Source organism: Vanessa atalanta, chromosome 4 (assembly GCF_905147765.1).
Source record: "Vanessa atalanta chromosome 4, ilVanAtal1.2, whole genome shotgun sequence".
Classification (NCBI taxonomy): domain Eukaryota; kingdom Metazoa; phylum Arthropoda; class Insecta; order Lepidoptera; family Nymphalidae; genus Vanessa; species Vanessa atalanta.
Window position 1 is genome coordinate 13,720,363 of NC_061874.1, and position 121,614 is coordinate 13,841,976.

The 121,614-nt window shown below is 33.0% G+C and overlaps 1 protein-coding gene across 1 annotated transcript; it reads left to right on the forward strand.

Moving 5' to 3' along the window:
• Positions 1-9,564: 9,564 nt before the first annotated feature.
• LOC125078010 (protein O-mannosyl-transferase TMTC1-like) lies at positions 9,565-116,020 on the forward strand. Its single transcript, XM_047690151.1, has 14 exons — positions 9,565-10,032; positions 62,885-63,062; positions 108,247-108,320; positions 109,026-109,160; positions 109,332-109,502; positions 109,692-109,881; positions 110,117-110,238; positions 110,906-111,070; positions 111,145-111,258; positions 111,765-111,908; positions 113,891-114,090; positions 114,451-114,604; positions 115,143-115,260; positions 115,496-116,020. Exons 1-14 carry the CDS (start codon positions 9,743-9,745, stop codon positions 115,787-115,789), a joined length of 2,349 nt encoding a protein of 782 aa, XP_047546107.1. The 5' UTR covers positions 9,565-9,742; the 3' UTR covers positions 115,790-116,020.
• Positions 116,021-121,614: the final 5,594 nt, after the last annotated feature.

Genomic DNA, 121,614 nt, shown 5'->3' on the forward strand with positions numbered 1-121,614 from the left:
ATGGCGGCATTTAAAAATGACGTTTTTTTTTAAATTATTAAACATTACAAAGCAAAAGTAATTAAATTAAATACATTTCTCTCTCGTGTTCATTTCAAGTCGTTTCTAGTTTTACTATTACTATTCAAGAACGGCTTAAAACTTCTTCATTGAATAAAAAAATTATATTCCTTTAAATTTGAGCGGCGAACGAGAAGATCCACGTTTCAAATTGTATTTCAATAAAGGAGCTCCTACGGTTTTTTATCAGAAACATTCTCTGTCGAGTAAAAAAACCATACAGGGTTTTATAAAACTTCATCGAACGGTAAAAACTCTTCAGTGAAATTTTCCCGGAGCGTTATCTGCCGTAAATTGTTTTTAAAAATCGCTTATCAAGATAAAGTTGAAAGTTTGTGAAAAATTCGAAGCTGATGGGAAAACTTGGCCTCCTGAGATTGGCCCCTGTAATATATGACAATTTCATCGCGTCAGTAATAACGCTGAAAAAAATGTATTTTATAAGTACAGCTGATGTCTGACTTTAAAAACAATATCTTAAATGTACGTGGACTCATGTGAATCTGAATGAACAATATCTAACTTAACGTTCGTTATATTTTATATAGAATTTAATTTACACTTGTTTTTTTTATTTATATTGGATTTAAGAAAGGATAATATATTAATAAATCTCTTTATAATTTGTGTGGGCGGACAAATGGAATACCTGATGGTATGTGGTCACCGCTATCCATAGTCTTCGTCCGTCAAACCGGAACACAACGATAGTGAGTATTACTGTCTGGTGATGAAATAAGTATGGATGCTATTTGAAGATATTGGTGGAAGGAGTTTCAGAATTATAGAAATGGCTCTATTTGTAGACGCATTATCGCGAAAGAGTTTACAAATTCGAATAAATATGAATTATCTGCGTCAAGTACTAATAGAATTATTTCAAGTCATAATAAATATTTAACAGCCATAAACTTTAACTGTATTGTAATTTTAAAATCAATTACATTATTATATTACTGTTGTAACTTGTAATTATATCAAAATAACAAGTAACGCCATCTAGTGTGTGTGTGTGTAGTGCACACATTTGTATTAATTGTATGATATCTGTTAAATGTGACTGTGTGATGTATAAAATAACTGATTTTATTTATAATCTGTGACAGCCAATTAAAGCGTTTAGTCTTTGCTCGCTAACTACCACGTAGTTTTACTTCCTAAATCCAAACTTATTTTACTGAATTATAATAATTACAATGATCTATACATAATTAGATTTTAATAATACATTTATAAAGCACTCGAGTTGCCAACTTTTAAAAACATTTAACGTCGAAGTACTAAATTAATAAAACCTAATTTACATAGTCAAATAATACTGTCAAAGCGAATAAACGCTTGTAGAACAAGCTTTACTTAAACGTTACAAATAAATTCAGCAGTTGCTAGGTATGGAAGAGATTACGTCTAAAATAAAGGCTCGACCCAGTTTACATACAAGAGCCAAGATGACCCAGTGGTTAGAACGCGTGCATCTTAACCGATGATTTCGGGTTCAAACCCAGGCAGGCACCACTGAATTTTCATGTGCTTAATTTGTGTTTATAATTCATCTCCTGCTCGGCGGTGAAGGAAAACATCGTGAGGAAACCTGCATGTATCTAATTTCAACGAAATTCTGCCAATGTGTATTCCGCCAACCCGCATTGGAGCAGCGTGATGGAATATGCTCCAAACCTTCTCCTCAAAGGGAGAGGAGGCCTTTAGCCTAGCAGTGGAAAATTTACAGGCTGCTAATGCTAAAAAAAAAATGCCAGTTTATATGCGTGTATTCGTCATTTAATAGGACTAGTTATACCATCGTTGCATAGATTGTACTGAATGTCATATTTTAGTATTAATATATCTATTTTAAACGCACATGTTAATTTTTGATGTAACTTAATTTTGAAGTCAATTCAATTAAATTATTAGGCTCAAGTGACGACCTTCGTGGTCGAGTAGTATGTACACCGGTTTTCATTAGTACGCCACTCCGAGGTCCCGGCTTCTCTGATTTCCCATAACACAAATGCTTTAGCTACTTACTTTGGGATCAGAGTAATGTATGTTATGTCGTCCAATATTTATTATTTATTTATTTATATCAAGTTCTCCATACAAATTAAGGGGCTGGTGACGATTTCTTTATCCTGAGTTTTTAAGATTAAAAAGGATTTTTTTTAATGATAGATAGGAAGTAACCTATGTGCTATTCCAGGCTGAAATCTATCTCTATGTCATATTTTATTGAGAACCGGTCAGCCGTTCTGACGTGATTGAATAACAAACATCAGTCCATGCAAACTTTCGCAATTATGATAATAGCCACATTAAATTAATTATAAATCTGTTTAGGAATTTTTCATATTGATTTCATTACTCCTTAAAACATTTTAATGAAACTCTCAAACTCAAAATTAAATCATAAATAACTCACAATCGATAAATTAAAAATGATGAGGTCCAATTTTTAAGACTAAGTGCGTAGGTACTGCAGCCACTCTTCCGATATTCTACCACCAAACAGCTGTACCCAGTATTGTTGTGTTACTGTTTGAAGCCAATGTAACTATAGACACAAAAGACATAACATCTATTGGTGGTCCAAGATTGGTGGCGCATTGGCGATGTAAGAATGATTAATATTTCTTACAGCGCCATTGTCTAAGGTTGGTGGTGACCACTGACCAGCAGGTAGCCCATATGCTCGTCCGCCTACTTCTATCATTAAAAATACTTTTAGATATGATTTAATATAGAATGATCGCTTGAAGATTATCAATTCTCTACGTCATTTTCCACTCGTCAACAGCTGATCACGTGACTAATCGAATGTCATTTGGTCTAGTGGTTTGCATAAACGGCTGCACTAGATATTCACGCAGGCAGCACACACATATCCGCAGAGAGAATCCTAATGATATATAGGGTCACAACATTCAAGTAATTCCGAATGATATTATTTTAGTACGATGTAATTAACTGACATCGAAATAAAGGAGCCGCGAAAACGTGCATCTTAACCGATTATTTCGGGGTCAAACCCAGGCAAGCACCATTGAATTTTCATGTGCTTTATTTGTGTTTATAAATCGTGCTCGGCGGTGAAGGAAAACATCGTGAGAATACCTGCATGTGTCTAATTTCAACGAAATTCAGCCACATGTGTATCCAGGAGCAGCGTAGTGGAATAAGATCCTAACCTTATACTTAAAGGGAGATGAGGCCTTAGACCATCAGGGGGATATCTATAGGCTGTTACTGAAATAAAGGAAATAATATTTGTTTTAATAATTTAGCTTATTTTATTGAGTTTAGTCCCCTGGTAGTCCTTTGGAGCCTTGAAATGATAAAGACTTTTGTGCTAGCCAGGGTAGCTACTAAAAATACTTATTATTACTGTTGGACTGTTGAATATCTAATGAGTAGGTGGTACCCAGATGATATTGCACAAAGCCCTACCAACAAGTCCCTTGATAATATAACGTCAAACTCAATGTGTATATAATTAAAAACCAACTAATCACGGAATATTTTTATTAATTAAAAGTCGAATCTTAATAAATAAAAATTCGAAAATAATGAAATATCACTTATATCATATTAATATTTTATTTATGTATTCTACGCACACAGTATACAAAACTTTATAACAAGTAATAGAAGGTAAAATATAAAGCACTCAAAGGCACAGTAATTGCTTCCAGGCAATATCTACAGGGAAGAATCGAGCCTAGTTTTCACTTACAATTTACTTAAATGAGACCTACTTATTAGAAGCTAGTGTGTAATATTATACACTCACGCTGTCTCGATTAGTTCTCCCGCACGTTACTCTATATGGGTTTTAACGATATTCTAAAAATCTACACGTTTTTTAATAAATAAGACAGAAAAACAAAAACATTTTTTTCAAAATCTAACGAAAGCTTCTTAAGCGTGATATATCTTATACGTGTTGCTATGGTTATTACACGAATTTATTGTTATTTAGGTTGCTATGGGAAACATCCTTCTTAGCAATAAACTAACATTTAACATGTTTTTCTATTATCCTCAATCATCTCATTAAGTTCTTTAAACAATCAAACAAAATCATCAGCTGTATATATTTATACATCTACTAATATATATAAATGACAATTATATACAAGCGTTTATAATAAACCATTTATGAAATCGACTTATATAATACGTACGTAAAAACATGCATTGATAGATTTCAAACAGTACGGTTAATTTCAACATCAAATATCATATTCCGTTTAATGTTTCGCTGATGAGTGTTAATAATAATAAAGGCTTAACATAATTAACAGTGTTTTAATTATCGAACAAATTTAATTTAAAATTGTTTACATTATAAATTTTATTAAACATTTTGAAATCACTGTTCGTATTTCGTGGTCATATTAATAAGTATGTATATATTTGTTTACTTTAAGCGGGTAGGTTTATTTTTTTGTCATTATACAATATTTAATTGAATTTATAGTTAGCTAGAATAGATTAGAACTGAATTGAAATTCAGTAATTACTAATTTGATTCTAAATATAATTACATATATCGATAATTAAGTTTATACATTAGGTATTTATCTTGTTTAAGCTAAACGTAAACTAAAGTTAGATAGTTCGTTTCTCTAATGAGATTCCACAATTATTTTTAACTTGGTCGGGTTAGTAATAAAACATTGATAAATAAGTTATATACTCAATACAAAATTATATAAATAATAAAAAAGCGTTGATTTCTAGACGGTATATGTATATATATTAGCTATATATAGCTTGTTTTCTAAAGCATTTTCTGCCTCGCAAAACTTTGGCCGGAGCTTTTTTGAGCTTAATTGAATAAATAATATTTTGATTTTTATTTTTGTTAGTAGAACTACCAACAAAAGTTGGTATTAAGCAAAAATACAAACTTAACATTGTACTTTACTTAAATGTAGTTACGGTATGTACAGCTTAAAATGTGCATTTGAATGGTTTTTAAATTAATAAACTATAATGCATAGGAGATATTAGCATAAATTTAGTTTATCGAGGACAATTATAAGTTATATCACTTCGCACTAAGATTATAGGCTACCATTCTAGACTACAAGACCCTCTCCTGTTGAGGAGAAGGTTTGGAGCTTATTTCTCCATGTTTCTCCAATGTCGGATGGTAGGTATATTTTCATTTAAAACGTGTGCGGCTTGCTAATGATATTTTTCTTAAAATATAAAGACTTGAAAGATAATTGTTAAGATATTGGTGTAATAAACCAAAGTCTAAGCTTAACCGGACTACATTTTGAAAGTCATACAAATGTTATAAATACGAATTTTTGGATGGATAGATATTAGTTACTCAATCACGCCCGAACATCTGAACGGATCTAAATGAAGGACATCGATATACTAGATATCTGGAATATCACATATGCTTTGTATCCCTAAGACTTGCAATTTTTCCCTCCAAAAATAGTCGAGAATCTCTTAAATTTATAGGAAGCTAATTTTTGCCCCAGTGACTATGGGACGATAGCTGCACATAAAAATCAATTATGGTCTCATTTTGGAGAGCTCTAGCCGTTGATGTGCAGGAAATTAAAGACGATTTTTGATTGGAATTACTAAATTGTTACAATTAAACAAAGAATTAATTTTAGAGAGCGGTAAAAAGGTACGAAATTCCTAAATAATCTTTGGAATAAACGCAAAGTTTCGCGGGAGATCCACTAGTATACCTTAAATGCCAACGACAATCAGACGCCATTTTGTGTTGCTTGTTTATGAACACGTACAAGTGGTAATTGCATTCTACAACGCTCTGCGCTTAAGTCTGTTATAAAAGTATCAACAGCTATGAATACAGCGCGTACAACGCGTTATATAATCCCCCGGGAATGTTTTCAATTCTCGGTATACAAACGATATTACTCAGTATTTCGCCGTTGGATATAAACTGTCGTTATATTGAAAATTATATAAATCCATTAAGTTCTGTTTATCAACTGAAAGCTAGCGAAGATGTCCCAGTGGCTCGTAATCGGAACGTAACCGAATATTGTGGGTTTAAATACAGGCACAGATTTGTCTATATGTCAGATGGAAATGTGCCATATGTCATTGACTCATATTGAAGTACCGTGATGGAAATCTCCATTCATTCTCGTCAAAAATAGTGAAGTTCAACTGTAGCACATTACCATGTTGTTTATATTTTGCCTTTTTACATACGTTTAAATGTTTTAACAAAACTATTATTTTACCATTATTAATAGTTTCCCCAATACTGCTTTAATATGGTTTGATTTCAGATTTGCAAAATCAATAAAGATAATCTTTATTCACACTTATTATTTTTAAACATAAAAATGGCTACCGGTGGTAACCGGTTCTGAATATATGATCATAGTCTTAAACGTATATAACATGAATATAAATCAACGAATACGAACCCCATGCCTTTTTACTATCTAAATATATTTTATAATAAACCTTATAATCATTCCATAATTTTGGGCTTTTTTATGATATAATGGTGCTGTTAGAAATATTAACCTTTACAACGAACCAATGCGCCAACAATCTTGAGAACTAAAATGCTTTGTCCCTTGTGCCTATACACTGGCTCACTCTCAGGCTTTTGAACTAAGAAAAATAAAAGAATATTATAAGTATGATATATACTCGCATGGATAACGCGATTTGAGAAAGGACGTCCTCTAACATTAGTAATGACATCGCCCCAGTTAATCGTTCTCATCTCGCTCATAATCAATCAAACATAATCCGTTATTTGCGCTGGACCAGTAATTGAGAACGGATTAATGCTTGTGTTCCGTGATGTGTTATTTAGATAAGCATAGATTTTATAATGTTCGGATTCATGTTTATTTATGTGGAAATACCTTTACTAGAGTTTACAGCTTTGAAATATTCTACGACATTTTTATTCCCTGGTATATTTAGTTTTTGACACGTCAATTTCTTAAAGGTAGGTAAATCAAATCTTTGAAAATGTTAATTTTTATTTATATAAGTGGTATAGGGTATATATTATATTTATAACATTCTTATATACTCATATTTATTTCATTCTTTATTATAAGCTTGCGCAGCCGGGATGGGTCACTAGTAAACATATTTTGGGATAAAGGATCAACATAGCTACGACTACATGCAAAATTCTTAGAATTTCAATTAGAAAGTTATGATCAGAGTTTCTTACAGTGACAGAATCCAAATGAGAGTAACTTGACAGTGAGGCAATAGACGCGATGGTTGTGACTATGGATCATATAGATCCATAAGATATTTCGAGGACTCCTAATTATAAAACAAATATGTATTTATTTACATAAGAATTATTATTTGTAAATTTTAAAATATTGGCAAAAATGCTAGCAGCATTTCCCAGTTGAAAAGCAATTCCGACCCAATGGTAAAAAAAAATAATCACTAAAAGTATGTATAAGGCCTCGTCTTATTAATATTAAAAAAAATATAATTCGTATAATATTGGAAAAGAAATTTAATTTTTAAAAAAAAAGAATTCATTATGTTAATTTACAAACTCAGACCATTGATGTATGTGTTACTGTATCCATTTGACCTATAAAATAGAGTATTAAAAATAAATTATTAAATACAGCTAGGGTCAAGTTTATTAATGTGCTAGATATATAATTTGCATTATATATTATGTATTTTATTAAATAATTTAGTGATATAATCTATTAAATTACCTCTCGGAATTGGTACTCCAGTTTCCTCCGCCTAATTTAATTTATAAACGAATGAAACAAGCCGTCGGCTCAGAAACTTCAATGTCTTCGTTCAGAAATGGAAAGAAACTGAGCTGGCGATTGATGATGACACGAAATTCCTTAAAATATTCAATTCAATTTCATTCCAAACGTAATGGCACAAGAGAACTGACATTACGTCTCAAATTTAAGTCAAACCATATATAAAAGCTTATTATTAAAAAATATATAATATGTTACTTCAGCGAGTCACAAAATCATCATCATAATATCATTATTAACGATTCGATTTTCACTTATATAATATAGAAATGGTACACTCGCTTTGAGAAAATATATTTTATTCAAGTGGACACTTATAAGCTTGAATTTATACACATATTTTACAACATAAATTAAATTTAAAGCTACCACTGGTTCAGAATGGTACATTTTTATAAATCCAATCAGATAATAGGTACTCTTTCCAGATAGGCGAATCGACTGCCTGATGGTAAGTAGTCCCCACCGCCCATAAACATAACAACATTTGCATTTTTTAATATATATATTTTTAATTTATTCTAATTCTAAAGAGGTAAGATTTCTTTGTATATAACAAACAATAATAACTCATAAATCGCACTCGTGCAAAGCCGGGGTTCGCTAGTTTTATATATCTAGAAAATAAATAATATATTTGATTGCATATTAAAATTATCATCGTGATTAACTTTATATAAATGGTGTTATGAAGCCATTCCGCTATGAATTCATTCGGCACATACTGATGTAATGAAATTACGTCGTCTTAATTCACAGTGCAGAAGTGAATTGGGAAACATAACATTAGCATTTCAAATGCTGTAGTTTCAGGAGCTTAGGTTAAGGCAAATTCACACTATCAATTTACGTTAAGTAAATTCCGAATGGAGTTATATTTTTTTATCAATATGTTTTTCTTTTAATGTTATGTTTAATACATATATCTTTATTTTTGTTTTATTTTTTATGCGTTTGTAGCTTTAAAACTCAAAATTAAACAACACACACAAAAAACGGTTCAGTTACGACAGATACTGTTCTAGATCAATCAGATATAATACGTCACGCTCAAAGCTACTGTTTTTGTAAAATAAATAAAACCTCATTAGTAACAATAAAAAGTGTTATCCACAAACATATATTGCACTAACGATTTGTTTATAAAAATAATATGACTTTATTATTTATTCTAATTTATTCTGTATCAGCAATTATGTTGAGGTTTGATTAAATAGTTTACTTAAAATCTAAAATATCTTTGGAATTTTTTCAAACTCATATCTTTTTAGAACGTTTTTGTTCTTTCAAATACCAATCTAAAATAGATTGGTATTTGATCTTCTGTTGATATGACCCCCATATTAACATATAAACACTGACTCTACAAAAAAAATAAGTCCCTTATAACATCCAAGACCGTGATTGGTCCATCAAATATGATTCTTAAGTAATGTTAAGGTTAAGGTTTACATCCTTTGCACTGGCTCACTCGGCCACTAAGGCTCAAAACTTCCACCTTTACGATGAAAATTAACTAAAACATGTTTCTTCTTGTTTCAGATTCAGAACGTGAACTTTAATAAAAATAAAATTACTTCGCAGATGTGAAGTAATAATAAAAAACGAAATACAGAAAAGGGTCGACCGTCTTCGTCCGGAGCATCGTTTAGCACCGGGTTACTCATGAATATGACATAAGCGGACCTGGACTGACCCAATGTTGATTTATGTGCCGGTGATCCATCATACTTGATAAACGTACCCGCAAACATCATCTACATACATATATATATCTAAGTGCTACCGTTGACAAAAAATTTGCTATGTTAAGTCAAATTATAAATTGCTTTTTTGTAAATTATTTTGCATCAAAGTCTTCTCGTGATAGTCCAAAAATGTCATAAAATATCAACATGCGACGTCGACCGTTACCTGTTCGGGAATCGAATTCCAAATCGTGGCGCAGTTTGTGTGAAAATGAATGGGCGATATACGCTCTTGTAGCTTCAGTTGGTGCTTTGACGTATTCGAATAGTTTGAACGGTGAATTCGTACACGATGACATACCCGCTATCGTGACGAACGGTGACGTGACGGGTGCGAATCCAGTACTGAGGATATTTGAAAATGATTTCTGGGGCACGCCGATGTCTGATCCTGGCAGTCACAAGTCGTATCGACCGCTCACTACACTGACGTTTAGGTGAGTACATTATTATATAATACGATTCTATAAATACGTCACCGTAGCAAACTCTTTATAGCATATTTAAATGAATAGTATAATCATAGAAATTTAAATAATATGGAATAATCATGTGTATGTGTAAGTAAATATTCTGATAATATATCATCAAAGTGTTTTTTATACAAACCATCAATGCGTCGTAAAGATTTAGTAAACTCTATTTAACAGATACAATGGATTAGAATAAAACCAACATTCGTTAAAAGAAATATTGAAAGCGTGCTTCAGGATTATAATATCTGGTAAAAATTGGTGTAGTCGGAGTAACATTAAAAAACGAGTTTGCAAAATTACAGGCTCTCTTTCAACTTGCTTCTAACAGGTGAAGTTAAATGAAATCTCTTAAAAAGGTGTGACTACAAAGGCTGTAGGTATATATGATAATCAATTATTAAAAACACAATATATTTAATAGATAGAGTTTAAAAAAATTGAGAATGAAACAAAAGGTTATTATTGACGTATTAACAATAAGACGCTAGTTTTGCGCTTACGGAAATTTGTATTCGCCTTTGAATTTGAATTCACTTTTATTGCTTCGCTATAGTATATATAGATTTATAATGAGAGAAAAACATTCAAAGTATAAGCGCAAGGAGACCGTAATTTTTCGTTTTATTACAAATACAACCAAAACCATCGGTAGACGAAGTTATTTTCTGAGATGTATTATGTACTAAAATCGATTCCACTACGCGCCGCATATTCGGTTCTAATTATAATTAACACAAAAAAATAACATCTCCTCGTTTATTAATAAAGATTATTTCAAAGTAAAAATTGTTAAAGAAGAAGAATAAATAAAAAAAGACCAATATGTACGGCGGACAATAAATTATAATTTTCCAACTAAAACACAAATATATTCTATATTAAAACAAAACACTACTTTTCTGCGTGAGCCGATATCAAACAAACACATAATAACGCTGTAACAATACCTGAAATTATATTTATTAAACAAAATAGAATTAGTATCACTGTCAATACATTCAGTATTACCGTCTTCTGATTCATAAATTAAATTCATACAATCATTAAGTTCCATTGAAAAACAAAACACGTGTGGTGTGAATCGGGAAATGATATAAAAACAACATGATATTACATATTTCGAATATAGAATATTGACATATAGTTAACTGATTTATTAAATAACTTAAAGATATAAAAAGAAAATAATAATAATATTTACAAAAAATGGGCCTGTACTGGGGATACGTGACGGGGGAATTTTCTTGTGTTTTATTCGAGTATATAGGAATTATATTTATTTATCAACGTCGGTGAATCTTATTTACAACTCACTAACAACCTTACGCGCACGTTTCGAAGTTGGTTGGTTCAGAAAGTAGTGATTTTTAGCGTCAGTCGTACACATTTTACTCGGCCAAAACGAATTTTTTAGTAAATTGTGTTTCGGTACAGTTTGTGAGAGTGAAAACGTGCAATAACACAAGGGACGTGCCTTAGTCTTAGTTATTTACGTATTGCCAATTTAAGAGATGATTAATATTTATAGTGCCAATTTATTTGACTGGGGTGACCATTGGATGGCCTATTTGCCAGTCTGCTATTTATCTATATCTGGAATAATAATAGAATAAATTTATTTTATACAATGAAGCAGCTATATAAATAATGTAAATTTAATCATAAACACATTTGTAAATATACTTGTTTGAATTGTGACCAGCACTAAAAATGGGTGCAAAATTTCTAATCAATTAAAAAGGCTTAAAATGAATTAGTAAGATTAAGCCTACACATACAATCAGTTAAACAATGGTACCCAAAATTAACATCCAATTATTTAAATTTTAAAATGATTGATTTATATGCGTACAACGTAAGCCAATGGGTCTTACGTGATGATAATTTTGCACACGAATTCCTCACGGAATATGATTGACTGCTAATTATTTTTCAAAATTCATCTTCTAAGGGAATCAAAGTTTGGATTGAAATTCTTTATTTCTGATGCTAGAAATATGAAAGGCGGTGTTTAGGTGAATAAGTAAAAATGTTTTTTTAAATTTATCACCAATGATGGTGAAACTTCAGATCAGAGAATAGGGATGAAAGTTTGCCAGAAAGTTAGTCATGTTTGAAATTCCAAATATGTAAATTATTCAGTAGGCAACGCAGCTTACAAAAAATCTCTAATACACGAGAAGTACTTATATGCTGAGGCTAAAAAAACGATGGGATTTCCGTATATGAAATCGCCGATAAGATAAAAGATTAAATCAACAAACACATAAATGAAAAAGTCGTAAATATTACAGAGTTCAACGACACAAGTTAAATTGTGGTTTGAAGTTTTATAAGCACTATTATGCCAGTTTTTTAATTACCAATTTCAACACAATTGAGTTCTGAGTAAATCCAATATAACACATACAATATGGTTTCTCTCGTCTAAAACATTTACCGCTTTATTAATTAGTTTTAGTTTTACAAGATTTTTATTAATTTTATGACTTTAACATTGTGATTTCTAACTTGAAATATTCGTCACACGCAAATACGGCCACAACCATGGGAACTAAAATGTTATATCCCTTGTGCCTCTAGTTACACTGACTAACTCACTCTACAAACCTTAACAATAATATAGAGATACATATATATATATTTATCTCTGTATCCCTGTCAAGGACAATGACCTATTTTGTAAGAGAAAGGGGGAAGGGATTTTAATCTACCGAACTGATAAGCTACATATAAATATATATGTTTTAAGATATCTTGTTAAACATCCACTACGACATAACCTTCAAGTAATTGCCTAATAATAAAGTGTTGTAACAGCCTATATATCCCATTGCTGGGCAAAGATCTTTTCTTCTTGATCAGATCTTGCTTATAACACCACGCTGCTCTAATGTGGTTTCGTGGTTATATGTATGTATAGTAGAATCAAAGACACCACATGCAGGTTCCCTTACGATGTTTTATTTTATCACTGAGCAATAAATGAATTAAAAACTGCAAAATAAGGAATAGAGTTTGCATGTGTCTAATTTTAATGAAATGCTGCCACACGTGTATTCCGCCTACCCGCATTGGAACAGTGCGGTGGAATATTCTCCATACGGCCTCCTCAAAGACAGAGGATACCTTAGCAGTGGCAAATTTACAGGCTGCTAATGTATGTAAATGTAATATCATGTATGTAAAATAAGGATACCAACCTTTACTAGTACTCACATCATATCTAAATATAAAATTGAAATCATTGATTTAGATTCACATCTACATACCTACTAGGCCATCACGGCATTGGATAAAAATGCGTTCATAGAATATCATGTAATGATAAACCTTCAATAAATACGAGGTATACGTTCAGTCATATTGATAAACAGTCAAATAGTTTGATCAATTAATATTCATTTCATAGAATAGTTTATTTCAGAATCTAAATAACCCGATCTATAAAACATGACTACATATTATGAATACTAATTTATATGGTATTTATATAAACCTCAGTTTTACTCGCTTGATTTGTGTTCATAATATCTTTTTTAAAATAGTTAAAGAAAATCAAGAACTTGCTCAGCGCTGGTGATTGAGATTCTGTCCTATTGTGGATCTCCACAATTAAGTAAGAAGTTATGTGCCTGGTATCGGTAACTGCACTAGTTTACTTATAAAATGGAACACAAAAATACTCACCACTGTTTAGCTATAGAAAAGGTTATAGGTACTACCTGGTGTAGTGCCTACTCGGGTGGATTTATAATAGTTACAATTTATAAATATTTATTCGTCAAATGCAACGTAGGTATAATATCTTAGGAAATGTACAAATAGGAGAAAAAACTACCATAATAATATGAACTTTCATTATGAGGGAACATTCTCTTCCATTAACTTCTAAAAAAATATTTTCGTCGGTTTGAAAATAAAAAATGTTCTTCTAAAATCTTCAGTGCAATTTTTGTTCTCAATTATTAATTATCAGTAATAAAATAAATATTGATTAATAAACAGACCGATTAAAAGTGAAGTGATTTACTTGGTGGTAGGGCTTTGTGCAAGCCCGTCTGGGTAGATACCACTCACTCATCAGATATTCTACTGCCAAACAGCAGTACTCAGTATTGTTGTGTTCCGGTTTGAAGAGTGAGTGAGCCAGTGTAAAAACAGGCACAAGGGACGAAATCTTAGTACAGAATCTTAGTATAGGTTGGTGGCGCATTAGTGATGTAAGGAATGGTGAATATTTATAAAAATGGTTAATATAAAAACTATGATGACAGGAATTAATAAAAGGCTAAGTTCGTTCTTCGTATAGCGTGAAGTAAACTGATTAATATTACATTTTAAAACCGTTATCCAATTCTTATAGAGGATAACTTACTCGTTCCCAACCGTATGGAGGTGTTTTACAAAGTTTAGATTTAGTTACAGTAACCGGACTTTGTTTGTGTGGAAACAAGTTGGTGTTTAGTCAATTCCACGAGTCAAACTCCTAAGGAACGAAATACTCACATCTTATTGGTCGATGCGCGAGGGTAGAGATAAGCGAGAGAAATCAGGCATGTAAGGCAATCCTAAGAAATAATTTGCCGCATAAAAGTCCAATAGTGATAAGTGACCAATGAGTACAAAGGAGCAATTATATTTGGGAGCTCGTTTCGTGGAATGGACGTTAGATTATTTTGGATATGTTTGAGATAAAAAGTGTTGTAAAACAGATAATATTGTCTCGTGTACAAAAGTTCAGATTGTGGCAAACTAGTCGTAAGTGAAACGTTAAGAAGTGGATAAGAGGTATACACAGCTCAACCGCACCGCTCGCCGCTTAGAGCCCTCCTCCCCCTTAACCTAATATGCCTCGAGTCGAGGTTCCATGATCCTGTTGTAAATTTTTAAAGAATATACAAATGTTACTTGTTAATTAAATAGTGCTCTAGAAATTGTGACCCACCTACTATTTATACCAAGAACAAGAAAAAACTGAGTACTAACAATACAGCGTTAATTTATTACTTTGCCGGACATCTTACAGAACCACTGATACAATGTGAGCGAATAAATATACACTTCGGATTCAGAAGCAGAAAACACTGAAAAATATATATCTTAAACTTTATTAAATCATTAAATAAAAACGCAAAAATATAAGTTCATGTTCCCATTTAATCACATAATACCAAAATAAAACCCCAATCACCTATACAAACGAAAATAAATTTACCAACCCAGATTAAAATTGCAACCCCTCACAAATCTCGTCGACAGCTACCGTTCTGTACCAAGCCAACAAGCAAAATGCCCCTTAGTCAGACATACGCCGCTTTGTATAGACTTTTCTATTTTTATACTAGATTTGATTTGCCTAAATATATCATAATTTTAAAACCTCATCCGATATAAATATACATACATACGTGTCATGTAAAACATATAATGTTTGTTATATTGACGACCTCTGTGGTCGAGTAGTATGTACACCGGTTTTCCTGGGTACGCTACTCCGAGGTCCCGGGTTCGATTCCCGGCCGAGTCGATATAGAAAAAGTTCATTAGTTTTCTATATTTTCTTGGGTCTGGGTGTTTGTGGTACCGTCGTTACTTCTGATTTCCATAACACAAGTGCTTTAGCTACTTACATTGGGATCAGAGTAATGTATGTGATGTTGTCCAATATTTATTTATATTTATTTATATATTAATAAAAAATCAATAATCACAAAATAGCAGAACGCTAATTGCTACAATAATAGTAATTTCCAATTGTGTATGTAAGACCAAAGCTATTCTTCTCTAAGATTGGGAAATATCAATCGGATATAAAATATTATTCAACAAAATATTTCTATAATTCCAAATATAATACGATACCGCACTTTCAATATGTCAGGGTTTTTGCGGATTACAACTATCGGATTCGCTTTTGTAGCAGCTCGACTCTCGATATGATGTTTAATATAAGAGAAAGGCTACATTGGTTGAACAGACAACCATTTCACTTCTAAAACACGAGATCGAACGATAATAGACTTTAACACTTTCATTATAAAGTTGAACATTCGTTATTCGGACGTAAAATTAACTCGGGCATGCATGTTAAAGATTTTTTGCGCGAGAAAGGGAAATGGGACGTGTGATATGTAAATTTAGGTATCTTTTTATAGGTTACAGATATTACGAGGGCGTCGGGATGAAAATCGTGCAAAACCGATTTGTTATTTCTCCTTCGTGTCAGTATGTCGCGGTTTATTTTGCGACCAATAATGATGTTCTGTCTCTACATTTCTTTATTTCCTTTGATATTGTTTATGGTAATCATATTATATGTTATTACAAAAAGTTGTTTGCTTGTTTGAACGCTGAACTCTATCATATTTGTTCGTCGTTTATTAAAAGTATTATTGCTGACAGGGGGGCTCAATTTTGGCCAGAGGATCGGAATTGCGATTCAAGGGGGAAATGTTGCTAGCATTCTTGCCACAATTCCAAGCGGTCATGTTTCGTGTAGTAATCACTTTTAATTTTAATTTGTAAATAATTCAGGCCTTAATGTAAATAATTATTACGTAAATAAAGTAAAATAATGGGAAAAATATCGTTACTGATGGCAACTAAGATTAATAAGAAAATGAATCATTAATGAATTAGAGATTATTTTTTTCGTAAGTAATATTTACATACAACATTTTATACACAAACTTTTTTCGTTTATCGCTCTTTCTATTCACGAAAACCGTATTTATTCTATAAATCAGTTGAATAGTTTAAAAAAGAAAGTTGAGATACTGATAGATATAGAAAGCGACTTTGATGCGACAATATATCGATTATAAATATTATCTTATTGTTTCATTCATTTATTAATTCATGTCAGCTGAAGGACGTCCCCTGCTGGACATAGGCCTCCCCCAGAGATCGCCACAACGGCCGTCTTGTGCAGCCCGCAACTAGCGGCCTCTCGCGACCTTCACCAGGTCGTCGAACCACCTTGTTGGGGGCCTACACACGCTACATCTTCCGGTCCATGGTCACCACTCGAGTCGGTCGGTTCTTCGAGCAATGTGCCCCGCCCACTGCCAATTGAGTGTGGCAATTTTTCGGGCTACATCCGTGACCTTAGTTCTTCTGCGGATCTCCTCATTTCTGATTCAATCTCGCAGAGAAACTCTTTGGTATGATCGTGATCTTGGGCCTATGCCCATTGTGCCCACTTTTCAGAGCTGTAAGTCATCATTGGCAACACATACTGGTCAAAGACTTATGTCTTGAGATACTGCGGTATATGGGACGAGAAGATATTTCGTAGCTTCCCGAACGCTGCCCAGCCGAGTTGGATTCAATAGTTGACCTCTTTTTCGAAGTTGGACTTACCTAATTGGGTCGTTTGTTGTTTTTATTTTGCGACCAAAATATTGTCGGATAATTAACCTCTCCTTGCCTCACTCCTCGCTGCAGCTGGATAGATTTCGACTTTTGGTCCTGTAGTCGGACTGACATAGTGGCGTTTTCGTACAACCATTTCAGCACTTCGATGTACTGATAGTCAATTTGGCACCTCTGGAGAGACTGTAGCACAGCCGAAGTCTCGATCGAATCGTAAGCTTTCTCATATTCCACAAACGCTAAGCATAATGGCATGTTATACTTATTGTTTAGAAAATTTTAGAAGGTTTGTGTTTCCGCTAATCGCTTAGGTCGCAACTAATGCAAGTATCTATGGGTGGTGGTAATTTACCTTCAGGTGTACAAAAATAACATGTGCTCTATAATATGCTTATTCTTATGTTTAACATATTTAAATCATATATTTAGTACATAATGTGTTAAATCTCATTCGTTACACGTCCTTTGACGATGCTGATATCAAGCGACATAAAATGAGCTTGGAGCGAAGCGCAATTTTAACTTAAATATCCTTTGCTTGTTTACCGAGTTTAACAGCAAGAATGTTTTAAAGGTTTAGAAGGTAAAATTCTATTTTTGGCAATATTTGCCGTTTGAAATACTTTTTGTCATTTCTAAGACGACAAAGACGAAGTTGATTGTTATAATAATAAACGGTCTCCGTGTGAAAACACAAACAGAGAAATAGGCTATTACTAAAAAAATATTTCGTATGTAGGCAAGAAATATTATATTGACATTTTCACCCGCGTAACTGCTGGTGTAGGATGTGAACCGGTTTCACAGCGTCACAACTTTTCTCCGACGTTTTAACGTGTACTAAATTATGTTTTTCCTGTTAATTCGCGATCACCAAAATAAAACAGACGTATTTTTTTTTTTTTTTTTTTTTATGTCATAAGGTGGCAAACGAGCAGGAGGCTCACCTGATGGAAAGTGACTACCACCGCCCATGGACATCTGCAACACCGGGGGGCTTGCAGGTGCGTTGCCGGCCTTTCAGGAAAGAGTACGCTCTTTTCTTGAAGGTTCCCAAGTCGTATCGGTTCGGAAAAATCGCCGGCGAAAGCTGGTTCCACAGAGTGGTTGTGCGAGGCAGAAAATGTCTTAAAAATCGCGCTGTTGTGGATTTTCGGACATCTAGGTGGTGCGGGTGATATTTGGAATTTTGACGAGATGTCCGAAGGTGAAATTCAGCAGCCGGGATTAATCCGAACAATTCCTCGGAACATTCCCCGTGATAAATTCTGTAGAAGATGCAGAGCGATCCAACATCTCTACGCAAAGCCAAAGGATCAAGCAGATCGGAAAGGGCTTGATCGTCGATAATTCGAGCCGCTCTACGTTGGATACGGTCAAATGGAAGGAGCTGGTACTGGGGAGCACCCGCCCAGAGGTGAGAGCAGTATTCCATGTGAGGCCGAATTTGCGCCTTGTATAGTCTTAGACGATGGGCCGACGTGAAATACTGTCTTGCCTTCCTGAGCACACCAAGCTTTTTTGATGCCAATTTGGCTTTGCCTTCCAATTGACCGCGGAACTGAACGAGACTCGAAACATCAACGCCAAGTATTCCGATACTAGCTGTAGCGGCTAACGGAATGTTCTCGAATCGTGGAGATACGACAAATGGTGTTTTTTTAGCAGTTAACGCGCAAACTTGCGTCTTTTTGGGGTTGAAGTGAACTAGGTTTAGCCGACCCCAGTTCGAGACTTTGTTTAACGAAGACTCGATTTCAGATACAAGTTTGTTCCGGTTTTCTTCGACGTTTTCCCGAGAAATATTAGCACGGCCGGTGTATGAGGCGTCTACGGTGCTGTCGTCTGCATAGCAATGAATGTTACTGATTTGCAACAAGTCATTGATATGCAGAAGAAACAGAGTGGGTGATAGAACGCAGCCTTGTGGAACACCAGCATTGACGAATTTTAAGTCAGAGCATGCACCGTCGACAACGACCTTGATGCTCCGATCTGCCAAAAAACTGGTAATCCAATTGCATAATTTCCCGGGAAGCCCATAGGAAGGAAGCTTCGAAAGAAGCGCTTTGTGCCACACTCGATCGAAGGCCTTCGCTATGTCCAGACTGGCTGCTAATGCCTCCCCTTTGCTCTCAACTGCTTCCGCCCATCTATGAGTAAGGTAAACTAGAAGATCACCGGCTGAGCGACCCCGACGGAAACCGTACTGGCGGTCGCTAATCAGCTGGTACTCCTCTAGGTACCGCAGGAGCTGGCAGTTTATAATGGACTCCATTACCTTGGAGAACAAGGAGGTGATGGCTATAGGCCTATAATTGGACGGGTCTGAGCGGTTACCCTTTTTGGGAATCGGATGCACTAAAGCAGTCTTCCAGGAGATCGGGACGACGCCTAATGCGTAAGATTGCCGGAAAAGACGCGTTAAGACCGGTGCCAACTCGGGAGCACATGTCCGTAGCACGATTGGAGGGATGCCATCGGGTCCACTCGACTTATGAATGTCCAAGGAAAAAAGTGCTTTACGAACTGCACTTTGCCGGAATTTAACCTCCGGCATCGTGGTATCACACCGCGGGATTGTTGGTGGTGACTTTCCTCGGTCATCCAGAGTCGAGTTCGCTGTGAAGAGAGAGCCTAAAAGATCAGCCTTCTCCTTCGCTGTATGGGCCAATGACTCACCGTCCTTGTGCAGAGATGGTAAGGAAGGCTGACAGAAATTCCCTAAGACAGCCTTGGCGAGAGACCAGAACGCACGTGTTCCTGAAGGGAGGCGCACCAGTCTCTCGCCAATTCTGCCAATGTACTCCGTCTTCGCCTTAGCAATCACGTTTTTGAAGGACCTAGAGGCAGAGTTATATTCCTTTCTGATTGCGCTGGTATTTACATCACGAGACGCTGATGCGTTAGCCCAGTCTTGGTAGCGTTCCCATTTTCTGCGTGAAGCCGTTTTGCAGAAACGACCAAACCAGGGCTGGGACTTGCCACCGATGGGGACCGCAGAATACGGAATTATCTGGAATCAGTAGTTTTTCAAACAAAATGCAATTTAATAGAATTGCTCGTCCATTGGGTCTTACAGTAATGTTTATTCACTAAAAAGTTCGTTTTCCTGTCCACAGGCACTCAAAGTTTGCCGAATCACCCCTGTAATCAGACTAACACATTTGTCGCTGGTCTCGTTGAATCGAAAACATTTTGTCCGATAAAATACGGATTATATATTTTTCAAACTATGAAATTTATTAATAAAGTTTAAAGGTCTTGACGAAGGATTAAACTATAGATGTCTAGGTCTTTAACCTAGACATCTATTTAACCTAGAAATCTATAATTACTTTTTTTCCATTCTATATAAAAATGAATGCAATGCATTGCGGTAAATTGCATCAATACTCTGAAAAGATGAAGAAGAAAAAAAAAGAAATACAACATATCGAAAGAAGTACAACATAGAAAAAAAAATATTTTGTATATAAATAAGTAAATAAAATATTTGAATGTAAACACGCTTACACAATTTTCAGTAAAAGTTTAATTATAATAATACAAACAAAAAAAAAAAAACATTTTTTTTTTTTTTAATTTTATATCGAAAAATTTCGATATTTTTTTCACCCGATTTAAATCTCGCTTGATTGAAAGCGAAAAAAATGACGAAAACTTCGCCTGTCGAAGCAAAGTCCTCTTATAAAGATGCCCGACTTTTATCAAATTCACTTTTATCGGTAATTTTAAAATAAAATGAGTTCGAAATATGTCTACATTATTCAAGTAATACTTCTAAATAGTTATTATATACTAGCGACCCGCCCCGGCTTCGCACGGTTGCAATGTGGGTAATCCCTAAGAGATAGACATATACCATCGCGGACTTTTTTGAAGACCCTTTTAAGGTGTACAATACTGAAGTACATTATTTTGATCTATCTCGTAGGGTTCAGTCAGCGTTTACAATGTAAGCGAAAAAAATGTATAAATTTACGACATCACATTAGAAACTTTTAAAATTATCAGTATTACTTAACTATATTGTCTATGTATTATATATACAAAAACCTTCCTCTTGAATCACTCTATCTATTTAAAAAAACCGCATCAAAATCCGTTGCGTAGTTTTAAATATTTAAGCATACAAAGGGACATAGGGACAGAAAAAGCGACCTTGTTTTGTACTATGTAAAGATACAATTTTAAATCAAATTTCTCGTTGCTTAAAATTTTACAGAGAAAACGACTAAAACTATTATTTATCCTTCATAAAACTCAACAAATACTAACTCCACTTGTTTATCATCTATAATTATAATCTTTAGCTGTCTATACCCATTAATTCACGACTTAGTGAACAGTAAGCTTAAATTAGTTTATGTTCAAGTATTCCATCGAGATTCATACTGAAACGGACCTTAATACGAAGGAGCAACGTTCATTTCACCTTGCGAAGATTGATATTGCACAAAAAACTACAAAATACAAGTATAAGGAAGTAGGTCACAGAGATTCTCAAGACAATGGCTGTGAAGCGCTCTGTGATAAACGACACGGTGATGAGTAGGTGGAAAACCCTTGGAAATTAAATGTGTTCCCATGATAAACGAGCGCTTCTACAGCAAGACATGCTTCTTATTTAATTTACTTCAATATTACTTGCTTAAAAGGCTCGTACATAGTTTATTCCAATCACAAGAGGTTAAAAGACAAATAAACAACACTTTCTATCGAAATTCAGTGATACCATTTGTCGAGCGCTTCAATAATTTATGATATTCAAAATTTAATTGCGAAAACATTGCGTTTTGATGGTCGACTAAACTATTGTCGGAACTTTGGATGTAAAATTAAAGCATATAAGTAGTTTAGTCGAATAGTGTTTTGTAATTAAAGATATATTAATCGAGAACCGTTTTAAGTAGCATGATAACTGAGCTATTATCAAATTGCATAGAATACGTAAATATAAGGCTTGTATATCTTTATTCTTTCTTCAATTGGACGCGTTGGATATTTCATTGAATTTGTTGGAAGTTAAAAATGTATCTTTTTTTGATATTAACAATGTTATTATTTTGGAAATATACACTCATAACAGTTTATTGCTCAATATTGGCACGTTATGTCGATAACGATATTATGTGTTATCTTATTAACACAATATCCTTCTAAGATTAAATTAAGTGTAAACTAAAGACATTCATTTTTCATTTTTTTCATTAGCAGCCTGTAAATTTCCCACTGCAGGGCTATAGGGCTCCTCTCCCTTGAGAAGAAGGTTTGGAGCATATTTCACCACGCTGCTCCAATGCGGGTTGGTGGAATACACATGTAGCAGAATTTCGTTGAAATTAGACTCATGCAGGTTTCCTCACGATATTTTCCTTCACCCCCTCGCACGAGATGAATTATATGCACAAATTAAGCACATGAAAATTCAGTGGTGCTTGCCTGGGTTTGAACCCGAAATCTAAGATGCACGCGTTCTTGCCACTGGGCCATCTCGACTCATTAGACAAACTAATGACATTAATATTATATATAGTATTCGTTTAGTGGTAGGGCTTAGTGCAAGTCTCCCTGTGTAGGTATCACCCATTCATCAGATATTCTACCGCCAAACAGCAATATTACTGGACTTTGATGACGCATGACATCTAATTTTATCAAAAGATTAATCAGTGATTCTTTTAGGTATAAACATTAGATATATTATTTATAAATGTTAAGCAAAACATCAAGAATAATCGTCAAATAAAGTCTACTAAATACAGACGTGTTGTCGTTAAGCGCCGTCATAGTTACATCAATGATGTTTCTTTTCACTCCCGAAAGCAATAAAGGTTCTTATTAGCTGATGTTTCGTGAGTCGTGACGAATGCAAGCTATTTGCCAACAGGAGTGAGTTATGGTGGAAATCGCAATGCGGTAAGAGGCAACACGCGACATTGGCGCTAACGTTGCGTATTTCTGTCTAAGTCCGTCTGACTTCCCAAGATTTCAACACTAATTGCTTGAAGGTTCCTTTACATAAATATATAATTACATTCTCGCATCTGAACTTTTTTATATATAAAAAGGAGCGGCACATCAAGTATTGTACTTGAATTACCACTAAATGCACTCAAATTTGTTATTTAATATAATATAAATAATTCAATGCTTAAAGTGTATTAATTTGACAAATGGATGGATTGAATGATTGCTGGTTCGTGTTTATAAAAAGAGTACTGGTTCAGTACAGTACAGTAACAGCCTGTTAATTTCCCACTGCTCGGCTAAAGCCTCATGTCCCATTGAGGAGAAGGTTTGGAGCTTATTCCACCACGCTTCTCCCATGGTGGATACACATGTGGCAGAATTTCGTTGAAATTAGACACATGCAGGTTTCCTCGTGGTGGTTTCTTTGACCGAGGAGCACGAGATGAAGAAGAAAATTCAGTGGTACTTGCTTGGGTTTGAATCTGTAATCATCGGTAAAGATCGCGTGCATCTTTATTCTAACCAATGGGCATTCTCGGCTTACAGCTCAGTAGAACTCGCGTTCAGAATAGGAGGTAACGTTTTACGATTCAAAAACGTTACCTCCTATTCTGAACGCGAATTATTTTTTTTTAAAGTAAATTTCTTAAAAAAATATTTTATGTTAAGTATAAATAATACATCCATCCTTATATAATGTTCACAAATAATTCGGTGCATCACTAGAACTTGGAACACTTATAAAATCTTCACAATAGTTTCATTCCAAAATTTAACAATATCGAAAAATCCGTAAATGTAAAACTTTTGTTCCAATATTCCTATTTGATATTAGGCGTTCCGTTCAATTTATTTTTCCACCGCCTCGACCATAATCCGAAGAAATAAATATTTTAAAATCTTAGTTATTAAAAATAACTGATTTGGGAAGTACTGATGTATTTTATTGAGTTTTACTTATATAGATTTGTATCTAAGTACGTCATTTCACGTCATTTCGTGATGTATGGCGTGCCGAGGTGGTAACACGTTGGCACCACGGTCCCTTTTGCAGATAAATCTTGATGGTGACCATCCGCTGGTCCGTTATTCTACCGCCAAAAAATAATACAAGAAAAAAATGAGTTCAATTTGAAGGTTCGATGAACGAGTGAACAGGTAGAATTTTAATTTGAAATCCCTTGTGTTAAGCTGCATTGACGGTTTTAGGAGTGGTTAATTTTTATTGCAGCTCTGTTTTCTATGTGCAAAGGTGACAGGTCATAAAACCTAATTACTCGTAAAACCAATTAATAAAAGTTCAAAACGTATTTTCAAACGAATAAAGCATAAACAATATTACCATAGGTATCATTGTATATAACTGTCTATGTCCATCATACGAGAAAGGGTAACTGTGTTTTTTGCCGGTTTGTTCCAGTATTTATAGAGCAGATTGTTATAGAGCCGAGGTGGCCCAGTGGTTATAACACGTGCAATGTGCATCTTAACCGATTATTTCGGGTTCAAACCCAGGCAAGCAACACTGAATTCTCATGTGCTTAATTTGTGTTTATAATTCATCTTGTGCTCGGAAGGAAACATCGTGAGGAACCTGCATGTGTCTAATTTCAACGAAATTTTGCCACATGTGTCTTCCACCAACCCGCATTGGAGCAGCGTGGTGGAATATGCTCCAAACCTTCTCCTCAAAGGGAGAGGAGGCGTTAACCCAGCAGTGGGAAATTCACAGGCTGTTAATGTACCGGTATTTCAAATGAAAACAAATAATTGATTCAGATTTTCATGGCTTACGAATTTCGATCTATTTTTTCTGTATTACGAAGCTTATATGAGAATTGGTTATAGTGAAATATTTTATACCAAAATAATCACGAATTATGTCACAGATGAAATAGACCGGAAGGATTATTTTGAGACTTGTAAATGTTTGTCCATTCATAAAATATAGTATTCGATAGATGAGATTATATTAAAAATTAAATAAAAAATTAACTCATAACATATTTTACTGTTGAAAAATTTGCGAGGAGAGGTGAAATATGCGAATCGCAATGCGGTATGAGGTCACACGCGACCGTGACACTGCGGGTTTCCGACTGACTTTCTGAGGTTTTTCGCTCTAATTACTTCAACGCATTTATCAGTGGAGCGACACGCTTAGTGTATAAATACCTATACCTAACTCACTTATAAAAATAATTAAAATCACATGCTTAGGGGTAGAAGAGTAAGAGACAATGAAATGATCAAATAAAGATTGCGTGTTCACATCACGTCGGGGTCACCAGTTTGGGGGTATATATATATATAAGTTAAAAACAAATATTATTATTAAATGTAAATGTAAATATTATAATAAAAATTAAAATGGAATAATGATCCCACACATGTATTTATAATATTGGTATTTGGACGCGCAATTAGCCATCTGTTCATCGGTTACCACCGCAGATAAACAGTGGCTCCATAAGAAATAATAACGACCCCCAACATAGTCAATACTTTCGGAAGCTGAGATGTTATCTCTTATGCCTCAAATCAGACTGGCTCATTTACTCTTGTCACCGGAACACAATAATACTGATTATTGCTATTTAGCGGTAGAATATCCGATGAGTGAATGGTACCTACCTAAACGCACGCACGAAGTCCTAAAACCAATCACAGTTAAGAAAGTGAGGATTTAAACAATGACGTGTCTTCTTCTTAATGACAGAAAACATTAAATTAATATTTAATTAAACTAATGATAAAACGTAGATGACGTTTGTAATTGCCATAAACTCCAAATAACATTCGATAAAGAAATAGGAGTAAACCACATTATCCATCCATTATATATATACCATTAATCATGTACCACAGATCAACGATTACTGTATTGAGGAAACCTAATGTCTTACAAATAAGTTTTTACAGAAACTAGCAACCACAATTATAATTATTTTACCCTCCGGTATTATTCGATATAAATTATGAAGTACAATATTCATACTAACAAATCAATATTGATAAACAGAATACAAAACATATATGAAAATAGTTAGTAATAAAATAAATAATATAACAAAATACAAAATAAGTAAGACCGTTATTTAGTAAGAAGGCGGAACTTTTACTGTTTCAGTAATTACCATAAAAGTTCACACGCATGTATTTTTTGGATATGGTTCATGGAATTGATCTTATATTAACTCACCATGAGATAGCCTTTATTTTCTCTATATAGTAATAAAACAGAGTCGCTTCTCGCCGTCTGTAAGCTTAATTTTTTTAAACTACGTAACGGATTTTAATGCGATTATTATCAATACATAGAGTTATTCTAAATAATATAATGAAAAAACATGCATATTATATTGGTAAAAATCCGTCAACTTTCCTAGCCGAAATAAAATAAGATATTTTCTTTTAATGATTGTTCTTCCATCAGGGGACCTCTTTATACGTGAAGCCGAGATCAGTAGAAATCATGTGACATTCTGTAATTGTCCCACTGAAGTGTAAACTTCTCATGATAATAAAGATATTTACATATATATCTTTTTAAGTAACAATTGCTATGTATTCCATTTTGTTTATTAGATTTATTCACAATCACATACACTTACACATTTACACAATTATTAAGTATAAATTTATTATCTTAGTGTAGACATTACTTAAAAGTAAACAAAAACGAAAAGTGCAAAACAACCAGAAAAATATAAATATTGGTACTCATTTATTTTGTGTTCAACATACTTCCTAAAGTTGTGATTAGAATCTGCGTGAATGTCAACAAAAGGACACTCCTGGCTCAGGAGTTTCCACAGGGCCCAACCCAAAACCGGGAATTAGTGATAAAGATGTATTCCTCACTGTTTTCAAGCACGGTGACAATTTACAACGAAGACTAACGAATTACGTACAAAGATAATATTATACGGTAAAATTACAAACAAGTATAATAATATATAATACGTAAATAGATTTTTTTAACTGTTTTTTTTTCTGGTCTAGTCGGGTTTTAACGGTCTGACCAACAAACCACCAACGATGATTTATCGATTATGAGTAGCCAAACATATTTTTATTAACGGATAGGTTCAACCTAAAAATGCCTATTTAATATATATTCTATACATTTTTTGTACGAAAAACCAAATAATTTCATGTCAAGAGTACGTACGTAACGACAATTTGGACACACGAGTTAATTGGCTCAGCACTCAGGGAGCGAGACTCCAACACAACAAGTGCGAGTTGAAATTGGCATTTGATATAAATATCAAATTAATGACTATGCATCAATATAGGCATATATACGCAGATAGAATTAACCGATATATACTGCTATTACCCGGTGCCTTTCAATGTATGACGATGTTTAGATGTGTGTGTACGTGTCTATATAATAATATATAGACACGTACAAATAAAAGTTAGTTATAAATAAGGTCATAATGTAATAAAAATAGATGTGCAAACAAGAAAATCAAGATATAAGTACTTAAACGTTCACGTTGTACAAAGAGACTCTAAGCTGTGTGTTCAACTTCGTAAAGTGCTCTTCGTAACTCAAATTCTAAATATACGTATCATGTACAAAGTCACAGGGATTAAAGATAGGAGTGAAAGCACAGGACGGCTCGCCAATTCAGAACGGTTGAAGAGGTCTCATAGAAAGATAACCCCGCAAAAACACGCCTGAAAAGGGTTGAATGGTAAGCTAATGGAATACCGTACAAGTTTAAGTGCTATTTAATTATATTCCGCTTTAATTTGAATAAGAAGATTAATGGATATTTGCGGTAAATTAGTAAGTAAAAATAATACTTATTCATATTATTAATAGTTTTTACAATCGCGATACAAACGAATTTATGAAGCGAAGCTTCGTAAGCAGTTGTACTTTCCTAAATTAGATCGTATTCAATGTATGAATCCTTAAATGTAAACATCATATTTAATATAACATACATGGAATTGTTAATAAAAAAAATGACCATATCGAATACTTAAAGTGAAACTTGGAAGAAAATTAAACCCTTGTGACGTGAGATTATATAATTTCAGGGACATACATCTTGTTTCTATAAATAAAACAACATGATAGGGGAACATAACTTAACTATACACGAGCCAGTCTATCAACACGACCCACGTACATATACACAGGTATACATAGTACACTGAGTAGGAAGTACGTCATATACATACGCCAGAAATAACAAGGCGAGATTAAGATGTAGGTAGTCATTAGCAATTTTTTCGCTTAAATTTAAAAAATATTTGTAATTTATTTTGTGTTGGAATTAAAAGGCAAATAAAACAAAGTCATAATAGTCACAAGGGACATGAACATGTTAGATCCCGTGGTAAGAACCGAATTGATATTGGGAATGTTATATAGAACTACAGGAACTCCTAATATAAATAGCACATCTTTTGTAAAAAAATAAAAATGTCGCAATATATTTTTTCTTGTTGCTAAATCTAATTGCCGCAATAAATAATTCCAGTAATTCGCCATATCTTAGTTTTCGTCGAACCAAATCCACGAAACGTTAACCAAATGTAATATCACGAATCGATGACCTGTAGCATGAGCACAGCTCGTTGATTCGACACTCGAAATAATGATGCTTTAGCAGCACAAGCGTCAACGTCGCTTGACACGTTCTGCGGTGACTCCTCTGAAGCTAAAATAAGCTTCTTCGCCACACGAATACCGGCTTAATATCAATGCTATGAAAATGTACTTATCATTTTTTGTAATTATATTCATGCAATTACATAATTTATTAAATTACTTTTTATTATATCTACAAGTAAAAATATATTTTAATATATAAGAATAAGTGTATTGCTAGTTTATATTTTTTTACGCAGTTCAGATTAGAGATTTATAATATTCAAATTGACCGATGAAGGTTTTACCATGAAACAAACATTTCGACTTATAACTACATCATATGGCTTAATGCTCTGGACAAAGGGATGGGACGAGATTAAAACCAATAATTTACAACGGCCATTAAGATAGGACACATCCGAACAACATAGCTTTGCGAGCGAGCTTTACCGCTTGAGATAGCGTAGCGCTCGTAGCTCTTATACTTGTAGCACGCTGAGCGCTACGAGCTACAACTTTCGTTGCGTATTTTATGTATATACGAACGTTATGGTAAAAATATCAACCATATTCTGGTAGAACAGATAAGTTTGCGCCTATTGTTAAATTGTTATTTTTTTTTACTATAGAGATCAAAATGATTCTCATTACCAATTTACTGCTTGATAAATAAAACAGCGTTGATATTTATTTTAACTCGAGAGTAAGGGATCGATCGATCTTAAAGTATTTGTTAGGGTTGTCCAACCTCTCGATTGTATGAAAAAATAATTTTATTTTCATATATTTAAATAACAGTTGATAAATATTTCAGATAAGCTTTTACTATAATAACAGGAATTTAGGGCCTCGATATATATTATATTCCTCTTAATTTTATCAAAAGACACAACGAAAAAAATTGAACAATTTTTTATTGTTTCATTTCGTTCAAATGTTTTTTTTCATATTCTAAGTTGTAACCTCAGCTATCAAAATTTATTGTATTATATGTATATCGTAAATGTTAAATAAAACAACAGTCAAAGATAGCTTATTATTCACCGAATGTTAAAATGAGTTAAATCAAACAATTTTATTATATAAATTATTATGAATAGTAGATTTTTGTATGAATGTTAAAGTTCCGACGATTTAAATTTTAAAATATAAGTTTAAATTCATGTACCATCTTATCTTATGGCTGCACGGTCTCTTAAGCTATGTATATTCATTTTAAACCGGTTCCTTAAGGAGCTTTCTACACGTACTCGACTTTCGCAGGTGAAAATTCTGGCAGTATTCCGATTAGTCACTTAAGAAAATTGCCTTGACTTGAATTCGGATTAAAATAAAAATATACTGTTTCCATATTTAAATTAACTATTTTTTCAGACAACTGCCCGTGGTTCTATTCGGTATGTCGTGGTAGGACTTTGTGTAAGCCTACCCTATATATACCCTATATACATTCTTCAGATATTCTACCGCCAATTAGCAGTACTCAGTATTGTTGTGTTCCGGTTAGAAGGATGAGTGTCATTGTCTGTGGGATGGTGACCACTTTCCATCACGTGTCCTACGTGACCGTCCACCTATCTATGTCATAAAAAAAATTAGGCAATACGTGTACAAATTTTTTATACTATAATACGATATGACAATTGGTATTCACGCAGGAGAATACACGGCAGGAGAAAATATTTTGCTTATCAATAGAAATAAGTTTAGTTTAAATATTATGTCCACTAACCTTTGCGTAATCCACATGGGAGCGCATTAAGAGGGACAAATATAGTGAAACCCTACTAGGGTCCAGCATCAGGTTAATCCTAAACTATTTTCTCTTAAAATTACAGAATACTATCACAGATAACCCCTAGCTGCTTTCTATAGTAGAATCAAATGTTCAATAAGTTATTGCAGTGAATATAATAACTTAGTTCTACGTTTGTTAATATACTATAAAATTAAATTAACACTTATCTACTTGACCTATAATAAGAAAACACGATTTGTTCATTTAAAATGTAAACCAATTATTCGAGTAGAATCTTATAAGTATTATCGAATATCATTTCTAAATATCAAGTTTAAGATAAAGTAGCGAAAAGAACCGATATGGCCCAGTGGTTAGAACGCGTGAATCTTAACCGGTGATTGCGGGTTCAACCCCAGGCAAACACCACTAAATTTTCATGTGATTAATTTGTGTTTATAATTCATCCCGTGCTCAGCGGCGAAGGAAATCATCGTGAGGAAACCTGCATATGTCTAATTTCAACGAAATTCTGCCACATGTGTATCCACCAAACCTTCTCCTCAAAGGAGAGGGGGTTTTAGCCCAGCAGTGGAAAATTACAGGTTGTTAATGTATGTATGTGTAAAGTAGCGATTCGGATTGTACCGAGAAGAATTACTATAAAACTCCTTAACTTAACGCGTTAAATAAATATAGTTAAATTTAAAATACGTTTTAGATCTTTTATTGAGTATTTATTACACATTTAACCATTTATATATTGTCTTTTTCGCATCGTTAACTAATTCAAACGATTATCTCCATTGAACGAACGAAATTAAATTCATGAACTAACATATAGTTAATAGAGCAGTTTCGTCCCATTCATCCCAATTTATACAATGCTGCTGAAAGCGGAGTGAATGATGGAATGAATAAATTCTGTGAAATCACTCCGCTTGCTAGAATTCAAGATAACTTGCTGATGGTTAGCTTGATGGATGAAACGCTAACTAGATATTCATGTTTAACTCCTCACTTTGGAGACTGAAGATTCATTTCAATAGTTTCAACAATATGTTATTTAGAAAGTCAGTACGAAATTTACTTTTATTTTTGACAATGAATTTGATTTGAGTTGAGGCTGATCTGATTGTTTTTTTTTTGTGAAGGGCACATACGACGTTATAGCTGTGAAAGGGTTAAACTTCTTTGTTTATGTACCGTTCATTCAACAGATGTTTTTACACTGGGGACATTACTTAGAATTCATAGCGGGTTGTGCAATTGCGGTGTGAGGAACCTTACTTTTTATTTTAATAAACTGAATTATATAATAACTACTAAGTTAATTGCCGGTTATTTTCGGGTGATTCTACATTAGTAAACGATGCTAACTTTAAATTAATTTATTGATTTGATCTTGTACAATATGAATCAAAGGTGCTTACAAAATGTATACGTAAAATGTATGTAAAGTATGTTTTGAGTTTGTGCTGATTAAAATGTCTGTTTAAAAATAGTAAAAAACGAATAATAGAACAATAAAAAACGCAGCGTTTGAACAAACACGCATTCAATCGATTGCAGTCGTAGAATATTCAAATATGCTAAAACTCGATTGGAACTTTACATCCTTTTAACAAAGAGTTTAATTTCCTTTGAGCATATTTCATCAAAGCGACACTATTGAGTACACTAGTGTTCAGTTTTTGATAAATGTTTCGGTACATCTATCACTGCCACTCTCTAGTCCACTGACGTGATGAATTATTTTAAATCTATGTATGAAATACTAGTAACATCGGAATATTCGCCTTTCTGAAATGCTTTAAAGTTTAAAAAAAAAAGTCAAAATACGGACCGCTTACTGCTCTTTGCTCTTGACTTTGTTTGATTGAAGGTTGTTTATTCGGATTATGACTTTGCTTGTCCCTTTATGCACTTTTTTCTTTTTGTTTTTGGAGCCGAGATGGCCCATTGGTTAGAACGCATGTATCTTAACCGATGGTTGCGGGTTCAAACCCAGGCAGCACCACTGAGTTTTCATGTACTTAATTTGTGTTTCACGTTCACGTTCCATCAGGTAAGCCTTCTGCTCGTTTGCCACCTATTCCATAAAAAGAACATTTCGCCATGGGAATTTACATGGGACAAACAAAGGAACATTACATTTTATATAATACGGTATAAATAACCCCAGCATAAAAAATAACGATTCACAAACCATTACCATAATATTTTAAAGCTATGTTCATACACATAATTTCTAAAAGATATTATTATTGGTATAAAATATTTTTTTCTCCATTTTTAATTAACAAATCGCATTACCCTCGCTGTAATTACTTTAAAGATTAATTAACTCTCCGAAAAGACAAACACGTTAACCCCCAAAAGGGACATTTGACATATTTCACTAATATACCAATTTACAAAAAGTCTTTTGGTATCCGAATATATATTGGAGGTAAGGTAAAAAAAATATACATTCCTCTCAGTACTTTTCGATGTATTAATTAAAATTCCGTGTACGAGAAGCAAAGTGCCCCGTCACGTGATTGACACTAGAATAGGGGGCAGCGAACGGAGCTGAGCGGAGCAGGGGCTCCGCGGGGGACAGGGGCATTTTGATTAATTCGTTTAATTAAAGCGGAGGGCATCGGAACGTGTGCTCCTATATCGAGGATTAATATTTTTTGCCCGCAACGGTTCGGCTGTCGATCTAATTAATAGCCTTCATTGTACGGCCAAGGGTTACTGCTTTATTGGATTTTTACACGCTTTTTAATGAAATTAGGAAATTTCGAAAGTAATTAATCAATCACTCCTTCATCAGAGACGCCAGTTTATGGTATTATTTATGATTTGATAGAAAAAATATATATTCTAAAATATATTGATAACTATATTTATTTTTATATATTGATTTTTTGTAAGTCGACTTGGATGGATTTTATCGAGAAAACAAAAATATTCAGGACAATAAATACATTTAGAAATCGGAGCAGATCTAGCTGATAGTGAGTCACCTTCACCATAAACGCTGGTACAGTAAAAAATATCATTTGTACATTACATCATAAATGAGTCAACTATTAGATCCAATATGTTCGTGGACTCATTCCCCTTCAAATCAGACTACAAACAGAATGAACGTATTAATATTAAGTAGGTGAAACCAAGATTGCGCTACACAACAAATTTCTTCGTTTTTCTTATGTTTTCAACAGTATCTATCCGTTCTGTTATGAAAATTCTGTCACCAAAAGTTGCCTGTAAAAGAATATTAAGAAGATCACCTTTGCGCACCACTATTTCTCGGGCACTCGAATCCCATTTTTTCTTTACATGTTATGCAATTAAGTATTCATAAAAAATAGTCCATATTAAAAAAACATTAAATTTAGTAGATAATTATATTTTGTAAACTAATTTCGAAGTAGAAGGGCACGTAAACAAATATGGCTCACATTGAACAGGATTACTTGGTATCGATGTGTTCCAGTTTTGAAGGATGAGTGTAATTGAATGAATTCTGTGTAAATACTGCTGTATTTACATGGCTCGGGACAAGGGACATCTTCTCTGTTCCCAAGGTCAGTGGCGTAAGGAATAGTTAATATGTCTTACAGCTTCAATTTCTACGAGCGGTGTTAACGATTCTTCATTAGGTCCACCAGCCAAAAACATTAAGAAATGCAATAGAATATGCTTACTATACCTATTTTACAGTAGTATATACCTGCGAGCAAACAAATATTCACTAAGTAACAAAGTAAGTAAGTTTTTGAGGTATCATTATTTCGATGAAGTAATATTTTTGCATTGCTTTAGTTCAAAATTCACTCTCAGGAAACTCGTATCCGTAGACCGAGGCGCGAGGGAGACGTTTTTTGGTAGCTGTAAAAATACTACAAAAATATAAACAACGGATGAATTTCTCGACCCACTTTTCAAAATACGAAATAAATTGATGTATATTTTGAGATCTTTTGTAACAAAGAGTCGTGTGACGCTTCTAGAGATTTGAAATAAAACCTAAACATTTTTATAAATGAAAATGCAAATTTAATGTTTCTCCATTTCTATTTTTTCGGTATCTGTTAATGTTTTACTTTCATAGATTACTTACTAAAATGTCGTTTAGATTATTATGTTAAAAAGTAATCTTAGATTTTTAAATATTCTCGTAAAAAATAATTAAAATGTTAAAGCAAAAGAGATAAAAAATTCAAAACCATTGTAAATTTATATTTTGTAGTTTAATTTTCATATTTTTCCTAATTACTGGATTTTGGGTATTCCCCATTTTTATGAAAATGATCAAATCAGTCGCTTATCATATGTGTTTTCATATTTTCAATGCGTAATTAATGATTATTTACAACAGGGCGGTTTGACAGTAAAATATTAAAAATAGTTTATTCGTGACATCATAACCTACTTCTGAACCAACCATTCACTGAACCAAGAATAACTGCTGAGTTGATAGATTTTTCTGCAAGTAAGCCATTCTATATCAGCTGTCAAAATATATATCACTTTGTGGTAGGGCTTTGTGCAAGCCCGTCTGGGTAGGTACCACCCACTCATCAGATATTCTACCGCCAAATAACAGTACTCTGTATTGTTGTGTTCCGGCTAGAAGGGTGAGTGAGCCAATGTAATCACAGGCACAAGGGACATAAAATCTTAGTTCCCGAGGTTGGTGGCGTAGGCATAGGTAAGGAATGGTTTATATTTCTTACAGCACCTTTGTCTATGGGCGGTGGTGACCCCTTACCATCAGGTGGCCCATATGCTCGTCCGCCAACCAATGCCATAAAAAAAATATATAATGATTTTGAAGCGTAAGTGTGAAGTTGTCTGTAATAACATTATTAAGTCATCTGTTAAGATATAACAACTTTCTTAACAACCTATAACATGTATGTTTGTTATACAATTTGCTACTTTTGTTAGAGAAGATGCACTTGCAAATGGGTTACGTGAATACACTGGCTCGCTTACCCTTCAAACAGAAATACAAAAAGTGGTTGGTACCAAAAGTGGCAAAAGTTTTAAATAAAATAATATACAAAAATATATGCAATGGTTAATGGAGTTATATTTTAACGAGATAAGCAATACCATTAATTCAGTTGTATCTTAACCTGACCTGAATTATGAAGAAAGTTTTCTTGTGACTTCATGTTATTCATACCGGAGTGACCAAGTTGGAGTTTGGAACTAAAACTTTAGTTCACTGCTATAAACTAATATTTATTCATGTTCGTTCGTGTTTACATTACCATTGTGATCATTTATTTTAAAACAACTAATACTTATCAAGTTCAGCGAAATCCTAGGCGACATTTCAAATTGGAATTAAATAATATATGAAAAAACCAATTTTATTCATCGTCATGTCTTTCTAGATAGGAAAATTACATTTCCTAGAAGTCTACTGCTGGGACATTTTTCCTTTAATTAAACTAATTTAGATCTTACTGCTAGGAAAGATCACTTCTATATTCAGGAGAAAACTTGGAACTTAATTACACAGGTTAACATCTGTAACATGCAGTTCCGTACGATGTTTTCCTACACCACCGAAGGCATGATAAATTTATAAGCACATGAAAACTCAGGGTTTCTTGTCCCGATTTGAACATGCGATCTACAATTCACTTATTACTCACTTATCTATGCAATGCCAGCTTTTCTCTATCAAAGTAACAGCATGTAAATGTCCCAAACTTGGGCTAAGGCTTTTTTTTCTTTTTGAGAAGATACTTTTAGATCTTATTCCACCGCACTGCTACATTGGAAGTTATTGCATGTGCAGCAGATTTTTATCCAACGCATGCCTCTTCACGGTTTTCCACCGCCATGTACGAGATGAATTGTTATGAACTCAAATAAACCCCATGAAAATGAAAAGCATTTGCCCGGGATGGTTACCGCAATCATCAGTTAAGACACACTTGTCCCAAAATCTGGGCAATTCCGCTTTTCTCTGCCCCTTTGTTATTATTAACAGGTAATTTTACCTCATAATTGTTTATATCTAAGGGCGATAAAAAATTAACAATCCTAACGTGTAAAAGCAATAAATGGATAATTGTGGTAGGTTCCCTCTTTTAAAATCTACCAAAATACGATCACTTTATCAATGACTTGGGTTTGGTTCTTCAATTAATCATTTTGCTCCAAATAAAATAATTTATCCTGTATATACTCGTAACATAGGCAATTATGAAACGTTTGGAATACGTCTATGTGATGTTTCCGCGTCTCTTGATCTTATTAGTCGAAATACAGCCAATTATTACCGGATTACCAGATAAAGGCCGTTACTTCAAGTATTACAATAGTATGACTTTTTCAATGGCGTATGATCACGAGAAAGATTGTCAGTATTAAGTTATGGGTCGGTTAATATTGCAGGTTTGTTGTTAACAATATAACAAGGTCTCCATACCGACCACCCATATCACCATGCTTGTTAAAACAATACTTGGCCAAGTGGAGCCAGCTATCAAATCCATTACTGCAGCAACGTTGCGGTTATCCTTTAATCTTAATTTCAACAATGGTAAAAATACAAATTGCAATTAAAGTAACCTTTGTACCTAGTTGGTAATATGATACAAAATAAAACCTTGTAGATGTTCGTAAACAATTTTGGCATGAAAGATGAAGTATTTAAGTTGACCCTTAATTTATTAAAATATCTTGGCACAAAAGCGCACTGCGTTTGTGTGTTGCGTTAATTTTCACGGGCTCAATAGTAATTAGTGTGGTCTATTGGCTAACAATTATTATATAGGAACGTGACTTTTGTATAGACAAAAGATTTATTCGAATAGACATTCTTGTTTGTAATCTAAATAATATTATAAAACCGAAGAATTTGGTTATTTGATTAAACTGATGACCTCAAGAACTACTGCACTAGATAGAAAAAAATCAGTCATCATTTATTAAGGAAGGGTTGAGCTCGTTTATCATCACACTATGGTCAATAAGAGCAAAGTATCAATTGAAAATGATTCAAAAATTAGGGAAAGTATTTCTTATGAGAGCTTTGGGAGTTCCATGCACTGCGTAAACGGTTGAAGATTCGCATATATCATACACGACAAAATCTGTAAATTAGCAGAGCCAAGGACGAACAGCTAGTCCATTTATAAGCTCCAAGCATTATCCTCATAAATTCAGGAGGTCTAGCAGTGGGACACTTATAGTCTCTTCAAAAATACATAAATAAAACAAAATATTTCAAGTGAAAATACTGAATTATTTCTCGTTCTCTGTTGAAAGAATTCTCGTTCCAAATCGATGGTTCCCGAAGTGGCGTTATATATAGACTTAAAAAATGACGAATCAAAAGAATTTAATTTAATTAAATTTCTTTATTCCCTCTTCAAAAATTGTTGGATAATGGAAAGAAATTTCCAATTCGGATAAATAATAATAAAATTGTAAAAACTCAACTTTTCCATCGAGACTAAATCGGACTTATTCATATAACTTTTTAAAAGGTAAACTAACTTTTTTAACTTTTTTCCCATGAACTATATCTATGTATAAAATCCAGACCTCTTGCAAACTAACTAAATATACTTTCGCAGAATATATATAAATATAGTTAATAGAGTCTCCCGTTCGGCTAGGGAATACTTAAACAGATAAATGTTTATAACAGACTACAAGATTCGCACATTTCGCCGGCAGAGTAGGTAGAAGGTCGGTAAAATAATATTTTAGTAAATAGCACAAACCTCGTGGTCGAAGGGACGGCCGGGATAGCGACCCTATTATATAATTCAGTTGATCTCCCTCGTCTATGACAAGGTCGAAAGTTCGAGAACATTGGCCATCCGCTGTTTATATTTTTATCTGTGGTATTATTTTTACAAGCGCTTATTTCTGACTTTGCCTAAGGTTTTATATAAAATACGCAAGTGGATAAATTTTATTTCGATTTTTAAATAAAAATCGTTTATTATAATTTTCACTATTCTTTCTTTGTAATTTAAGGAATAAATAGGTCGTAAATATTCTTCTGTACTTCTAAGTGTACTAAACTTTAGTAGCTACTTATTTTATGATAATATATTTAAAATAATTAGATATGTTACTGTAAAAGCTCGAACTACGGTAAATCTTAAGATTTTCCAGTAAAACCTAAGATTTACCGATTATGAATGGTAAATGACCATATAACTTTAAGATTTGAACTTTTACCGTCTTTCACTTGGTAAATCTTACGATTTACATTTTTTTTATGGCATTGGTTGGCGGACGAGCATATGGGCCACCTGATGACAAGTGGTCACCAACGCCCATAAGCAAAGGCGCTGTAAGAAATATTAACCATTCCTTACATCACCTATGCGCCAACAACCTTGGGAACTAAGATGTTATGTCCCTTGTGCCTGTGATTACACTGGCTCACTCACCCTTCTAACCGGAACACAACAATACAGAGTACTGTTATTTGGCGGTAGAATATCTGATGAGTGGGTGGTACCTACCCGAAGGGCTTGCAAAAAGCCCTACCACCAAGTAAATACATGTTAGGTTAGGTTAAGTTGGAATGGTAAAAGTCCGAAAAAATCATCAATTTATACTTACATTTACCAACTCATGTCGGTAAATCTTAGGTTTAACTGGAAAATCTTAAGATTTACTTTAGTTTGAGCTTTTACAAATCAAATCAAAATATACTTTATTCAAGTAGGCTTTTACAAGCACTTTTTAAGCACGACTATCCTCTGATATAGCATCTTACTTTAAGTTTGTTCGTTGATCAGAAGATTAAAATAGTTTTCAATAAATTAAAATATACAGTTTTCATATATCGGTGTACGTTTATGATCTCATAAATAATTCTTAGATACTTCTTAGATCCGACGAATATATTTTGTTTTGTAATTTTCAAAGAGCAATGTTTTTCCCTTATCGGATTTTAGTTGCTACGCTTATATATTTTTTTGTTGCTTAATTATATTGAAACTCCAGAGTTTTACCAGGAATTGGATCATTATAATAATTTTCTCCTAGCGCCCAGTAGGTCATCTAGATAATTGTATATTATACTTGTATTATAATACATGAGCCTATCTGAGCATATAATGAATAAAGGTTCAAAAAATATAAAAATCCTATATAGAATACATGCAACTGCAAGACAAAACTTTTTCTTTTCTTGAATATTAACTTTGGTAGTTTTCCACGGAGCTGCTCCAATACGGGTTGTGGGATACCCTTGATAATTTTCTTTCAGGAGGTGAATTAATAATAGAAATTAAACACATGAAAACTCAGTGAAGGTTTGAATGTTTTATAGAATCCATTTATGCATTCTTACCACCGAGCAATCCCGGCTGTTTCTTGTCTCAATTCTGTTAATTTTAATGAATTATGTAATAAGATAAAATTACCACTTATCTTCTTAATTATGAGATTATCTGTCTTAATGGCCAACATCAAAGTTATATAATTATATTATTCTATGGGCTGAGATGGCCCAGTGATTAGAACACGAGCATCTTAACTAATTGTTGCCGTTCAAACCCGAGCAACCACCATTGAATTGTCATGTACTTTATTTGCTTATCATACGTCTCCTGCTCAGCGGTGAACGGAAACATTGTGAGAAAATCTGCATTTTAACCAAACCGCATTGGAACAGAGTGGTGGAATTAGCTCCAAACCTTTTTCTCAGAGTGAGGAGTGAGAGGGCGCTTTAGCCTTTTATTTTGGGATATATTTGCTTTTATATTATGTTGAATATATTAAAGCTAGGCAATGTATGCTGTCCATTTCATTAACTATATACTTTGATTTGTTATTATTAACAATTAAAAGTAAATTAAAAGATTTTAAAAGATAATATATAATAAAAATGAATATTATTAATCGAGCAATTAAAAAATTAACGATAGGTAATTCGAAACGGGAACGATATCATTTTGTTTAAGCAAAAACTACTCAACAGGTCACAAATATGTTTCAATAAAAATATATATAGACGGCTCCTAAAATGGGAAATAATTAATCGAAACGGATTATTACCATTCTGAGTAAGTAAGTGATTTTAATATCATCCGATATAATAATATGTAAATTACACACTTATATTTGGGAAACAATTGTTTTAATAATAACATTAATTATATGAGATTAGATTAAATTTATTTTCTCAATTAAACTTTGCTTAAAATTGTATTAATCGGATATGTTTGCAAAAGTATTTTCTTGCTTCTCGTTCTGTTTAATTAGTTACATTGTGTTTTCAAGTTGCCTACTTCAAGATTTTTAGATATCGTATTAACTCACTTGGTATTTGGGTAAACCATATTAAGTATTTTTGATACACTTAATTTGGATTTATAATAATACAATTTGTTTATCGTGTAGGTAGACGGACGGGCAAATTGGCAACTAGATGGTTTGTGGTCATCACCACCGATAGACACACACGTGTATACCTGCTGATGTCAACTTTATATCGTAAATGCGTGTATTGGCCTTACCGGCTTTGTGTAATCCCATCTGGGTAGGTAATATCCACTCAACATATATCATGATTTATATATATTTTCCGGCTTTAAGGTTGAGGCACAGGGGACATATGAACTTAGTTCCCAAGTTGGGGGGCTGGAGAAGTAAGTTGTGATTAAAATTTCTTACCGCGCTAATGTCTATGAGCAGTGTTGATGGCTTACCATCAGATGACACGTTTGCCCGTCTGCCTATCTATTTCTTAAAAAAATCAATCTTGGGAGATAAGACGGTATTTCTCTTGAGCTTATAGTTATATCGGCTCACTCACCCTTCAAACCGGAACTCAACTTAAAATGTATTATTATTGTTTGGCGGTAGAATATCTGAAGAGTGGGTGGTACTCCCCATCGAGTAAGCACAAGTAAAGTATTTATAATATAAAACAAACATAATCAACTAGGCATGTCGAGGTAAAGTACTGATATGTTCTATATTACGAAGGGTAACATAGATATTTTTATATATTTGACGGGAACATAATGCAATAAGGAGAAACATGACTGTATTTACACAAATACGAGTAATATATGTATTCATGTCTCGGATAAGCTCAGAGGCGGAATACAAGCGACGAATTTCATAGGCAAGGAAACAGCAACGTGAGCGCGTTTCGAATTTGTATCTTGGAAATAAAATGTTACCGCTAGTATGTGCCTTTCATATGTTGTCGGTTTAATAGCTTTTTCGTTCGACGAGTATTACAATAGATGGTGACAGTTTAGATAATCTAAACTTATTATAATTTGGTCGCATATTAAAGTCTATAATATGTGACACTAAAAAATAAATTCTCGTGTTTATTGAATTAAAGAACTATGATCAACGATCTCAAACAAGAAGAATGCATAGCTAGAGCAGATAATTACGGAAAATAAAAAATAAAAAACATGTGACGGTTGTTAATGAAAAATAATGGAACACGATTACTACGTTATAATACAAAAATAAAACATCTTTACAATTATAATACTTACTACTGTAAGAGTTATATTAAGGTAATAATTTAAAAATGTATGCTCAATCTCAGCAGTTATTTAGTATTAGCAGCCCGTAAATGTCCCACTGCTGGGATAAAGGCCTCCTCTTCCTTTGAGGAGAAGGTTTGGAGCATATTCCACCACGCTGCTCCAATGCGGGTTGGCGGAATACACATGTGGCAGAATTTCGTTGAAATTAGACACATGCAGGTTTCCTCACGATGTTTACCTTCACCGCCGAGCACGAGATGAATTATAAACACAAATTAAGCACATGAAATTTCAGTGGTGCCTGCCTGAGTTTGAACCCGAAATCATCGGTTAAGATGCACGCGTTCTAGCCACTGGGCCATCTCGGCTCAGTTATTTAGCGAGGAAGCTTATTAACATTTAATTGAAGTATTGGAATGTTCTATATCAAATATAGAGCTAATTAAATATATTTACAGAGGTGCAAGAATATTGTTAAATTTTTGAGAACATTTCTCTTGATGCCACACTAGTTTAGGAATACTTGGCGTCGATATTCCGAGCGTCATTCAGTTCGGCGGTCAATTGGAAGGTAAAACCGAATTGGCGTCTAAAAAGCTCAGTGTTGGTTGGTAAAATTTGCGCTTCACGTCACTTATGTTAAGTGTAGTGTAAGAAGTATTCAACTCACTTCTGGGCGGGAGTTCCCCAGCTTCTTACATTAGATCGTATACAACGTAGGTTAAAATAGTTGACGATCAAGCTTACCGACCTGCGTCTTCTACAGCTCCGAGGATTGTTTGGACAAACCCCGGACGATAAATTCCAATTTATTGACAGAATTCCAAATTCCATCCATAACACCTCGATGCCTGAAAACCCACTGCACTGCATTTTTAAGGCATTTTCCTTTTCGCATTAATACTCTGTGGAACCAGTTTACGAGGGCTTCTGAACCGACACGAATTGGGATCCTTTAAGAAAATAACCTAATGGTTTCTTAAAGGCCGGCAAAGTACCCGTATGACTTCCAATGCAAATATCAATGGCTGGTAGTAGTCGCTTTCCATCAGATGAGTTTTCTGCCAGTGCATGAAATACTTACATAAGCCACGATATATTATTTTGTCGGATATAAATTCTGTGTACTTCGTTGATATTCCAAAAAATAAATGAACATCCGTTGATATTTTAATATAAACGCAATATAAACAGCTTGTGTTCTCTCTTACATTTATAAGCCCACATTTAATTTTCCTCTCGACTTAATTAAGAGAGCTTGTATTACGTTAATAGTATTTTTTTTTCATTCAGAGTTCTTTCGCATTGTTCTGTTCTAATCCACTGGCTTATAATTTGTAAAGAATATCTTTGGATGAAAACGTAATTTTAGTCAAAAGCAACTGCTTCGACATAAAAGGATGAAACTGACCCGTATATTATAATAATATTATATGAATCAGTAATTATAATTAGGAATAATAAAATGCAACGTTTGCGCTTGCTATTTTTTTTAAAAAGTTAACCCTTAATTAGTTGTAAGACAGATCGATAGATCCAAAATATTATACATTGAAATTATTTTCTTACGGAAATTAAATATTAGTAAATAACACAGTAATTTAAGAATAAGTGATTTATTTATCTACTTCTATAGAAATATGAAAGAAGACCTTGAAGAGGCTAGGAGCTTCTTTCCACGTTTGGTGGTTATAAAATGTTATCACATGCCATCTTATTTGTTTACGTAAAGAAGAAGATACTTTACGTAAGATGAGAGAATTTAAGTCAAGGAGAACAACATATAACTATTTTTTTTTTTTAATTTAAATGTGTAATTTCCAGTATTTATTTTTAATAAAGTTTTTAATAAAGTATTATAACTTTTTATTTTTGTGTAGAAAGTACTTAAAAGTAAACCCCACACGAAAAAAAATTATGATGTTAAAATATATTTTAATTAAAAGGGCTTAACGCAAGTTCGTCTCGTTAATAATCCGAACAGAAAATAACGCACTGGATATAAAGTATCGTTATCTTGTAAAACAAATTAAAATAAAACAACAAACCACTGAAGGAATGACTTCAGCATTTTTTACCTAAGGAATTAATTAAACTTCTCAATAAGGAATTCGAAACTACTTTAAAGTTGCATCTGTAGTTAGATGAGCTCTCAACTTGCTGGAAGTGACTTACAGATACGAAGAAATGAGTTTTTATTAGAACTCTCGTGCGCTTAGGTTTAACATTTAAAATAGTTTACAACGAAGGGTGGAGATAAAGTTAAAATTGTATATTCCATTGGCGTAACTTGCAATTTACTTTAAATATGATCAATGGTTTTCAAATTCACGTCAATTGAATTATTCACAATTAATTTATTAAACAAATAATTGAAAATCTTTAGGCTATATTTTACGTGGCCGTAGGGCTTTATATAAGCCATAATATGTGCTGAGTCGAGATGGCCCAGTGTGGTGATCATATTTGCCACCCTATTTTAAATTAAATAAAAATGAATAGACATTCATATTTTATGGTTCCGTAGATTATAAAAATATTAATTCAGTACAAAAGTGTTGAAAGTTTAAGATTATAATATTAATAAGACGCAAAAACGCACGAACTCTCCCCGAATGTAAAATGATTCACTCAGTGAAATTTTTATCAAAAGGTTTTTTTTTAATTATTTTAAATTGCAAATATTTCCAGTGTCAATATTTCCAGGCAGTGTGACATTCAAAGTGTGTGGATAACAATTTCGTTTTTGTGTCTTTTTTATTTTTTGCCTTTATTGTTTTATTTATCCATTCATGGCAAGATTTCAAACTGATTATCGTTCATTGATCGATATTACTTTACATACGTATCGAACATTAGCCTTTAGAAGTATTTCTTCGTTAAAATACATTTTCAAATAACATTTAAGTTGACAATTAAAAATATAAATACAAACCCTAACTGATATTAAATTATTAAATCACAAGTAAAATCGCTTATAATTTAATCGCGACCCGTTTCAGAATATGGGACCGTGAAACCTAAAGCTTGCTGCAAACAATCGCTTAGTCCAATAACCCGGTAAAAGTCCATTTTCCTCACAATTAGCCGTGAGACCCACACGTGTTGCCACACCTTTATTATTATTAAAGCGATCATATTATTGCGTCCGCTGTAATATGACCAAAACTAACTAATATAACTATATTAAAACAACAGCCAATAAACATAAATGAAGGCAGGCAAGGTGTTCAATTAATTTAGATGGTCTTTAGACTGTATAAGATTTGTTTAATTTGTATAACTACAATCATTACATTATTATTATTTTTTCACATTGTTATGTGCGTGTTAATTTCCCTCTGATGGGCTAAGGCCTCCTCTCCCTTTGAGGAGAAGGTTTGGAGCATATTCCATCACACTGCTCCAATGCGGGTTGGTGGAATAAACATGTAGCAGAATTTCGCTGAAATTAGACACATGCAGGTTTGTCACGATGTTTCCCTTCACCGCCGAGCACGAGATGAATTATAAACACAAATTAAGCACATGAAAATTCAGCGGTGCCTGCCTGGGTTTGAACCCGAAATCATCGCTTAAGATGTACCATTCATCCATCCAGACCATCTCGGCTCGATGGCCCACTGGTTAGAACGCGTACGATGGCCGATTATTATTATTATATATCGAATATTCTGCCTCGCTTAAAATATGAATTATTAACATTGAGAACTCATAAATATAAGTATATACAAATAAATATTAAAAATATCCATCGTACAAATTACAATCACCTGGCAAAAATGCTGGCAGCATTTTCCCATTGAATTGTAATTTCAATTCTCTACAAATGAAAAATGAGCCAGCCTTCTTTATATGAAATAGTAAATTTACAATTATATATATCTTTAGTTAATCTAGTTGATATAAAATGTGACGTGATGATCGATTTTGGCCACGGGACGTCTAACCAATTGCACAGGATACTTTATAGTGCACAAGTGTGTGGGTAACACGAGAGAAATTTAGTTCCTCACTCTCATAAACCGATAGAGCGGTATATTTGGTATGATCGGAAAGTTCAGTCGTAAGAGCAATGATTTTACATGCTTCCGAGGCATGGAAGCTTAACCACTATGAAATTCCAGACTCCGGATTACTACTCAATAAACCATTGATAAAAAATCGTGGACTTAGTAATTGTTAATAATGGTAATAATAATTAAAATGGTGGAAAATAATAACTACTGAGCTTCTTGTCGGTTCTTACTTTCCGAGCTGATGATAAGTTTACATTTCAACATTTTATCAGTCTGCTAGAATTAATTTTGATTTAATATGATTTTATTACTGAAAACTTCCCAACACAAAATCCAATAGCTTTTATTCCGGCCCGAGGCTTGATTTCAGGAACTCCATAGCTGCGACCTTATGAACTACTCACTAAACTAACGAGGCAGTCATGTCTATGAAAAAAATACTTATTCGAAGTAAAACTTAAAAAATATTTCATTTTCAACGACGAGTTATCAATTACATTCTTTAAATTTTTTATCATCTTAACTTAAAGTTTCTTTTAAGGAACGAATTTTTAATATAAAAGTTTTACGATGTCGTTATACCTTTCAACTTTTAATTTCGAAATACAAGATTATGTTTCGAAATCCGAGCCTTAGACTGAACTTCATGGAACTTTGCTGAAAGTTTCAATAATTTACTATTTATGTTAAAATTATAAACCTTTAAAAAAAACTCTACAAGATAACTCATTTGGGTCTTTATTTATTATTACTTAAGAGTACTTTAATTACCTTAATGCTAGTTCGCAATTTGATTTTATTGTATTAAAATATTAATCAAAATAACTAATTATATTTTAGTTTAAAAAAATAAAAACATCTGACGGTTGTTAATGAAAAATAATGGAACACGATTACTACGTTATAATACAAAAATAATAATCTTTACAATTATAATACTTACTATTATAAGAGTTATATTAAGGTAATAATTTAAAAATGTATGCTCAATCTCAGCAGTTATTTAGCTAGCAGTTGGAATGTTCTATATCAAAGATAGAGCGATTTAAATATATTTACAGAGGTGCAAGAATATTGCTAAATTTTTGAGATAATTTCTCTTGCTGTTACACTAGTTTAGGAATACTTGGCGTCGATATTCCGAGCGTCATTCAGTTTCGCGGTCAATTGGAAGGTAAAATCGAATTGGTGTCTAAAAGGGATGGGAATATAAATAAACCTTAATGCTAGTTCGTAATTTGATTTTATTGTATTAAAATATTAATCAAAATAACTATTTATATTTTAGTTAAATTATATTAATTGAAAGTCTACATAGAGTAGTTTGTATACAGAAGATCTGACAACAAAAGTAGAACTTTTATTCAACTTAAAATACCTTAGCATTTATTTCAAGTTAAATTTGCTTGAAAAAAAAATTACCTTAAAAAATTATTCACCTTTTTATTGATTTATCGAATAATATACCTACTCTGTGAATTATTTATTTGCTTTAAGGTTCATAATCATCCTGTTCTCGTCCACTGTTGGGCAAAGGCCTCTCTAAGGCTGTCAGACATATAAAGATACTTTATATTGATATAATATTGCTTAGCAACAAAATTGGCTAACGTTATACACCCGTGTGTATTCGTAGAGAACTACAGAAATATTTACACGTATATAATCGCAAGTGTACCACACAAATGTCTTCGGCGACCGAACTCCTTACGCATTCATTGCTATGGGTATCTAATATCAAACCGACCGTGACCATCTAGATTACATGCATATTATATAATACGTGTTTATATATTATGAATATTTTATTTTTATTCTCATCAACATACGTATAGAAGTTTCATAATAGCAGTTTCACTATTTACTGAACCAGGACGCGAGCTTCTACAGTAGTCATTTATAATTTAAATATTATTAATAATAAAATTCTGTAATATTTAATTTTTTATAGGGACAATATGTTTACTTAATGTTTTAATCAACTATAGCGGAATGTCACATGAATAATTATAATTAGTAACTCCTGGGAGTCGAATTATAGATGTGTTATAAGGTAATAGATGCGGAGGTCGTAAGTTCAAACACTGGTTGAGCTAATAAAATGATTACGTCTTTCCATCATTTGAATCTCAGTAGCAGCTTTGGAAGAGTGGTGACCGTGATTTCACTGTTTGCCTCGTAAGGTGCGTAAAGTCGCAAACTAACTTGCCTTATCTTGACAGTAATTGTTATGTTCATATTTATGTATAAAAGTTAGAAGGAGTGAATATTATTACAAAACTAGGATGACCACATCTGTCAGTGCTCAACTCCAGTTATACATAAATATATATATACATATATATATATTTTCTTATGATATATTTGAATGTTTAATCATTTATTAAAGTCAATAAACACAATATGTTTATGTAAAGATTAAAAACTTTTAGAAATGAACAGAGCATATTATATATATATATATGTATTAGTTACTTAATATTAAATGTCAAATTAAAAAAAGCGACCGAATAAACTTAAATCACAGAATCACAGATGTTACTTCCAATCAAGCAGCGAAATCATTTCTGGTAATCTTAGAAGACGAACTAATAATTATTTAATAATAACGATTACTTATCAATAAAACATACATTTATTATAATCGAAAAATTAAAATTATTCGATCGTTAAATTATTTAATTAAGCGCATTATTTATTAATGCGAACTTTGACTACGGTTCTTTTGAACCCTCATTATTACAAGGAAGAACCTGCGAGGCGGAATACGTTATGATGAGTATGGCATTCATCCTTTCTGTTGGAAATTTTACGGTGTATTTGAAGTCGAAATTGATTTCCCTTTATCTACCTTTATAAACATATTATAAAAGTTCACGATCACGTGGAACTGGTGTAAGATTAAATAAATACCTAATCTGGTATACATAATAAAATATTCGAAAATCTTTTGATCGTATTCGAAAGCATTCATGTGTATTTTCGCCCTTTTGATATTCATCGTAATTTTTTAGATAACGATTATGGTGGCTAATTGTCGAAAATACTCGCAATAAAAACCACGTTACAATCGATATTAAGATTACGAAAGGAAGAATAGGAATATTTATTCATTTGATTGAGTAGGTACTTATTTATGTTTCTGCACGTATAGATCAAGATTACATTTGTAAGTTGCTTATAAAACAAGTACAGTTAGACAACTTCTAACTCTAATTTAGTTTAGTCTACGTTGATTTACAAAGCTAATGACCTATTGCTATGCATTGATGATAAATAAAAATAATAAAAAGAAGATAAGTAATCAAAATAAGAAATTGACAAATTAGATATGTCATCTTGGTTTATACACACGGAAACGTAAATAAGAGGATGATATATAAGAAGATAACTAGAAAACTATAAGTAGTCGCAAGAATTGAATAAATTGTAACCGATTCATCGAACAAATAAATTATGGGACGATATGCTGTGACGTCACAAAGGAATAAGTCGCTCAGTCATAAAGTCTAAAGAGCTCTCCATACACAGACGGAATATAAAATAAGAAAGAGTTTAAGCACAACTGTATAATTCTTATATCGCATATTAGTTTATTTCGTCTATATGATCAGTTTGATAAATTCTTCTTTTTTATGTAATGGGTAGGCCGCACCACCGCCCGTAGACATTGGCGCTGTAAAAATATTTACCACTCCTTAACTCACACCAATGCACCACTAACCTTGGGAGCTAAGATGTTATGTCCCTTGTGCCTGCAGTTAGTTGTGGTCTCGTACAAGTCGTTTCAACGGTACATATGGCTCTTATTATAGTTACTACTCAGTTTCTTGCATTGACTTTAAGTTGAGTTGAGTTATATTCCAAACTTGGTAGTAACTTTACGTTTAATTAAACGCTGAAACATATCTAATCTAAAAGTGCAATTATGAGCTTACTTGAATACAGAATACTATATAATTTTTTACAGTGTAAGTTAAACTTATTAACGGAAGCTAAGAATTTTTTTTTAATGTGCAATCGTAATAGATTATCTACAAGGTTACTTTAATTTTTGACCGATGTAACTTCGATGCCCGTCGAAGGCATAGAGTTAAAAAAAAAACAGTTTTAGTGTGACATCTATTTATTTAATGCATGTGGAGGTGCTTACATCCCGTTAAATCGACATCAAAACAAATCTCTTATCCTCGCAAAGATGCTATCATTAAACGAAGATATCATCAAAAAGTGCTGTATAGTTATTCTCGTCAGCAAATCAGGCTTATTTAAATGTGTATACAAAATAACTTATTATAGAATAAAGAGGATATTTTATCTCATTTGTAATTTTTTAAGAGCTCTCAGACGTAAACATTCGTTGACGACACTTTACAGTGAGCGCAATTTCGAAAGAGGAGAGTCGAAATAGCATTAAAATTTCATTAAAATACTTTTAAATGATAATTATTGCGTCACAACTGTATAACTCAAAATAAATACGGTTTTTTTTTTTTGTAATTACGGCAGTAATGAAGTGGGACTTTTGTGCTCATTCACGTAGATGACGGGTAAAAATATCTGTATTATAACGTGAATGAATAAATTAATTTCAAAAAAGTAGAGACGGAAATTTATGCTATTTAAAAAGCGATTGATGGATATTCGTAAAATGAATTATTTTATTTATTTTATATTTAGAACATCATTTTAATTTGCCAGAAATAGTATGCGGTTTAAATATATGTACGTCTTTTATAATGATTGATCCTTTTTTATAAAAAATAATAATTACGTCATCACAATAATCAATGAATTGCTAAAATATTTCGAGAATGGAAAATTTCTTTGACATTTTAAGGATGAATTCTTAAAACATAAATAGTGAGCATTAGAAATTTTGAGAGTTTTTTTACTTATTCGATTTGCTTATATACATATTTTTTCTGCTAGCGCAGATCTATTATATCTATCTATATTGTGACTTGTGGTAAATCCCAGGGCATATACAGTACTTAATTTTTTTAATTTATTTATAGGTACATCAATATCACACATATTAAAACCTACACTGGTACACTTAAATCAATTTCTTATATTTTTTTTTCTTCAATTTAGGTAAAACATCACAGAAGGAAGGTAATAAGGTAGAGAACTTAGTAAATGCTTGCCAATGCTGCTAAATGCATACATCAAGGTTTGCACGGGCATTTTAGAAGAAAAACTATCGATAATAAATATTCTCTGCTTTCTTTAAATAGATAAAATTGGTATGATCATTATTATGTTCATTTGAATTAAACGGATGCTGATTCCAACACCAAAGTGTCTGAAACCTACAGGAAAATTAACGTGCAGAAATAGTTCGTCCGCAAGGTTCCATTGTAGGCCTCATAACTGATCCCTTTGGGACCACGTAGTACATCTTGTCTGGGTCATACCTAACATATATTTCACAAATATGTCTTTCGTAAATAGCCACAGACGATCGCCTACAGAGGAAGGAGGAACACAATAGTATAGGAGTGCCCTCTCGTAGAGTCTTACATAGGGTTACGTGTTAGACGCATTGACGCGATTGATCAACAGTGCTCGATACTCAATTTTCATATAAATTTCAAACGTATTAGTGTGTGTTAATATGTAAATAAAATACGGTAATGTTATACATATTTGACATTGGGTTCCTAAACAAAATAACAAGACATATGCCTTGTTATAAACTTTCTTAACAAAGGATTTCCTAACGTACGAGTACAAGGCGAAGGGCTTCAGCGAGGGATCAAACCGACGAAGTTACGGAACTTGACCAACGGTTTTAAATTGTTCAGATAGCCTTCAAAAGATCTAACATGATAATAAAATTTCGGAACAATAGGAGCATGTAACTAATTTCTTAAAGGACATAAGTAACCTATTAAATCAATACACATAAACTATATGAATACTACGGTAATTGTAAGGTATCCTTTGTTTTTAACTCTCTCTCTTCTTTTAATTTGAATTTATATGACCTGTTAGCATATGTATGTTGTTGATGATCACCTATATCGGTTACATTAAATAATTAAATATACGTCGTGATATATCAATGTCATTGAAGGACATTCATAAATTAAAGAACAACTTGATAAGGACGATTTCAATAAGTTTCCTCGACCGTTTTTCTCAGCCGTTTCAATTCTAAAAGAGAATATTATTACTAAATTATTTTTCCTCCATTCATTAAGAACAGTAAACGAAATGGGAACAAAACAAAAAGTTGACGTTGTATTGTTTCGTATTTTCCTGTTTTTTTTTTTATTATAATTTATAAAACAAAGGATACTTGAACTGATTTGTTGTAAGCGAAATTATTTTATTTTACTAAACAATGAAAATGTCCAATTCATTCGTGCATGATAAAATGAACAGTACGCGTATCACCGAGCGGTACCCATGCCTCGTGATTAATAATTTATAAAAAGAACCGGTCATATGAATTTGGAAATTTTCGTTGAGGAAATTGTGCATATATTTTTTTTGTTTTGTAATATCTGTCTACGTTACAGTATATTTTATAGGAAACCATGTATCTGTACAAAGACTCTATTACCCTTTGATTTCATTGAGTTGTATTAGATGTAATTATTAATCTTCTATAATTCAACCGTACACCACATACACAGCAAAATACGAAGCATTACACTATCTTGTTGACGGTCAAAGTACTACCAAACACCGATCAGAAGTTATTCTGAATATATAGAATAACTGACAAAAGAAACTCAGCAGGGCTTTTTACTTTTTCTTAGAGTTGTGCTGTTTTATTGTATCGTTTACAATGATAATTCATCTGTTCTTAAAAAGGCCCGCAGGCGATTGTTTAATTCCCAAGGCGTCCCAATCTTTCATGTCATTAATTTAACCTTATGCAAACAAACGTTTTTTGATGTATTTTAAATGACATTCTCATTTAACACATAAACAAATAAAAATAAGATCACATACTTCATTGAAATAAGACACGTGATTCAATAAAAACAAACCAATATATTCCTTTAACTTTCCGACCGTAAAACCTCTACTGCTAGAGCTAATTCCGACATAAACCCGTTTGATTAAAGATGAAATAACTTGTTAATTGAAAGCCTTAGCTTAAAACAAATTCCTTCAATGCCTTGCTATTTTTACCTGAGAAATTAATTAAAGTTCTCAAAGAGCAATCTTGAGCTTTAAAGTTGCATCTGTAGTTAGATGAGCTTTCTTATTCCTTAAACTCACTACAAACGGGTTACAGAAAGGTTAATTTTTTTTTTATTAGGAGATTTCCTTTTCAGAATATAATTAACCGGAGTTCATATTATTTACATTTAAGGAAACAAAAAGTTAAATTTTTTTGTTATATATTGTGTGTATCTAATTGTTATTAACTATTTTTAATTTTTATATGTATATAATTAAGGCCTTCGTGTAGATAATTTTTACGAAAATATATGCTATTATTTATACGTATTATGATTATATCTATACATATACCATTAGGTTATGCCAGAGTGTTATAGGACAACCCCATGTCGACCCACGGGTGTCGTAAGAGCGGAAAGGAGTCACGGGCCAGTCGGACTTTAAGCTAATAGTCTTGGAACCAACTCACTAGCAAAAGAATCCCTAAAAGCTGTATTCATATTATATATATAGTCTCGCAACCGCGAGATCCTATACTCACCTCGTAAAATGATGTTCCAGTTAACAAATGATGTGAAATTGTTTTCCAATATAATTAACTGATTATAATTCAATTTAAAGGAATATAAATAATTCAGTTTGTTTATCTTAATTGTTATTTATTTTAGCACTTTTTTTATTATTGTTTAAAATTTTATTCAACGTAATATTTTAATAAAAATTTTAAGTATTTCCCGTCATAACTTTCGACTTTTATGTCGAATTCGAACGTGCGTTGAAAACGTGAATGCATAACAAAATCAAAATATCCCTTCTTCGAATAGGCTCATAAAAGAACCGAGAAGGAAGTAGATTCTACTGAGAAGAACCGACAAGAAATTAAGTCAGTGTCATACAAACAGACTCACTTATTACTTATATATATCTCACTTATTACTATTAGTAAGGAGTTTTTGCATTATTAATACAAAACTAGGTATTTGAGATAAAATATTCTATAACCATATCACGGCAATTCTTTGTACGTTATCACTCCAGACACAATGCTGATGTGTGTCTATATAGAGACACTTACACGAAGCCATTCCACTAGTAAATGTAGGTATAATTATAATAGTTGCTCGTAACCTTAAATATAAAAGTAAGTGTGCCGCATTACCCACTATAACCCAGTGTGCAGTTTAATTTGCGGCGCCGACTCACAATGAGGTCCACTAATTACCGTCCACGCAACTAACTGTGACCGGGGTGAGTTCATTTATTAAATTTTAAGCGGGTGATATCATCTTGCTGTGTTTTTATTGTTTAAATACGAGCTTGGTGTGATAAAATAATATTAGAAATATCTGAACTCGGTCTTATTTATTATATACTAGCAACCCTGGCTACGCACGGGACCAATTTATTAGGAAAGAAAATATTCCTATTTTCTTGTTTTGTCCGCTTAACAAGAAAATATTAAGCAGGTATATTTATTTTTTAATGTTTAATTATTTATTAATATATGTAAGTTTACTGCGGAAGTTTAAATTTTATTGTTTAGAGTCAGTTCGTCAGTTTTTTCGCTGCACATACCTAATTTTATTTAAGACCTGTGATTATCTAATATAATGTTTTAATGTATTTCTTAAAGATAAAATTTGGCTATGTAATCGTACAAAAAGTCCAGTTGACCTTAATGATTATAATGTGTTTATAATAATATATGGTATTAGAATACAAGTATATCATGCTATCTGTCACGTGGCTATTAAAGAGTCTGTGAAACAACGTTTTTTATACATACAAAATTTGACCTTGATGATGTCTGTATAATACATTCCTTTTAGTATAAATTATTCTGACGAGCAAATAGAAAATCTGAAAGTAGTCACCCTCGTCTAAAGATATTTGCGCCATTATAAGCGTTAACCATTATTTGTAGCACCGTCACGCCACCGATCTTGAGAACTTTTATTCACTTACCCTTCAAACCGGAATACAACAAAAATGGGTATTGTTGTTTAGTGCTAGAATATGCGACGAGTGTGTAGTATCTACCCAGTCAGGTTGGTATAATGTCCCAGCAAGTAAATTTCATTAATTTATAGAATTTAATTAAATGTGAGCGACCATCTCATCTCCAGTGAGTTCCAGCGTGAAAATTAAATCCATCGCCAAACCTACGTATACCCAATTAACCAGATGAGTGCCTACTTTCGTAATTAGACGTATGTCTGACCCACGCATTTTGCTTTATTGTCATAGCGGCTTTAATATTAGAGTAACAATAATTTGTACAGATTCATTTAACTAAATTTACAAAAGAAAAAGAAGTAAACTGTTTATTTATAAATTATAATATACATTTAACACTATAATTGCTCGTATGTTAAGCTCTTTTATATGTATATGTACACATATTTATGTATAATACACATTGTAAATTTCCCAGAGCTGGACGAAGACCTCCTAACATATAAAGGAGAAGTTTTGGAGTTTATTCTACATCGCTGGGTTTGTTTCGGTTCCTCACTTTCGAACGTGAGATTTTATTTAGATTGTATTAATATATAAAAAATGTTTTTAGGTAGAGTTTCTTTTTTTTATTGTGTATAGTGAATTTAATATATATATATTAAAACTTTTTTTTATCACCGCGTGAGGCCTTCCAAACGTTTCACCACCTACTACTGATAATGATGTGATGTACTAACTGTTTTTGGCAAACAATCTCAAAAGAGATCTGGTAACAGTACAGTACGTAGAACATATCATAGTGCCACATAAATATATGAAAACAGATAATCCGATGGGACGGCAAATCCGGTGAAAGCTCAGGCGTAGGACCAACGGATGTACGTGCTTTCCGAGACATGGGAGTTTACACACTTCCAACTGCTGCAAGCTATCACTGAGAATATTTCTACAGAAAAAAAAACATTAAACTGGTTAGTCATCTCACCTGGTGATGGTGTGTCAACCGTAAAGAATATATTGATATAGACTTGACTAAGCTTATTTTACTACTATTGAGACATTGAAACTGTTTCTATTTTTCCGAGAATAAAATCGCCTACACCTTTTTAATGTTGGTGCCTGGACTATAAATAAATAAAGAATTAAATTATGATCTAAATGCCCTATCCATTTAGTAAGAGAAGTGGCTCGGAAAATAAAAATTAAAAATTATAACATTAAAACATATTCTACTTTGTTAAGCTCATCCAGCTGGTAATGGGAAATAATGGGGTCCAGCTTTAGATAAAATGTACTTACCATAATATAAAGTTAGTGAGCATCGCGTAGCGCCATTGCTTCAGTTATAACTTCTGCTAACACAAATTACAGCCGCTTTCAAAGTGTAAACGTTAAGTCTTCTTTATATTCTCGATGGAAAATGCCTTGGAAATTCTTATCATTTAGAACCTTTATCATGGTTTTGTTTTTTCTTTTTTAGAGTAAACTTTGTCTTGTATATTTAAATAAGTAACAACATTTTTATTGTAAATCTGAAATCTTTATCATCTTGATATATATTGACCTCTGTATATCGAAGTGGCACCGGTAAAGCGGTGTAGAGAAACAACGTGAGAACCCTCCATATTTCAAAATATAAATATATTCTACCGCCAAGCAGCAATACTTGGTATTGTTGTGTTTCGGTTTAAAGAGTGAGTGAGCCAGGGTAACTACAGGCACAAGGGACATAACATCTTAGTTCCCTAGGTTGGTGGCGTACTCGAAATATTAACCATCCCTTTCTTCGACAATAATTGTCGAAGGAAGGGATGGTTAATATTTCTAAAAGCGCCGATGTCTATGGGCGGTGGTGACCACTTAACATTAGGTGGCCCATTTACCGGTTCACCTACCTATGACATTTAAAAAAAAGTATGCTAGATTAAACTCCAAGACTTCTCGTCGAGTAGATAACCTTTGTCATGCCTTTCTTGAATTAATTAATCATCTAATTATTTTCTACTCTAGATAGCCAATTACTACTACAAACAAATTACTGATTCACGATATCCATTTTTTTGTCTTAGAAGACAAATTATGATTCTCTTTACTGTTATAAATATAAAGAAACAATTTCGTTACAAAGGAAAGCTTATCTCTAAGATGTTTATTTCACCCACCCTACATTATGTGTTATAAACGAGTTCGTAATTTTAGCAATGTTAGTACTGTCAGCATAATAAATACAAAACGCGGTAATGTAATCATGGAGTCAAAATAAAAATAAATCATACGTTACAAAGAAGTCAAGTCAGAGCGGCTAATTTGAAAAACCAGTCCCCTATAAACGAAATATTTGTGCACTACACAATAACTAAATGTCATGATCCCTTGGGATAGCATTCTACATGACTGGAGGAATCAAACAGATTACTAGACGTGTTAACGCGATCGAGGCACGTGAGTGTTACACTGCCACACAATAGAACATTGATAAATAAGGCATATTGCCCACTAAAATATTTTATACATGATAAAAAGAATGGGATTATTACTTGTTGAATAAAGAGAGGCATATTCAATGGACATCATTTTATAAATTAAATAAAGAATGCGAAAAGGCTTTACATTTAATGTTATCTTATAAAATGACAATATCTAAAGTGATTGTTCAAAAGCCTACTTGAATGAAGTAGGCTTTCAATTCTGACCCGTTACGGAATTTGAGCGTGATAAAAACTTTACGAAACTGCATAAATGCTCACAAAAAAAAAACAAATAAAGAGGTACTTCAATTCATGCCTGTAAATAGCTCATACATAAAAAATCAATGAACTGCATTAAAATCTTATAAACTTTTACCATGGTTAAAGATAGTATCTAATATCCAATTGCTAGAAAAATCACTACATTTAGGCTAAGTTCCAGAAGCTAAAATGTTACTGTTTTTAATTTTATATTTTACACATTAAACAGACGATGGAAAATACTGGACTGACTGAAAGACAAGAACTAAAGTTGACTTTTTATTTTAAACTTTCATAATGATAGTATCAGACGCATCCCTTACTCCACTGAAAGCCTTCTTGGACTAAGTATTATATACATTATCCTGGTATTCTGAGAATGTGGATAAAGAAACTATTACATACCGATACCTAAATTTAACAAAATATTCCCTCTCAGATTTGCTTCGTACACATTGCATCATATGATGTTTCAATCTCCGATGCATTGAACACAGTCAGATATTGAACTTTGCCAATTAATGACCAAATCTGTTTAATCAGATATGTCCGGATCGAAATCTGAAGGCCGAAATTATACCAAAACAGATTAGCATCACAACTAAGCAAGAGCAGATAGAACTCAGTAGATTAAGTATGTACTCGTAGGTTAGATTATTATAATTACAAATTGAAAAACATAAATTTCATGAGTGATAGCTAATTGTGGTATAAGATTTAGAGCTAGATAAAAAATTGCAATACTATGAGGTAGTCAAATTGATGTCAAAATTTAATTAAATCGAAGTTCAACTTCTCCATATAATGCAACGAGTATAACACAAACAAGAATAATTTGGAGCAATTGAACAACAGTCGATAAATTATTTTTCAAAGCCTCCTCTCCTTTTGAGAAGAAAGTATGAAGCATATTCCACCACGCTGCTCCAATGCGGGTTGGCGGAATACACATGTGGCAGAATTTCGTTGAAATTAGCCACATGCAGGTTTCCTCACGATGTTTTCCTTCACCGCCGAGCACGAGATGAATTATAAGCACAAATTAAGCAGATGAAAACTCAGTGGTGCTTGCCTGGATTTGAACCCGCAATCGTCGGGCAAGATGCATGCGTTCTAACCTCTGGGCCATCTCGGCTCATTTATACTCACTTGACACAAAATATTTCTCTCGAAACTCGGCGTAAGTCATAGGATAACACGCGTCAATCATACCCGAACGCCGGGTCGGATTCATATACATAGCTCCACAGATGACTTTATTAAGATTAGGTATTATAAACAAGTTGAGTTTACGACGCAGTGACGTTACGAGGCACGATAATATCGTATTTAATGAGAGACTTATACGCACATGTGGGTTGAAACCTTATTTTATTTAAGGTAGATTAGAATATGAGGTATTTTAGAGGAATTTTCAAAAAATAATGAACGTTATGGAATTAGGGAGAATAATTCTTTCGTTGTTCGGCATTTTGCAGATCTGGATAGATGCCAACAACTCCGTATTTTTGTTTCCTTTTGGAAGAGATGAGCTAGTGTAAAATACTAGAAGACTAAGTACGACTAAACGTTGGAGTAATTTCTTAAGACAATCTGTATTGGGTTAGACTGACGTCACAATCACCATATTACCTTACGTATATATTATATGGGCTTGACCGTGGCTATATTAGATTAGGGGTGACTCGAACTTCGAAATTAGATTAGAATGAAAAATAAAATAACTGTATTTGGTGACAAATTAGGCGTCCGATGACATGATAAGCTATTTATAAACAAAAGAAAAAATAAAATAGTCTTCATGCTCCTTTACGCCGTAAATACCTTTTATAGAAATTTTCATGAGAGTAAGTTGGACGGTATAAGTCTTGATTTAAACAAAATACATGATACGTAATAACGACAAACACGGTGAATTGTCAAATAGTGTTGATGTCTATTGATTTCAGATACAATAATATTGACAATGTCTATCATTTTTATAAACCTTGCGTGACTATTCAGTCCGGTAGTCTGGAGATTATTTGTCCGTCAAATTTTATAACCAATCTTATGGTGTAAATAATAATAAATAAATAAATAATAAATAATACGCTGCCAATATTGCAATATCATCCTTTTTTGTAGTAATAATTTTAGCTTATTTAACTGAATAAAATTTAACTTTTCAAACCGGACTCAACATTAATATAATTAATGTTTGGGTGTAAAATATTTCAAAAGTGATTTCTGCCAATTATGGGATTTCAATAAATTTTTGATGGGCCAGTTCCATCAATTCAAACAATTTTTTTATTAATCGAATATCAAGAATGATCTGTTAAGGTGTCCTTGCTTGTCAATCTCAACCGCACTCAGGACCAATAAAACGGACGATTTATTCGATGAGTGAATGTCGAATATTTTCTACCGATTGAAAACTTCTGTTATTGAAAAATCTGTTTTGTTTTTTCTAGAAGTTATAATAATTTTCAGAACTTATAAAATATTGACTAGGATTATATACAGCTTCTCCCTTATATTTGTTTACTCTGACAAAAAAAAATTGCTACACTTTTTATGCAACTATTTGAAATAAAAGCAAAACTGCTGATGTTTAAGTTTCAAGACAGACATTATTATAATTATTTTTGTCCATATTTATTAATATTATTAATATAAAAAGAGTAAACAGATGAACTATTTAAAATGTAATTGAAAAACAAATATTTCCTGTTATCAAATGAACCAGTAAAAAGGTAAAGGAAAATATGAAAGATCCTTTGAATATAGTAGTTAAGTGAGGAGGAACATCAAATTAGACGTCTTAAAATAAAGCGTCACAGCTGTCTCGCCCGTCCCGAGCTTTGTTTCATCGCCCGCGGCTGCATATCTCACGTATATCGTTTTGACGTCAACAAAACGCAAAACGCCAGACGTTTACTGGGGACAAAAGGGGAATCTTCCTAAACTATGTTAAACATCGTGGTACTTGACATTGCTTTGCTGCATTCAAGTTGTTTCTGAAAATTTTGGACACATTTAAAAATCTTCACAGGACATTTCAATGTAAATTGTTCTGAAATTCAAGTGAGTTTAACGTTTAATATTTCAATGTGTCATTACTGGGCCATCTGGTATTCAATGCGGAAAGACATTACACTCTCACTTAGTGATAGGGCTTGGTGCGGGCCCGTCTGGGTAGGTACCACCCACTCATCAGATAATCTACCGCCAAACAGCAGTACTCAGTATTGTTGTACTCCGGTTTGAAGGGTGAGTGAGCCAGTGTAACTACAAGGGACATAAAATCTTAGTTCAAGGTTGGTGGCGCATTGGTGATGCAAGGAATGGTTAATATTTCTTACAGCGCCATTATTTTTTGGCGGTGTTGACCACTTACCATCAAGTAGCCCATATGCTCGTCCGCCTACTGATATAAAAAGATCTCTCATAAACACAACGCTATTATATTTGCTACCAACCATGGGAACCAAGGGATCTATTCTCCTTTGTGTCTTTAATCACAGTTTTGCTGGCTAAGCAAAACTGTTAGTTGTAACTATTAGTTAGTATGCATAAAACTTAAAACACAAACTTCAGACATAAAACCCGTGAATATAATATTAACGCTCAAAACTAAACCATTATGTGTTAAATTCATTACTACAATACTTTGTACTTTATCTCGGTATTTCAAAACTCCTTGTCTCGTAATTTCTCTTCAGATAGCGTTTACTATTGTAACTGTCCTTTTATGTTTAAGGCGACATTTCTCACGGAAAGCAATTTAAGCATTAAGAAAATCTCTGTTTTAGCCACAAAACCATTAGAGCTCTGCGACAGACAATGCAAGGCCCATTAAAGACGTCGCCCATACATCCTTGGACGTAGCGGGGAATTTAGGACGCAGAGCCTTAAGTTCTGTACGGTCTTAACTTATGCTTGAAATTTTGAATTTCGTAGACAAAAGATTTTAAAATTAACTTGAAAATAGAATAGTATTAATATAAATGTCGATAGTGGTCTGTGGAGACTCGCCTCTCAGACTCCAGACAGTTTGAATGGTGACTTATGTAGTCGATCCTGAGTTCTTGCCGCTTAACATTTAATTTAATCCTACCTGAATGAATAATATTCTGACTGATAGGCAGTTAATGCTAGTATTGTTTAAAAAAATAATTTATTGTTATACAAAATGAAGATTACATGGTAATCAACGAATTAGAACTTTTTATCATTTATACCTACATATTATGTTCTTGCATATTATTATTTTAAACATAACATTTAAATTTAGAATGAAGATTATTTTATCCAAAGTATTTAATAAAATTTATGTTTTCCGTTCCAATTAAGTGTAAACCTTGCGTTAGGAGTGGGGTTGACAATAGAAGCCGGGTACAAGATCGTACATTTTGAAATCGCTAGGCACGTTAACCGTTGAGATCTTAAGTTATGTAAAGGCTTTGCGCAAGCCCGTCTAGGTAGGTGCTATCCATTTATCATATTGTATACCACCAAAAAGTAATACTTAGGTATTGTTGTGTTACAATTTGAAGCATAACTAAATCAGTGTAGCTATAGGCACAGGGGACATCTTAGTTCCCGAGGTTGGTGGCGCAATGGTCACCTGAGAAATGATTAATAATTTTCACAATACCAAGGTCTATTGCAGTGGTGACCACTTACCATCTAATAGCATATCTGACTACCTAAATAACATAAAAAAAAAATTAAAACTCGAATTATAATTCCAGGCTAAACTACGCCCTATGTGGGCTCTCGGCGTGGTGGTGGCACATGTGCAATATCGCGCTGCACGCCGCGTGCTGTGCGCTGGTCGCGCGAGCTGGTGCCGTTGTCGCAGGCCTGCAGAGACCATTTGCCGCCCTCGCTGCACTGCTGTTCGCCGTGCATCCAGTTCACACTGAAGCGGTAAGCTTATAACATTTCGTTGCTTCTACCCATTACCGAAATAGAAGCTCCTGTATGTTTTTTTACTAAAAACCTAGTGAACTAACTAAGCAGTGAAAATTTGTAACTTTATTCCTTATTAATATTTAAAACTTAGATTGCTTATTAGTTAATTATACTCTTTTGTTTCGTAACTAGTTTGTAACTAGGTTACTGGGTAAGGTGCCCCGGAATTTCAATCGGAACGGAGTTAGAAGTATATGGAATTCTCTGTAACATCCCGGAGTCCTTAAATTGGCAGTTCCATTCCCTTGGCCCGGAAAATAAAGAAAGGCAGAAGGCCAGCAATTAAATTATTTCTGGGTTGGTCGTTATGGTTGATTGTAAATGTTCACTCGGATCTATAGTATTTATATCACTTGCGAGGGCAATAACAACAATTCGGGAGGTGCATCGACATACGAACTCCCATACCCTATAAGTACCATCCGGGTATTCCCCTCGTAAGTTACAAGAGTAGGGGGGCAAGGACAATGCGAGGAATGGAATAAATATTTCAACACCTATGGTTGTGGTACTCCCTTACCCTTCGCTGGCCCATTTACCCGTCAAACGTTTTTAAAGTTAATAAAATACTAAAAAGTTCTATTATTCGTATATTTTAACAATTAATTCACAAATATGAATAATTCATGTCGCAGTTCACGGTATAGCAAAAATAATGGAAGAGAAAAGGTATACGGGCGTATTCTGCGTATTTTTCTTCCATCTCGAAATTACAACGGATATGACATTCCTATCCAGTAATGTGCATTTTGAATTGTTCGTACATTTATATGAAAGGACTCGTGCACTAGAAGTATATTGTGGAATTAGTTTGTGGCATCTGTTATTGTAAGAGCCGGCATATTTCCGTCCATGCGTTGATATTAAAAATTACGATGAGTGGTTTTTTTAAAGTGTGCCTGTTTTGAATTTTGTCCTATATTTGAGTGTTAGGCGTCATGTTGGTAGTGAGAACAGTAACAGCCTATGGCAGCAAGGGCGTTTACCAATGACCTGCTGAGAATTCGGAGTGTAGATTCTACTGAAAACAACTGGCAACGATATCAATATTAGATTTTATCAACTGTTGCATTACATAAGTATGTTAACTTATTATTAAACAACGGACAAAAACTATCCGGTTTAATATCTTTTATAGAGTACTAAAGGTTTGTTATTTATTTATCAATGTTTTTAAAATTAGATTTAAATGAAGCGGTTAGCCAAACTAAATGTATCTACGGAATTTTATCATAGAAACAATATCTTGCCCATAGAAGGAATTGACAAAGTGAAGACGGAAATTTGGTTTTACAAGCCCCTTTTAAAGTGGGCCACGAGGCAATATGCATGTGAGCCGCTTGGTGGTATATGGTACCACGGCAACGTTTAGAACATGTTATGCATCTTGTTCCTGTGTGTTGTGAGAATTGTAGTCTTATTGCTTCGATTATTAAATAAAGAAATTTTAGTGTACAAAATGAAAGACATCCAGAATTTTCAGTTCAAATATTTGTGTAGACAGTAAAGGTAAACACCTTGACACTCGTTAAACGCAACGTTTACTGACATACACGCTCGTTACTGCTTCATCCACTGCAAACGACCGATTTATAATACAAAAATATTTAAAAAAAATACAAGATATACCAATAAATTTTATTTATATGACGTATATGTGATTTTCCGAAACTATTATACTATTTAACGAAGGGTTGGGTATTAATTCGTTATCAGACATATTTATTTCCAAAAATATAAGTCTCGTTGTTTTTTTTCGTATCTTTTTTCTTAATGTTCAATTAATCCTGACACTTTTTGATTCTTTTCTTTTTAACATCATACTGACGTTGCCAGCATGTACGATAAAAATAAATAAATGTTAACTAAACTTTTTAATGATTCGACATGTAAATGCAATACTTGAAATAAGAGTAACTGCAGCATGCGCAGAATGCAACGTTGATAAATTTTCTTAAATACGCTTATCAGATATAACATTACGAGGAAGTCTGTCTATTTTGTCGGCCTTCTAAGTGGAATTCAAAGTTTAAATTCAGGTTGGGGCCTGAAATTATTGATTTTTTTCTAACTAGATCCAGAGTGAGGTCAGGACATTTCTTGTTCACTCATGTATGTACATTTCTGCGCTCTGATCTCTATCGTTCTGTCGGGTGTCTGTTTTATTGAAAAATGAGAGTGACCTTTGGCTGAACACTTTATGCAAGATAACGTTTCCTACACTAACAGTGTAGTCAACAGACTAATACTTGAGATTTGCCATTATGATTGACAGCCATGCTCTAATTAGATTTAGATACAATTCTTTTGTTAGTAATCAAATATAAGTTTTTTTTTTTACATTAGCAGCCTATAAATTTTCCAACTGCTGGGATAAGGCCTCCTCTCCCTATGAAGAGAAGGTTTGGAGCATATTCCACTAGGCTGCTCCAATGCTGGTTGGTGGAATACACATGTGGCAGATTTCGTTGAAATTAGACACATGCAGGTTTCCTCACGATGTTTTCCTTTACCGCCGAGCACGAGATGAATTATAAACACAAATTGAGCACATGAAAATTCAGTGGAGCCTGCCTGGGTTTGAGACCGAAATCATCAGTTAAGATTTACGCGTTCTAACCACTGGGCCATCTCGGCTCTGTACGTACAAAATTATAATTCAATTAGAACAACATTAACATCTAAATTCGTTATTTCATTGAATAAACAAAAAAAACTCCAAGATCAAATATAAAGAATGACTAGTAAAACAGAGAGTTGTATTTTAATACAGCTGCGAAGTTGGAAAGAAGAAACAAGATGGAGGAGCTCAGAAAAGGTCGAAGTTGTAAAATCTAGTTATGCCGTTTCGTAGCCCGCGGGTAATGGGGCATCCTTCTGTGTAAGAGATAATAATCCTCAAGTATCAGGAAATAAGATTCATTTTAGTGTAAAATATAAATGATTTTAAAGGTAAACTCGATACATGACGTATTTAGGAACCTGAGCTACGAATAAGGCAATTCTAGTTAAACATTTCTTTATAAAACTAAGATTCTTTGAGTCTTGCCTTTAAAGATTTCGAGTTCTGAAATATGACCAAGTTTGCTCACTATATTTCTGAGAAACGGCCGAAGTAAAATTTATAGTTTGATATAAAAGTCAAACTTTTAGGATCTATTGTGAAGTTCAAATAAACACTATTAGACCGTGTATTTTTACACAAAGACCTCCTTCGACGTCTTTTAGGAAAGTCACAGTGCACATATTTTATTATTCATTTAAAGCAAAGCGGCTTGGACGAACGGATTTATGTGAAACTAAAGACTTGAACGCTCAAATCATCATGCAATAAAACACTTCTTATTAAAAATTCGATGTCGATATTGTTACGACTTTCAACATTTTTGATCGATCTTAACCTAGATTAAATTACGGGAGCGGGAATTTAAAAAAAAAAATATAAAACTTAAATTTAAACTTATTGACCGAGCAGAAGCTCATGCTACAATCAATTGAAATTATTTTTAATACAATATTTTCACATAAAATATGTCTCCCGCGATGTGAGAAGGTTCATGTTACTTTCCTTTGTTGCTGATTAAGCATTTACTGTTACTGTTCTCACACCATGGGCCACCTTTTTATAAATATTTATTTACAAAACATGTGCATAAATAAATTTAACCATGCAACAATAAATAGAAATAAACATGAACAGTTTTCATATTGGCTATAAAAGAAATAATCTTGATAAAAGTAAAAATAAAGTCATGAAAGAAATTCTTGAAAGCAAAAGATGATGAAAAAAATTACGTGTGTCTGATGTGAATCTGTCATTAACGTATCCACGTGCTCATTAGAGCAGCGCGGTGAAATAACTTTCAAGTCTTCTCTTTAAGAAAAGACACAGGCTTTTTGTAACTTTCCATTTGAAATTACACATAACAAAATCCACGAGATCCAATAAGAAGTCTTGATAAATACTGTGTACAACGCATTTAATTTGCGGGCGTTATACAGGAGAGCTCAACAAACACCATTTACCGAGTTGAAATGCAAAATGGCGCGGTGTTTCTTTCTGAACGACTCTCTAAGCTGCGCGATTTATTTACTGTCTGAATTTAAATTGTTCCACTTCAGCGTAGCCTATCTCTGCTCCTGTTTAGTCAGTCAACGAAAGCACTTAGCTCTGCAGCGTTCGAATAAATGATAAAGCAACAACAATTCTCATTATTTTGATTAAATATAAATATTGTTATTTGTTACGATCAATATACCAGTTTCAATTTTTTTTACATTTAATCACTTAGAAGATAGAAAGGCAGAATCATAAGCGGGGGAAAAATAATGCTAGCTCAGTAGCTAGCATTATTTTTTTATGTGCATAATTTGTTTTATAATTCATTAAGCCCAGAAAGGAAAATTAATAAGGTCAGGTCTCCTTACTCCTTTAAAAATTTAAGAGCCATTTTTTTTCAATTTAAATATAGAAAACTACTTGAAAACTCTTAGCCCAAAGTTTATGTAATCAGAATAATTCGGTATTGTTCTATATAAAAACTAATTAGTTTTATTATAACTCCAGAGAATTGTTATTAAGCAATAAAACTGTGGAACATGTTCTATGTTTGAATAAATATTTCTCTGACAAGAATGAAATATAATTAAAAGTCACAATTTCACAATGAAGCGTTACGCTTTATTATCGACCAAACAAGTTAACCCCAAATTGGAAAGGAAAAGATCTCACTGCAAAGAACATACCAAGGAAATTAAGTTTTTTCGAACATTGCCCCAATCATAAATATTCGTTATACAATCTCAAAAGAAAACACGAGAACATTGGACCCACATTACATGCTGATCGTAACTCCTTCCACTTATCTTCCAAGAACTTCGAATAAGTGATAACCACGTAAGTGATTTGCAATCACGGTCGCGTGTCGCTGATAGCGCGGATTAAGGTCTGGGAGATTTATGTTCAGGTCCAACGTGTTTTACGTTGGCGCGGGTATAAAAGGATCATGTAGTCGTTTTAAATATCTGCAAAGAAATGTTAAAATATTCATTCAGTTAAGAGCTCAGTCACAATGTTCAGTACATTCTACAACTGGCATTTGATTTGTGATAGAATCATAATATTATTGTTATGTAGGTGGTCTTGCGTTTCGACGTTTTGTAGTCAAATAATTGGTCGAATTTTAATTTATTAATGACGTAAAATTATGTCATGAAATAGGTCATAGGGATATTTTCAAAAAAGTTCCTTATCGGACGTTATCTGAACTCATGGTCTTTGGATCTGCTATACAAATCAGTCACTAAACAAACGAGGCGCTTAGTCCTGGCATCGGCTTCGTGCTTATGACTACGACTGTTCGTAGTCGTCTGAGCAAATAACTATACCGCGTGAATATATAATATACAATCGAACATGTCGATCACTAATACATAAAGAAATAAAAGTAAAATAGATTATATAGAAAATCTGGGATATTTGTACATATATTTGTAATTATATTAGCGATAATAACTAATTAAAATTCAAGAAGAGACAAATTTAAGAATCCCTTAGAGAAAGAGCGACCAGTATACGATGATGTTTATATCGACAACATTACAAATTTAAATAGTTTCCTTTGTCTACTATAGAGGGAACAGGATTACTTTCCATGAAAATGCAATTCCACATGTAAGTATGTGACATTTCAATTTTCAAACATTTCATGATTTATTTCAACACGATATAAAAATTAAAGTATCGACCTATTAATATCCTTTTTAATTTCTCGCTGGAAAAACACGTTACGCGCTTCCTCCACGAATGAAAGTGTGGTGATATGTGGCACTCGTCGGTGCCCTGGACGCCGAGTGCGCCCCGGATCGCCGGACCCACTAAAAAACCAGCGGTACCCTCTCCGTCTTTCGGTGGGCGCCACGGGATCGCTTACGCATGCTACCGTAACGCCCTGACGGTCGGCCCTTCTAAGCGGGCCTCCAACTAGAGGGGGTTCTCGGGGTAATCTATTAATATCCCTGTGCTAATCTAAGACCTTCTTTACTATTTAAGATTTTAAATTAACATGGTTATTTTTATTACTAACAGTATTTAAAACTGGATATTTACCATGTTTTTTATTTTTATTTGGTGCAGCTAGATATTTCGACATTATCTACGAATGCCTTGTTCACGAGATAATGTCATTCGTAGACACTCGTAAATATTCTTTACTATTGTCGAAAATATTTAGAGCTTTTTCCATCATGCTGCTCTAATGTAGGTTAGTAGATTTTCATACGTCACACATATCATTATGATGTTTTAGTCGATTGCCGAGAATTATATTGTCAGTGGAAAAGAAGACGAGCTCAAGCGCCATTTTACTTTTCTTATATAAGAACAAATTAAGCACATGACCGGTGTTTTAGCAATTATTGGTAAATATTCGTGGGCTCTAACAAAGTATCAAAAATAAACTGAAAACAAAAAATAGTATTGTAAGATTTTTTATATATTACAAAAAAGATTCAACAAAATTACGTAAAGATAATAAGGGCAGGACATTGATTTGCAATCAAGTTGTGTGGCGTCAATTTCAAAAGATTAGATGGCTCAAAGATGATTTATTTGAGCGGCCGTCTCGGAACTCTGTAACAAGATACTTCGCTCCTTCTTCTCCAAGAGGTAGAAAGAGAAAGATGATATAATTTTTAAAATAAAAGTACCCGTACATTTACCTGCTATTACTATTTTTCCACGCTTTTTTTAAGTTGATAATATGATAACTATGTACTTAACGACGGCAATATTATAAGATAATTTAAAAAGGAACATAACATTCAAGCATCGGTACATGAAGTAAAACGAGTAAAAATTGAACCCTGGCTATGTTTGGATATATTTCGGTTTTAGGGGTGATTTATTGCATACACCTTTAAAGCATTTTATGAGTGTCCAATGCCTTCAATGACACTTTTTAATAAATGCTCTCCATTAACTTTTCTAATAATAAGCTAGTGGTTTAAAAACAATAATGTACATATTTACACTTACACTTTTGACTATACTAACTGACAATAATATACACAGTTACACTTTTGACTATACTAACTAAGGCCCTTAGAGATATAAGTACGTTTTTATCTTCAAAAATTTTGTTGAAGTTAAACGATTGCTATGTCGCAATCAATTATGATGAAAATAGAGAAATGAGTTAACTAAACAATATTAACAAGTGCCGAGATGGCCCAGTGGTTAGAACGCGTGCATCTTAATCGATGATTTCGGGTTCAAACCCAGGCAGGCACCACTGAATTTTCATGTGCTTAATTTGTGTTTATAATTCATCTCGTGCTCGGCGGTGAAGGAAAACATCGTGAGGAAACCTGCATGTGTCTAATTTCAACGAAATTCTGCCACATGTGTATTCCGCCAACCCGCATTATATGAATATGCTCCAAACCTTCTCCTCAAAGGGAGAGGAGGCCTTTAGCCCAGCAGTGGGAAAATTGACAGGCTGCTAATGCTAAAAAAAATTAACAAGTGAGAAAAGATAAAACATACTAAGTATAGATACCGATAAAAAATTTCAACTGATTCCATAATATTGTTCCAAATTTGAATATCTACATTTAAAATCCACTAAATTCCGTAGAATTCTGAAGATAACCACGTTATGCTTTTACAACTGAAACAACAAACTTCGTTCATTCCCTTATTAGTTTCAAACAGGGCACAGTATTTCACTATGAAATTACCCTCGCTCGCCTTTATTGCTATTTTATTGTTAATCCACGCGCGAACACAGAAATTACCAACAATAATACGGGGGTATAATTTTATAGTATACTGAGTAGCATGAACATAGACAACGATGATTGCAAATTAAATTATATCATATTGAATGTTTTCGAATCTATCGAATAATAAATTAATAATCAGCTTTTATTAATATATGATATTTATTAATTATGCAAATTTTTAATAAAATATTTATGTATGTATGAATTGATAACATTAAGTGCTTATATATATATGTATATACAAATATGAATTAAAAATAGTTACTGTATAAATAGTGACCGCGTGGAATGGTGGCAAGGTGAATCCCCGTTGAATCGCATTTCCGATCCTCTGGGCTAAATTTATTAATCGATATATATTCGTATGTTTTGGTCAGTTGTCACTGCCTTTAAATATTGGTGCCGTAAGAAATTTTAACCATTACTACTATTACTACTGTAACCTTGGGAACATAAATGTTATGTACCTTTTTCCCGTAAGTACACTGGCTCACTCACGCTTCAAAATGGAACACAAATATACTAAATATTGCTGTTTGGTGCCAGAATATCCGATGAGTGGGTAATAGTCTTGCACAAAACCTTACCACTATGTATGTTGTAACTAACTTTTATGCTTTAAAATGTACATCAATTAAACCTAAAAGCTTTGATATGTGAAATTCAAAGATTTAATTTAAAGCAGCCATCTTGCAACGAATAATTTAGAGAAAAGTTTCTCCTTCCTCATCAATTGCGCAATATCACAGGGGGAAAATCGCATGCTATTCGTAATTACCGTATGTGAAACTTTGAGTCGTTAAATAATTCCGACTACGATGTAAGGAAACTTTTCCCGGCGAATATTTAAAATATTAAACGTCGGATCATGTTTAACGCTAAACTAGAATTTAGTTCCCAAAGCCAACCAAGCTACCGAAAGATTTTTTATTTTTCTAATTCTGCGAAAATTATTTTTTAATTAATAATACTTATATATCTCCAAAGGTAAATTGGCGACCAATCCGTAAAGCGATATCTTGCAAGGCACCAATTGCAACTAATAAGAAATTCTCTTTATGTTGGGAAATAACATTGGATGAGCAATCTAGGAAAGCGAATCCGCTTTTAAATTTACAAAAATCCTCTCCGACATTGGCAGGCGTTCAAAGGAGCCTACGCCATATAACTTCAAAGACGGCCGACCAATTAAATTTTGTTTCTCAAACTAAATTAGATAGCGCGTGCTTTGCTGGATTGTCGGGAACTCGACGCTGGCATTTAATTTGCTTCGCCTCCGAACGCAAAAAGACTAACTCGATAAAAGAATTATCATTTTCATTATCTCGTAGCCTTTGTACCCGCCACACGGATTACACCAGGTTGCGGTAACTCGTGTAATTAAAGCCTTATGATTTTTGCGTATAATAATGTTGAATTTTTTAGACTAAAAAAGAGCTCAGTTCACCCAGTGACTAGAACTTTATGAGTCCTAATCCGCACCACTGGTCGTTTAAATGTTCTGAATGTCTGTTTATAATTGAGAAAATACATGATACGAAAGAAAATTTGGCGTGTGAGTCATAAGCCCCGATTGAATTATTAAAGTTAGATTATTGAGATTAATTTTTTCGAAATTTTTAATTTACTTATTAGTAACAAAGTTTCTTGAATCACAATAATTACTATTGTAGTATGTTATAAATTAATCTAAACGAATAAAAAACGATTTCGTGTATAGCTTAACTCATTGATCGACTGAGATGAGGGGTAACTGAATTAAAACTTTTAACTGTGACGATTCAATGCAGCTGTGCTGGACAGACATCTCACTTAGTTGAATTTTTTACACTTAGAGGTTAGAAGACGTTAATATTAACGTAACCGAACCGTTCGTCACTGCCGAAGATTTGGAGACAAGCATCACTGAGATTCTATAAAATTTGTCGTAGGTGTTTTTATCAAACCCCATTGTAGCGAGTTGGCATAAATGATAAACATGCACCTATAGAGATTGATCGATAAAAAAAAACATTCCAGTAGTAACATTACTGCATTACCAATATAATAAGTTAATGATGCAAGCACCCACTAGTATCATGTACAAGCAATTATTAGATATAATTTAAGATTTACGTGCAGTTTTCTGCTTTTAAAATTTTCAACACGTCCTCACCGATAGTACCCTCAGTAATTCAGTGTTACTTCCCTTTGAAATTTTCTTCCAAGATCGATGTTCTCTCAGTGGAGCGGTTGAGACATTAATTCGTGAGTTAACAAACTGGTCGTTAAGACTGTGAGTTATGTAGGGACAGGTAGCCGTGTTAACGAGTTCGGTGCTGCGACTGATAAATAACCGCTGATACCGCGTAATGTCTCTTTGTCCCCGGATTGATTAAAGAAAAGGCCTGCTTATATTACTCTATACTTAATTATGTCCGTACTATTTGTAGTAATAATTATGGAAATTGATATGATATGAGAATGTGCCGCGTGTATCCCGCATTGGTGTAGCGCCAGCTCCAAATCTTATCTTCAAAAAGAAGGGAAGGTCCTTGTCAAACAGTGGAACATTAATAGCCTGTAACATTTTTTTTACTATTACGTACAAATATTACCAGACTGTCTTATGTATCTATTTATTGTACACAAATGATCGTACAAGCTGAATTCAGTGTTTTAATACCTGGGCAATCCCGGCGACCGAAATGTGACAAAATAAATGTAAATTCGTGCATATTAAGCTCAATATGTCGTATTGAAAGGGGAAAGCTTATTTGCCTCTAAATAAAACCGACAAAAAGCCTTTGGAGGGTTTTTATTTTGTATTACAATCTGGTTCTGAGTTGCCATTATTCTTTTATTTTGTAAATATTAATAAATTGATTAATTGCTTAATTTTTTATTCTTATTTTTGTTTTGTGATAAGTAAGCGGACGAGCAAATAGGCCACCTGATGGTAAGTAGTCGCCACCACCCATTGACAATGGTGTTCTATGAAATATTAACCATTCCTTACATCGCCTATACGCCACCAACTTTGGAAACTAAGATGTTATATCCCTTGTGCCTGTAGTTACACTGGCTCACTCATCCTTCAAACCAGAAACCAAGAATACTGAGTACTGCTGTTTGGCGGTAGAATATCTGATGAATACCTATTCTATTATTTCAAGCTCGTCTGGGTACCTACTCAGGCGAGCTTGCACAAATCCTTCGCACCAATGAATAAAAGTGAAACTGTCCAACTATTATTCTCTATTATCGTAAATTTTGCAAACTTTTAGTTGCAGTACACCTAAATTAATTTAACGGCCTTGTAATAATTTTTTAATACAGGGTCATTGCACTCATTATCTCGAGCCCTTTCTGCGAGGGTCGATCTCTTCAACTAACTACCCAATTTGTGTAATGTTTACGCTTATAAGTTCTGAAGTTGTTTCAATCACATTTGTCGTAACGAAGACAATTTAATAATATCACAAATTGACGCTTTGGTTTGAAGTCAAAAACTTTCTACAATACAGGCGTAACACTTGCTTATTGATTCATAGATATACGAATACTACGGGGTACGGAAAGACAAACATCGGCACTGGCGACTAAACTCAGTTGTTTTTATAATGTTGTCTTAGATTTTCGCGATTATTACACATTGAAATAAAACTAGTTTTTAACGGATTTAATCGCGTATATTAATTATTTTAACAACCCGACGTTTCGAGCACTTTGCAGTGTTCGTGGTCACGGGCAGACTAAGGTGACATTTGTCTGTTCGAATTAAAAAAGAAATATTATTTAAGAAATCGTTGGCGGTAGTTGTAAATAATATTTCTTTTGTAATTCGAACAGACAAATGTCACCTTAGTCTGCCCGTGACCACGAACACTGCAAAGTGCTCGAAACGTCGGGTTGTTAAAATAATTAATATACGCGATTAAATCCGTTAAAAACTAGTTTTATTTCAATCAGTTGTTTTTTATCCTGAATGATCAAAAATATATTTTGAAATACGTAACGTATTGTTAGGAATGTGCTATTTCTCGAATTGCGTTAAAGGATTAAAAATTATTTGCGGTGATTTTAAATTTTACATTTGTAATTTTCTAGCGTCTTTTAGGTGCCTGTTGTAAACGTATACACTAACTAGCATGGCCATGGCATTTTACTCATTGCATTCCTCAAACAAGGAACACCAATAATATCAAAAATTTTACTTCATAATATTATGTTTCATTTCCGAGCCAATTAAAGGAACCTCTAAATTTCCTAAAATCACAGCCAAGCCGCTAATTGAAAGATTTGTATTATCACAGTCTGAGTTTAAAACATATCGATATATTAAAAAAAAACAAACGTCGTTCGACTAACTGTTTATTTTTAATTACATGAACTGCTAAGCCACATCGAATAAAATATTCATGGAAAATGGATTAAGCCACCCGAAATTAATTTGATTATTCAGTGCCGAATTGAGTTATCACTTATTCATTGGCTGACATCGGGGCTGTAATTAATAGCGACACAAAACTTCACATGTTAAACAAATTTGATTGGATGTATCCCTGATTCACTCGCTCCCAACCTAACGGGCGCCATGTTTGCACGACGCCATTTTAATTATGTTCTATTTGAATTTGGAACGAGTTGTCCGTTAATCACGGTAGACACTTTTGTTGATGAGTGTAGTTTTGTGTGCAAAGGATGAATAATAATATATAATCATTGGACGGCAGTATTGTTCGAGTATAAAGTATAATTACAGCATTAAATCGAATTTGTATTACGAAGTTTTAATGAACGCACGTAAAAATAAATAATAATAGGAAAGATTTTTAAGGAGGCTGTCAATAGGTGTTTTAGGGCTCTTCTGCTCAAGAAAGTTTGAATCTTTTTCCACTATGCTATTCTAATATGAAAATATCATCTGATACTTACAGGTTTTTCACAATGTTTTCCTTCGCCGAGCACGAGGTGAATTATAAACAAAAATAAAGTAGATAAAAAATAGTTAGTGCTCGCTCGGGTTAAACTCACAATCTTTAGTAAACACTACGTATCGCGGATCATAAATTATGAATACTATCTCGTTTACCTTGCGAATGGCTTATAAGGTCGCAGATATCAAGGTCCTTAGTTCAGACTACAGCTGTCTGGAGGCCAGACTCCAGGTTACCGAAACTTCCAGAAGTTGGCAGTGATGACATTCACGTGCCGCACGTACAGCAGTGCTGACCTATAGGATGATGAAAGTGATAGAATATAGGATGAGGCACAATTGAGTTAAGAAGAGACCATTACTATAATATTGTCTCTCTTTCTGTACCTAAATACAAAGTGGACAACAGTGCAGTAAAACTATATCTGGTATTCGTTGCGATGGCTGGTGCAATATTCATTAAAAATAAATTATCATGGTAAAATTTTATAATAACGAAACCGAAAGAACATCAAACACCAATTCAAAGGGAGAGCGAGATAATTGGCGGTGAATTAATCTATTAAGATCTCCAAACCTCTTTATTTAAAGCTTATTTCGATCTGAAATTACAAAGCATTATTTCACCGACAATTTATATGGAAGAATTCGAACGCTCTATAAATTAGTAATTGCCAGCAAGTTCGTTCATGTTTTTGTATCTGAAGGTACACTTTTTGAGACTACGATGTTTGAATCAATAATTGATATTCAACTTCAACAATAGAGTATCTATTGATGAAGAGAGCGAGCGGCAGTACAAGAAGTACACCATTTGCTCCAATTGGCAGCCAACAGGAAATCTATGCGTAAAGTGGTGGGGAGTGTCCTAATATTTTGTCCCTTGTGTCATGCCTAATAATAACAAATTATCTGTAAAATATTTTTAATTTACTTTTTTAAAACAAATTATTTTTAAAAAATACAATTAACATAGAATAAAAAAAAAACAATATAAGATTATATTAAATCGTAAAAGCAATTTTATCTGTCAACAAGAACCTTGAAAACTAGATGAGGCAGTAACTAGTATTCATTGACAATATATGCAAAATCAAGGAAAAGAGCTAAGCTTTTAAATAGGTATTTTATAAAACTACTAAAATAAATAATATTAGATAATGTAAATACACTTAACCTACCTACTTTAATCCGAGTATATATTGGAATAAGAAAGCAAACACATTATTAAGAACAAGAGAAACCTTTTCAAGTCGTAACTTGAAATATTTATTTATAGTGCTCTTACAGGGCACTCCGCGCAGGAAATACGACGGGGGGACTACCCGGGGGTGTGTTCCGCTTACTATTTTATTTCTAGTCTCCATTCGATTTGGGATTTTTCCTAATTTCTATCCATTTAACAATCTAGAGTTCCCGTAACTCGAGTTGATTCTATCTTGTTAAAATTTTGCGATGCGTTTGTTATTTACGCTTTGCATTGAGTTTGGGTTATTTTATTATCAGTCATATTTTGATTTTTTTATAACGTGGTGATTGATTGAAAGCGTAAATATAGACAGCTAGCAATTAAAAAAAAGACCTTATGTATTCAAATATTTAATCATGCTTATATAAAGTGATATGACTTGTTTATTTACGCAAAATACACATCCGATTAATTTTGAATATTTACTATAAAATATTATTTACTGAATATGGTCTATGTACATATATTTACTTGGTGACCTAACAACCAAGTAAATAAACCTTGAGTATATCTAGAATATATGATGAGTTGGTACTACCCACTATATATATTCTACCGCGATACAGCAGATCCTTGCTATGGCAAAATGAGCCAGTGTAACTTCACCCGGAAAGGACATAACATCTTCTTTCCAAAAGTTGGTGATATGAGGAATGGTTTATATTTCGCAGTGGTGACAATTTACTATCAGGTGCCCATTTGCCAGTATGTAATCACAGGCACAAGGGACATAACATCTTAGTTCCCAAGGTTGGTGGCGCATAGGTGATGTAAGGAATGGTTAATATTTCTTACAGCGGCTTTGTCTATGGGTGGTGGTGACCATTTACCATCAGGTGACACATATGCTCGTCCGCCAACCAATGCCATAAAAAAATGTCTTTTAATGACATTAAAAAAGGTCTTATCTTCTTTTTATTAAACTGTATACCTATTTTTAAACTACACTACTTACTATCAGCATCATTAGTATTGGACATATATGTCCCTCTCCCAATATACGCCAAATTTCATCTTCTTCAATAATATATATAGTATATGTTCAAATTATAGATTCAGCGGGCATATAAAGGGAAAACATGTTTATCATAAAAAAATACACCTATGATAGTTTGCTTCTGTACCGTCATCAACATCTGTGCTCAAAACATCGACGATATTGGTTAAGATTATCCCTAGAGATCACTACTTTGCTTTTGCTTACCATACATACAGAAAATTGTGAAACGCACAACTCAATGCAAAACAGTCACAACTATTGTTATTGATCAACTCAAGCGTATCAGCACTGGCGGCAATGCTGAATGTTTTGTCACACATTGTAGTAAATTTATCCAATGTTTCAGGCCTGTGTTTCGGGAAATCTAGACATTTTTTAACTTACGTATACTTTGGTAGAATGGCATTACGAAATACACCAAAAGGGAACATTCCTAAGATACACGGCTTTAATGAGATACCGGGATTGCCGTAACTCAAGCTGCTGATTTAATGGTTATAAAAAGCAAATATCGTTTATTGTGTCAATTAAAATTATTAGACAAGATCTTGGAACCTATCTAATATGGAGGCCAGATAATTGGTTCAGTAAAGTAATTTTCGTGAAAAACGATTAGTTTGTACTGACTGTTGCGTGGAATTATTGTGATTGATTACAATTTATGCAACAAAGATCGTTATTGCTTTGCGAATCTTTGCGAATACCTAAGATATAATTACCTTCGTCTTCTTCAACTTCTTACAGGAAACATAGATTAAAATCCACTTAATCTGTTTGTATTGAGTCAAACGAAACTTTGTTTAAAGCGAAGCTAACGACGTTACTTGAAATCAATTTGATCTGGGAATCCAACCTTTTTGGAAATGTATAAGATAATTGGAGAGAACGATCGCATTCAAAACTTAAACCCGATTTTAGCGATAGAATAAAATTCTATCACGTCAAAATATATTGTACTAAAGTAGACTTTTACAAGCACTTTTAGGTCGTCAATTCATAAAACTATAGTAAGTGAAGCTACCACCGCTTCGGAATGTAGATTCTACTAATGTAGAAAAAAATTAGTCCTCACTAATATTATAAATATTATATATTTGTATGTATAGATGTTTAATACTCTTTCGTACAGAAACGACTGAATGAATTTTAATGAAACTTTACATTAATATAGCTATACATCAGAATAACATATAGGCTAAAGGTATAATGTAAATAATACCTGACAACCAACTACTAAAATGCGAGCGAAGCCGCAAGCGAAATGGTTATACATATGACATTTTTGTGTGTGGTTTAAATTAACATGGAATATTACATAAGTAATAATCTGTCAATATCCCACCGCTGGGCATATGTCTCCTCTGCCCATTCAATATGTAAATACATACATACTATGTAGGTTTCCTTACGATGCTTTTTTCATCGCCAAGGACTAAATGTATTATATATTATCTTAATGTAGTTTGTGTAAATAAATATGGTAAATATTATCAAACTGTTTACCACCCACTCTTCAGATATTCTATCGCCAAGCGGCAGTAGTCAGTATTGTTACGTTCCGGTTTGGAAGGCACAAGGGACATAACATCTTAGTTCCCAAGGTTGGCGCATTGGCGATGTAAGGAATAGTTAATATTTCTTACAGCGTCAGTGGGCGATGGTGACCACTTACCATCATGTGGCCCATATCACCAACCGATAGTCCACCAACCGATATCATAAAAAAAACTCTAGTCATTTCGTATCTATGTTAATCTTAAATAGCATATAATTGAATGATTTCTAGAAATATACTTATTTATTATACCGCTACCGAGAAATGATTATAAATTTTAATTTGTTGAAAAAGTAGGTATTTTTCTCTTAAAAGGACTTAGAGCTAAGATAGCTTCAATACTTCGAAAATGTATGTGTTTCGTAGAATTTGTGCATTCATAAAGCACTCCTGGAATTTTTCAAAACAGGAAATAATTATCATTTCGTTTCTTTAAATATTTTTCTCCTCAAATTATTGCATTATAATTTTAATACTTATGATATTACACTAATAGTTACGAAGACAAATAGATTTTCTAACAAAAATTTTAAATATTGTTGGTCGTTCAATGCACGAAAATGAATTTCACGCTTGTCACCTCAATTATCTAAATTGAAAGCGGTCAGAACTACGAAGAGTAGCTACTCACATAATAATACAATATACTAAAACCTTCACCGAAACGCGCTACTACTTTTGGTATAAGTTTTATGTATATTGGTTTAGTAACATTTTTTATTTCAAATAAAATATATGTTTAGTAACAAGTATAGACCAAATATTGAAGTATACTTGACGGTATGGTGAAAATTTCTAACGGTGCAAATATTTATAGGCGGTGGTGACCACAAAAACGTAACGGTCCGTAAATGTACCATTAATTTCTTGAAATAGGGAGTCTTCTCTTTATGAGACGAAGGCTTGGAGCTTATTTCCCCACGAATAATTTCGAAATTTAGAAGTTACCCGGGTTTGAACCCGTAACCATCGACTAACAATCACGAGTTCGAGCGCCACTGCGCCACGGTTTAATATATCAACAAGTAAATAGCTCCATAATTGCTTATTAAACATTTATTAGCGAACACAATTGACGGGCTTTACCTAATTCAGGAATCACAAACCAAATCCATTAACGTATTTTGTAGTGGCGAAGCCATTAAGTAATTCTTGTGTAGGAGACAAAGCGCTTATAACTGTTGAAACAATGCACTGCTCCAAAGCCGAAATGAATTTCTTTCTCCGCGTACTCTAATTGCTGCTTTTGTTCCCTCATCTCGCGTTAATGTAATTTAAGAATGCCTTTTATGAATTCAGAAAGTTATTTCGTGGTTGAATAATTTTATACCGAAATGGTCCATTAGAAATAACGTTTGGATTTTAACTGGAAATGTTAATTTATGAAGTGGGAAGTGTTTGCAAACGGTTTTTGGTCGTCAGTGTTTTGAGAACTTTATGATTATTATACAACACAAAAAATATCGGCAACAATCAATTAATTGAGTGCTTCGTATGACGCCGCAGATCCCGAGATCCTGATTTCCAATCAGACTGCGGGCCGATAAAATTTATTGGGTCTTTCAGTCGGAAAATTCTAAGTACCATTCTGGAATCTAGAAGTTGAAAGCACGTTAAACATTTGCTCCTGCGCCTGAACTCTTTCCCACCTTAAAAAAAAAACTATAAAAAATATAAAATTTATAAGGTACACGTATAAAATGGCGTATCGCCATGTGTCGGCAACATTTCAGGTTTTAGTAATGACGATATTTTTTAGTATATCCACCAACCACCAAATCATCTGTAAATTTATTAAATTACATACATATTTTAAAGGTACTTAGAAAGACAAAGGGATCGTTTGATTGGAAACATTATATTATAATATATTGTACTAGAGTTGCTCTGCAATTTTGTCTTCGATTTTGGTTTATATGTACCGCTACCTTCCATTCTTGCGTCCCTAGCGTCATGTTATATTATAGCCTATAATCTTTACGTTTCATTATGCCGAACACTTTCGAATACGAATTCTATTTTATGAAAAAAAATTAATAAAATTGGTGTCTAAATTAACGCGTTCAACCACAGAACACTTACGGCCTAATAAAATCAATAGAGATTAAATATTAATAACAATTAGTATTTTTATTATACCGTATATTGTACCGTACATTTTAGTCGTGCTCATAAATCAAAGAAAATTATTGCAGTGGCTGTTTTTGCACTGAGATAATATTTTTCAAGATAATTAGAAAATGTTTAATGTGTGTAATATTATTTTATTGAATTTAATATATAGGTACATAGATTTTCTCAAAACTGCACAATATAAGGAAGTGGCATCCCGCTCCGGCTCCGCACGGCTTCAATTTATTAATAAAGAAAATTATATAATATAAATATAATTCATACTTTATAGTACACTGGAATTATGTAGCTTTCCAGCAGTGGAAAAAAATTTAAAAACAGGTTATCAGTTCTGAAGGTTACTCTTTACATACAAACAAACAAATTCTACCTCTTTAGAATATTTGTATAGATTTTTCAAGTCAACGATAAGTTATTAACTAACTTTAGATTATATCTGTTCACTTAGATTTATTAGTCACGATGTATATTTATTTGTAAGGCAATCCTAATTCATTAAATAACTGAATAAAACTAGTTTGAAGCAGTTTCCTCAATTAATTTAAACTTTGTAATTCTTATCACGACTTTGATCAATTGAAAGCAGTAGTTAGTATGAGCAATAATATTGATAAAGAAAAAAGAGAAAAATTCTTAAAAGAATTAATTTATTAAATAAATAATCGTTTTCACTTGTGTTTTTTTACTTTAGAAAGGCAAAAGGGTGTCTGACGATAATTCACTTGTACTGAAAGAAGTATAAAAAACTTCGTTCTCTAACGCGCCACTAAATTAGGGTCAAAACATAAAACTGCGAAGCGGCACGAAGCGGACTCGAAACATGAACAGCTGATGCGAATTGCTGCGATGCGATTACGTGCGGCAAGACGGGATCAAAGATGATGACTTATATTTGTAATACTGCTGTCTCGCTCACTCTTTAAAATACAAAGTACGCAACTTAGTATAAATGTTTGAAAGAATTCAATCCAGTCAGGCTCGCACAAAACCCTACCATCGATACTGTGTCTATTATTGATACAAATTATGTGTTAATTTAATAATCACGAGATCAATTACCGAAGTTAACTAACGTAGCGGTAAAGTATAGTTTCGAAACTAAGTAACTTATAGTACAATCGCCAACAACAACGCGAAACTTCACAGTTTTAGTTCCACCCGAACTCAAAACTGTTGAATTTCTCTCGAATATTTCGAGTGGAAACTGTAGCGAACGTGTGAAGTACTATTCGGTACAAAATTTCTCCTATGTTATTATGGGTACTGGTAAATCTGCTAAATACTTAAATAACAATAAGACTAAACGAAGTTTATATTTTAGAAGTAAAAAACCCGATACGTTTTATTAAAAACAACTTTCCGTAATTGTCCCACTATTGGGAAAATGAACTCTTGTCTAAAGAAGGCTTGTTCTATGGATAGACATTTGTTAGAATTTTATCAGATACCTGCAGATTTCTACAAATGACTTAAGCAAAATGAAATATCCTTACCCAGGCTTGTATCGGCATCACCGGTTAAGATTTGCAGATTCTAGTTACTGGGCTATCGCGACTCAATTTATATGAAATCGTAAAAGTATTTTATTTTCTTTAGAAATCGATGTTTCTTGTTTAACCTCTTATTAAAGGTACCCTTTGTAATTCACAAATTTAATAGGTCGTTACTTTCCTCCCTGCTGTAATGATCTAAATTGAAATAAAATTGAGGAAAATCATTATTTAACAATAGCCGCGTCCTTTTTTCATAACACAATAATGGGTAAATAAGGATTTTAAATTAATTCAATCTGCATTTACTTATACATTTATTAAAACGTACATTTTCAAATGGATAACATTAGGAACATTTTAAAATGAGGATATTGAAAATAGTTGCCTATGTGAAACAAAATGAAAATTATTTTTAGATTAGCCTGATACATGTTTGTACACTATTACATTAAAACTAAAACTCGGAAAATTAAAAGGTCATTCAATTAGTTAATTATTTGTTGATGATTGAAGGCTAGGCAATTTAAATAGCTGCCATCTTGGCATAAAGAATATATCCCATTTCGATTAAGTCTACTATCACAATAACTTACTTACACAGAGTATTAAAGTGACTATTTGCAAAGTTATTTAAACTTAAAGTCAATAGAAGTATTGCACTTGCTAATTTGTTGTCAAACTACCATCGTTTCGGAAAACATAATCAGACTCAGATACAAAAAGAACCAGCTAAAGATAGTTAGCGGTTTTATTGGTTTTTTAAGTGAAAGTCTTTTCGGAGCGATGAAACATTTCTTAGTGACAATAAAACTCCACCAAAAATATTAAGGAAGACAAAACATAGACATTTAAGATTCACGTGCAATGCTTCTCAGCTATTTCAGATTCAGCACAGAGAAGTTTCTAAGATTATACAATAATTTACTAAGAATATTTGTAAGTGACAAAAATAAAACCGCAATATAAATAGTATGGATTAAATCACCGTACATTAGCTCATTGTAGTGACTAGCGACCAGCCATTTATTCATCTCGTGACAGGTATGAGCGTCGATCTGTCACAAATGTCAACGGCTAAGTTGAAATTCGTGTCAGCTTTATACAGGGCTGGCGGAAGTTTCGCTATCATAAAAAAAAAAAAAGTTTTGAAATAAAATGTTACGAAATTTTAAATTTTCTATTTCTATTCAACGTACTTTGAGCATTTGTTCAATCTCACAAAAATATTTGAGTGTATTTACTATTAAAATAAGTGTTTAATTTTAACTATCCACGAGTCCTTACAGTCTTGATCCTAAAAGGCAACGGCGAACACTTCTCATACTTCGATTCTGGCTAGATCCATTTGTAAATATTAAGCCGTATAAATATATAACATAGCAATTAAATCGTTAAAATCGAATGAGAACACTGACACTATAATGTTCTGCCATACTGCAACTTGCAATAAGCGATTACGAATATATTATTATCACATTAAAAGCAATAGGTTAGCTTCCTATATACAGAGATAAAATTCTAAAAATAAAACATATTTTTTGGTGTATTGTGTAATTAATTTTGAAGTAAATACAATCAGCGATAGTGGTTGTATGATAAAGATGAATCTGTCGCGTATGAAGTATAATGCGTTTAATTCAGTGCCGCTGAGAGACTGACAGATATAAACGCAATCTGTCAGAGATGTCAGCAGCCATGTTATATGGTGTATCCGCTGAATAATGTCGCTAAGTTAACGCGTCAACGAGACACGCGTCTTCACGTCAAATAACAGGAACAGAACAACTTGTACGCATCGAGTTCAAGGTTTCGTCAACGTCTTTGTTGCTTTGATATTACAAAGTTTTCTTATTCATATTATATTAAATAAATAAATAAATAATTGGACAACATCACATACATTAGTATTTGATCGCATTCGTCAGCAAGAAGGTTTAATATGTTGATTTTGATTAGCTTTGACTAATTTCATTTTAATCTAAATTTTATTCGCCGCCTAAGTTGCCATCGACCAATGATCGTTCGAATTATCTTATTTTGTTAATAAGACAGATGATCTTGTTTTAAAATAAACAGCTATGACGTTGTAAACAGTACTCTGTCACAGGCTATGGTATATTTGACATAAATAATCTAATCATAAACGCAAAAAAGACTGTATGTAAAATGTATGTTATTTTCCCTGCCAAATGTCAAGTTAAATTCTTCCGTGGTTATTTTGAATAATGAAAGACTTGACTTTGTTGAGTTGACGGTCTTTCCAGGGACTACCCTTAACTCCAAACTTCGGTGGGACAACCATTTGTGTGCCCTAACAGGGATACTAAGTAGTGCCATTAACGCAATCAAAACAATTCGAAAACTCACAGACATAAGTACTGCTAGGTTAGTTTAATTTAGTAATTTTCATAGGCTTTTGTTATGCAGTATTGTTATGGATTGATATTGAAATAGTATACATGCATTAAAGAACTGTCCGAACTATTTACAATATTAAATCTAGGACATCATTAGATGAAAATTTTAAAGAAATTAGTGTATATCGGTAATAATTTTTAACGGAAGAATAGTCAAAAATACTCCATAAAAATAAATTAATATAAAAACTGAAAATAAACTAACCTGCTTTCCGCTTGCATACGGTTCAAAGAACGTTTTTGTGCAATGGCATACGCATATATAGTAAGATACCGGAAAATATGATCAATTTACAATTTACAAATATATTAATACTATCGTAATAAACCTTATTATTCATTAAAATAATACTGTTTCGAAAAAAAGCCTGGATTTAGGCTCGGGTTCCATCACAGGCCTGATTGTACGATAATTACAAACACTAACGAGTTCATAAATGCTAGAGAGATTTTCAAATTTTAGAGAGTTTCTTGCCGTTTCTTCTCGCAAGAGGGTGCTTTCAAAAACGGTATAGAGTTGAAATGTTGACGATTCAAAAATGCTTTATTGTAAAGCTTGAATAAAATACATTTGATTTGATTTAAATCCATTTTAAAATTAAATCATAAACAATAAAATGTTATTAAATCTGAGTTTGATCATGCATTTATTCTATTAAAGGTCATCGTCATAGAAAATAATACTCACAGTACAGTCAATAAAAAAATAATCAAATTCGTTGGCACATTGATTGTATGAAAAACGCTTGTCACTTGTATAATGTTAATCCGAGTTAATTATTTCAGACTTATATTCCGCTGTTCAATAGCGCTATTCTATTATTACACAATACATAAAAAAGAAAAAAAAGCAAACGCTCCGTCATTTCGAATGAGTCGAGTAACATAACAATTCCCGAGCTCGTGGTTATGCGGCGAATTCTGAACAATGTTGTAATTTCCGCCGCTAAAAATGACAGAGGCGAAATACGAACGGTAATGGTGCATTAGCAAGTGTTGAGCGGGGCTCGCTTTATCAAAGCAATTTATCTGCTTAATACTCGTAAATTAACCGCTTGATAGGAGATACGCTGAGAGCTATTTCAGTCGCTTCGCTTGGACTAACTTCTCGTTTTAATAAGCTTTCCTATAGTTTTTTACAAGTGAAAGTCTCATGACTGGTAAGCGAGATGAGTAAATGAGCCGAGATGTCTAGTTGACCACATCTTAAGTAAAGATCGTAGGTCGCAATCTTGACAGGTTGACTTATGGTGAAAGAAAATTTTCTCAAATGTCGGTAAACTTTTTGCCATATTGATATGTGAACCGGCTCCCTGATGGTAAGTGGTCACCACTATGGGCTATGGGCACAGCTGGGCTTGCTATGTGCCCTACCACCAAGTATCCAATATTTTATACGGTTTAATATTAATATGTGTGTAAATCTATTAAACAGAATGGAATCCTTGAGCAACAGAGTTAAGCTCGGATTTTTTTGGAAAAAAATGGGTTAATCAGAAAAAATGCCAATTGAGATAAACTTATTTCGTTAGAATTATTGTAAGATTTATATTGATGATATAATCGAGATATGAGGAGACTATCAGTATTCTGTGATAAAGTAAAACTTGCTAACGATGCTTTATCGCTTTTTCAAAGCAGAAAATAGGTAGCATTAAGTAAATGGTGCATAATGACTTTTAAACAAAATGCGTGTCTTTTATTCTTTTTTTAGCTGTTCATGTTAAAAATACGTTAGTGATCTTAATGTTACCCCGGAAACATATTGTTAGAGACTAGCCCTAGCCTTCAATACGGTGCTGCGTCATAGGATATCATAATTAATTATATCATTAATAATGTCACAATATTATTATTATTACATATTATAAATATATACAATTATTATTGTAATTAATTGATCAATAATTTGTACAACTTTAGTTAATATTATTTTATATGGAATAACATTTAATACTGGCATGTAACACTATTTCTTATTTTAAAAGTGATTGAGCTGTCATAAGGAAAACAATTGGATGATTGGGGGCATTGTAAAAATATAGAGAGAGGTTGAAACATCATTGTACAACATAATTTTATTTTGCCATCCCGAACTACTGAAATTACAATATATATATTTTTTCTATTGTAGACATTTTAAACTTTGACTTAGTACATAATACAATAATATGTAGATGTTTACCATGTTTTTTATTTTTATATAGAATCTCTTGAACAAGACATTCGTAGACAATGTCGAAATATCGAGTTCCACCAAATAAAAATAAAAAACATGGTAAAAATAAAAATAACAATGTTAATTTAAAATCTTAAATATGTAGATGATAAAAAAGTGGGGAGATGCCGTACGTATCAGTGGATACTGCTTTTTTAAATCCAAGTCCTAGTCTAGTCCAGAAGCGTTCTCTATTTTCAAGGACTTTTTTCTTCAGTCCTCAAAACGAGTCGCCTGCTCATAAAATTTTGGCTCGTGAAGTTTGCAAGCTATATCATAATATAACCGACATATTATGATATAGCTTGCAAACTTTTATCAAAAATGTGATAGAAATTACATTTCACCTCGGAAAGTTAATAAGTCATAAATTTAAAGCAATCTCAACAATTAATTTGTATTGAAACTGTTCAGTGACCTTCCACAATCCACATTTAATACGAGTGACGTATTAAATGACACTTTGTAAACTAGAAATGTTCAGAGAGGATTCGTAAGCCACAAATTGGCGGTTCGTGACAGGCTTTTAATATTGTGAATATTTGCAAGTTCACAGACTTTACCGAAACCACACAGACTTCAATATGTCTCAACGGGAATCTGTCGTTCACTGGAACTATTTAATGTATTGAAAATTTAAATAAATAATATATTGTTAGACTAATATGGCAGGATATTTTAGATTTAGAGGAATAAGTATAGACGTGCAAATGTAACAGCTGACTGTAAATGGTAACTGTTGATAGACACAAAAATACTTGAGGCATCTACATGTATAAAATAATGTACTTATATGTATATCTCTAGGAAACTATGGGAAATGTAATATTATGTTTTCTTCTTTTTTCTAGATACTATATATTACGTTAATGCCACTAACTCTTAAATCTAGTCGAGATGGCTCAGTAGCTATAACATCTACATATTATCAGAAAGTGGTTGGTTCTTTGAACCTGGTTGACCAGTCCATTTAATTTGCATGGGCTTATTTTGTATTTATAATTTATCTCGTCGTGATAAACCTGCATGTATTGGCTACGCAAAAAATGTGGATCATAGACAGAACACATATGTATAATTATAGATTCTAGATATATTTTACTTTTATACTGTCAGTGTCGGGCAAAGTGATTAACGCATAGTTTATTCAAGTATATTGAATGACTATGAATACAACTAATTAATATTTTTGTATATTTTATAAACATACGATAACTTAGTGGTAGGGCTTCTTGCTATCGCTTATGAGTACGTACTCAGTATATGTGAAGTGGACGGTACCTACCGTCCACTTCACATATTCAACCGCCAAATACCAATACTTAGTACTAGTATATTCCGATTTGAATTGTGAGTGAACCAGTGTAACAAGGGAGATAATATCTAAATTCCCAATATTGGTGACGCTGATGATGCGAGGGATGGCTTATATTACAATTTTCTTTGATGGTAGTCATCTCTTACTGCCAGTGTATCAAGAATAAAAAAGCAATGAAAATATTTTTTATAACACGAATATTTTTCATTCACATCACACATGTACAAATCTACATGGATCTCCATAAGTCCTATATATCAACATTATAAACAGGTTTTCTAAAAAAAAATACAAAGCCAGTTGTATTTTCAAATATAAATAAAAACGGTGTGTCGCTCCGCGTTGTCACTTGCACGCCGTGTCATGAATAAATATTACAGAATTAAACGCCACATACGATCCAATAACGGGTTCTGGATTGTGCTTGCTTCGATCTTGTTCGAAACAGACACCGTCTGATATTATTGTCAATTTCTCAATATATATATTTTTTTAATAAAATTATTTCTTCGTGAAATAATTCTCAATAAACTAATCTTTTAAACAAATGTGTATAAACTCTGTCTATAAAAAAATAAAACATAATGCACAAATATACACGCAAAGACCCATACATGTGTGTTCCGTATTCGTGTGTGAGAGTATATGGCGTATATAGGCACGAACACGTAACACACACAATGAAGTGATCACGATTTGGATTAATTTAAATTAAGAAAATTAACATAAGAACTTAGTAACTTTTTAAATTGTAAGCTTTTTAAATTGTATTTGTATGTGGAAGGAAGTGACTTCTGACGCTCAGTTGGCACTAATTCGGAAACCAGCACTTTTATTACCAGATGGTTTGCAATAAAGTATTATTATTGTAATTTCTAAATGTCGTCTTCTTTCTAAAGATCTATTAATCTTTTCTTTCAGTTTATTTGTTTAAATTAATTCTAGTCGCCTCAAAATTCTGTAGAAATTCGATAATACCATGTCCAGACTTTTTATGTATTTTTCAAAACGAGTGTTGCACAAACTCAAATGTTACTGAAATATATTTTACAGAAAAACTAATTTTTGTTGGTCCTACTTATTTTGGCTATATATTATACTTTGCTTTTAAAATACATTAAAACTTAAAATCAATAAAAGAAATGCAAAGATTTTGTCTTCAAAAAATTGAAGGAAATATTCGATGGTACATTTTTTTTTGTAATCAAATGAAATACATACAAATTTCAACATTATACGTAACGAACAACTAAACCATATTTGACTTGAAGCACGATTTATTATATTGGCACAAAAGGAAGGAATACAATCAGAACTCAAAATTTTCTCCGACAAGACCAAAAGTTAGAAAACGAGAACTCATGTTGATATTTGATTATGATTTAGATAAATTATAAAATTTTCCAAAATTATATGACGCGCGCCCTTTGTACCCAAAAGTTTTTGACCTTTTATAACTTGGTTACATACAAATCATTCCAATATTTGGATACTGTGAATTGTTCAATTAAAAAAAGTATAATATAATTTTGTTAAAAGCCTGGATTTATATAATGGATTGTAATGGGTCTTTCAATTTTTATTTGACAATTATTCGAAACTTTTTTATTTATTTATTTTATTTAAGACTCAAAAGCGTTATGAACAAATTACATTTTGTAAATAAATAATAATATTATGAAGTAAGACAGATCAAATCGATCCCCTACCAAGCAAACTTTATCCTGTTGGCCATTTGAATATATTTATGAATATGTCTCTGTATTTACTTGGTGGTAGGGCTGTGCAAACCCGTCTGGGTAGGTAACGCCCACTCATCAGATATGCTACAATATTCAGTATTGCTGTATTCCAGTTTGAAGGGTGAGTGAGCCAGGGTATTTGCAGGCACAAGGGACATAACATCTTGGTTCCCAAGATTAGTGGCGCATTGTTGATGTAAGGAATAGTTAAAATTTCTTAGAGTGCCTTTATCTATACTTACCATCAGGTTGCCCATACGTTCGTCGGCTATAATACGCCATAAAAAAATATTAAAATAAAGTATCAACAATATCACAGAACATCCAGTGGCCCCACGAGGCTTACACGAGGTAAGGCCTGTTCTGTGGGTATAATGTGATTTCAACCAACAGACAATTTGCGTTTTGTCGTTTGCGTGTGTGGTAAATAAACTAGGTTACTCGATACTCATCAAGTATTTTTCTCGGCAGTCCCCTTTACTCTTACAAGAGTCTTTAGAGTTATTTTTATTTCGATAACGTAGGCAGTTTCCTCATCGTAATAAAAAAAACATCTCATCTCTAAGAAAAATAAAAATGTAGAAGCTCTTGCTTATGATATACGACATCGAGAATTCTTCTCGATCCATGCAAGTATCTTCAAGATGTGATTCTGTTTCAGATAGTGGGCTCATAAATCAAGTCGAAATATTAGCTTCGCATTATACCCCAACTCTTGGTTGCCTTTTCATTGAAATTAATTAGCGATAGAAAATTAGCATGAGTACGAATGTCTTTATACAAATGTGTCGTTTACGTCAATGTTAGGCTTAAAGGCCTCAAACAATGGCCTCCAAATAAAGACCTAACTCAGCAACTAGGCAGTAAACAATGGAACAGTTCGAGTCATTTAACGGTTTTCATTTCCCAGGGAACGCTAATTGTACCCGACGTGACCCGAATTTTCTTGACTATGGACGAATTGGGCGGATTTTAGTCATGCAAATTCTAAAATAAGATTTCAAATGGGAGGCCAGTTTTATAGAAAATATTTAATATTGTAACGTCCGACAAACGAATAATTTTGACATGTTTTAGGTATGTTGAATTTTTTCAATCATTATTTACATAATATAGTTTTTAACTGAAATATCAATAAATTATAATTCGTGTCGTTTTTAAAATTGAAGTGAATATTAGAGATTTCGCTTACACCAACATCATCTCCCACCTTATTGATATTCAATACACCCTAAAAAACGACAACAACCCGAGCGAGGTTGGGTACAAAAATAAGTGGCTAGTGCTCGAAGCGTAAGCACGAATCGCTGATCTAATAAAAGCCTTCGGCACTCCCGTCTCCGTCTCGATGAATATTCATATTGCTTTTTACACTGCCACGGATCTTCCATTTAAGGGTTGAATACTGGATTAAGTGAGCAAGTCCTTGCTCTGAAAATCATTTTAGTGAAATTTCACAATGATATTTTGTATAGATCCACAGAAGAGAAATAATTGAATTTTTAACTGTAACGTTCATTGAATGGAATAGAAAGTTTTTTTTTTATTTGAAAATCTCCAGCAACATTTACAAATATTTTTTTATGAATTGAAGTTGGTAAAAGATTTTCAAACTCTATATTTATTAAAAATGTCAATAGCTGTACCTCGCGGCTCGAGTAATTACGGGGCTATTTCGTTTAGAGCTGCAGTGTCAGATTAACCAGACTAGACATTTACTCGACTGCAAGTTGGAAGATTAATTTAGTGCGGAGAGATTATCGCACTCGGAGGTCCCGACGTCAATTAGTACGGCTTAACTTGGATGGTGGGTACAGGTTGAGACCAAAGTTAAGGAGGTGACAAATTAGCTGGCGCGATACTGTATGAAATATATATTATAAAGTGATAACACCAGTATTTCTTATGAATTTAAAATAACTACAATTATATCAAATTAGTTTATTTCATAATTTTTTTTTATTGAATCTGATGTTTCTCAACGCTTCATTCAGGTGATCTTAAAATTTTCTGATAAAGTTCAACATTGGAAAACGACATTTCTCCCTTTAGTAAAGAAGGTTGGGGCTTATTCCATCACGCTGCTCCAATGCAGTTTGGTGGATATACGTGGCATATTAACATCCACCACGGGCATGTTTCCTCACCACCGAATTTGAGATAAATTACAAATACAAATTAAGCACAAGAAATCGGTGGTGTTAGCTCCGATGAACTCAGTATCAATGGTAATAAAAAATATTTAAAAACTACCTATCAAAATATGCATCAAATATTCAAAACAAACCATTTGTAGAACAAATGAAAGCCTTTATCATCGATATAAACCGCACTTCAAATCAATAACAGAAGCAAAACCACAATATTAGAGGAGCGAGCGTGTGTTGACTAAACCTTGCGCCTCACGCGATCGATAGTGTGTGACTGCATATCCTTCAGTATTCATGTTACTTACTACGTTATTGAAAACTCAACAGATTATAAACATCTTAGTGTCAGAGGCGTTTTATCTAAAGACATGCTACATTTAAATTCGATCTTATATTTTTACACTTACGCGCCAATATTATATCCAAAAATTACATTCACAAGAAAATGATTTGATGTCCATTTTCAAATTTATTTTTTCGGTCTCAACTTTTTCAAACGATCTCCTGGTCTCTCCGATCCATGTGGAGGACAGCCATTGTATGGGTTTCAGTGGATAAATATCCCACATAACCCGTTAAGACCCGGGTCTTACGGATCTTTGGAAAATTTCCATTGTGTCTCTAAAAAAACATATCTCGGGGTCTTGCCAGTAAAAATTTATTGCGTTGTTCTTTCGAGAAAATTTCAGCTGCTGCGCGGAATTTAGAGGATTTACACACTCCCTTGCCTCGAAAAAACGTAAAGCCTGAACTATTTTTGGTTGCTCGTCATATTTAATTATTATCATAATGATTAGGTTAACCTTATATCGCATTCGTAATTACATAAACACTTGTGCATTGTAAATCCTGGGAGCAGTTGCCTAATCTGCATTGAATAAACTCCGCGACCGGAATTAGTAAGGAAGACATCATCATAATAACTTTAATTATTGTAGGTTATATTAAAATGTTACTTATTCAAAAATATTTTACATTACATATATTGTAGCTATTGTGAGCGTCCAAACTTCAAATCATAACATTATAGCTTACCAATTCTGTATACATATTATAAAAAATATATGCCCTGATGAACTTCATCGCATAGCTGAATATAAGAGAAAACTTTGGTTATACTTTGTTGCATAATCTTGAAGCACACAGAAAATAATCTAGCAAAATTTAAATTTTACAGGGGTATGCATATATCCTTTACATATTGAACTTCGTCTCTTTATTCAACGAAGATGCATTACACTTTCTTATTAACTGCCGAAATACAATCACCGGTTCGGAAAGAAATTGACCGTCACGATTTATTCTTTTAAGCGTATAGCATATAGCCATACATATATATGTATACATATAAGAGGCGAGCCATCCTCAACGTTTGTTACTTAACATTTTATATGAGCAGAAGGAATAAACGACGACCTCCGTGGTCGAGTAGTGTGTACACCGGTTTTCATGGGTACGCCACTCCGAGGTTCCGGGTTCGATTCCCGGCCGAGTCGATGTAGAAAAAGTTCATTAGTTTTCTATGTTGTCTTGGGTCTGGGTGTTTGTGGTACCGTCGTTACTTCTGATTTCCATAACATAAGTGCTTTAGCTACTTACATTGGGATCAGAGTAATGTATGTGATGTTGTTCAATATTTATTTATTAATTTAAACGTAATTATTCCATATCATCGGCTAATAGCTCTGCTATTTTGCAGTAAAAGTATGTATCTTTAAAACAGAACACAATTTCAACTCAACTATTTATTTTCACTTTTTACTTTCAAAGTAAAATTGTCTTTTTTTTTCTTGAAATCACAATAAGAACCATAGTGTATTTTGTCTTACGGTCATAGTATAAATATTAAATGGTTTACGATGTTTTTAGTTTAGTCGCCACGAAACTTCAAGTTTACTAATGGATAAAATCAGCAAATTGTAGATTGCTACTGACCGGCGTTAGTACAGAAACATCAAATCGTGGGGTTACTGAGAAAGGGATTGATTAACGGCTTTATGTTGAATCGATATTGGAATTAACAGTTTGAACCATCGAACAGAGTGCAACTACACACACAATTACAATCTCAATCCATCCTGTGGACGATATTAACACAATATATAAAGATGTGTCACTTCTACAATTACATGAATTTTGCGATAAATATAAAATGTTATTTTGTGAAAATAATGATGATTGTTTAAAGACAGAATATACAGTTAATTGTTAATAAAGATGATATTAATGTATGCCATTGCAAAAATAAAAGTAATTGCTTTATTCCTGTCGGGTTGTTCTCAGGACAATAAACAATCTGAATATTTGACTCGTAGAGAAAGATTTCGATATCGTTCAATAGGAGCCTAAATATGAATATATATATTTATTTATTTTGTTCGGTTTCTTATAACCGATTCTATTTTCGTGTTTCTCTTATGACTGATGAGTTCATAAAATATTGATGAGAATAAACAGCTAACATAGTTTCTCAAAGTTTCTCGGTATCAGTTCCAGGAAGTCATCTAAGTACCATCAGCCCTGATCAAACTTGAGCTCTCTAACTAGTTCAATCAAAGTTTGTATCTAGTACAGCGAGAGATAAATTTAAATATCTCGTGTAGATGTGTGACTTAAGATTTGATCTTATTGAATAACTAGATAATCTTCATAACACAACTATACGATTTTATTAATATATGTGTATATGCACACACTTTGAAAATTATATTACTACCCAACCTTAAGAAGATAATGAAAATCACCGCGATGGCCATGTTTTCAACTCATTACAAGCTAGTTATAGTGTTTTAAGATCTTAGCGCCAATCACTATCATGGTGATGGGAAATTAACTCGCCAGCAGAGTATTTTTAATGGGTACCAGAACAAAAAGTTCCCTGATAAAAAACACAGCGCAGAGAGAACGGACTGTAATTATTAAAGCTATCTAATTATACCAAACACCTACTACAACAGCAATTTCTACAAAATAAAATAACTTACAACGGTCCGAAAATTAGAAAAATCAACTTTATGAAATGAACAAAAATATAAAAAATAAATTAAAATGATCTCAAACCGTGGTAGCATTTTAGCGGTTCAGGGAATGCGCTTTCGTAATAAAAAACAACGTATTAAAAAATTCAAGTATAATGCGACTTGCCTGGCGCGCGGTCAGTGCAGCGGGCCAAGTGCCACGCTGGAGCAATAATAGTGCTCTCACCGCTGAGGACCGGCACAATAATGCGATTTGTAAGTTTGTTTTTGATACTACTCGTACTTTAATCTGACAAAAATATACAGTGGGTGCTTCGACAAAATATTTTATTAATAACGATTCAGTCGTCGAGTATAATTTTAGTTTTTGCTTTGACTACCAATGGAAGCAGATTGTTTCCCGATTCGTGTAGAGTATTTTTTTTTTAATTTTGAAAGAATAATAGCATTGGCCCACTATACGGCATTACTAATATTCCTATGTTGCTCAAAGTATGTTCTGACAGTGAGGATTACGATAGCCCAAGGGATAAGGATCGAACCATTGCGCTATTGCCGCTTACATTTTAACGTGGTAATGGAGGATAATATATATAAAATAACAGACAATAAAAAAATCCCGCGTGAATTAAAACGATAAGTTTAAATTATCTTATACAAAACCGTATGAAAGAGAGATAGAGAGAGGGAGCAAAGGTCGCCTGGAACATGGGCGTCCTGGACATAACGTTTATGTTTCCGTGACTTTAATCCATGGATCATAACCGAAGATTACGGATTCGAACCCAGGCAGGCACCGTGTTAATGTGCTTGATTTGTTTCGATAATTCATCTCATGCTGAGCGGTGAAGGTAAACAATATTAAGAAACCTGCAAAATGAAAAAACCAACACCATTGGGGCAGTATGTTGGAATGAGCTCAGAACCTTCTTCTTAAAAGTGGAGAAGGCGTTAGGCAGTCGACATTAACAGGCTTTAGTTACGTTTTTATTTACTTTTTGACCATCCCCTTGATATAATTTACCAATAGTGAATAGTTCAACTGATCGCTACAATGGTCTTGAAACAATAATTTTACACTCGAGTCTAGTTGTAGGATGAAACTAGTTAAAATGCGAAAAAAGAACTTCATTGCAGTTAAGGCTAGTGCCATTGTTGGCTCAACAATCGTGCACTTTACCTATTGAGCTGGGCTGGATTAAAAATTTTATTCCAATACATTACGCAACTTTATAGCGGAAGGTACTCTTTGCATAATTTGTTGAAAGTGGAATTAAAATCGAACTGCATTTTAGATATAGATTTTGTTGTTTGTTTTACTGTTTTATTCTAAATATTGTATTGTATTAGTTCTATTTAATCGAAAATCTTTGGACAGTAATTATGATGTGTGTGTGTATGTGTGTTGTAAGTTAGTCTCCTCGTCCCTATCTCTTGAAAACATATAAAGACGTATCAATATGGACACTTCTTACAAAGTATATCCAAGTAAAATGAAAAATGTTTTACTAATAGAACCTTAATAATTAATCGCATACAAAATGTATTAATAATATAAAATTCATGACTTACAGCGACCTCGTTGACTCAAGGACTGTACTATGGGGCACATACCTAGTCTTGGGATTAAATTCAATATCGGGATTGTAACTTGTAAGGATTTGTGTATCGTTCAAATTGTAAGCATGCAGCAGAATAGAGTTCATCTGTATTTACACACATTTAGAAATGGAGTATTTTCACATTTCGAGGAGAAATTCTGTTAGGATGACATTGCCATCGACATTTGACATATTTCAGTGTCATATTACATCAAAAGAGTTCAGGCGCGAAACTGGCAAAGTTTTACACAAAATGTTTGATTATATTAATCGACTTCTTGCGTAAGACATACTTCATCTTTCGATAAATTAACTCATAGTTTACGAGTAATTTAAGATCACTTTGAAAATTTAAACGGGGGTTGGTAAGTTTTCGTTGTAATTTCTTGAAATATTCTTGCAGACTTTGTTTTCAAGTTGAAATAAGTAATTCATAATGAATAATTTTATGATTGAAATTATTATATTGCTTACTATAATCAATATTCTTTAGGATATTTGACCTTTGTGGTACCGTCGTTACGTCTGATTTTCCATAACACAAGTGCTTTAGCTACTTACATTGGGATCAGAGTAATGTATGTGATGTTGTCCAATATTTATATTTATTTATTTATATATTCAATGTTAAAGTATTACGCATGTATTTACATGCGAACTTAATGTACAGCAAATCTATTATTACTAAAATTTTAGTTCATATTTTGTTTTATTTTGCGATATTTCAATTAATTAAAATACCTAAGCCGATATTGTATCGAACAGAAGACGTAAGGATCAGCTTGGAGTCTTTTCAACCACCACTGAATTTTCTTGTGCTCAATTTGTGCTTTTAATACATCTCGTGCTCGTTGGTAAATAATAGCATTGTGACGAAACCTACCCGTATCGGATTAACTTCTGAAACATGTGTATCTCTCTTAAGAAGAAGGTGTCCTAAAGTGGGGTACTTTGGGATACCGTCTCCTTAAGAGGAAAAGCTTTGCCCAGCAGTCGAACAATAACTGGCTGTTACTATTTTTGCTCATTAGTATGCTCAGTTCTTATTTTTCCACCACACGATTAAAATTACCACTTAAAATAACATCATCATAAATACGTGTTCGAGATGGTATTCAAAACCTTCCTCCAAACATGTAAATAAAGAGATCAACTTCGAGGTAAAACAAAATTAATGATATTTCTGTAAAAAGTAACAAAGCTTCAACACAACCATCAATCATTCCCGACGCAAATAGAACGAAGAAACGAAGCCCCGCTGATGAGTTTCACGCAATTTCTTCAGAGGCATTAAACGCCTGGCGTATAACAATCGAAATAATCGTTTGTTAGTTTTTTGTTATTATAACAATAACGACCTACGAGATGATGCAACAGATAATTAAGGACGATTCCAATGAAACTTTTTTTGTTAAATACGTCACCACATTTTAGGTGGTCACATCTGCTCATTATAGTTCCTTTATATTTGCTAGTTCCCCGTCGTGGCATGTAATATAATAATATTAATTATTATTTTTGATTTTACTATTTCACGATTCTGAATATTGCATTTTGACTGTAAAATATGAGATGAATATGTGGTACAGAGGAGGGCTTGCACACAGCCCTATCACCAAGTGCTGTAACTAAACTAATAATTCTAATGGTCCACAATAATCCCTGATTGATACAAACTATAAATAACTAATGATCACAAACAAAACTGTTACGACTTCAGTAGTCAATGTTGTGATGTCTACATCCCAATATTACATAAATTCTCGTCACCGCTGTAAGAGATTATTTTACTACATAGCGTGATACAGCTCGAGACGCATTATCTCGATTGCTTCTAGGTCATTGGCGATATTTCATTATGTCCGCCATCAAAACTTTATGTCTTCGTCCTCTTGAAATAAAGCCTCGATACAAATCGTAAACTATTTTACAGCCTCCCTTTATATATTGTTAAGGCGGGATTAGTTGGCTCGGCGACCATTCGGTTTCGAGATTTCATAAAATGTCTTTATGTCTTTTATCATTGTATGAGAGCAATTCTTTTAGATTGTATTTTACATTTTGGTGTTAAATTTCGCTGACTCTTAACCTTTCATCTTTGTTGATTTCGACTTGTGTAAATATTTGGTATGAAACATTTTGTCCTCGTGGACGATATAAAAGATTTAGTATAAGTGGAGTTTTGTTACTCATAAATACTTAATTACTTGATTAAAACCCCATGTACCAAATTGAGAATATTGAAGTACCCTATTTTTCTGTGTTAGTAATCATATCGATTACAAATATAAATAGGACTATCAGTAGTAATCGTGCAAGGCTCAATTGCTGTGATGTGCAGTCATAAGAAACGATTATTCAATATAAAAGTCGAGTAAGATTGTAGCGACTTTTTTGACCAGTGTCCTTATTTCAAACATTTAGTTCTAATGTTGTTTTTTCATGTGTAATTTTTGACTAAAGAAATCAAATTTTCTATCCTAACCTACACTGAATCTCAGTAAATTCAATGTATGTTAGGTTAGAAAATTAAAAAATTTAAATGAAATTCTGTACTCACAGAATACGGCTTTTGCCTTATTTTGGTTTAAAAATTTTAAATGTTAGACAATTCAATAAAATAAAATAATAACAATTATTTGAATACGGATTCTAACAAACATTGCATAAAAATAAGCTATTTTATCGCTAATCCAGTATTAACGTAGTCAAATTATTATACAAGAAAAGCTATCAACTCAGCCATGTAAGTGTCCAATTCCCGAAGCAACGTATTCGATTCTATAATAAAATCTTATGTGTTACTAACTCACTGTTTTACTCGAACACGGCAACAATCACTGTAAACTTTATCTTTCACGTACGTAGCGGACGTCGTTTCGGCGGAGCTCCAAGTTTACTGGTAACCAATTTCTAAAGAGTCATAAAAAGGCGGTATGATCGCAATTGAACCCCAAATAATTGTTTTGAAAATGTAGGTAGCACCAAATATTTCAACTTAAATATGACTATTTTCAGACTTGAAAAAATGCTCACAAGAAAATTACTAAAATTATTTTCTCTATTTAATACTACAGGTATTACAACAAATGAACTTCAAAATCCGTGCAAAGAAATAAGCAAGAGAGCGTGTAAAAAAAGAAATAGGTATTCGAGCAAACATTGGCAGGCTTAATAAATGTCGGCTACAGATTAATTCCGCGATATTTCACATTTCTTTGTGTGGATATTCCTTCGACGAATTTAAACGATGCCTACTAGCTTTATTGCGGTATATTTATCTAATTAATAGCTGAGCCCACGGATATTTGTACTATTTTGTTTGACCCTTATTTGTCTTACTCATAGAATTATACGTTTGGTCACTGTTTCTTTAGTGTAGCCAACACGTTTTGTGATCAAACAGACCTACATGGCTCGTAATGATAATTACTATTATTGTATAATACATGGGTAATATATTATGTAAATATACGGCTATGTAGTTTGCTTAAAGTATATACACACTAATATAATTAAATAATATTATATTGTATTTAATAACATCAACTTGGACTTTCTCTGGCAAGCGAAAATTCAATTTATTTCAAATATTAAAAAAAGAACGTTAGGTTTTTTAATAAAATGGAAATATTTCGTATGCCAATATTTGATGTAGTAACATTATTTATATGATCAAATTAATAAATAACAATGATAGGAAGCGAAGTGATTTTATGAACTAAAATATAATTAGTGGTAAATACTTAAATCTAGTACATTAATTTAAACTTAAAGCTATACCATTTTTATTCTTCAATTTGTTTTTCTGAGTGCGCGTCTTATGACTGTAAATGCACGTAATTTTTATTCTACTTGTCGTGGCTGGATTTTAATCGCGACCTTAAGGACTAGTAAACTACTTAAATAAATCATTGTGCACAAGCGTGTACTAAAATCAGATGTATTCTCAATTTCCTTGCTCTCATTTTGAGAAATCAATCTGAGGCGTCTGAATCAACGGCTATGAGAACAACTTCTTCCTGCTTTCTTGATGTAAACAATTAATGACTTTTTAATATTGGAACTCAAAAACTCGGGGGTATCCTTGCAGACTAGCGACTACACTAATATTCGATAATATTTGACATATATTCGTATATATATCTTGTTTTACCTCACAATTACATCGCAATATACTTGAATCGAAATATTCATAATTTAGCAAAGTTTATCCGGTGTGAAATCCTAGTAAACAAGATTAGCGACTCCATCGCAGCTTCAAAACTAAGTTAATTAACTGTGTCTGAACGTTTATTGTTTTTAGCGTCACGGTTTGTGAAAGGATGAAAGCAGTATTTAAGGGTTTCTGAAGATTAAAATCAAATATGCGGTTCGGATTTCTATTTGTGTTAGATGTTCTACGGTTTCTTTTGTTAATATTTTTTTTGTTTATTTTTAAGCAATTTTGTAATTCGTTGTGTTTTGTTTTTGAATTTAAATTTGGAAGGATATTTTATGTTATATATAAATAAGAGAACTGCTATATAAATAACGGTCGTAAAATAGACTTAAATATAATAACAAAACTTAATATTTTTCAAGAAAACGACACAACTTAAATTGATTATTACGATTTCTAAATAAGCAGATACTAATAAGAAAAATAATAACCGTTAATGTCATATTATAATTATAACTAATCATAACTTTTAATGGTTATAAATGATTGTTTATTTAATAAATATTGTATCACCTACTAATCTATATCTATACATATGATAAAATTGAAGTGTTTGCTTGTAATATTAAAATTATGGTAGATAGACCAAAACAACATTTTTACAATTTTTGTCTGTATGTCTGATTGTTCCGTCTAATCTCTGGAAAGGCTGGGCCGATTTTGACGGGACTTTCAATGACGGATAGCTGGTGTAATAAGGAGTAATTTAGGCTATTTTTATTTTAGAATTATGTGTAAAATTAAAATAATGTTACGCTGCAATGTCCAAATAACTTAAATTCAAACGCGCACGAAGTCGCGGGCACATCTAGTATTATATATGTGAAAATACGAGTAACACTGTCTGTTATCTGAAATTAGATATAGAGATAGTTTGAGAACCGGAGTTCATTTTTAAGACGGAAATCGTAACTTAAAGGTGTAAAAAGGGGATAGGGGGCTTGTATGGGGAATCAATCAATGTTTGTATGAGGGTCAAATGGGGTTTGATGGTTTGTGTGCTATACAGTTTCCACGCGGGTAAAGCCGAGAGTTCGGCTAGTTATTTTTATAAATGTCTGTAATGTATCTGATTATTTAGAAAGCCTACTCATCGCTCTAATTTATTTTAACGTCCAATATGTTCTTTGGTTGGGTAATGTTTACTATATATACAAAGCTATACGAAACTAGTTCCCGTGTAAGTTAAGAGATACTTGATAATAAGAGATCTTGAATCTTCTTCTCAATTTTGTGAATATGCTGATATTGTATCTTAAATCAATAAATAGTATAGAACACTACGTCGAAACTGCTGGATAGTAGTAAAGAGGCAACAATTTATAAAGCAGTAATTACAAAAAGCTGCTATCTCTTTCACTTTTAAAATTTCAAGTAACTTTTCTAGAGCGAGACAAAGACAAATAGAGGAAGCGAACAAACAATCTTAATGTGAACTATTGGAAGGCAATATTCTTAAACTTTTCCTATTAGTCGGCTGATTGCAGGACTTGTCTCTAGCTGGGCTTAATTTGAAAAGTTGCCACCGCTATGCAATTTATATCGGAACTCGAAGCGAGTAGCCTTCATTTTTCACTTGATTACTTGCCGTTCTTACAGATATAATAACTTTTGATAGAGATATATGCGAGTCGTTTATTGATTAGGCTGAAACATGCTAATATTCTGTCTTACTGCCTTTTTTAATTTGATCAGATCGATCAGCTTTACATAATGGGGCTTATGATTCAGGTAAACGCATATAAGAATACAACCTTGAAATAAGCATAGTATGCTTAAAGGAAACTATAATGATTATGTATGTATGTAGGATGTGCAAGGAAAAAGAAGACATGCTACGCTGATCCCAAATAAAATTGGGATAATGCAGGAGGATAATGATACTTAAAGAAAACCATAAATATGAGCAAGAATACCTACAAATTAAAAAATATATAATTTTTGAGTAACGATTTGGTAGTACAATCTACTTAACATTGTTTAGCATTCACGAGAAAAAAGTGAAAGCAGAACGCGTTTTAGTTTCAGTAAGAAAATCAATAAATAAAATGAAATGTTTTCATAAAGTATTTGGAAACGCAGACGTTAATGAAAAAAACTTAAGGGGGTTAAAGGGGGCGCAATTCAAAGGAATTAGATCAAAGCCATTATCCTTATTGGCGTCAATAGTAAGCTGGTATTTGTACACTTCTAAACTCACAGCAACGAAATGCTGATACTGCGAATGCAGCTCAATTGAAAATCGTACTACGTACGAAACATTTGGGGAGATTAAAGCCGCTCATTGTAAATCGAATGAAAACATTTAAAAAAATAAGTTACATACTTCCTGACTATTCGCTGTTGATAGACATTTTGGTGAGTTTAGATTATATTCGAGTTTAATGTAAATGCTTAATTTTCTTAACAGTCTCGAATTAAAAGTTTGATTCTTTCGAATGTAAGTTTATCCCTTCTATTTTTATGCTTCTTTTATATTCATAGTAATAATTAGCTCATAGGGGCGAACTTTAATTGGGCTACGTGAAAACGGAACGCGATAATTATCACCTTTGATATCATCTGAGCAATTAATCATAATTGAGTTGAAGTCAATTCCGATTTCGTACCAACACATACACCTATACACACATACATAAAGATTGTTCGAATATGTGTGTTATTCGCTTTGATGAATTATTAAATAAAAAATTATTTTAACGTTTCTCAGATGTATGTTAAATAAATCCCCGTATTTTTCATCATCACATGGTTCGCTGATTCTATGTATTCAATAACATTCGAAATTTGATTTAATATTTTCCCACTTATCGTACGAACTGTGCTTTGATAATTTTTGATTGTGTGTGTGCTGTTTGAGTGTGTGCATAAGGAAAATTACTAGTTAATGACAGTGATAGGTAAAGGTAGAGTGTTTCTAAAATGGGAAGACTACAAAAAACATACATAAACATAACATAAGCAGCCCGTAAATGTCCCACTGCTGGGATAAAGGCCTCCTCTCCCTTTGAGGAGAAGGTTTGGAGCATATTCCACCACGCTGCTCCAATGCGGGTTGGCGGAATACACATGTGACTGAATTTCGTTGAAATTAGACACATGCAGGTTTCCTCACGATGTTTTCCTTCACCGCCGAGCACGAGATGAATTATAAACACAAATTAAGCACATGAAATTTCAGTGGTGCCTGCCTGGGCTTGAACCCGAAATCATCGGTTAAGATGCACGCGTTGTAACCACTGGGCCATCTCGGAAGACTACCGTTTCATTAAATTATATATTTGAATAAATCAACTCGTACAGTAATCATTTAACTCGATTAGAAGATTGAGGAACGAGATGATTAAAATGAGGTATGAAACCAATTACCAGATTTTGGGAGCCACGATGTGGAATATTAATATCAATTCTAAGTAATAAATACAATTTAATACAGTATTTTGACATTTACTTATTCTAACAGAACTACAGTCATATATTTACAATCAACTAAAGTAGGGTTTTTAAATAGCCAATGTACAAATGTTGCTTTCAATTATAAAAGAAACTCATAATTATTCACATAACCTTTGCGTTTCTTTTGGGTGAAGAACAATACTCCACCACTTTTATTTTATTTTATTAGAAAATTGACTCAGAATAAGTTACTTGTGAGAGTTTGGTGGACTAACGCCGGTGTCATTTACTACAGCTTTCTAAAATCTGGCCAAACGATATCTTTTGTCAGTAAATGCAAACCATGAAGGAAGAATTAGCTGTTGAACAACCGAGATTGTGCAATCGCCCTAGGCCACTGTTGCTTCACGGCAACGTAAGACCACACACTGCATAACAAACAACCACTAAATTAGATAAGCTACAATTGGAATGTCAGCGATATCCACCGTACTCCCCGGACCTTGCATCAACTGATTACCATTTTTCCGGAATTTGGACAACTTCTTACAAGTAAAAAAAAATCAACTCCGTTGCGGCAGCCCAAACCGATTGTAAAGAATTTATTAATTCTCGCCCCCCATGGTTTTTCTAGTAAAGGGATCAATGAGCTACCCATGATATGGCAAAAGTGCAAATATAACAACGGTGCATACTTCGATGAATTAAATATATTTACAAAAAAAAATTGACTTTACATTCCTCCCGTACAAAACGCCAATTTCATATTATGTAAGGACCTAATATTATATTAATCCTGACATGTTCTCACCAAATTAATCTTAATACGATTCACGAATTGCTAATCGTCAACAATATATTTGACATAATATATAATATTGTGAGTTATAGCAATTGCTCTATCATAATAGATATTATAATTTTAGAACAACTAAGGATTACGGTAGCTTATATGAATAGATTAAGAGTCCAGAAGAATCAGAAACAAAAACCAGACCTACGCTATCATAGTTTACTTGGTGGTAGGACTTTGTGTAAGACTATCTGGCTAAGTGCCACCCACTTATCATGTATTTTACCACCAAGCCGCAATACTTAGTATTATTGTATTCCGGTTTGAAGTGTAAGTAAGGCAGTGTAGCTACAGGCACAAGTCGTAAAAAATCAGTTCTAAATCATCAATCAATCAAATCATTCACGAAGAATAACCTATATTACGTACTTAGTTTTTGTGTATCGACGACTAAAGGTCGAAATGAACAATGTCGTTTGTATGTTACAGAACTGCCAGTTGTATTATGTAAGTGCGTATCGTTTTCTTGACTTACTGTGGGGGGTGGGTGTTGTTATGTTGAGGTGATGTGGATGGGGTGTACTATGCTTTAATTTTAATTCAATTATTAATATACATATAACCAAGATAAAACGTATAAGTATATTGTAACAACGATGGTGTTCGTCAATTACAACTTTATTTAACTAAAACACCTTGTATTTGTATACTGAAAACGTTGCTGATGATAAAAAATACTTACCAAGGTCACTGATAACAAATGCTGTTACCTTACACTTATCTAAGTGTCCTCATAATAGATCTTATTAGAGAGTGTATAATAATATATAAAGAAATGTTGAAAATTAATAATTAATAATTGTGTCTATAGACAGAACGATAAACTACGGTTAAAACAAAATAATTGATCTGCAACAAAGGGCCGGGTAACGAGCGGTTCCGGCTCGCAATTAATTCGCCTGATTGTACTAATTGACGTCGCCGACTGTACATTATCGTTCGCTGAAATTATTCTCACGCCTACAGTCTGTCAGCCTGTACGTAATTAAAGGGATCGGATTAATGGCTATACAAAAATTTATCATTTCTTTTTTTTTAATATAATATTATATACTTCTTGCTAAATTAGGCCATAGGCATATTTGCCTTATAAATATGAAATTAGGTGTGACTTTATTTGGAAAAGGCACAATTATGAATGAAACGTCATAAGCTCTAAATTTGAAGGTCTTGGTGGTTGACTCAATGAGAGGCTTGAATGTAAATTGAACCTTAAGTTGTCGAGTTACCAAGTAAATATAAAAAAAATATTCTTTTCGAAAACCGAATATAATTTTTCATTAAATATTTTAGAAGAAGCCTATTTAATACTTAAGTCCAAAGGTGGGACTCTTACAGGCATTCTCTTAGATTTTAATTTCTACACCATGAGCTTGAATTTTTTTTCAAATATCTACAATTGAATTAACAATGACTGTTCAAGTTCAAGGTGTTCAAGTCATAATTTTGATTCTTTGGACGGAAAATGAACTAGTTCTCCTATTCTCGACTTTTTTGGAATAGAAAGACCGTGCAAGCTGAAAAAGTCCGAAATTAATCATGTATCTACCACAAAACGGTACAGACTTTATAATGCCATTAAGACACAGATGATCGGCTAAAATTAATAAAACTTTATACATAGGATATATCTTAATATATTCACATTTTATATAGAAATTCAAAAATAATAAACGAAATGGCCTGGACGTTAAGAAAGGTAATTCTTGACAATAAAGTAAATAAACTTTTATTGTGTCTCGTTGGCCGTATTTTGGGCAATATTTAAATGCCTCTAGTTATATTCCTAATGGCCTTTTACAGATAAACTGTCCCGTTTGGAACGGATAAACGAAATCCTAATGCAGTTAGGGCCTCCTTAATTGCGCAGTAGGCGCTACGGGCTTAAATTAAATGTTTAGAGGCATTTACGTGGGTGTGTTGGCAGATATGTTGCCTAAGTGTAGATTAAGGAATTGGTTTTAAAAATTATGGTCTCATTAATAACATTTTGGTGTACTTATTTATTTTCTGGTGTAATAAAATGTATTATATTTAATAATGATGGACGATAGCCGGCAAGTTTTTGTACATATAGTCATTTTCTATTATTTCTTTCTTTTCTCTTTCAGGTTGCTGGAGTGGTGGGTCGTGCTGATGTTTTGGCTTGTGTTTTCTTCCTCTTGTCTCTTCTACTTTATCATGGGTCAGTATTTTGTATTTTATTTTTAAAGTAGTATTTCGACTGAAAATTCAGAAAAAGTATAAGATAATATATTACGATACACATAAACTATTGCTACAGTTTCGTTCGCATGAATGTGGCGATATCGCGATTCACTATATTTTATTTTTGCCACATAAAAATATACTACGTATTTAGGGAATAAGCAATCACCATCCACTGTCTAGTGAAATTTACTATTTTTTTTTTTACACAATGTTCCTTTATTACAGTTTCTTTTTAGAAGATATATTGTTCACAAAAAGTTTAAATTATTTAATTTGTTTTTATATTGTTCCGGTGCAACTAACGGAGACACTTTTTTTGACCCAAGAATTCCCTCGTGATATCTAAAGACCCCATGCAAATAGACTTTTAATGTCGCACGAATAGTTTGCACAGTTACGACGACTTCCATAATATTGTTACCGACTTTGTCCCTTGTTTTCGAAACTTGTCAGGCAAAGGCGAAAGAATGTCAGGCGTGGCGAAGGTTTATAAACTTTACTGACGCATTATATTAAGCATCCCTAAAGGTTACAAATTACCAGTAATTGTATTATGAATTGGAACATTATGTCACGAAATCGTAATTAAAACAAATAATATATATTTTGTGTTAATAAGATTATTACATTTTATATAGGATTAAAAATTAGTTAGTTATATAAAATGTAATAATTATAGGTCGACAAGCAGGAGAAGAGTTTGGTCAAGCGTGGTCCTGGCTGCTCTTAGTATGCTGGCTAAAGAGACAGGACTAACAGCACTTCTGTTCAACTTAGCTTTTGATATATACCGTAGTTGGAGCTCATTAACAAGGTATTCTTAGCTGAGATTTTAATTAAAAAATATGATATTATATTACATATTTTGAAGCTAGTTAAGTCTATTAATCATCAATTTACGTATAAAAGTTCTTTTAAATTGACACTATCGTCAATTTTATCCTTGTTTTACCTTTAAGGCATAATTAGATTTTCCCTCTTCCAGGTCACCGGCGAAATGTCGCTGGAAAAGTGAGAATGTTTGGGGGAGAGTAGGAAAGGGCTTATTAGTTCTTCTGCTGTTGGCAATAGCTAGGTTAGCTTTGCTGCAAGGATCACTACCAGCTTTCTCCGCACAGGATAATCCTCCTGCCTTTCATCCTTCGATTACAATCAGGTAATTCAAGTATATTAAGAGAAAAAGGTGAACAATAATTATATTACTGGATAGAATGTTCAATGTTTTACCCAATTACAGTATATCTATATAATTGTAAGTTTTAATGCAACGTTTGAAACTGAAAGAAGATAAGAAAAATTATCGATAAATTAGTTGAATTAAAATGGATTAAATATTTTGTTTCAGATTGATGACCTTCTGCTATTTAGCGGCGTTCAATTGGTGGTTGCTGCTTTGCCCGTGGACTCTTAGCCATGACTGGCAAATGGGATCAATACCATTGATTACTAGTGGGTGGGATCCAAGGAATTTGGTGACATGCGCAGCATTGATAGCACTGCTTGCTCTGTCTTATAGATGCCTAATGGACTTAGAGGTAATTTTAATGACAAATTTATATAGGAGATTGTTAAACCGTGTACTCCTTATTAATTAAATTTTCAAAAGTATTTTTTTAATTCTTATGTTCAATTGTTCAATCTTTTTGTTTTTAATTAAGAGTAAATTAAACTCAGAACCAAAACTTTGTCTTCACGACTTACTATTTTTAATGACAATTCAAATTAATTTGGAGAGTAAATTACCTATGTTTTGATAATGTTTTGTTTTAGCTTCAGCGTCACACGCCTCTGGTGGTTGGTCTGATGCTCTTAGTGATTCCTTACCTTCCTGCTTCCAATATGTTGGTCACCGTCGGCTTCGTAGTAGCTGAACGAGTACTCTATATACCAAGGTAATGCGGTTTTTAAGGTAATCATTTTGTAATTTTTATCCATTAATTTTGTCTTAAATTTGAGTATAGCGTAATTTTTGTACATTGTACTCATGTAATAATGCGAATGTATTAATATTTCTCTAATTATAAATAATCATAGATGATTACTATATTAAGGAACCGATTCTTTAACGAGAAAAAATTCTAAAGCTACTATTGCTTTACTTCCTACAAGTACAATGTCAAATGACATGACAGATATGTAGTGTATCAATATATAAATGTAAATATTCATATAGTATCTGGGATTTAAATGAAAATTTCACGGATCGTGTTTTGATTAAAAATGTGGTGTCGATTTATCTTTCACTTCTTTTCTACCATAAAAAGAGTAGAGTATCTTTGTTATCTAGTATAGATCTAGTATAGATAAACGATTTAAAAGAAAAGTAATAAAGATATACCTAATTGATTGATACGAGTACCTTCGACCTGACTTACCTGACCTGACCTGACGTATTTAATTCTATAAAAATTTTTAGCAATTTTAATTGAAATATCAAATATAATCACAAATAAGGCTTAACATTGTTTTAAAAGCAATATTTATTTTCATCAGACATCAAATTCTGTCCGGCTTTTTTTGGTTTCAACTTTACCTAATAATCTACCTGTCAAATTTCAGTTTTGGTTCAGTGGTGATCACGGTCTATGGAGTTCAGCTGATCTGGAAGCGAGGAGCGGGAGGTCGCAGGTTGCTGGTATTGAGCTTCGTGGTGCTCGTTGCTGCGAGTGCTGCAAGGACCTATCTGAGGAATCGAGATTGGAGAACCAGGGAAACGTTACTTAAGTAAGCTATTTTACAAATGCCAAACAATAGTTTGTAAAATACACATTTAAATCACAATTCAATATTTCTTGCAGAGCTGATCTTGCGGTTCTGCCACATAACGCGAAATTACATTACAATTTCGCTAATTTCTTAAAAGACGTCGAACAGCAAGAAAATGCCATCCATCACTATAAGGAAGCACTCAAGTACGTTGAAAAGTGATATAAGTAACATTATAAAATAGTTTTCTCTAATATCCATACGTACATGATTGTAGGTCCTTCTTTATTATATTTGTATATATTTGTAACAAAATAAACGGTACCTATAATGTCAGTTTTAGTTGGCAGTGGCTTGTTTAAAACTGACTTGTTTAAATTTCTTACAGTAGCAGGGTATGGCCGGTGACTTATAATCAAATGGACAATATTTTGCTCGTCAGTGTATCTTATTACTTTAAAATACAAACATATAATCACCTACCATATTACATTGGGTATATTTTATTACTTGATTAGATAAACTGATCCACAATCTCTCCACCAAGCAGCTCATTTTAACTCATATTATCTTATTCTTATATATATTATTATTAATAGTGTTATTGTTGTAAATAAAAGCAACAATAAGATAGTTGGTTAATTAAACATTAAAATCTTCTGCTGAGATGTTATTGACCGTTAATAATAAATAAGATCTTATCGAATTTCAGATTATGGCCAAGCTACGCAAGCGCTCACAATAATCTTGGCACGCTGGTCCTAGCATCGGGGCGAGCCGAACACCATTTCCTCCAAGCGTTAAAGTATAACAGAGACCACGTTAATGCTCATTATAATTTGGCTAAGCTTTACAGGTAAATAAGATTTTTTATTAGGTGAATAAGTCTAGACATACACGTTATATGGTAAATTTAAAGCTTTTATTGCTATAGAAGTAAAAAAAAAAAAACATTCATAAAACATAAGTATGTTTCTGTCATTTTCTCAAGCGACAACTAAATTTAGGAAAACGAATTTAAAACGATAAAATAAATATTGGGCTGGAAATAAATTATTGGTCGCTATTAGCGTATTCAGCCATGACCAATAAGTGTTTCAGAAACAACAAAGTAAGTATGTAACAGTCTGTTATTGTTGTTTTGCTCGGCTAAGGCCTTTTCTTCCTTTGAGGTAAAGGGGCCTTAGCTATTTCCACAACGCTGCTCCAATACCTGTGGGTGGATGTGAATTTCATTCAAATTAGACCCAAGCAGGTTTCTTTTTGCAGCTTATTTCCCACGATTTCTTCCTTAACTAAAAAACTATGATATATTCTTTTAAAGCAAACAGCCACAAATGCATTTTATACAGTATACTATCGTACAACAAAAGACACAGATTCTATTTACATTATATTGACGTCATTGAATTAACATTTTATTTATTTTCGCTATAGTTGCAGGACATGACTGATAAAGGGAGCTCATTATCCTTGTTATCTGAACACTATAAAGGATTGTTATCTAATTTAATTTAAATTTCTTGCTCAATAATGGATACGTTTATGCTCAAAATTCAGACCAAGCTTAAAAATTTATGATAGCTTCATACATAATAAATATGTATAATCTAGTAGGTATATCTTTTTCGACATGATGATTGTCTCGATAAAACAAGACATAACCTGTTACTATCAAATTAAATTTTACACAAACGAGACTAATTAAGCACACGTTATGAATTTGAGGTAACCTTGTGACGTAATTGATCAGAAAAAAATATATTGCACGCGAAGTAAGTCTCAAAGAACATCTAGTCTTATCAAGTCTATCTTATGTTATAATTGCGAAAGTTTGGATGGATGTTTGTTACACAATGACTAGAACGGCTGAACGAATTGGAATGAAATTTGGCACAGAAAAAAATAATCAAATTTTTTGGAATAGTTAGTAAGTTAGTAGTTTATTTTTTAATAAATATGACGTTTATTTCAATTCTACCGGAAATTATCTACTCGAATTCATTTGCAATTTTCTGCAGGTGTGAAATTGCCTGTGTATGCTTAAGCCACACTTTGATAGTTGATGAGAAAACACTTTATTGTTTTTTTTTTTTTATGTGAATGATTGAATTTATGCTCTTGGCTCTGCTGGTCTATTCAGCTTCATCAGTCGTGAGGATGAGTACTAAACTCCACCTTGAAAACCTTTATTTAAATCCGCTTTAATGTTAATACTATTCGAAAAGGTACAACAACAGCGCGATTCAGAGTACAACCTCTGTCGCTTTTTATATACTCGGAGAACTAAAATAACATGGAATAATTATTTTACATGCTATTAGACAGGCTACTAATATTAGTAATAAATTATTTGAATGGATACATTTTCATAATTAAGGAATAAAAGTACTGTACCCTTCTTTACCTTATTAAAAGTTGTAAGTAAAAGTAAACCTGTAAATGTCCAGGTGTTGGGCAAAGGTATCGTCTATTAAGGAGAAGCAAAACTTCTTGGATTTTACTGCTGTAATGGTCGTTATATGCATGTGCCAAAATTTGACTGCAGAGCATAAGATAAATTGCAACGCACGTGAAAACTTTATGGTGTCTATTCGAATTTTAACTTATCGTTTTGAAATACGATTAACTAACTAACTAGTTAACTACATATATCTTGTGTTTATGTATGTTCACTGGGTTTTCTTATATATATTAGATATATATGTAAGGACATTGCCAAAGCATGTTACAAGTGCTGTTTCTAGCTAATACAAATTATTATTCTAATTACTTAAACTAAGAGAACTAAGATGACATTTAAGATTTCTGACAGTGAGGAAGTTTTTATTTTTTCAGGAAGAAGAATCGAATAGCGGAATCTTTGAAAATGCTAGAAAGATGCATATCATTAGAACCTCGTTTCGTCCAAGCACATTTAGAGTTGTTGCACATCACTCCTGAAAGTGAAAAAAGAACGACTTTGGAAAAATTATTGGATTTGGAACCGAAAAATTGGGAGCATTATCATCTTTATGGAAACTGGTTAAAAGGAAGAGGTAATTTGTTTAAAAAACATGGTCGTGGGTAGATTAGTTCACGTTCTAATTCCACCACGCTGATCCAAGCTTCAATGCGGGTTGGTGGTACATGCAGGTTTCTTCACGATGTGTTCCTTTACCGCCGACCATGAGATGAATAAAACACATGAAAATTCAGTAATGTAGCTGCAAACATCAGTAAGACGTACGCGTCGGCTCTCTATTTATTTGTACGCCAATTAAATTCATAGACGTATGAATTATCAGTGACTTATAAGGACAATGATGACCAACAACTGATATCTTTAATGATAACTGTAACTGGCTCAGCATTCCAAATATATTTTATAATGAAATATATTCAATTCAAATTTTCAGGTCTCTGGCCACTATCACTCGCCTATTATACATCAGGTATACGGCTATCACTCGACAGAGATGGCGAGCGTGGCGCATTGCCTTCTTTACGCGCAGCGTGCTTAATATTGAGGAGTGCGGGCCAAAGAGCTAGACTGTTGCAACTTCTTACAAGGTATGTATGAAACAATACTTTCTTTGCGTACACAGATAAACAGAAATATTGGTGTACGAATAGATATTATACCTTATTAGGCTAATAATGTTTGAAATATCGATGTTTCTGCAAAACAATATTATAAAAAAGTGATTTCGTGGGATTTCCGGTGGAAAAGAAATTTCTTTCACTGTTAATTATGAACTAAATAACAGAGTATGAATTAAATTAACAACGTTTTCGAATTAAATAAAAACGAAAACAACACTGTTATTAAAAATCTCGAATTAAAACAATAACATAAAATAACTTTATATAAAGCCATAATGTATAAAAAAATGAGAGAAAGAGAGAAAAAATCGTCTCAATGTCTGAAAGGGCCGCAACGCTTTTTCCTTACGTAACGATTTCTAACAGTTCACTCTACGAAACAACTTCCTTCCATAAATATATTTCGAAATATATTATAAATACGCTAGTAAAATTATTTAAATATTATTTAGATTTTACTCAGTTCTGGTCTATTTAATGCTTCTATTCTACTTGCACGTTACAGATGGCAAGGCGCCGGCGGCGGCGCGGCGGCAGCGGAGCGGCGGCGCGCGGCGGCCGCGGCGTGGCGCCTGCGCACCGAGCTCGAAGGACGGGCTGCGAAATACGCACGAGCGCCGTTGGTATGATTACATTTATTATATTGTAATTATCATATTTCTACTCATAGACTTTATTCAAATTTTATAGACCCGAGTTAGCTGGCGATATATGGGTTATATTATTTTTTCACTGATAATTTTGGCTTACAATAATAGCACTATATTTTATTGAATAGGCTGGAGACGATACGTTTAGTCCTAATGTGTTTTATCATCTAAATATTTATTTACTTTAGCATACACTTAATTATTTCAGGTAACATCGACTTGCCTTCATCACAGCCAGCTCGAAGTCCACGAGCCAGATGCTAAGCATCCAATAGTGAACGAACATTCCAGAACAATTGTTCCTACTCTAGACGATAAATTAAGTTGCCAAAAAAATGCTTACAATAAGAAAAGTGTATCCATATCTGCTCAGTATAAACCTATTCATAATAAATCGGAGGCTGGTATCAAACAGAAGAGTTGTCCTTTGCATAAGAAGAAGAAAATGAAAGATTCTGATACTCTGCCCTACGTGTCCGAACATTTGATAAAGACTTATTAATGTAAGATTTAAGTTATATGCAAGTATCAAATAGATAATATCAGCTTAGTAAATAACATTCAAAGTTTTTTATTTTTAAAATAATGTACATCAGATCACAAACCCATCACTAATATATCAGGTAAAGAGTAAGGTGATAGATAATAAAAATTCATAAACAATCTGGGGGTACATATTACAAATCATAGCACAGAGTGCGCTTGTTTTCGCGACGAGTGCGTTTATTTATTTAACATTATATTCCAGTGAATGCAATATAATAATTATTGCAGTGAATGTAACTTTTTACATCATGGATAGTATTAAATGCGTCGCGGTGTGTTTTTTAGCTGAGCGCGTGGCCAAATTCAGTTTCTGAACAAGAACCCCTCACCTTATTGTGCATCGCATTGTTTATTTTGACTTTGTCCGAATAATTCATTCCTATTAGTTGGAGCATAATTTTTAATTTTCCTTTTGACTTATTTTTTATACTGTTCAATTGTTTAGTCTTTAAAAGACTTAACTAGTCATTACATCATTAGGTACATAGTAAAAAACAAAGTCGGTTACCGCTGTCTGTCCCTGTGTAAGCTTAGATCTTTAAAATGACACAACTGATTTTGATGAGTTTTTTTTTTTAATTGATAGATTCAAGAGGAAACTTTATATGTATAATACATGCTCAACATAGTAGAGAAACACTGACAATATTAGAGGTTTCTGAAGTGATGTCGCAAATAAACACATTATTTGCGCTTACTTTGCAAGCGCTGGCTGAACCTTACAAGATAAATTAAAATGATGTACTACAGTATTGTACATCTTAAAAAGGTTTTCAAAAAAGTCCGCGATGGCATATGTCTATCTCTTAGGGATAGCCCACAACGATCATTTTTTATCCTTTACTTTTTATGAGAAATAATGTCTTATTTTCGAAATGATTTTAAGCAATACAGCATTAATCATTTTCCAATTAAGTACCTTAAATACATTGTACATTTAATATGATCTATATTAAATGTACAAGGTATTTAATGACCCTTTACAGCATATAATTTAAATTAATATTTTCCAAGATATTAGAGATTTAAAACGCAGGGACATAGCGGTTTGTATTGTCTAATGACTGAAAAACTGAGCGCATTGCACCCGTTTGCGAAGCCGGGGCGGGTCATTAGTTTATTTATAAAACTAGTATTATTGTAATAAAAATGTAATGTTAAATATTTTTTCAGTTTTGTATATAATATATAAACATAAGCATACATTTGGTTTGAAGCTATATTAACAAATCACTAACGAATTATTGCATCGCCGAAACAATATTCTTAATTATAATTTTTACTTGTAATATTGTAAATAAATATATCAACTGCGTGCCATTCAGGAATTGTATAAACTATTATGTATATATTATACCTATTTCAAATGGTAGATCATATGATCAAACAATTTATAGAAAATCTATTTTACGAATAATCAGTTAATAATAAATCCACCGCTTTTATTAATAAAATATTTAAAACATCACGGTTGAAACTATTTATAAATTGTAAAGCGTTTATAAATTTCGTTTAGTCAAACTCTTTAGTTCTACGCAAAGTCGTTACGAAATTCTCTCACGGTCAGTAATTGTTATATTAAGATCGGGGGATCGCCAGTCTAAATCTGTTCAAGAACTTCTGTTTTAAATAACTTACATTGGTTTACCATGTGGTTAGCTGTGAAACATTGCTAGAGAACCTGCTCTTATTTCACTAATACAACGAGATGGAAAGAGCTCCATCGTTTACCGAAGAAGGAAATATTTTTCTAACATATCAATGCTTTTGTACAGTCTGCACAAAATGATTGACCTAAAAAAAAAAAACAAACTCACTTTTCCATTTCTGAGTAAAGTAACACGTATCATCTATTTTACTGTTTGTTTCATTGAGCAAACCAATTTAGATATCTTTTATGAAAGAATAAATAAATCGTAAGCTTATGCCTACCAATAATTTACTAATAATAAAAAGTAAAATTTTATGAAACGTTTCGAAATACCGGTACCGTTGCCTCAACAGCTAACTCACTCGAGTTAGGCTTTGTTTTATTAAATGAAGTCGGTGGATTTTTCTGATTAACTGTAAAGTCACAACGTATATTCAATTAATTAATAACTATATCTATATGCAACGAAAATTAAAAAAAAATCTACTTAAGACACATAGGAGATACTTTTGTTGATACTTGAATTTAGTAAAATTGTTCAGTTTAAAGTATTCTAAAGCATTTCAACTATCGCTATTGTAAATATTGTAGAAAACTATATATGTAAGGATTATAATTTAATTGATAAAAGTATTGATATGCGAAGCCTATCGTTGTAATAATAAGATTATTGTACTTCCATTGGACAAACTATTGCCTCGTATTATTTCATACTTTACTTTTTACTGGTAAATAATGGCAGCAAACGTAAGTACCTGTAAAATAAGACATAAAGTTAAAAATAAATCTTTTTATAAGCAAGCTTTTATTTAATTAATGAACTAAAACGAATGTAATATAATTTTAATTAATTTTATATAGAATAGGTGTAACGAGAAAATGGGCCACCTGGTGGAAAGTGGTCCCCACCACCCATGAACATTGGCATAAAATAAAATAAGCTCAATAATGCGCCACTAATCTTGGGAACTAAGATGTCAAGGCGCCCCGCCCCCCAGTGTCACCCCTCAAATCGTAACACAACAATCCTGAATATTGTTGTTTGGCGATAGAATATATAATGCGAGGATGATAACTACCCACAAGTAAAGTTATCACCTTTACCAAGTTTTACAGAATGTCAGCTCAATCGTTTGGCTGATATTAGCTTAAAACACAATTGCTAGAATTTATAAACGGTTGAAATTAAATAAAAGCTTGTAAATATCATGGATTATTAAATAAAATCAGGCACATATGAATTCAACTATCATGACCTTTGTTCTAAGGTAACTTGACATGACTATAATAATTATGAATTACAAATTATATTGCAGAAATAACCAACCCATAATTGCGCACGAGTACGATATTCTGATTGAGGGCCAAAAATAAAATTCATGTGTTACAGTTAGCGATTTTTCTATTTTTAATGTGCACGCGAGGTTTTGGTGGACTTTGAACATTATATTATCACCTTCTACTCAAAGCCTCTTCGTTGCATATAAATTATTTTTTTAGTAAAGTGACGGAGTAGTGTGATCAAAATGTCCAACATTACCGTTTCTCGGGGTGGTATGACCATCACTGTGGAACTGTTCACGTTAGCTCTAAACACGTAATAGATTTTGCTTTACGATATTTTATTTCAGGATGATCATAATTTATTACTAAATAACTTGTAACGCGTGCCAATAGCTCGCGCGCAGATGTGGGTTAGCGATTCAAATATAAATCGACGAATAAGCATTTATTGCTGTAAATGTAAAGAATTGTTTACGTATTTGAAATAAACAGATGTTTGAGAATATTTGATTTTTATTAGAGACTAGTCCTGTCATATAATAATGATGAAGACGTTCTTCTGAACGAATTATAACACTGAATCGAGATGACCCAGTGGTTAGAACGCGTACACTTAACCGTTGACGGGTTCAAACACAGGCACCACTAAAAAAATTCATGTGCTTAATTTGTGTTTATAATTCATCTCGTGCTCGGCGATGAAGCAAAACATCGTGAGGAAACCTGCATGTGTCTAATTTCAAGGAAATTCTGCCACATGTGAATCCACCAACCCGCATTGAAGCGTGGTGAAATTTGCTCCTAACCTTCTTCTCAAAGGGAGAGGAGCCCTTAGCCCAGCAGTTTGAAATTTGCAGGATGTACATGTTGTTGTGGACTGTAACACTGCTAACTTATTTTCTTCGAACTGCTACTAAAATTTTATAGCAGACTAACTAGACAAGCTTTTCCCACATATTTACATAATATGGATAGACACGCTCGACTAACGAGGCACTATGATCTGGCTTATAAAAAAACAATCAGTCTTTGGTAAATTTTCGAGGTCGATTGTATTGTCACCCATCTTGTGTAAATTAATTTATTTCAACTAAAACCGTTAATGGATTTACGAAATATCTAATCGCAATTAATTAATAATTCTCTTTGCGGCAACATAAAAGAAAAAAAATATAAGCGATAGTTGCTCAAAGATCGGCGTTATGACAGATCTCGGAGATAATTTAATAGTTTGAACTTTCTAATTTGTTTTTAATTTGGTAAAAGTGTTATTACGTATTGTAATTTTATGCTATTGTGTTATTATTGTTTTTTATGTCATATAGTATAACATAATAGTTCTTCTTCAATGTCGTATGGTAATGTTTACTTCATACGCCGTATTGTTGATCACAAAATAAATTTAATATATTTTTTTGCTCTTTTTGTATTTGTTTATGTAAATATTTTTCTATGATAAATATTATATTTATCATCGGTATTATTAATTGTTAGTTTATTAGTTATTTGGCATAACGAAGAAGACTCGTGCGTCATTATCTTAAAATTTTAAGACATTAATTTATAAGCAGTTTTTGTGTAAATATCAATTAAAACTTATGATAAATATTCAAAAGTAAACCAATTAAACTAGCTTGACATTGCGAAAGCTTTACTCTGAAATAACTTATCAATCTCACCAATAGATCTTGAACTTTACAAAATATTATATTGATTACAATTGTAAAATTTAATTAGCACCATTCCAAATAAATGAATTCTTGTTGTAATATAATGGTTGATAAAAGTTACGTCAACATTCTTATTGATACTCTAAAGATAAATCGGAATTCGTAACGTACAGTCTTTTTTTGACTCACCATTCATCATCTATCCTTTTCTGTCAGATGTCATCTATTTATGAGAAAGTAGGACAGCATCAAATTTAAATCGATTTCTAAGTCCGTGACCCTAGACAATACACAATTTATTTTAATACAAAACCTCATTACGATATTATTATTGTGGTCAAGGATCATTACGGAATATCGATTAAATATTTTAATGAATTTCTTATCATTCGAAACTTTTAAAAGAAACAAATCATTTTTATAACATTGCTAGGAAAATTTTTAAATTAATTATTTACATTTCCATGAAAATACAAAAAAATAACAAAGTATTACCTTACGCTATTGATGAGCGTCTTGTCGGCTAAGTTAGTGTCAATTTGTCATCAAAAGGCATTTAATAGGCTCATCACAATGGGTTTTAATATTTATCATAGTAATAGACCTTACCAACTATTCTCATAAAAATAAAACAACACACACTCGATAATAGCACTCTAATTTTAAGCAATATATATTTAGACGATTGTTCACAATCAGCACGGAAATAGCATACTGATAAAAAGCACATTATTTAATCAAGTGGTATTAAACTGTATCATGATGCAGCTGTGTTTTCTTTATGGAGTAGGTTGGCGGACGTGCAAATGGGTTATCTGACCTGTAAAAAATGTTAAACATTCCTCACATATTCAATGCGCCACCAACCTTGAAAACTAAGTTGTCATGTCTTGTACCTGTAGGTACATCAGTATGAGTTTAGGTGAAGACCTACCAAGTAAGGTGTGATTGCAAGTTAGGTGGGAGCAAGCCATTTTATTAAAAGTAAAGTAATATTTAGCTTCTCACTTTATATCAAATCGAATAAGCAATAATAATAATCGCAATTCAATTATATTTATAAAAAGGAGTAAATCGTCAGTTTATCGTCGGTTATTTCGAGCTAGTTAGAATCTTATACTATTATGACTTAACAAGTGCTCGTAAGATTCAAATTGAATAAAAATATTTTCGGCT

Coding starts and splice junctions, on each gene's coding strand:
- LOC125078010 (XM_047690151.1), top strand. CDS start 9,743: ATGCGACGTCGACCGTTACCTGTTCGGGAATCGAATTCCAAATCGTGG. Junction 108,321..109,025: donor TCTCTTCTACTTTATCATGG/GTCAGTATTTTG, acceptor TAATAATTATAG/GTCGACAAGCAGGAGAAGAG. Junction 109,161..109,331: donor AGTTGGAGCTCATTAACAAG/GTATTCTTAGCT, acceptor TCCCTCTTCCAG/GTCACCGGCGAAATGTCGCT.